Genomic DNA, 143,395 nt, shown 5'->3' on the forward strand with positions numbered 1-143,395 from the left:
ATGAAACATTACACGGAATGCGTTGCATTCTGGGAAACAATTTCCCTTCAGATGCATACATCAAATTACAGCAAATGTAGCATGTAATCCGGGCATTCCATACATACATAACATTCACTTACAAATCACACACAGTATACACACAGCAAACTGCAGTATAGTAGGAGTATTATGTAGTATGCCATTACAAACTCTTACAACATTTCTGTACTGATTTCAGTGTACTTGAGCTATAGTCTATAGTAAATATAGTAGGTCATCCAGGTATTTTTATGCATTCAGACAATTTGCACACTATTGCACAACATACATACTGGATACTGCAGAAACAGTAAGAGTAGTATGATAGTATAACATTGCGAACACAGCACAGGTAGTTTTCAAATAAGCCTGAAGGACTTGATTAGTTGTATTAGTTGTGTTTAATTAGGGTTGAATCTAAACTCTGCAGGGCTCCGGCCCTCCAGGAATTGAGTTTGACATCCCTGGGTTAAATTGTCTTGAGTGTGCGTGCGCGCGCGTGTAATTAGTGTTATTCCCTCCCTCTCCACACAAACACACACACACGCACACACACGCAGAACGCGCGTTAGTTCGTTCGCTCAGTCAGTCAGAGTTTGAGCATCGTTCAGCACGTGCGGGGCGAATAATTTGGGTAAACACGCGCTTATTTCACCTTTGTTCGCGGATTCTTCTGTGAAGTTCACCGGCTCTGTGGATGAGATGTTTGTGTCCGTGGCTTTGCTGATATTAATTCAGAGTAAGTGCTCTGTTCCATGTGATCTTCTTAAAGACTCATGATCTCCTTTGGAGAATAAGATTAAGTGCTTGTGTGTTTCTGTGTCATGCTGTATCCTATGCTTTCTCCAGTTCCGTTGAATACCATCTATATCATATGTACACGTGATTATTCCATCTGCAGGCAAAAGTTTTCTTTTAAAACTGTAAAATACCATCTAAAGTACCGTAGTACTTGAATATACCAATCATTCAGTAGATCTACAGAACCATGGTATCACCAAAGTAGACTACTTTGTTGTGAGGTTTGAAGTATAATTTTGAGATCTCTCTTAAGATCATAGTTCAGTCAGGAAAAAAATGTTCATTGAATTAATTTGAAATAATGATATTTAACATAATTAGAACAATTAATTTGGCTGCTCTGATTTTAACTTTAAATCTTAATGGCTCATTATCTGAAGTAAACAGAAGATGATGTGCTGAGATTACCATCATAACCAGTTCAAGCATGGTCAATATAACTAAGGCTTGTTTATTACCAATATTTATTACAGTATTTATAATTATAATTATAGTTAGGCCTTCATCATGGGTTTTCAGAGTTATTTAATCACTGAGATATTTTTATTTTATTTATTTATTTATTTGTTTGTTTTTACTTTTTTTTTTCATTTGATATATTTTGGTAAACCAATTTAAAATTATACTTTTGTTTTCTTAATTTCAGTTAATGTTGATTTTATTTTAAATTATACATTTGTATAGGTTTTAGTTAAATTATAAGAACCCATCAGTATTTATATGATTCTTTATTATTATTATTATTATTATTATTATTAATATCTTTAAAAAAATAAAAATAAAAAATACCATGGTACTTGGCCAGGAGAATTTGTAGAATGTGTGTTTGTGTGGTCATCCATGCGATGCCGAGCGTGTTTGTGAGGTTTCAGATGTGCAGCGCTTCTCTGATTCTGCATCTGTTGATTCTGGCTGAGTTTGATGGTGTTTTACTGTAATTCTGCTCAACACACTGCGTCTCATGAGATCTCAGAGAACACTTGTGATGCCACAGCTCTGATCAAATGGTGTGTGTGTGTGTGTGTGTGTGTGTTGAGGGTGGAGTTGTCTGTACCAGCTGTTCCAGAGTTCCACAGAGTGTCTTTGTTCTTTCAGAGTTTCTCGCGCTCCACAAGCTCACAATCACCCGACAGATCAACACAACAATCAATCAACACTGGGCTTTTTTTTCTGTTTATTCACAGGCATTATTACAGTCCTTGTATTTACACAAATCCACAATTGAATAGTTGTTAAATTCATTAAGAATCTCTATAAGAACATTTATCTTAATTTGAACCTCATATTTCACCCTAAAATTACAAGAATGAAACGGTGTTAATTTAGTATCTAAAAGAGTATGTAATGGCTCTGAAACCAAGTACAAGAAGGTTGTTTAAACACACAAAGACAGACTACATGTCATGCATTTGTTGTACTCCATTTAGTTTATGCCGATTTAAAATTCTTGTGCTAAAGCCTTACATAAATTACTGCATTGCGATAATAAAAATGAGGGGACATTTTTATAATTATTTTTAGATATTTATGTAATGTATAATTGTAATGTATGAATATTTTTGTGAAAAATAATTAAGGATCATATCACAGTAGCGAGAATCTAGGGGCAAAAGTTGTCTCCATGCAATTTATTTTTCATTGTTGTAGTTTCTGACCTGAACATTATCGAACGATTCAGCAAGAGTATCTGTATGATTGTTTAAATCTCATTCTAAAGATTAATTTGCATTTGTTGTTGAGCTGTTGTTGTTTGAGAGCTTTAAAATCTGAATCTGAATCAGTGAGCGAGTGTGTTTATGTGCTGACTCAGGACACAAGCAGTGACAGGTGTGTGTTTGTGTGTAGTTCTCAAAGGGACAGTTGCTGTCTGTGTCGTCCATGTGTCAGGTCGTCTTATCAGACTGGACACAGTGTTTTCATGTGCGTTGATTTCCGTCAGCACACAATGCCTCTCTCCATCCCTCCTCAAATTCAGACAGAGGGAAGGGTGATAAGACGTCAGGTGCAAGGTCGAGCTCGGCACCGAGCTGCTAAAAAGATGCAGTTCGAAATCTCTGCTGAATTGAAATACAGATCATATCTGTCATGTACTCTCCCTCATATTGTTTCAGAGCAGTTTTTGATTACTTTCTTCAGTGGAACATAAAAGGAGTAGTTTTGCAGGATATTTGGTGAGGAGCTGCATGGAGAAATCTGCTAAACAACTTTTGTGTGCAAACAGGTTTGGACTGACATGAGGCAGAGTCAATAATTTTATAAAACAGTGGTGTAACCCTCCTTTAAAATGATCACATTTTGTTGCTTTGCAGCCTGAAATGAAAATCGACACAGTTTGTATTTACTCAGTGCAGCTTATAACATCCAAGTGAAATCTCACCAATCTCACCTTCTCAGTGGCACAAAAAGCAACTTGATTTTCAACTGGGCTTTTTGTAAATGACCACATTCATTTTAATGACCCCTTCATCTCAGCATGAGGAGTTTTCCTGGAACGTTTCAGTCCTTGGTAGTGCAACTGAAGCAAACAATCAACTATTGGAGACAAGGCACAGTCAAAAGATCTCCAGGATAAAGTTGTGGACCAGCACCAGTCAGGAGGTGGATACAAAAACATTTTCAAAGGCTTTAATTCCACACAGTAGCACATAATTCCTAGAAGCACAGTGAAGTCTATTATTAAAGGTGCCATCTGTCATGTCTGGCAAAAAAAATCAAGTCATACTCCACATTCCATACCAGATGGGGGCAGTATGCCTCAATAAAGTGAATTGGTCTACTCTAGAGTAACAAACGAGAAACGGCATAGTCTCTATGCTCCGCCCCTACCTTCACAACAACCCCAGAGCCATAGCCAAAGCCTAAGAGGACGTTTTGCCTCCAGAGGAACGCTAGGTGATGTCAAGTGATTTTGAAACATGACATCTTCAAGCTACTCCCCTTCACCTTTACCAGTGAATATGTTCCTATTCGTTTTGTTCATGGTACATTTTGAGTTGTGTATATACACATTATTTGAATTAAATTAATTTGACAGACAACATTCTGTCAACATCATTGGTCAACATCAGACAGCTGATGTTGACCAAGCTAGCGCCAACCAACGTAACCAGAGCTGCCAACTCTCAAGCATTCACCGTGAGACACACGCAATTGACTCTTTTCACACGCTTTCACGCCACACATAAATTTTCTCACGCACAGAAAAACCACAAAGCAAAGAGGACACAGAGACCAACAGACTACACAGAGCAGGTTAGTTACGAAATAAAAAAAATGGGTAACTTATAGCTAGCTAATTATCAAACGCCATCGCTAACATTAGCACGTTTATCGAACAGCATTCGATACATTTCTATGTTATAACTTCCCGGAAAAAAAAATACACAAACATTTAAAACAAACTTCTAGCGAAATACTAACAGGATCTAACTTACCAATCCAAAAGAAATGTTGCAAGTTCGGAATCGAACCTCATTTCTTTCAGGTCCATCAGTTGTCTCCAGCGATTGAAAGCAGTGCCAATGTTTACTCTGGGTCGGCTCCTTTTCTTATCGGATTTGATTTGTGATTCCGAGCGCGGTTGTTTCCCTGTAGCGGGTGGTGGTCTCTTGCCAAGGGATTGAGCCATCCTTCCTCTCTCTTCCCTGAACTGAAATGAAGTACTAGGCTGTACTTTCCACACGATTGACATCAGGTTCAAGTACGCCCACAAGCCGTGCGAGTTATTCGTGTATTGCAGGTTGGCTGGTGGTTATGTTGCCCGCATACCGCCTCCCATGGCCGAAACTGGTATTATGACACCTGTCGGGCCGGGGCTAGTAATGCTAATTAAGGTTGATATCTCTGCAGCACTATAACTTGACATTTTTTTTAAAGACATCATCGCCCTTATTTCTTCTCATTCTTTTGATGTGTGTAGGTAATTTTTTGGATATTTTTACCTCAATTTTTGCATATGGCACCTTTAAGAAGTGGAAGATGTTTGGTGTTTGGATCAGGATGTTGCTCCAAACTAAATGAAAGAGCCAGGAGGAAACTGATCAGAGAAGCTAACAAGAAACCTACAGCAATTTTGAAGCAGTTGCAGGAATTTGACAAAGTGTTCGTTGTGTGCATGTAGCAACAATATCATAAATTCTTCATAAATGTGGCTTGTTCGGGAGAGTTGCAAGAAAAAGCCACTCCTCAAGAAATGCCACACGCAGTCACTACTCCGCTTTGCTAAAACGCACCTTGAAGATTCTGAGGCAGCGGAGACTAAAATTGAATTATTTCGCATCAAAACCAACTGATATGTCTGGCTGTAATCGAATACAGATCACCATACAAATATCAGCATTCCTGCAGTAAAGCATTGGAGGTGGTAATATCCTGTTAAGGAGGTGTTTCTCTGCAGCTGGGACTGGAGCACTTGTCGGAAATATAACGCCCTTTCCATTATCGTTAGCTGCTGCTTTAAAAAATAAATGTAAAGTTAATAATGTCCTTCAGTTTTACCATCAGTTGAGGCCGGATAGAGGAACAGATCCGCGTGTCAGACACGGTGATGAAGTTTGTTTGTGTTTGCAGTATACAAGCCATAATGCGTTAAGTGTGGCCGTACACCGTGCAATTCTGAAGGTCGGAACTTCGTGAGCCCTCGCACATATCACAATTGAGTTTATCCGAAAATCATATGGAGACAGTCCCACACGACATGAATTTACTACGATTTGACAAATAATGACGTAAGCATTAAGTTTTGCCCAATTCTGTCATTTCTTTGTGGCAGCTATGGCTTTTGACATCCAGAAAAAGAAACCAAGACATGGCAAAGGGAATGGCTGAAAAGCAGAGAGAAGCATGGCCTTAGTTCTTCATAAACTACTCAAGGCCATTTCAGAATATTTAGTCATTTTACCGGAAATACAAAAGCTATGTTCATTCATAAAACTGAACAGCAAATCCGGCACAATTCGGAATGACAAAAAATAGAGCTGTATTATACATTAAAATTACTATATAAACAATTGATATACATAATATGTGGGTTTTATCATCTTCTGATTGGTCAACTTCAGATGGATTGGCAAATCGTCTCGTTTAACCGTACATACACCACAAATTTAAACCGACAGCATGCCCATTTATTTTTTATTTTTTTGACCTGTTTGAAATTGTCGGGAGGTGCTCGTAATGTTCTCTGATCGGCCCATAATTGTTCTTACACTGTACGAGCCGCAAGCATCTGCAAAATTAAAAAAAAAATTATCTGCAAGCTCGTACGACCACAAAAATCACACCATGAATGCCCGTCCGCCTTAAGACAACTGACTCCACTGTGTGACTCGCGCCGCACTCACACTAACTGTGGTTACTGAAACCATGCTTTCTTTGCATGAACATTAGGGTGGCATTATGCAAAAATTTCCACATAGTGACATAGAGATGTGGGGACATGTTTAAAAGAGGCATTTTATGGGGGCGTGGCAGAGTCTTAACTTTGGCTAAAAAATAAAAATCCCTTTGGATTTGAGACTTTATAGTCTTTGCAACTTTACAGATCTTCTTCAAGCAGCAAGAGCTTGTAACACTCCAAAGAGAAAGGAAAAATTGAAAGCACATGACCCCTTTAAAGCAAAAGGTGGTTCAACTAAAAACTTAAAGGGGTGACCCCTTTTTCCAACTTGGTGATTGTTTTTTTTATTTTTTCTGACATGTCGGTGTTGTATCATTCACTTGGATGTTATAAGTTGCACTGAGTAAATACAGCAATTGGAAAAAAAAGTGTTTGTCTTAATTTCAGGCTGCAAAGCAATGTCATTATTTTAAACAAGGTAATTCTATTGTATACCCACTGTATATCTAAACCATTCCTGTGAAAGATGTTGAGGTTGTTTGTCTGATGCGAGTGGGTGATTGACAGCAGCTCATGGGGTTTGATAAGATGATGTATGGTACTGACACAAACCATCCGGTTTCATACTCCACAACTGGAATAATACAGATATGGAGGAATGTCAGCATTCCTTCTGTGTGATCTCATGGACATTCAAACAGACGTGAGCACTACAACTGTGTGTTGACAGAAGCCTTCCAGACAAATCAGAGCTGTTATTGTAAACTAAAACTGGCCTAAATAAACAAAATAGGTCTAGATATTAGAATTAAAAAATTAACAAATGTTGCCCTGGTATTAAATAAGTTAATGTGAAGTACTAAAACTGAAATAAAAATAACTCAATAAACTCAATGACAAAAAGCAACTGAAACAAAACTTTACAAAATATATAAAAAATAATTTAAATTCATTAATAAGAAATGTTATAGTATATGGATTATAGTAAAATAACACTGCTGGTACCACAGTACAGTGATTTAAGCACATTGACAAAAAAGTAGCCTAGAACTTTCATGAGTTTTCAGTTCCATGGTGTTCTTAAAATACCTATGTAAATATAATTTCAACATGTTTACAAGGGCCATATAATTACCATGATGCCATCACTGTACTGTGGTACAGTACTGATTTGTAAGAAGAACACCGCAAGATGCAACAAACCAAAAAGTACCATGCTATTACAATGTGTTTTTTTTTTTTTATTGTTTTTTTTTTATACAATGGCAATTCTGTGATCTTGATTGATCACTGTATTCAATGGCTGTAATCAGCCACAATTGTCCTTTTGTTAATGATTTTGTCTGTCCAGAAACCATTCCAAGAGTGATTTAGATGTTCAGTTTCCACAGGAATCCATGTCATTTTGCGCAGCTTGCATTTTTGCAAGGAGTTATATGGTCATTTATCTGTAGATGATTCAAATGAATGCGACGTGCATGATGGGATGTCAGACTCTGACAAGGAAGTTGAAATCCTAATATTGTAAAATCATCACAATGCAATGTGAATGTATGATCTGATATGGAAACCTCCTTTTGTCTGGTCCTTTTGTCTTCATCCCTTGTGGCTCGTGGTCTTACTCTATAGATGCTTGGGCAGAAACAGTCAGTCATGTTATTCAGGAAGGGAAGCACCTGGAAACAACTTTAGCCATTAATGCACCAGTGAACAGATACTAGACCTTTTGTGTCTGTTCAGTATTAATACTAGTCAAGAATGTGATCAGTTATGTTTAGAAATCCATGTTGAGCTTAATCTTATAGCAGCATCTCAAAACCCATTCATAACACCCTAGCAGCCACATAGTAATATCCTAGCAACTACTACTATACTAACATTATAGCATCTGTGTAGAGGTGCCCTAGCAAACACTAGAACTCCTTAGAAACCACAACACTGATAATATTCAGGAAGTCAAGCAACCAAAATGAACATTAGACTAAGATACCACACACTAGGTGAATTTTTCATTGTGTTGATCATTCATCCTTGTCTCTGTCTCAGGCATCGCTGTCGTCCCTGTCACCGTCACCAGCCGCAGTCCACAAGTGGAAGTGCATGAGTTCTCGGGTGAGTTTTTGTGGTGTCTTCATGTAGACGTCAGTGAGATGATGTGTGCTAACTCCATGAAATGTGCTGTCCTCCACAGATGCAGAGCTCTCCTGTGAGTTCAGGACAGAAAATGACAAGAATCCTCGCATTGAGTGGAAGAAGATAGACAAGGATGTGTCATTTGTTTATTATGATGGCCATTTCGTAGGTAACTGATGTTTGTGATGTACAATTTTTACAACCGTTTCATCTGCTGGACATTATACAGTGTAGCACAGCAACCCCCTCTCAAACACACAGGCCACATACACACTACAGTTAAATTTGGTTGTCAGTTCACTCCTTTGTTTTACTCCTTAAGTACCTCTGTACACACATAATTAGCTAAAGTACGTTAGTGACAACTAGGGTTGTAACGGTATGAGATTTTCATAGTATGATAATCGTCTCAGAAAATACCAAGGTTATACGGTATTAAACAATCAAAACAGGTTTTTTTGGGAGGGGGGGGGGGGGGGGGGGTTGGGGTTGAACAAATGTTTGAAAGCATGTTTATTCAAATTTTAATAAACGCAAGAAAATTTTACCATTTATTAGTTTATTAATTAGTTTATTAATTCATACAAATTCATAAATTCTGGTTTGACTTAATTTTTCTGGATTCTGTACATTTAATACAAATATAGTATCAAAAATGGTGGTAATGAAAATGCATACAAATTTAATTGATGTTTTAAAACCTTTTATTCTTTTGTTTTTGCAAAGGGCTGCACAACAGAGACTTACCAAATTAAATTGATGGAAAAAATTATATTCCCTAATATTTATGTAAATTATTATTATTTTAGAAGTAGGCTACACTATAGTACAATCGTAATTTCTTCGAGTTAAAAAGCAGACTTTTATTTGGACGGGTTGTATTGAAGAGCTTTGAGTGTCAATGTATTTGTTTTTGACAGTGGTTTTCTCAAATTAAAATGATGAAATGATTATTAATTGTTCTCTCGGTGAGTGTAACAATATAAACTTCCTAATTACGGGAAGAAGGAGATGGGAACTGGCGGACAATCAAAAGAGACTTTAATAATAAATAAACACAAAACAGTGCGACAGCCCCTCGCGGACAACTGTCGTGCACAAATAAAAACCAAACACAAAATAAAGCTCAGGCCTGGTCCTCTCTCGTCCTTCACTGTCGTCGCTCCTCTTTTGTAGCCTTCTGATCTCCCCTGTGAGACTCGAGGGCTCATTTCCAATCACTCCACCGTCCCACTCGTCACATACCCCCATCGCCTCTCGCTGGCCGGGGGGTACTCCTGAGACTGCTGTACAGCAGGCACTGTTAAACCTGGCACTTTAAGCCTCGCCGGCACATACTTGTGAATGTAGTACATGACAATGCCGCTCATTCACAGAGAGACATGCAAAACAAACAGATTAGCCTATATATTTATATAGCAGTGCTTTTGTCATTATTTTACAGCTTTTGTTTTTTATTTATTCATCAATCCTTCAAATCGCACATTTTCTGTGACATCTGCAGAGTAGCTAGCTACTGTAAATTCATTGTCAATTAAATAAAAAAAATGAAATTATGCATTTATCAGACGCTTTTATCCAAAGCAACTTACATTGCACTCAGGCCAACAATTTTCTCCTAACATGTGTTCCCTGTGATTTGAACCCCCAACCTTGCGCTTAAAAACACAATGCTCTACCACTTGAGCTACAGGAACACTATTTTCATACAAAAACGCAGAGATTTGCTACATGAGTCTATGCAATGCTATACAAACAGGTCATGTTTAGTTTTTAAATAAAACCTAAACTGTTCAGGCATGTCCACATTCACGCATTTCATACAGTAGGCTTAAACGGCTTAGTTCACAAACAACTGACAGTCGTGACTTAAATTTGATTTTCATTTACAAAAATAAACTCTCAAATTCTGCATTAGTAACTTACTGTTCACTCCATCAAGCTGTCGCCCTCAAGCCCATTCCTGGCTCATTTTCAGTCAGACTTTTCAATAAATTCTTAACTGGAGACTTTATTTGTCGGAGTCACAACTCACTGATTCAAATGGCAATATGCTCCGTTCAATTTGTGAATGAATCGTTTACCGTTAAAATAAAAAATCATGTAGCTAAGTAAAGGTTTCAGATACTTGAAAAATGTGCTTAAGTACAGTCATGTATTAAAAATGTCTTCCACTGGATCTGGTGAAGCAGTTATCATTTAGAGATGTGCAAATGTCTTCTGTGTTGTTCAGGGCCATTTCATGATCGTGCAGAGATTAAAGGGGCAACAGTGCGGCTGCGCAGAGTGACTCAGGTCGATGCGGGCAAGTACCGCTGTGAGGTCAGCGCTCCGCTGGACTCGATCACGCTGGGAGAGACCAACGTCACACTGAGAGTGCTGGGTAACACACGCCTATTCTGCTCTCTGATGCTCTGCGTGTTCTACTTGTGTTTCTAATGTGTTTTATGCGCTTTCAGTGCCTCCACAAACACCGTTGTGTGACGTGCCCAGCTCTGCTATGACAGGATCTCAGGTGGAGCTTCGTTGTAGGGATCAGCACAGCATCCCACCCGCTGTCTACACCTGGTTCAAAGATAACCACGCTCTGCCCATCCGCCAGCCCAACGCCACATACACGGTCAACGAGTTCACAGGCATACTGGTGAGGATGAAAACTGCCAGTGTTGACCTGCTAACTGCTGAGATGAATGTTTAATGCCGTTTAATCTAGTTAACGCAACACATTCAGCTGATTTAACGTTACAAACAGCTCATCTACACTACTGTTCAAAAGGTTTTTTTAATATTTTTGAAAGCAGTCTCTTCTGCTCACCAAGATTGCATTTTAATAAAAAATGTACAAAAACTAATATTATAAATATTATTGAAAATATTCTATGTTAATATTTTTGTAAAATGTAATTTTCTGTACACGCATATTTTGTTAACAACTTATTTTGGATGCAATTGATCATGATTAATGGTTTGACAACTAATTTTACTTTTTTTAAATTGACTACATATCAGTCCCACGTGTGAAAAAATAAGGTGGATCCACCTTATAGCCTGCACATGGATGACCGTCTGGAACTTTTCCATGCTCTGCACATGGTTGGCCGCTGCTTTGAGGCAGAGTGCTGCTGATATACTGTGAATAAGTGATCGAGTAAATTAAACTTCTCCATGTTCAATACACTGCAGGCCGCTGCTCTGAGTTATGGCACTGCTTGAATCGTAGAATTGAGGGTCTGTGAACCCCATGTAAACTATTGGGTCCCACTTCTCTGAAATTATTTGGCCCGCCCCAGCCCAACGCGTAAATAAAGTGAAATTTCTTTACCCGCCCCGAGCCATGGGGACATAACGCAAGTTACATTGCTACGTAGACTGTATTGTAACCTTATCAAAGAACCTAATAAAATATGAAAATGTATGGCTTTATTTTACTGACAAATGTCAAGAGCACATTATCTCTCTGCTCGCGTGCGGATTTTCTGGATCTTGCATATATCAATCCAATACACAATATACAGTATATTGGCCTATATGACCACATTAATTTTTAGAATCATATGCTTTTGTTTAGATAAATTGTTCAGAAGGGTTTGACCAAACGCTTACACTAGGTTATTTACAAATCATCCAAACAACCGATTCATTTCTAATACTATTAAATGTAAAGAAATTACAGATCCATCTCTGAAATCTGATTGGTTTATAACTTCTGATAATGTTAAATTCAGGTGCAAAAATAATTAACGTTTTAAGTGCATCTGGTTTTGTGCAATAGCAAAGAAAGATTTGCACTCACGCAATGTATTAATGTGCTTTCGTGCTACAATAATATGCTATCGACATTTGTCAGTAAAATAACCAAATATTTATACTTGGCTATAGGGAATTGCACGCAAAACGGGTATTTTCATCACTACTGTGAACCTCTCATAGACGGCCCTGTGGGTGACAAGGCTATTTTCCCGCCAATTTCAGGCCCCGGCTTGGTGGGGAGGTTAGTCCCAGAAAGCTTGCTACCAAAGTCCTTAACGCCATTGCTTACTGTAGGGTAGAAAAGCTCAGGCAGCATTGCATCTGCTTGGGGGCACATGGGTAGAAAGGCAGTGAATATTTATTCTGAAGAAGACATAGGAAGTTTAGTTGAACAAGGGGGATTGGGAATTGACATGTCACAGACCCATCACCTAAAGTTTGTCCCAAGCTGCCATGGCTTCTATATTTAAAGGGTTAGTTCACCCAGATAGCAAATTTATGTAATTAATAACTCACCTTCATGTTGTTTCAAACCAGTAAAACCTCCGTTTATCTTTAGAACACAGTTTAAGGTATTTTAGATTTAGTCAGAGAGCTCTCAGTCCCTCCATTGAAGCTGTGTGTACGGTATACTGTCCATGTCCAGAAAGGTAAGAAAAACATCATCAAAGTAGTCCATGTGACATCAGAGGGTCTGTTAGAATTTTTTGAAGCATCGAAAATACATTTTGGCCCAAAAATAGCAAAAACGGTGACTTTATTCAGCATTGTCTTCTCTTCCGTGTCTGTTGTGAGAGAGAGTTCACAACAAAGCAGTCTGGATATCCGGTTCGCGAAAGAATCATTCAATTCACCAAATCAAACTCAATCGTTTTAAACTGTTTGCATCTCTAATACGCATTAATCCACAAATGACTTAAGCTGTTAACTTTTTTTAATGTGGCTGACACTCCCTCTAAGTTCAAACAAACCAATATCCCGGAGTAATTCAGGCACTCAAACAGTACACTGACTGAACTGCTGTGAAGAGAGAACTGAAGATGAACACCGAGCCGAGCCAGATAACGAACAATAGACTGACTCGTTCACGAGTGAAGAACTGGTTGAATCAGTGTTCGGATCACCAGTAGTTCTGTTGGACGGTTCGATTCAATAAACCGGTTAAAGAAAACGGTTCACCGGTTCTTTAGCGCTCGACGTAATGGCGTCATTTGTGATGATTGCCCTTGATTCAAGCCTTTAGTTTACCCGTGCTCATAACACTCGCACAGAATCAGTTCAGAATCAATCACCAAAAGAATCAGTTCAGTTCAGACGCTCTGTGTGTCGGTCTGCTTCACGCTGAATCACACATTCGCAGTATCATCAGCTCCTCGGTTTTAGCGGACGCATCTGACAGAAACGTTTTTTGACTCAAGAGCGAGTCAATGTTTTGTTAGTTTTCTGGCTCGGCTCGGTGTTCATCTTCAGTTCTCTCTTCTCTCAGCAGTTCAGTCAGTGTACTGTTTGAGTACATGAATTACTGTACTCCGGGATATTGGTTTGTTTGAACTCAGAGGGAGTGTCAGCCACATTATAAAAGTTAACAGCTTAAGTCATTTGTGGATTAATGCATATTAGAGATGAATTACGATTCCGTTCGATTTGGTGAACTGAATGATTCGTTCGTGAACCGGAAATCCAGACTGCTTTGTTTTGAACTCCCACAACAGACACGGAAGAGAAGACAATGCTGAATAGTCATAGTTTTTGCTATTTTTGGGCCAAAATGTATTTTCGATGCTTCAAAAAATTCTAACCGACCCTCTGATGTCACATGGACTACTTTGATGATGTTTTTCTTACCTTTCTGGACATGGACAGTATACCGTACACACAGTTTCAATGGAGGGACTGAGAGCTCTCGGACTAAATCTAAAATATCTTAAACTGTGTTCCGAAGATAAACGGAGGTCTCACAGGTTTGGAACGACATGAGGTTATTAGTGAGTTATTAATTGCATAAATTTGCTATCTGGGTGAACTAACCCTTTAAGGTTCAGCTGCAGAGGTGAAGAAGTGAACCAGCATCTTATCAGTATAATATATAGATGTTATACTCACAAAGATTCTGAGATTATGGGACAAAGGAAAAACATGTATTTAAAGGCAAATATTAGCAAATTGGAGAATCAAAAATAATCAATATCGTGTCATTAATGGTTAATATCATCAGTGTGGCTTGCTTATGCATTTGTTTTGAATGAAAGTGACTGTTTTGTATAAATGAAGACATGCTGTTGTTTTGAGGTGAATGTCCTCGTGTTCAGATTTTACTCTTGTTATGAGTGTCACAATGACAAAGTAATGCTGACAGACTGACACAAGCGTCTCTGAATAACACTGTCTGTCACACACTCAAGGACACACCAAATGATTCTGGGCTTCATTTCAGTTTGTTTGACCAAGCATCCATCTCAATAAGTAGTTGTCAACTATATGCTACATTTTTGGGCTATTTCTGATGTAACTTTTTTATTGTATAAACTGTTTTGAATGTTTAACCACCAGTCAGTTTGTAAAAATTTGATTCCGAATAAGAACCAATCGGAGTGATTCATTGAGTCAGGGAGTCATTCAATTGATTCAAATGTACAATTCATGAGTTCAAACATGAATGGTTCTTGATTCTAGACCTTACATAAAAAGATGAAGGTGTGTTTGACTGTTGTTCTCTTGTGCTTGAGTCAGACATTCCAGACTGTTAGCAGAGCCGATTCGGGACAGTATCACTGTGAGGCCAAAAATGGTGTGGGACCTGCCAAGAGCTGCCAGGGCACACACATGCATATTGGTGAGGAGTGTGTGTGTGTTCGTACCTAGTTAACCATATTTTGGGAACAGATTTGTACCAAGAATTGAGCTGAACCTGACAAAATCTCCCAAAACCTTTTTGAGGAACTAAAGTTAATTACTTGAAATCAAATAAGTTTTTCTTGTTTTTTTTTTTTCGGTTTTTATTTTTTCACCTAGTTGCCAAGGTACTAAAATAACCAAATCTGAAATGACTAAAACTTAAAAACTGAACAGGCTTATTTTTAAAAACAAATCTATACAAATTTTAAAAATGCTACAAAATTGTTAAAACTTTGAATTGAAAACAGAATAAACACTACCACTTGAGCTACAGGAACACTAGATGGATCAGAGCATTGTGCCATGCAGCGCACGGTTGGGGGTTTGATTCCGCGGGAACACATGATAGGTAATAATTGATAGCCTGAATGCACTGTAAATCGCTTTGGATAAAAGCATGTGCTAAATGCATTAATTTAATCCACAGAAGCAGCACTTTCTCTGTTCTTGTTTACAGTAATGCATTAGAAGTGTAAATGTTTTTGTTGTGAATATGGTTTCATAAAATTTGATTTTATAATATACAACTTAACCCTGGATGAAAATCAGCTAGTTCAAATCATATGTCAGTGTAAATTGCATTAAAATCAGTGAACGTATGAATTATTCTGGTAAACTAAAACCATTTTAGTTACCTGGATTAAATCGGAAATATTTGAAAAACAGCATTTCTAATTTTCAAATTGAAGCGCTAAAATTTCTAACTGGGAATAAAAGTTAAAACTGAAATAAAAATAATTACATTTCAGTAGTATGATTAAAAAAAATATTACTAGAAATGATAATAGTAAATAATGCTAAATTAAAAATGTGATGTATGATTGTGCAATCATCATAATAGTGAAGATTCAATATAAAAACCCTGATGTGAGAAACTCTAAGAGTGCCTATGATTTGTTCAGATTGGCTTCTAGAAGTTATTATATGAATCATATTCAGGTGGAGTGTGTTGAATCTTCAGAATGTGAATGTTTCATCAGGTGTGTGTGTGATCTGTAACGTGTCTCACAGATGATCTGAATGTGGCGGCGGTGATAGCCGGAGTGGTTCTGCTGTGCCTGATTATGCTGTTTTGTGCTTTTGGAGCGTTTTATGCCCATCGACATGGATACTTCAGCCGTGAGTAGCTCTCCATCTTGCGTCTCATAAAGCTTATTTTCTCCATATATTATGTAAAGAACACATTCTGAGGATGCAATACATTTTTTCTCTTCATTTGAACGTAAAGTTTGATACACTGTAGTACATTCAAAAGACATGCAAATTGATTGAAAAGTAAAATAATTATAATTTAAATTGTCCAAATGAAATATAGGGTAACATGAGCAATAATTATACAGCATCTATTAAAACATAAACCGTGTTAGGTTCAACATATACTAATACAATATTATCAAAAGTTGTATCATTAATGTACTGTGAACTAATATGAAAATTAGCATTTATATAAACTTAAGATTAATAAATGCTGTAAAAATCTATTGTTATTTCATGTTAGTAAATGAGAACTTACTGTAAAGTGTTACCAAATATAGTTGTAGAGCGGTGTTCTATTATATTTATTCATTTTTAATAATCCACTTATTTGAATTATTTAGATTTTTTTTATGTTAATTGTAAATGTAAGGTTAGTGCGGTACAAAACATCAGTTTCTCCTTTAATAAAATTCTTTTATGAATATATTTATACATTTTCTACTGTAAAGTGAATAAATCATCATGTTTTATACTTTAATAATCAACCTCAGGATTTTACTGCCCCTCTGTGGTGAAAATTATGACCAGAATTTTAGCAAAAAGGAAAAATATAAATGTTTTTTTTTAGTTTTTTTTTCAGTTCTAGAATTTACAAGTACATGCATTTTATTTCAGGAAATGGTTTATAATAAGTGTTAGTTTTATTGTAATAACACTCAGTGTGATTCATTATATCAGGAGTGAATTATTAGTTACATTTCCAGAGAAAGACTCTTATTACTGTCCATGTTTAATAAAGTTGATTTTACATTTGGACTTTCTTTTCTGTTTCTGACTGACCTGAACCTGTAATACTGTCATACACAGGACACAGAGGAAGGTAAGATCACTAGTTTACTGCCTTAACTAACACTGTGTGTGTGTGTGTGTGTGTGTGTGTGTGCGCGCTAACCGTCCTGGTTGATCCAGAAGCACAGGAAGCTGAACAGATGGCTGTCTGTGTTCTGATCAGACGTTGAGTTGTTGTGGTTAACACAGGAGAGTTTTGAGTCGCATGTGAAGATTAATGGCTCGGCCTTCACTGATTCCCAAGACTATGCATGGCGTTCTGTGTGTGCCTTTCCGTCAGCGGCAGATGGTAGTGTTTGACCTTTGACCTCAGCGGTGCATTATTACAGGTCATTCTGGATCACGCAGTGTCACGGCACGGCTCACATTAGCAGCCAGAACCTCCACAGAACCGAACACAAGTGAGTCACGGCAGAGAGAGAAACCCCAGTGACTGCAGACCGACACACAGAGAGAGAGAGGGTGTTTGAGAGAGAGAGAGAGAGAGAGAGAGAGTTTGTTCTGGGTGTGAATCATTTTCTTGCAGCATCATGGGATTGTCTCAGTGTCTAACTGTGTCTGTTATTTTCTGTGTTCTAGTCAACATTCAGGCTACAGTCATCCTCCAAAGGAAGTGAGTGATTTTTCTTTTTTATTCCAACGGGGTGGTGGTGGGGGGTTTGGTCAAGAGGAATTGTGGGAAGTGTTTTGGACACACTGGTATTAACTCAGAATTTGACCCTGCAGGGGTTTTAACCATTTAGATACTACTGCCCCCCAAATATCCCAGTCCTAAAATGTATTTATCTTATACATGTTTGATACATTTTAAAGACTGTATATTTTTATGTATAAATTCCCGGTTTATATGGTGTAGAATTAATATAAATGTGTAAAAAATGAATTGCAAGACATGGTTTCATTTTTTTTTCGGCTCACTATAAAGTACTGTACAATGTATTAAAATATTTATTATTAATTTTAATTTATTTTAATCAATTTTTATACACTATTGATTTGCTTTATATGAATTAAATTTCAAAAATAATGTACAAAAATATCATTTTTATTTTTTTAACCACAGGATTTCAAACACACGCAGTCATTCATGCTGTGATGTGGAAACGATGGATGGATGGATGGTGATTGTTGTGACACTGGAGCTACCATGAAGAAACTCGGTAACAGTCGGTCTCTCTATTGCAATAATATTCTTCCAAAGGCCTCAGATGAAGCGTCTCCTGCTGGAGGATCATCATGAGTGAACCAGATGAACGTGAGCGACTGAAGTGTTTGACTGGTGCCTTTAAACCAGTCGAGAGTCTGATTGATGACATTTGACACATCGTGCCTTTCATTTCAACTCAATCATGTCTGAGTGTGATGGTGGGAATCATGGAATGGGATGAATTATTGTATATTTTATCTATATTTGTTTTGTTTTTTTAAATAAACGTTTTTGTCTGAATTGGAACATTTATTTGTAGCTGATGCATTTATCTAAAAGTGATTGAGGAGAAATGAAGTGCTCAAATACAAAATTATGAGAGTGAAAGGAAGGCAGCGAAGTTAGTTTTACAATAAAGTTTCATTTTTTTAACAATGAGTTCACAATCTATCATATTTTCAACATTAAGCTTTATAAATGTTGTGAAAGATGTTAAAGATTGTTCACAGTCCCTTTAATACCTTTTATAATTGTATTTAACTTAATAATTAGCAAAACGTCTGCCGCATTTATTAATGGTGGTTTCAACATTTATTGATACTTTACAATCAAAAATTATTTTTTTTATCCATAAAAGAATGGACTTTTTTTAATAGTATTTTTTTAATCCATTTTATTTGGGATTTGTTTTTGTAATTGTATTTGTAAAAAAAAAATGTCCTTTTGTTATTTTAGTACTTTTAAAAGGTTTAAGAGTTTATTGCAAGTAACAAATGTTTATGATTTTAGCATAAGCATAATGACCCTGAATAAAATACAAATAATATTTATATTTTGAAGATAAACGAAGCCTAATGGGTTTAAAACAACATGGAGGTGAAAACGAACACTAGTCATTTCTGGGTGAACTAATCCTTTTGCTGTTTGTTACATGTTCACTAATTTTTGTAAAGCAATGATGAACAAGATCTTATTGTAAACCGTTACTGAAATGTATTTTACTATAATAACAATAAACAGATGTTCAGAAACCTGTTTTGAAGAAAGCCAGGCTGTAAAACAATGGATGAAACGCAGCATCACACAGACAAGCTGATTTTTGAACCAAAGACTTTATTAAATATTGAGCTCATATTTTCAGCGCACAGACAGTAATGGACAGAAGGCGTTCATTTTGTCACCACCTCCTCTAGTTTGGGTTCTGTTGAAACAACATGGAAAATGTTTAGGTCAGTCATTAACCAAAGATGAACAAACTAACCTAAAGGAAAAAACTGTAGGATCCGCTTCAGATCTTTACAGATCATTGTGAAGTTTGACTAGATCCATCAAACATTAGCTAGTATCTTACAGAAGCACTGATCCAAGAAATCATGTCTTAATGTTACTGTAGTTCAGATGACAATCATCCTGCTTTAAACTACTTTTATTCACTATTAAAGATTTGATTTCATTTATTATGTGACTTAGGTTTCCTAATAGACTATTTTATTAGTACAGATCAAATCAAATATTTTTTTGTTTATACATCTAGCTGCTTAGGTTGCATAAATACTGCAACAATACACCTAATAACTAATGATTTTGGAAATATGTCTTGTTTTGAGTGTTATTTTATATATATATATATATATATATATATATATATAAAATTAGTATATATATTAGTTTTTATTTAGTATTTAAACTTTTAAATATTATTTTACTTATTTTTGTTTCAGTTATTCTAACACATCAATTAAACAAAATGAAAAAGAGAAGTGTTGACTTGGCAACTACCTGAAATAAAATAAGCTACTTATATTTCTGTTAACATTTATATTAAATAGTGAAGTGCAAAATTAAAATTAGGGATGCAAGATATTGGATTTTTGCAGATAACTGATATTTTTCAACTCATTTTGGCCGGTACTGCTAGATTTAATTTTGTTTGGAAACACCACCAAGTCTCTCCTGTGCAGAAATATTTAACATTTTGGTTTTTAACACGAACTTATTTGTTAGCATTAAATAAACAATAATGAAGGTTTTTTTTGACCGTACATTGAAGCTTTGAAAATAACTATAAATAAACTAAATATCAATTGCTGCAGTGTTAGACCTTACATTTTATTTTAAGATTTTAATATTTGTACATGGTCTAAGGCAAAAAAAAGCTGTAAAAATTCTGAAAATATTGTAGAGCTTATGATTTGTTTAAAAAATAAAACAATTACACATTAATGAATAAATCATTATATATAAAATTATGTAGTGTGTGATATTTTTTATGTAAGCTATAGCTTCTGACATTTAAATCAAAATATATTCATTATTTTATGTCATCAATTACTGCTCATTTTAAAATCAGAAATTCTGTACGTGCTTTCACAGATTAAATGCAGCGATCCAAAACAGTGAATCTGATCATCATTCATACAAAACTCTGTATTTGTATATCAGTCCGATAATATTGTGTATCCCTAATAAATATGTATTTAAAGTGCTTTAAAAAACACAAATTACCAAGGTGTTCTCCACCTTCAAAAATAGTTTCTACAGTATGAGAGCTTCAAACCCTGATCATCATGAAGTGTCTCAAACTCACCTGGGAAGTTGAACTGAGGGAATTTGGTGAGATCTCCTCCTCCGAACAAGCGCTGGAGTTTGGTCATCTCCTCCGTCAGGTTCTTCTGATAGGCCGGACCGGCTTCAACCACACCACCAGCGGTCCTACAACACAACAAAACCAGTGAAAAACCACTCAAACCACTGTCAGTGACAGTTCAGGTGATGTGAGATGAACATGTTGAGCGGTTGGTCACACACTTGCTCTTGACGTTGTACTCGCGGATCTTGTCCAGGAAGAGCTTCTGCACAGGATCCAGGTCTCGGGCTTTGTTGAAGACGACGGCGGACAGACCGATGTTCCTGCGCAGAGTCACGCTCACAGCCGAACGAAACAGGGACGACAGCTGGAAGAGCCGATGAAGAGCCATGATCTACACACAAACACACACACACACACGACTGCTGAAGATCCTCGGAGACTGACAGAAACACATGGTAAATCTGCAGAAGCATAACGGTCTTGTCGTGACGCTGTTTGACAGTGTTACTTTATAAAAACGAGTGACTTTTAATATGATATTAAGTCATTTATTTTCTCATCCAACTTTTTGAGGAGACACTGCCTCGCTTGCATCCTCGGAGGAAATGCCCCTGATATATATATATTATATATATATATATATATATATATATATATATATATATATATAGACACACAAACACACACTAGACCGATCGCATTTCGTTCCTTGGTAAAATTAGCATTTTAGGGGCTAAATATCACGCTCTTGGGATTGGGGTCGCTTCGACCCGCGGACTTGGCCACACTGGTTCAGGCGGAGCGGCATTTACTACACAGAGCCGTGGTTCACTGACAATTTACTGAAAATCGCAGGCGATTCATTGCCGATCTTGAAAGCGATTTGTGTGTAGCTTGATGTTTGAACTTTGAACAAACATCAAACCAGAGTCGAACTCAGCAAGGTCAAAGTGGGCTTTTCCAGATGTTACCGTAGTATTACAATGATAGTACTGAGTGAATAATATTGTACATGATCACAGAAGACATTCAGCATATTGATACTTATTAAAGTACTGTAACGTTAGTTACAGTAAAGCCCTGATTATCATTATGGTGAGCTAATCGATCTGTGCTAATTTGATTGCACTGGCCTCATGCGACTAGAGCGCGCGTGCAACTACAGTGTACATACATATGTAAAAACAATATTATCATTTTCATGCGAATTAAACACAATACAGAAATATATCCTCTAACCTTGTGTTTGACACTCGAGCCTCCGACAGACGAAACAACAGCTTCCGGATCAGCGCGGGTGCTTATGGGTATGACCTCTGGTATGACGCGTAACTTTCGCAGGTTTTTTCTCAGGGGGCAAGGAACTCGACCGGAAGTTGAAGTCGGGTGGGGGCTGCCATCTTTTAGCAGAACTTCACTTGCGTTAGCATTCCCATTGACTCCCATTCATTTTGGCGTCACTTTGACAGCGAATAACTTTACATCTGAGGCGTTTAAAGACTCCGTTTGTCCATTATTTATTTCTAAAGATACACGACAATGTATAAAGGGCTCCATTACCTTCTATGTTACATTATGGCCCCGTATAAACAGTTTTTGTAAAAAATAGGCTAACGATTGCGTCATAACCACTCGTCTCTCTGTCGCATTACCGTACAGACAGGAGGAGAAGCTCGCAGGCAATTAACTTAATATGGCGTACTGGCGTTACATTTTAAAATACTATACAAAATAATTAATCAGAATACTTACTCCTGCTCACTCACGACAAAGAACTCGCCGTCTCTGCAAGATTAAAGATGGCAGTTTGCACGCATGGCCACTTAGAAGATTTACATCTGTCAGACAGGTTGCTGACGTCGTCAAGCTTCGTTTGAGTCTGCGCGTCAGAAAATGAAGTGCTAAAAAACGCTAAAAATGGGCTTCACTTGTCTCAATTGAGTTCCAATGGGGTCGCTGTGTCCATTTCTTTTACTGTCTATGTTTTTTTCTATCATTTAAGATTATATCAGTTTTACAAATAAAATATAACGGGCCTGTTCTTGTCTTTAAACCCGAAAGAGAATTTGCTTGACCATCGACTGTTTTTTTTTAGCGATCTCTGAGTCTGCCAATGTGCATACATAAAAAAAAACATATCTTTAAATAATTTGTACCATGCTAAAAAATGCTTCTTTATTTTTATAGATAAGAATAGCATTTGTATTTTATAAAGCGTCACAAAGGCTAATCGAGATTTACGTCATTCTCTACTGTTTTCATGTTCATGCAAAGATTCATCATTTCCCAACTAGCAGATGACACTACGATATTCATGAAAAATCATTTTCAGGTCCCAATTGCTCTTGAAGTAATATATGCCTTTTCTTAAGCCTCTGACCTTTGTTTAAACATTAATAAATGTGAATTGTTGTCTATTAAAGACCGTGACTTACAACAAATTGCTAATATTCCAGTGAAGGATTCTGTAACATAGCCTACTTGGGGATTGTTATATCACGGAAGATCAGAAATCTAGGTGTAAGATTAATTTTGAATCTATTCTTCAGAAGACTTAAGGCAAAACTGAATCACTGGCTTTTAAGGGATTTATCCCTAAAAGGTATTGTTTTGATTAGTTTATGCAGCCACTTCACTTAGTGTCTCTAAGGAAATGGGTAAAGAAGTTGATACTGCTTTGTTTAATTTTATGTGGAGAAATAAAACATATTACATTAGAAAATCTACAATCAGAAGGATTGAACTTTCTTGATTTCTGCACTCTAAATAATACCTTTAAAATTAACTGGCTCAGTTATTTCACTCTAAATCCAAATCCTCTGTGGAATTTTATACCTAATTTTGTTTTTTCCAAACTAGGTGGTCTTCGATTTCTCTTGTTTTGCAGTTACGAAATTGATAAAATTCCTTTAAACTTATCCTGTTTTCATAAACAAATGTTGCTGGTTTTGTCTCTATTGTATAAGCATAACTTTTCTCCCCATAGGTACCTGATTTGAAACAATTACAGTATATTATATAAAAATAAATCTTTATTTTTTGAAAAATGTTTTCCAGCAGGCATAATACCAGTCAGTCAATTATTAAATCAAGAAGGCATGTTACCCACTTATTCTGAGTTTTTAGCTGTCCATGGAATTCCAGTAACAGCAATTCCCACAGGAGTTTTGGCATTATTCAGAGCTAATACCCAGAACAGTATTACACCCCCCTCTACCTTTGATTTATTTGATTAAACTTTGTTTCATTTATTTTGGCATTGCTATTATGTTAAAATATTTTGGAAAGATTTGACCAGATTTATAATTGCTAACATTGATCCCACTTTTCCTTTGTGCTTAGAAAACGTTTTATTTGGTTTTAATAATATCCCTTCAAATAAAACCAAAGAATATTACATTATAAATTTAATTGAAAAAAACAACAACAATCCTTTATTTGTGGTTCTTGAAAAAGAAATTTGATTTTTATTCACATAATAACAAAGCAATTAAGACAGTTTCCATTTGTAAATCCTTTAATATATGTATGTAATGTTTAGCCCATCCCTCTGGCTATATGTGTATTTTGAATGCTTATTCTTTATTTATATTCTGTTTGTGTTTTATGTTTTGTAACTGTACTTTGACTGTGTTTTTTTAAGTTTAATTAAAAAAAATAAAAAAAAGCATTAAAAGATTTTTATTGAAAAAATCAGGCAGTACATTCGTAATCTTCAAGTCTGGAAAATGTTTATAATTGTTTTAATTGTACCAGTTATTGTAAAGGAATTGAGGAGTGAGGAGGATATGATTAGAACAGCAGAGGGAGTCAGTGTGAATTTGTGTGTTTAATGTGTAGAAAGGAAAATACTGAACAAAATGATGAAAAAAAAGGAGTCATCATTCAAGATTGGATTGGACCTTTGTGCAATAGAAATGTGTGAACATACTTTTCATTGATGTGGCTCTGACATCCTTTAGTCAGCTGCAACAGAAATGTAAAGATAAAGGAATTATTTCCGTGCTCATACACCTTCACATGGATAATACATCACCATCCTTTAATGACAAGTGCAAAGGAAGTAAAAAGGCATTATCGATCATTTATGATCTGCTAGCCTACAATTATTTTTTACAAGTTTTCTTAAGGAAGAATTGAAGAAAGAGTGGACTTCTCTGAGGAAACGAGGCAGAGTTTAAACCATATTAACGATATTCTATTACTTCTAGACACTTCCTAATTTAGTTTATTTATTCATTTATTTATGCTACATTAAGAAGCTACATAGAATTTCCCAAATTTGGCTGACTGCTCCAACAGTCAAATTGTGGCTTGGAGAGATGATTTTTGCTTTAAATTTGGAAATAAACAGATATTGCCTGAAGGGCAAATTTTAACAGTTTGACAAAACCTGGCACCCTTTTCTCCATTATCTTGATAGAAACCTATGGACTAATGCATTATTTGTTAATGTAATGTTTTGATATCATACTTTTCTATTGAATGTAATTGGGTCTGGTAAGGGATGGTTTGTGGTGTCTTTATAGGTTTTCCCCTCTCCAATCAACTTTTTAAATCAAAGTACGCTGTTCTTCTGAACAATGTCTTGAACGACCCATTTTCCTCAGGCTTTCAAATGTGTGTTCTGGCTTCATCCTTAAATAAGGGCCACCTGATTCACACCTGTATTTTTACAAAATTGATGACCTCGGTGACTGAATGCCTCACTGCTATTCTTTTGAACACACCCCTTTCAACTAATCGCCCAATCACACAGTCTTACAGTGTGGATATCATGAATGCTGGGTCTTGTTTGTTTTCAGAGAATCTACTTGCACCTACTGGTAACTTGTTTTCCATGTAGCAATAAAAAAATATACGAAACACCTGGATTATTCACATTGTACTGCTATTATTTTGAACAATACTGTAATTGAGCTCTAAACCGCTCATATTGCAAAAGAACCACAACAAAAAAAGTATGTATGTACATTCAAAAACTTTATTAATGGAATACAGTGCAGAAGGCGCAGTTGATTTCCAGTCAAAGCAAATGATAGACAGAAAAAATGCCACTGAAAGAATCTCATCACTATCATCACTACACTCAGCATCTCTTACAACCTCAGATCTGATCCAACCACAGCAGTACAAACTGAGCATTACCCATGATCCCTCACTGATCTGAAAACGGCCACGGATGACATCCGTGAAGGAAGGAAGATTTTGTAAACAACTGATTGACATTCATCAGATGGATTGATTATGAACCATTTACAGCGTGATCGACTGTAAATCAAAGTCTTTTCAAATACTGGAGGTCACATGATAAAAACCGTCAGTTTCAACTCATAATCTGGGAACCAGCCTCATGTTCAGTCATGAGACACTTTCTAAATCGACTACAACAGAAACACACGTGAGAGACAGAGAGGAGACGGACATGACGCTCGATGCATCAACACATAAAAAATATCGTCCAACTCATATTTCACCCCAAAATCTAAAGAAAAAAATATTATTTTGAATAAAAAAGGAAGCCTATTCTTTAGAGTCTATATTTTTTGCACGGTCACATTATTTATATGTAAATTAAACACATTTAATCCAAAATACCCCAAATTCTCATTACTGTAATGTCGCAATCAATGAAAAAAGGTTTAAATGAATTCATTACAAATACGATTGTGATAAATGGTTACAATTGCACAGTTTAAATAATTAGTAATTGCATTACATTAATGATGAAAAATAATGCAATGCAATGCAAAAAAAAAAAATCTTATTGCCTATCAAAAACATTTTTCTTTTGATTTTGCAGTGAGATAAATCTCTCAGAGGCTCCAGTGCAGCATCACTGCATGTGTTTCTGCAGATCAGCACCGCAGCGGAGCGAAAACTGAGACAAAACAAGCGTCAGCGCTGCTACTGCAGAGTAACATGAGAGAAGACGTGGAGAAAAACACTTTCTACTTCTGGAGTGACCTAAGAACATAAAACGGACTGATTGGAAACATACAGACAGAGAACGACCCGGAAAACCCACCCGCCCGCCCCGAACTACCGCTTTAAAAAACACATACAACCACAAGTTCAATGGAGAATCAAAATTAAATATAAAGAAGGAGTGAATAAATCTCTGAAATGCATAGGACGAAAACATTAAAGACAGTAAATGTACATCAACAGCCACCGCTGGATCTCAGTCTGATAAAAAACAAACAAGAAGATATTGAAATAAAAGAATTGAATCTAGTTTTAATTCTTTTAAAGCAAAAGCCAAGTCATTTTTTTGTGCAACTCAAATCATATTTTCACAAGTTACTGTTTAACCCAGCTAAAATGTGAGAAAAGACCAAGATCCAAATATCATTTTTTTCGTCATTTTTTTTTTCAATCATGCAGTACATAGTTACGACTAGTCTTTTTTTGTTGCATTACTTCAATATTGAAAAAAAAGGCAAATAATTTTTTTTTTTTTTTACAATTATTTTTATTATAATTATGTTTTTTGAAAAACAACCCAGAAACAATCAAAGAATTTGAAGATCTCATTCAGAAGGACACTGATTACTAGAATAATCTCTGACCGGTTTAATGCGTCACCAAACACAGCACAGCTGCAGTCAGTGTGTAATGAAGAGGAAGGGAGGAGATAAGTCTGACGGGATGAAGTCTCGGACGTACACCCCTCAGATATCCCAGTGTTTCACTAGGTTAGTAGTGTGAGAGCAGACGCTGCAGCGACACGACCGTAACTCACCAGCCCTGATCACAGAACCGGCTCAGCCTAAACCAGAACCTGAAGCAATGGCTCTGTAATAGAGGAATATAGCCAGTTTACAGATCAGATTCAGGGGAACCAGAAGTGAAACCGATTTCAAAAGTAAAAAATCTGGAGTGAATTCAGGAATGTGCATTTAAATAAAACAGAATTTAAGTTTATGTTTTCAATTTAAACTGTATTAAATTCAAGTTCGTGTTTATCCAGACAATGTGAGCTCATAGTTGAATTTAGTCATAGGGAATTCAGAATTTCTGTGCATTGAGTTTTATCTGCTAAATTTAGACTAAATTTAACTTGACACTGACCTAAACAGCATTAATTTGATCAGGTTTGTGTATGTCCAGCCAATGTGAGACCATAGTTAAAACCTGGAGTTAATTTTAAACTAAATTTAAATTATGTATTCAATCTAATTTGTGATATGAATTTGAATTCTGCATTCAATTTGAAACTGAATCTTTAACAACCTGAAACTTAACCCAACATCATTCATATTAGGTTCATGGTCATCTAGCCAATAGTCAAAAGTCACAGTTAAAAAATCTGGAGTGTATTTGGTGAATTTTTCAAACTTCATATGTTCAATTAAACTGAACTGAACTTGAAATCGACCCTAACAGAATTGTTTGATTTAAGGAAACATTTGAATTATGTGTTCATTTGATTTGTGAATTGTACTGAATTTGAATTATGCATTCTATTTGATTTATAATTTGAATTTGAAATGTTCAATTTATATTGTGATTTGAATTCGAATTATGGGTTCACTTTGATTTTTAATATGAATTTGAAATATATTGAATTGTTCATTTAGTTTGAAACCGAAACTCAAGATTATTCTTTTTCGACCAGACGATGGGAGGTCAGTTTTGAAAAATCTCCAGTGAATTGAAAACAACATTTGAAGTAAGTGTGAATCATGAGTTTGATTTGTGATTTGAATTGAATCTCAATTATGCATTTAATTTGAATACAAATTTTGTCCAGCCAATGGGAATTTCATAGTTTCATAGGGATTCAGAACTGTGGATTGAATTTGACATGATCAACTTCATACTTGAACTTGAAACTGACCTTAACAGCATTAAACTCCTGTTCACATTTGTCCAGCCAATGGGAGCTCATAGTTGAAACAACTGTAGTGAATTTACAGCTAAATTTGAATTATGCCTTCAATTTGTATTGAATTTCAACCCTTGATCCAAACTGAATTTAATGTTTTGTGCATTCAGTTTGAAACTGCATCTTCAACAATTTGAAACCGACAAAGTTCATGTTCGTCAAGCCAACGGGAGGTGATCTTGATTGACATGTTAACTGGCCAATAGGAAGCATGATGTTAATGAGCGGTGAGGTTGGGCTGGTGTCTCCTGCAGCGTCTGCAGATAAGGAGGAGGTATGGGGAGGTGAGCTATCATCACATCATCAGTTGTGAATCTGCTCGAAGAACTTGTATGTTGGGTTTTCATAGCCGTTCTGCTGCATCTTAGACAGGTGACGGTCCTCCGGAGTTACAGCAGCGTCCACCTGAGGGTCAAAATCATTCAGATTTCAAAGGAATCCCGATTTCAGCGCATTTGATTCATGTTTATCCTTCATGAGACAATTCACGATGAATTAACAAAGACACTCGAGTGCACTCACTGACCTCAATGATTCCGTGGTGGATGGACGTGTACTGCTTCTTCCTCAGCATCACCAGGGTGATGACGATGATGGTTGCTATGACAACCCCTCCGACCATCAGGCCAATAATAGCTCCCTTATTGGAGCTCACGTCCTCCGCGAAGAAAACCTGAACATCAGACAAACATGAAATCACAGTCACACCAGCTGAACTCTCATCAGGGATGTGTTGCCATGACAACGACATCACATAATACAATGGACAACACGGGTACAGCCCTGGAAGTGTGTGCATGCCGAAACATAAATATTGATTTGTAATTTAGTTCTTTTGAAGTGTTTTCTATGTGTAGGTACCAGTTTCTGATGGTAAACCTCAATGTGTCTTTCTTCAGCTTCCATCCCCAACTCAGGAACATCGTCAGGCTTCAGTCCAGACACTGAACAACAACCACAAAGACAGATATTAAATATCGCAAATAAAGTGTTTCAGTTCGGACATGTTTTAGTGATGATGCAATCGAGCTTGTGCAGCTGGAACTGACTGTTTACATGCACATCAACTTCTGTTTCAGCTCTAAATTCAGTTTGCAGCCATATTCTGAACATGATGTTCATGTCAGCCAATCTACACAGGAATGTTTTTGATGGGGATATTATTTAATTTATTACTACTTTACATGAACTTCAATTTAAGACACTTTCACAATGGCCATCAAAAATGGCAACCAACAACAACACCAAAGTGAGTTTCTTGTGGTCTGAGCAGTGGTGGTTTCTCCATTAGGGCGATTGGGCGACGCACAACCAAAGGAAAGGGAGGGATTTTTTTTTCTCTTTTACATTCAACCAGTGTTACGCTAGCTTTCACTATTCTAGACTATTTGTTCTGCCTTTAAATAGTCCAATCAGCGTCGAGTCGCGTTTTGTGTAGTACCGCCCCTTTTTGGGCGATTTCTGTCAAACTGAGAATCGCCCCGAGTGCTCTCATAGACTTCCATTAAAAAAATGTTTTTTTCGAACTGCAGGCACTGCAATGCAATCTCAATGAGTTCCGGGAGGGCTCGCCCTAACGTGCTTTCGTCATCGTGCGTAACCTTAACTTGTGCAACGACTGGTGGAAACAGTGACATCCAATAATATTTGACTATTTAGAATTTTAACAACAAGAAAAAAAAAAAGATAAAGTACTTTAATATCTTTATCAAATGTGAAAACAAAAACACGGAGACAGCTATGCCTTTGTCAGCTGAACTCGATCGACTTCACGGTGAACGTTACCTCAGCGCAGATTAATTCTATCGTGTCATTGAAAGAATTACCATTAATTCATCGTAGCAATAAGGATAAATTGGCAATTAAAGAATTAGGACAAACAAGACCAGATTTAAACATCAAACAAGTATCTACAAAGGGCAGGAAGTCATATAAACGAGGATTTTCGGGGACGTGGTATGAGCGGAGAAAAAGGCTAATAGGCTGCGGAGTAGCTGTTCTTGCATCATCTCTCAGAGAAAATGAGAAACACGAAAGAGATCAGATTATTCTTGATGAACATTGATGCGTTTGTTTCAAAACAAAACAAAAAATAATATATAGCTTTTATTAATTTTTCTATTAGGTTTTTAAAGAATCAACTTAAACTAAATTAAAATGAGAAATGTTGATTTGGTAATAAGCTGATTTTTTAAAAAACTATTTAATTCCAATAACAATTTAGTAATAGAAATGTTTAAGGTTTTAGTTTTACTGAACTACAATAACCCAGAATCTATGTACCTGGTCGTGTCGGCAGGTCTCGGTCTGGAATAGGTCGCGCATCGACCGGCTCAACTGCAGAGAGACATGAGACATCAGCTACTGATTCACTTCATATTCACATCAAAACCATATCAAGCAAATTGGACACTGAGGGAAAGTGTCTGCTAGACTCATCTGCAAAATGACTGATAGGAAGAGAAAACTCAAAACACTTGCACTTTTAACACTCAGTGTTCTGTTCAGTCGCAGTATTGTTATTAAAAACTAAAACTAATTTATTTTTGGTTAATTACTACTTTAATATCCATTGTTTTATTCAGTAACTGTTGTTACTGTTAACTAAAACTATAAAATGTTTTATTGTTATTATTTGAAATAAAGCTGAAAAAAAAAAACAATACGTTAATACTATACATTAAAACTGAAAAATAATACTTAAATACTCAGTATTTTATGTAGTAACATACTTTATTAATACAAATTATTAATGTTTTAAAACTGAAATAAAACCTGAAAAAAAACTTTAACTTTAATACTAGAAGCGTTTTATTCAGACACTGTTATATATATATATATATAACAGTGTATATATTTATGTATTTTATAAACCTGAATAATAACACTGAAATACTCTTTTATTCAGTGACTGCGGTTATTTTTTTTTTACTAAAATTATACAAAAATATATTTTTAAATAGAAATAGCTAAAAAATAAAAATGGCAAAAAGAACATAACTTTACGAAATAAAATATTATGAATAAATCCAGTATAGTATTTAAAGAATAGTAACAGTTCCAGTGATGGGTGCTTTAGTGTGCAGCATTTTAATGGATTGCTGGTGATTTTCAGCAGGTCTGTGTTCCTGACGGCGGATGTCAGATCTGCTTCCATATGGCACTCACTGCACTGACCTGGCTCAGGCGCTCATGAGGCAGCCGGGACTGCTGGGATACGTGTGTGTTTGTGTGTGTGTGTGTATACCCTGGTTCTGTGTGTTGGGCTGGTTGAAGCTCTCGGGGTGGATGAAGCCGAATCCCTGCGTGTCTTCAGCAGGCAGCAGGTCCAGGCTGGCAGTGCTGTCGGGCATCAGGGCATCGTTACCGTAACTCACCCGCACGTCACTCTGCAGGTTTGCCAGCTGCGCGGACATTTCCTGCTGCTCGCGCTGCAACAGCTCTGACACACACAGACATTCAACACAACATCAGAAAACAGGCCTCAATAATGCGGGGAAATAAACAATACTCACAACTTTGAATGTGTTATTATACACATTTATCTAAACAACAAGGAAAAGACTTAATTTACTGATCATTTAAATTTTTTAATTTAATGTTTTATATATGAATTTGAGTTTTGTTTTCTTATTTGATTATATATTATTAAAATATAAATGATATTTATATTATATATAATAAAATAACAACAATAAATAATAATAACAACAACAATAATAATAAAACAAACATTATTATTATTAAAAGACTTCTCATTGGATTCAGTATTACAGTTAAATACAAATACAATGATTTTTATTTAAATCAGCATACAGTAAATAAAGTACAACAAATACTTAAATTATGTATAGGTAATTTTCAGTTTAATATTTTACTTTTTTTCTCATTAAAATAATGAGATCTGCATTATTCTACAATTTAGCGGGAAAAGTGTAATTTTTTTTGTCAAAAATTTATTCTATATAATTATATAAAATTATTTGCTATTCACAAAAAAGTTTATTTCAAGCATTGTTATTTTATTTAATTTTTAATTTTCATTAAAATTGAAATTCTAGTAGATTTTTTTTGGAAATGTTTTCTTGGAAACTAGCTGAAATAAAACTGTTTTATATACCGTAATATGTTGGATTTCAGTTAGTGTTTATTTAAATTAAGTAAAAACAACAATTTAATTAACTTAAACAACAATTTAAGTAAAAACGTTTTAATTTAGTTTTTTCAGACCTGTAAATCATCTTACTGTTTAGCTGACATGAAGCGGGGCAACAACTCACTGTATGATGCAATCAATAAATGCAGTTATATGTCCCTATAATTCAAGAGATTGGGGAAAAATGCTCTGTCTGAGTTTGTCTCAAATTTATATGATAAGTGATGTCACACGAGCAGCAAGAACACTATCGCACAAGTGTTGTTTTTGAGTGCATATGTGATTTATACAACAGTTTAGTAAATAAGAAGTTTGTGCTGCGTTATATATTGTCTGTTTTTGCCAACGAAAATGTTACCTATAAAGTCACAGCAGTTCTGATGCATCTCTGATCAACACAGCAGTTTCTAAATGAATGAATAAACGAATCAATGACTCAATGACTTATTTATAAAGACATTTACCGTCAGCTACTGGCAGTTCTAGTTTCTTATTTAGAGTATAATTTCATAAAAATAAAACTTAATAAAAAAAAAAATCATATTTCATGTTTTTTAAACAAACATTTTGGTAATGTTTAAATCCGATAGAAATTAATTGATTTTGATTCATTTTGATGCTGCATAGGAGGATGGCTAAGTAAAAAAGATCATGGGCAGAAGAAAGGCGGAACAAACTCTGCGGTGAGCAAATGAAAGAGAAGAAACGGCAGGCTGATGATACGACAAGATTACAGAGGAAATGACCTGCTGATCAGAGCTTTAATTACACACGCTTAATGAAAGACGAGCTGCTGCCGAACACAGGACTGAAGCCAGAGAGACAGAGGGTACAGATGGTGCAGTGACGCACGGACACAAATAAACCAGGAGGAGGTGAAGAGGAGAGCCAGAGATCAGTCTGTATACAACATCTGACCGACATCACTCCGTTACTACAGACAGGAGAGTTCACGTGGATTCATTTGAGAAAACGTTAAAGAAACAGTTTGTCATCATTAAGACTGATGCACCTTTCCTAAAGAACAACATCATACAGTGGATGTTGTGTACCCATACAGTGTACCCATACATTATCACAATTTACACTGAATGATGTAAATATACCATTGTTTAATGAAACTGCATGCCTTATTTTTATATGAAAATACACAAGCTGAAAACACTCTAACTGAAAAACGTTTAGTGCTTTTCTATAGTAAATATATATATATTTTATTTAAATATATATATATATATATATATATATATATATATATTTAAATAAAATATATATATGAATAGTATTATAATGCTACACTGAAACTAAAATTAAAATAATGAGAAAAACCCCTTACGATAACGTATATATATATAAAAAAAAGCAAGCAGAATAACATGAGTGGACTTTTAATTGCTGATTAATTGCCGCTTTGAACAATTATGTAATTGTGGCATCCATAATTGTAATCGCGATTAAAAATTTGATTAATTGCAGCCCTGTATACTATTATAGTTTTTCTTTAGTAGATTCATCTTGTAATTTTATTATTATTATTTAAATATGTCTATAATTTTTATTTCAGTTTTAGCTTTAGCTTTAGTTCTGCTGGAGCATCAAGTTAAACTAAATGAAAATGGGAAATATTGCCTTAAAAATAGCTGAATTACAATACAGAATAAAAAAATAATAGTTGTTCGATAAAAATAATTCAGTTGTTAGTAATGGTGTTGTGTTTTTGTCATTTTTATAATTTTTTGTTTTCTGTTAATATGTCTATTTTATTTCAGTTCATGTTTATTCAACAAATATGTTTTATTATAGCTGAAATAAAATAAGTTTTTATATTTTATTTATGACACGAGAGTAAAAACTATTTTACTTAAATCTTAATTTAAAATTATTTACTAATTTGTTCCCCTGTTTTATGTTAAATCAAAACTAGGAAACAAATTAGTAAATTGCATTCTTAATTCTTGGCCATATATATATATATCTCAATGGTCACCTTTCTTTATTTATTGTCTCAAACTCACCGACTTGGTCCTGAATATCTTCAGCGACTCCCGGGACCTTGAACAGCAGCCCGAGAGACTGATTCATCCTCTCCTCAATCACACGCAAATGGGTCAGCACCTGAGGTCAAAGGTCAGACGGGTCAGTGAGCCTTTAATCTGCATCGATTCCAAAGATCCAGCTAATCTTAATTGGCTTTCTTGTAAATCCTAGTAAACTAGCTTGCTGTCAACATAGGGAGCTGCCTACTAAGGCAACATCCTCATCAAAAGGAACATGTGACTAGGCCTGTCGCGATAGTCGATAAATCAATTAATCGCACGAAGAAAAAAAAATGAGCTCGATAATATTTTCGACCGCGATAATTTTACACATTTTATAAAAAAAAGTGTAACGTCATGATGTGGGGTTAGTCTGGAGCGCATGCCGCGATAGAAAACAACCCATCCGATGGCACAGATGTCCCGGGAATAAAGAGATAACGTCTCACTAGAGTGACCAGCTTTGGGAAGCGCCTTTTCATTTGCTTGTGGATGTTTGCGTCTCAAGTGATACATCATTGTACTTGCAATACTGCTTTATTTTAATACCACGTAGCATATTTTGCAAGTAACTTAGTTGCCCTTTCTGTCGAAATGGGCCTACTTTTCACTCGCTTCATTTGGCTTGCTTAGCTAAGTATGTCTGTAGGCGTGTGGTTGCGTGTGTCTATGCACCCAAGTGTGTTCACAAATACACACGCGTGTGTCGTTTTCTCCTTCTTTCCAAAGCGTTCAGGCAGTTGCATCCTGAGGTGTCTGTCGTTGCTAAGCAGTTACAACAATGACATTTCAATAATGGATTTCCACCACCGAAAAACCCTTGCTGTAACTCTGCTACAAGATTTTCAAAGAAAAGTAAAAAACTCTGCAGTGTTTCACCCCGAAGGAAGCTGATTGAGTTGGTTCTTGTTACATGACCTGGTGCGCTTGTGTCATTCTGAACATCTGAGATGTTTTTAACTAGATGTGGTGCGGACGCGCCTGGAAAAAATGAGCACATCTCTTCCATTATGAGTGCACATACCGCTTTTGAAATAGCGAACTTAAGCACAAAAAAGAAGCGATATGTGAACGGCCCCTTCATCGGTCAAAATGTTTACTTTCGGTTAACGGTTAAACTGTCAATATTAGCCTCCATAACTGGCATATACCGTATTTTTCGGACTATAAGTCGCAACTGAGTATAAGTCGCATCAGTCCAGAAATTCGTCATGATGAGGAATAAAACGTATATAAGTCGCACCGGACTATAAGTATATATAAGCATTTATTTAGAACCAGGAGCCAAGAGAAAACATTACCATCTACTGGCGCGAGGGGGCGCTGTGTGCTTGTCAGTGCTCCTGTAGTCTACACTGAGCAGTATAGAGCAGTACAGCCCTCTCGCGGCTGTAAAAGGGTAATGTTTTTTCATGGTTAATTTCTCTCGGTTCATGTCAAATTAATTTGGATAAATAAGTCGCACTTGACTAGAAGTCGCAGGACTAGCCAAACTATGAAAAAAAGTGCGACTTATAGTCCGGAAAATATGGTACACATAATATAACATAAAATGTTTTATTAATTTTAAGCCAGACAAAGTCAACATCTGTCATAAAATAAAAGTTTATTGATCTTTGATAAGGTGTACCTGCGTTATTATTCCATTATCATTATATTAGTTGAAACTGGTCTTAGAACGACAATATTATCATTTATCGCAATAATTTCTTGGACAATTTATCGTCCAACAAAATTTGTTACCTTGACAGGCCTACATTGTCAAATCACACAATGTCAAATCACAATCCATTGCAATAGAGAGTGATGAATAGTTGAAATAGTTTGTAATACAATACAATAGTTTGTAATATTGTGGTGAAACCGTTAAACAAAACAAAACAAAACAAAAAGCCACAATAGGATTACTATAGTTGGTTAAACCATAAAAGAAAATCAGTTTTGTTAACGGAAATATTTTTTTAGCTGAATTAAAATAAAATAAAATATGAAAAAAATTCAACTTTTTTATTTTAACTAACAGTCAATGCAATACTTCTCATTTTTGTTTAGTTTAACTTGGTGTACTAAAACAAACTGACAAAAAATGCAAATATAAAATGAAAACAAATTATAATGAAATTAAAGTAAATAAATTTACAAAAGAATTAAAATGAATAAAAAGTATAATAGTATCCCAATGAGTTAACTGATTATCTATGTAAATTAGTTTACTATTAGTCTTTCTCCATAATTCCAATCTTACTGAACAAAACCGTTATATAATAAAATACTGGCCTGGTAAACAATGTTACTAGAACAAAGTGATTCATTATTTATAGGTAGCATACTGTACTCTGCTGGTTATTATTAGTGTTTTTCTCTCTGCTGACTGGTACCTGAGGCCGGATCTGAGCAGCTTTCTTGGGATCGACCATGCGCACGTGTTCAAAGTGTTTGAGTGTGTGCTGACGGTCCTTCTGCTCGGAGCGAACGTACTTCTTCAGCAGGCTAAACACGTGCCGCGGCTAAAGAGAGACAACATGAAGATCAGGAATCAGCAGTCAGAGATCTGAAATCATCATACAGCTAAAAAACTAAACTCCGATGTTCTCCTAATCAAAGTCAAAAATGATTCACAGATTCGTTTGACTTCATGTGCGGCATTTCACATTGTGTTTTGTGTAGAGAAATGTTTTTAAAAATCCTACTGCCTCCAAACTTTGGAATGCTAGTTTATTGTGAGACGTTTATCAGTATCTAGACTGTAGTAAGACTGCGTGTGTGTTGAAGGACAAGCGTGGGCATGTACCCGGGGTGGGTCGGCCTGCAGGGCAGACAGGTAGCTCTCCAGAGCAAGGCGCCGACGGTCGTTCAGCAGCGCCTCCACACGAGCCATGTGTGTCTCCACCAGCTGCTGCCGCTCGCTGGCCGCCTCCTGCTCCAGAGCTTCCACCTTCTCCTGGAAGTGCTGCAGAACAAACAGAGGTCAAGCAAAGCCCCAGGGAAAACATTCCAGAAAGAGTGAAGAACTATGGGAAGTGTGCTCATGGGAAACATCCATCTAATGGTTTCCCTTTGAAAGTTCCTTTAAGGACATAAACTGACCTGGATCACGGCCTTTTTGTCATTGTGGGGTAAACTCTTCGCCTGTCTCTCGGCCTCTTCCCATTCCCTCATCACCTACAGAACATATGACATCACATAACTATGACTACTTTGTCTTCCATCATGTATCAAACATCAGATTATACACTCACATTTTACATTAAATATACACAAGAGTTTGGGGCCAGTAAGATGTTTTAATGTGTTTGAAAGAAGTGTCTTCTGCTCACCAAGGCAGAATTTTATTTGATCAAAAATACAGTAAAAATCACAATATTGTAACAATTTAAAATAAGTGTTTTCTATGTGATTATATTGTAAAATGTAATTTCTTTCCATGACGCTAAGCTGAATTCTCATGTACCTTCAAAAATTGATTTGTATCATGTTATTATAGTTTTTGTTCATATTCTGATTTAGATTTTAATTTGTATATTTTTCAGCTTTCTTGTTAACTTTATTTAAACAGTTTAAAATATTTTCATGTGTTTTTGACCAACTTAATCAGAATACATTAAAATAATTGTTAAATAAAAATTCAAAAAAATATAACATTAACATTTTTTAACAGTTTAATAATTTTGTTATTTGCTTTTGTCATTTGATTTTTTTGTTTGTCTATATACTTTGTATGCCTATACAGTTTTTTTTTTCAGTTTTATATTTAGGTATTTTAGTACTTAAAAATACGTTTAAGTTTTTGCAAGTTAACATTTATTTCAATTAACAAAAATGTTTTCTAATATTTTCTAAAAATGCATTCTAATATGCCGATTTGCTGCTCAACAAACATTTCTGATTATTGTCAATGTTGAAAACAGTTATGCTGCTTCATTTTTAAAGCAAAAGCACTTTATTTGGTCTTCCGAAAGTAGATGCATTTAGGACTCTTATAAGATTACTTACAACAGATCAGCAGATTTTATTGACGATTGTTTCATGAACCTATGAAGAGGAGGTCATTCTGACTTTGCTACAAACAATTTGGCGTTTCTGAATCAGCTACTGTAAGTATGTTTTGTTATTAGTTTAAGTATTTGCTATTGAATGTATTGAACTGGTGGTACAACTAAGGACATTATTAACTGTCTTTACATTTAATTTGAAAGATGAAGCTTGCGATTATGGAAAGGGCAATTCCATTTCCACATTTCTGTTACACTAAATAAACTAAATAATGATTTTTTTAAATATGACCCCTTTAATAGAAAGTTAAAAAGATTTTTTTTATTTGAAATAGAAATCTTTCGTAACATTATAAATGTCTCTACTGTCATTTTTGATCAATTTAATGTCCCCCTGATGAATAAAAGTTTATTTTTGAGCGGTACTGTAAATCCATTACCTGAGACATGCGCTCGCGGTGTTTGGCCTCCAGGCTTTCTTTGGCCTTTAGGAAGTGTGTGTGTTCGTTCTCGTCTGCTGGCGTCTCAAGGTATCGGTCCACTGCGTCCGGAGGGCTAGAGGACGGAGTCGGCACTGCGGAACACAGACACACTTTTATTGCAGGACATGAGAAGAAAAGACGATTCAACAGCGTTAAAAGTGACGAAAAGATTGTAAGAAAGCTGTTACAAGACACTAAACTAAACGTTTAATCTAATGAAGACAATATAATACACTAGTAACTATGTCATATTCTCACAGCAGGGAACATTCTGGAAGATTTGTGGCAAATGATTGTTTAAGTTAAAGTGGCATGAGGATGTACATGATGATCTCTGTATCACACCTGTTTAGTCCCACCTGTGCTGTTTCAGCATTAGAGGAAGTATTATAGTTTTTATTCATATTTTTGGATTATTATAATTTTATTATTATGTTTCATTTTCATTAAAAAAAAGTAATTTTTTATTATTATGTTTTAAATATGTAACTTTCATTAATTATAACGATACCTTTACAGCATTTATTAATCTTAGTTAATATTAATTTCAACATTTACTAATGCACTATTCAAATAAAAAACATTGTGCTTATGAAAATTAGTTAACACTTTCAACTAACACAATCTAACAAAGAAAGACTGTATTTTCATTAATTAATAAATACTGTAATAAATGTAGTGTTCAAGGTTTGTTATACATTAACTAACATTACTTTATCCAGTTTGACTTACAAATGTGGAATGCAATAAGTGATTTATCATAAATGATGAATTGTAACTAATTAATATCTTAAACCGGTAATATAATCTAACTGTAACGACACTGAAAACTGCTTAACAAGCGGTTTTCTTTACCTTGTTGATGCATTACTTATTATCAAGGACCTCACAGTAAAGCAAGGAGCTGACACAAACCATGACTTGACTGACTTAACCATAAATTAAACATATATATATAGAAGTTGGAAGGAACATTTGACAAGATCACTAATATAAAGATCAGCAGCAGCACTTCACCAATGATTATATGCAAATGAAACACACACACACACACACTCTTAATTCTCACAGAAATACCACAAAATTAGTTGAAGAATCTTAGTTACAGGAGAGAAATTTTAGCGGAAAGATGCGAGTTAATCAGCAGCCACACACGTGTGCGAAAGAGTGAAAATGCCAGTGAGAAACCAACACACGGTCAGTGCAGACCAGATCAGACCAGACTGAAAGAGAATAATCCACCGAATTTACTCTTCCTCATGTCTTTCAAACCCACATGACTTTCTTTCTTCAATGGAACACAAAAGACGATGTTTAGCAGGATGTACATGCTGCTCTTTACTTGATCAGTGACTAAAAAATGTAGATGCAATTATAGTTGTATCATCACCTTTGAGAAAAAAGTAGCGTAATTGTAGAAATAGTACCTATTACAAAAATATAATTACAAAATATATTTCATTGTAAACAGCATGTAATGTGTTCAACTGCTGAATAATAATAAAGTTAAATTGCATTTAAATTAAAATGTATCAGTTAAAATTGATATACGAGTGCTTTTTACTTGTACATACTGCAAGTAGGACTGAAGTACATCTTCATATAAGTGTACTGCTGAATGTACTGACAACCATTTATGGTAAACTAAAATATATTTGTCATTACTACTCATGCATTTCAATAATTTGCATTTACACACTAATAAGTATTTAAAATACAGTATATTCATTTTAAATGTTATATCAGACAACACTACAAAAAACAAATAACAGTTTTTTTCATGCAATCCTGAAATCGAATTGGTGAGATTTAAACTTATAGTGAGAAAAAAAAAGTCAGAATTGTGAAATAATTGTTGATACATTTTTTTTTTTTTTTATTCTGTGAAGAAAATAATTTCACACACTTTTTAAAAGAAACCGTCATAAAAAGTGTCTGTCTTTAGGTACACTCAAGTCTTTCAATTCATTTACATTATTACTTGCAAATACAATTCTTAAGAATATACTTTGAAGATTTGAAGTAAATTACAAGTGCACTTTCACTAAGATTAAGTGCACTTCTCCATCATAACGTGACTTCAGGAGATCAGAAATATTGTGTACAAGTCAGACATACAAATGATTATGATACTTTAATCTGGTCTTCTTTTGTTTTCCTTTTTTTAATGCCATGCCAGCTTACATGGCTATGTTAATGAGAGCCAAGTTAAGTTAAAAAAAAAAAACTTAAGACAAAATTTGGATTTATTAGGTATAAAACCTTTAGTAAGGAATTAAATAAGTTTCTTAAAGCAGTAGAAGTATTAACGTCCTACATGATGTTTTCATGCTTTGGTTAGAGCAGTGTGAACGTTCCTCTAAACGTCTTCTTCGGTGTTCCACTTTTTGAAAGTCATGAGGACGAGAAATTGCATGTTCATCAGTGTTAGTGGCACACCCGGTCACTTACACACGCTGCTGCAGACAGACAGACAGTACTCCTCCGACTCAAAGTTATTGCGGTTTCCTCCGCAGCCTCCGTAGATGAAGGGAGCACAGCGGCCCTCCTCACGCACATAATACCAGCGGGGCAACATGGCCCTACAGGGGCCCGTCTCTGCACTCGCAAAACACACCTCTGATGGGACACACACACGCACGCACGCATGAAGACTGGCATCTGTCAGGATCTGATGAGTGAACACTGAAGGTGATTGGACGTCACTCACCTCTCACCACCTCCTCTACTGACTCAGTGGTGGTGGTGGTGGTGGTCGTCATGGCAACGCTGGTGCTCTGGCTGCTGTCATGGCGCTCGTCCACAATCTCGTCGTCCTCGACCTCTTTCTCATCCTCGTCTCCGTCTCCGTCCTGGTCGTCGTCCAGAACCTCCTCCTCTTCCTCGTCGTCTGGATCCTCATCGTTCTCCACCACAGTGGGTTCGGATCCTGCGTCTCGCGTCATGCTGGAGGAAAAAACAGTCTTAAAATTGCAATTACAGGAAGCATCTTCATAATCCTTCATCAAAATACTTCAACCATCTGTCATAAGCCCCTTTCACACTGCACGTCGGACCTGGCATATTGCCGGAACATTACCGGGTCACCTTCTGTGTGAAAGCAAACACGTCCCGGGATTGATTCCGGCATTGAGCCCGGGTCGGGGACCTAGTAACATTGCGGTAATCGATCCGGAACGAGCGCTGTGTGAACAAAAGCCAGATCTAATGCCGTGTCGAAGTGATGACGCATGTTATCGAGCGACTCTTATACCGGCTGTTTTGAAGGAAGATCAACGTTTGCGACGAAAAAATGTGTGCACACTGTAACGAAGCAGAGATCAGTTAGTTCCTCATTTTCTGCGCTGACGCCGAGATTGTTCGCCAGCTTCAATGAAAGTGTAACGTGCCTAACGTTTTCAACTCGTACATTACACGTCACGCCCTAATGTCACGTGTCGTTACGGGATCCAAATGCAAAATCTAGCGACCCGGGAACAATTGCTGGAACACTTTACCCGTTTATTTGCCGGAATTGCAGTGTGAAAGGGGCTATAGAGAGACACTTCACCATTCAATCAGGCATCAGATCAGGAAATCTGTAAATATTCCATCCTATATACATACACGTTAGTTAGTACGAGAATGTGTTTCACTTACGATCAAGTGGCCATTCACTTCAATCAAAACCAAATCAAACACAAATGGATCATGAATATGACTATTATTATATTTCATTTAATGTTTAGTTTATCTGGATATTAAAAGTATTTAAAAATAATAATAATAATATAAATGTATATTAGCTCATCTATGGTCTACACAGATGATATACTTACATATGATTGTTATTAGGGCTGTGCGATTAATCGAAATCGTAATAAAATCACGATTTGAGCGTGCGTGATTTCTAAATCGCTTTATAGCATGTTTTTCCGCAGCCCTGACCTCCCGCAGTATGCTATCCGAACCAATCAGAATGCAGCGCACCTAAGAGGAGCGCGAGAACAGAACAGACTGGGCATATGCCCACGTAAAGCCAGGTTCACAACCTTTGTCTGTGATGTATTTTTTTTTTCCAAGCCCATGTTAATGAATCAGAGCGCTCACACTGCACGCGGTAAAAGATGTGAACAGAAAATGTTAGAAATAGAAAGATGCGAATAGATTTAATATCTAGCACATGAGCACAGAGAGAGTTGTGATTGCACAGGACACAGGTTGAGCGAGAGGAGACACATTTTAAGTGTCTCCTCACTTTCTCCGGGCGAGAGCAGCATGTATCTGAGCACGCACTTCTGGTTTTGTAACAGAGCAAAGGAAATCTGTGCGAGCTGAGAGATTCATGATTGTGCATTATTTTAATACATGATGCATGGCAAAAAAGAAAAAAAATAATGTTCATAGACATGGGTTTTATTTTATTTTTTATTCTTTTTTGCCATATGTCTACACATTTCGTTTGACATCTTTACTTAGTGATTATTTTGAATTATGTCTTTCCTAGAGACGTTACAACTTTTTGATAAAACTCTCATTGGTTTTCTTTTGGAAATAGGTTTCAAATTTAAACTGAATGCATTTATGACTGTAAAGCATGTCTGTGTGGCTCAAAATCGTGATAAAAATCGAAATCGCAAAATTGATAAAACAATAAATAAAATCGTGATGGTTTTTTTTTTGTCCATATCACACAGCCCTAATTGTTATATTTTAGGATTTTTAATCAGGCACAGACTAAAAAACCCTCCAAGATGTTCTTTCAGCCAGTAGAATCATCGAGGGGTCAAAGTCTAAGGGTCATGATTTCTTTGTGTGTTAAGTGCGCACACACACACACACACACACACACACCTGTTCTCGTTGTAGTCGGTCTCTGCTCCTCCCCACCACACGTCTGAATCATCCTCCTCAACGGCTGCGCTATCTGACTCTTTCTCCGCTTCTGCAGGGCAGCAAACAAACTCGACGCCACGGAAACGGTCAATACCGCATGGCAACAGCATCCCATAGTCATGGAGATTCATGCTGCGGTCGCCGCAAGACTGTGCAGACACAAGAGTGTGCGATTAGACAGAATCATTTACTGACAGGAGAAGCATCAGTATCAAACACAAGCCCAAAAACTGAATCACAGTCACACTGAAATGATCTGCCTTAATATGTTCAGATTGTGAGTGCTAGTGAAACACAGCATTTATATTCATTTGTGTGTTTGTACAGAATTGATAATGTATTGATCTGTTGTACTACAATGATAAACACATTCTCATACTAACAAGTATGTAAATATAGGATGGAATAACTACAGACTTCCTGAAAACACATCAGTGTTATTATAGTATCAATAAGATACCATTATAGTTTTATTAATATTTTTTATTAGATTTTATTTTGATATTTTCTGCTTTTTTATTGTAATTTTTTTTGTAATTTTGATGTGTTTTTGTCTTTTATTTTATTAATAATATTTTTATTATTCAGTTTAAGTTATTTTGGTACATCAAGTTTTATCAAATGAAAATAAGAAAGGTTGAATGGTTAACTGGCTGAAATAACAACTTATTTTATTTTATCAAATAAATTCAGCCTGGGTAAGCAGAAGAAACTACTTTCAAAATCAGTTTGTTACAGAGAGCATGTGTGGTTTGCGCTTTTCCAATGCACATGGTACTGACGAACTGAACACAAGTGTGTGTGCAGTGTGGTTCCTGACCTCTTTGGCGACGGTGTGCCAGTGCAGGTGGCTCTCGCACATGTCCATGCGCTCCTGGTGCAGGAATTTACACTTATCAGGAACCAGCAGAGCGTCGCTCACAAACTCACCGACTGATAGAGAAAGACAAACGCACATGTTGAGCACATGCTGAGAACGACGCGGGGCGTATGATGAAACTCACGCACCCAGGCAGCGGTACGGCACCACGATGTGCATGTGACTGCGGCACTGCTTACGGCCCTTCTTACACCAGTCCCAGATACTGACGGGCTGATTGGCCTCCACAACGTTTGTGATCTGAAGCTCTGGATACACCTGAACATCACAGACACACTCACTTACAACACTGTACAGCCTGCTGCATCATATTTGACCTCTAAATGATCAAAACCTGAACCTATTGACCACAATCTTCTGCATGCCTTCTGTTGTCTGACTGATAGTTTACGTTTTTAGCAGGTAAAAGATTGCATATACAACTACCTCAGGCTTCATGCGTTTTTTACTGTGAAATCTTTACTGATTTATATAAAGTAAACGTAAGAACATCTTTGATATTGTTAGTTATATTTCAAGATGAACAATTACTGGACTGAAGCAGCTTAGCTTAATTTAATTATCCAGTGAGTATCAAATATGATCATCAGGCTTTTGTGGAATGTTTATTTGTTCATCTCTCAAACATCATTGTATTTTTCATTGCATTATATGTTTTGATCATCAAACTAAACATTTAAATATCATCTTATCAAGACATATTATTGGAGATCTGTGACCCTGGACCACAAAACCAGTCTCTAGTGTAATTTATTTTAGAAATTGAGATTTATACATCATCTGAAAGGTGAATAAATAAGCTTGATTGATGTATGGTTTATTAGGATCGGACAATAATTGGCCGAGATACAACTATTTGAAAATCTGGAATATGAGGGTGCAAAAGAATCTAAATATTGTGAAAATTGCTTTTAAAGTTGTCCAAATGAATTCTTAGCAATGCACATTACTAATAAAAAAAAAATCTAAACAAAGTTTTGACATATTTATGGTAGGAAATCTACAAAATATCTTCATGGAACATGATCTTTACTTCATATCCTAATGATTTTTGGCATAAAATAAAAATCTATAAATTTGACCGAAACAATGTTTTTTTGGCTATTGCTTCAAATATACCCCAGCGACTTCAGACTGGTTTTGTGGTCCAGGGTCACTTATAGAATGAAGACTGATATTTATGTCATTGTATGTAAGTATCTGCTATACTGTTATAAAGACCTCACTGATTTACATTCACATCAGAATTTCATTCACATTTTCCCTCCATGTTCTCACTATATCAGACTATATTTGAGCCCTAAAAGCCTGATTTATGATACTCAGTTGAACAAATACATATGTAACAAAGGCTTTCTTTTTTTATTTGAAAAAGTTATATTTTTTCTTTCTTCTGACTATATATTATTTATATATTTATATAAAGACGTTTAGAGCAAAGTACTTTAGTTCATAAACTCAGATATGTTTCTGGGTTAACATGACTCTGATGATTGAGAGGCTCATTTATTATCTTTAACACGTTATCTTTGGCCTTGCATTGCAGTCATAAATAAATGCCAGGAGCGTCGTTTTCACCTCCTGGCAGTACTGCAGGATTCCCTCTTTTGTCCCAGTGCAGCTCTTGGTTCCGGATGGATCGGGTTCCCATTTTCCGGTCTGAATGTTGATGTGCATGTTGAGTTTCCCGCAGAACATGGCGACCTGTGGCTCAGCCAGCAGTCCCGTACCAGAGTCTGACGGCACCTGCGACACAAGAAAACCACAGACATCACCAAACACAAGTCCTGACGTACATTAATGTCATTATTAAATTATTGTGTAACACTGTCAGAAGACAATATACAAGAATATTTCAATGCATGTATGCATATACACATCATATTCAGATTATTGGTGCGACAAAAATTGAGCTGAAACTGAATTTGTCAAGGAGAAAACTAACTGTCAATTTGACTGAAGAACCAGATATCCTGAACAAATAAATAAATAAACATACTTTTCATAATTGTGAATAATAATAATAATGAGTACAATTATTCTAATTATATATATATCATAATTTTACATATATATGTTTTTTGTTCTTCATAATTATTATTAATAATAATAATAATGGACCCTTTTCACAAAAATGAGTTGATGCATTTAACGGTATTCAACATCATAAATCCTTGAAAGTTTTTAATATACTTAAATATATATATATATATATATATATATATATATATATATATATATATATATATATATATATATATATATATATATATTTTTTTTTTTTTTTTTTTTAATGTATGAATATTTATAACACAATTCTTTGTATTATATTACCTTTGCATCAAATTACAAAAAACCTAGCTTACACTAATGTGAGGGTGTTTTTAATGCAGCGTCTATGGGAGGGGGGTAAATTTGACATTGTTCTCTCTTCTGACTGCCCTTATCAGTTTCTCTCAAATTCTTTCCCTTTAATTGAAAGTCATGAAAACACTGTTGTAGTTTTTCTATTGCAATTTGAGCAAATGGGAATGCAAAAAATATATTTGCGGTACTCTCCCATTCACCCCTCTTCAAGTGAACCCAACTGTGACGACTTCCGCTGCTGACAAACCCAGAAATGTGAAAGAGGTCCATAATAGTCCTCACAGGAAAGGACTGAGAAATGGAAAGTCTGTTCCCATCAGAGGTGAAGGACGAGTTTAGTTCAGACAGTGGATTAGGAGGAAGCCAAAACACCAGGAATGCCCTGATAATGCCAGAACACGAGACTAAACAAATTCAACCTTGATGACCTTAACTAAACTACCCACTATCAGCATTTATAGCTCTCCGTGTTCAACCTTTATTAGCTCTCCGGACTTCACTAAGTAAACGTTGCTTCATGACTGAGTAAAAAAACACTTCCTGGGTCAGTAACCGATTACTTGGGGAAATCCTTCTCGCTGACGCTGATTATATTAGGAGAGATCAACTAGAACACAGATTTGCCTGAATGACACACGCCTGGACAGTACTAAAAATAAGAATGGGTGAATCTTGTGTGTCAGAAAAAGTGTTTGCTTTGACTCTGTGTGATGAAATACGACACACAACAGACCTAAATAGTTACGCATGACTAAACAGGTAAAACGTTGCTTTCTAAATAAATAAATGTTCAAAATTAGATGATTTCATGCTTAAAACAAGAAAAAACAATTAAAATGGGGTCAGAAAAACAAACTAAGTTAAAAAGAAAAACAAGATGACCCAATTGTCAGATACTTTTTCTTGTTTTAAGCATAAACCCACTTTATTTTGCTATTTTTTCCCTTAATATCTTAAGGTGATTTTGCCTGTAAAGTAAATGTGTCTTTGTTTAAGGGTAAGGGACAGAAATACTGGGTTCTCCGTCTATCTCCAGCCACCGATCTTAATAACGGCTCTTGTTTGAGAGCTTTTTTAAGACACACAAACGCTGTTTAATTTGTGACGGCCGTCTGAGGGAGTTTGAGTCTATTTCGAGCTCCTATTGTTAGACAGTTTCCGTAAAGCTGAGAAACTCCACTGAATGAGCGCATTGTGTTGAGGAAGGACAAAGACGCGCGCAGGAGGGAGAGCGACAGACAGACGGAAAGTGGAAGACCTGCTTACGTTCTGTGTTCGCTAATCTTATTAGCAACGTGTTGGCAAGAAAACAATGTCCTGTTTGTGATCAGACTGTGATGTTATGAACAGAGAACCGACTGATACTGCACTACACGACACTACAGCCGAACTAGACAAAACACCCTTTACTTTAACCTAATAGACTTTAATGCACAAAAGCAAACATTTTAAAATATGCTAATTAATCACATTATAAGTGTGCAAAATTTGCATAATTTTCCAACATGGGAATCTAAATGGGGACAATATACTTTATTGTCTTTATACACAACTAGTTATAAATAATACCCTAACTCACACACTAACCCTAACAGAAAATGTTTTTTTAGATTTATTTTTATAGTGTTTTATCGACAAGGACATCCCCAGTATAGGTCTAGCCAGACTTCACTTCTGGGTACAAATTTGTCTCCAAAATATGGTCAAGTAGGTACAAACACACAGACATTGAAATCCTTCTGAACGCAGGCGTTTCTTCACACGTCAGCAGCACATACCGTCCCAACACGCGGACATGTGTGGGATCACAGGGTCAGCCGGGGATAAGGGATAAACTCCCATAAAGCTGCTGGTCAGATCTCAACATTGTCTCAAACGGTGTTTAGGTTTGCCAAGATACTAAAGATCTGAGCTGCTTCACATTTAAAAGCATTGATGTCTAGTCATTCATGAGTCAGTGTTGTTTTAGCATCAATGCTATTATAGTTGGAGTTATTTCGTTTTTAGTTTCAGTCAACTATATCTCTGGTTTGTCTCTGTTTTGGTTTCTGCACAGGAACTGTAGGAGAAACAAATAAGACAATGTGAGCACTTACAGTTAACATAACTGATGATAATTGATAAGATGTACACATGCATCCCAAGCCATGAAAGAGCAACATCTGAAGAAAAAAGTTTTCTTTAGTGAAGCTTGTTAAAAATCAACCATTGAGCAAACATCCGCTCATACAACTTGAATATTTAACAGTAACGGTGTTGAATTGTGAGTTCGAACATTAACTACTGCAATCAGCCACTGGAATACTAGTATAAAGAACTAAACCAGAACATTTCGCTTCTACACTCAAACACATACTGTACTGAAAAGAACTGAAATATGTGTGACAATATATACACACATAATTTGATTATTTTCTTTTATTTGGGTCTTGATGGACACAAAGATCAGATGATTCATTTCATCCACATCAAATGAATGAATCAGTGTGCATCAGTGTAAACAGATTCACATTATGAACCACTTGCATCTGAAATATAATAAAAGTGCTCATTCAGACTCTAAACTAGTGCATAAATGAACAAACTTAACACTTAAATAACATAGCAGCCTCTATGACATCACACAGACCCTCAGGGGAGCCGTGTGATTGGTCAATCAGGCTAGTTCGGTCTCCTATGACCGGTGCGTGATGGTTCGATAAACGTCCAACCATCTGCTGAGCTCTTATCACATTGACATGCGAATACAGCGCTGTGATCAGCAGGAGTTTAATTGGGAAGGTTTTATCAGAGCAGCTCAGGACCCCCGTGAGCCCACGAACAGACAGACAGGCCAGAATAACACCCCAGAGAGAGAAAGAGAGAGATGAATGAGGACAAGGATATGGATATCACGGACTCATCGCGATGCGACACTGATTTCGAGTGTGTGTATAATAATATCTGCTCCTGGTCGATGCCGGATTTTTTCAGGGTGTGTGTGTGTGTTACATTGATTACAGATCGGTCAATGCACTCACAAACGCACACACACACACACACACACAGTGTGATAAAGACGTCTGTTCCCACGGAGACTGTTGCCACGGCAGGACCCCCCTCCTAGCTCTGCTGCCATGGCGACGGTCAGCCTCACGCCCATTAACCCCAGTGTCCTCTGGGAGAAAGTCTTTCAATGAGGGGATTTTCTGAGTCTCTCCATATCAGATCCACAGATGACAGACATCACAACATTATAATAACCACTGCATATGAAACATACGCTCATATGTAATACTGATACAACTGAGACTTCAGTTAAATTTGACTAATACCCAGTATTTACTCAGAAACATATAGAATTCATAAAATGATACATTTGTGAAGTGAAATTAGCCATCAAATCATTATAACGTTAAATAGAAAAAGTAAATAATGTGGTACTTTTTATAGTTACATTTTTTTTTATATCATTTTATTTTGTTTTAAAACAAACGAACCAAAACAGTTTTATCAGGTAACATAAAAATGTGGATTTGGTAGCTAAAAGAGACATTAAATATATTATTTACCATGACTAAACCAACTGTACTCTATTACGACAAAATAAAGAACAACTTCGCATTAATTTACAATATTATTGTTATAGACATTATCAATTCAGTATTATATAATTCAAATAAAACTGAATCAATCTGAAATTGTATGAACTTTAATTTTTGTGATATCAATATATATTATATGCCTGCATGAAACCGGGCATTAAAAAACACAATAATGCTCAGCAGAAAAGCTTACGCTGTATTTTATTTCAAACATAAAAATGTGTAAAGTGTATGATAACATCTAAAAAACTGCTTTTGGCGAAATGAAATTTGAATCAACAATACTACATCATGACAAAATGAAGAACAACTGAACAATTATACAATAATATATTGTATAGATATTTTCTGTTTTCACACATTAAAAATGAATAATATTAATCTGAAATTGCATACACTTTAAATTTCATGTGATATAAACAGACTAGATTTTATATTTCTAAGTCAAATCAGGCATCAAAATATGATAATGTCCAGTGAAAATGATTAATAACTCTCTATCATTTAAGAACCCTGCTATCCAATATTAGCATAATCCAAATCGACAAAAATCATAAAAATATGATTACATAAGTCAGTCCTGATACTTTCTATGATATGTCACTCATCCAGGGATCTGAGACTGATGGATGATGGAGTGACAGCTGACTCCATATTCACATGAACAAACAAGCTTGAGTTTCCTTCAAAAACATGCTTTCATGATCGAATCAGTGCTCTTCTTCCCAAATTCACCACATAAAATCATCACTGTTGTTTTTATAGCACAGTAAAACAATCACAATAAGCAGTACGTGCGTTCACATCCGAGAGAGAGAGACAATACAATAATCCTTCAATCGCTCCTGCCCTCACTGCAAATGTAGGTCACCGCCAAACAGACGAATTACTTACAAACGCTATCCAGATGAATCTGTGAGAGAGTACACACACACACACACACACATACACACACACACACACACTTGTGTCTGCACAAAAACTGGACGTCCGCTTTGGGAGTAAACAGGAGGAGGAAGCAGAAAGAACCACCCATGTGCCACAATAGTGAAGAAAGATTGCATTCTCGCCTTGTTCAGTTACAAATGAATTATTATTTAATGCAAAAATTGTGTTATTAAATCAATTCGACTTTTTATTTACATTTCTCCAAAGTGACTAAAACATTTGAACGGAATCCATTTTGAAGGATTAGTGAAGAAAATCCTGTTTTAGTTTTTCTGTTGCTACAGTGAGAGCTTGCTCTGCCTGCTACAGTATTTTCTCCTCTTTGCATCTCTGGCCTCTGATAACGGTCGTTTACATAATTCCTAATATTTCCACACAAGAAATTACATTTTGAAAAAAATGCATGCAGTTTGTGCAAGTCCCGAACAGAGATCGGTTGAAATAAAACAAAAAATGGCCAGTCGACAGGTGTATGTGTACACCACTGTATAAATTAAATCTAGATTAATCATTGTTAAAGCTACAAAGTTTCTTGCCAAGACAGATATTTTGACACACTTATGTATCTGTCTGTTCAAGACACGTCTCTCTGTGTGTGCTGTACAAACAGAACACAGCACATCAGTACTGAATGGAGTTATCTTTAGCATCTTGCTTAAAGGCTTAAAAGAACATGCAAATCATAAACGGTGACAAATTCATCGAATGTCCTTATTGTCGAGCCCTGATTTAGTAAACGTCTTAAAGCTTAAAATTAGAAAATTCACAAGCAATTTTTTTTCTATTCTAGCCTTACTACTTCAAACTTTCACATTAATTCTATGTTACAAGCCATTTGTAATTATTTGCAGGCCTACATTTACATTACATTTCCTCATTTAAGAAGATTTCTTTTTTTTATCCAAATCGACTTTAGAAAACCCACAAGCAGTTTTTGAATAACATTTCAATCCTTCAATTTCAAAATGTCATGTTTAATTCAGTGCTACTTCCCATTTCTTTGTAATTACCTGTAAAAATTACTAGTCATTTCTGAACAAAAAAATGTTTCTAAGTAAAGATGTGGAAAATCACAAGCAATTTTTCGAAACAATGTCTTTCTACTCTAAAATATCAAAACACATCATCTCATTTATGGAACAACTCCAGACGGATTTTATGATGAAACCTCACAGCAGAATGAGAGGAAGGCTGGAAATGCTGAGGAAGGAGAGCAGAGACAGTGTGCCACACCCCGGCTCTCTCTCTCTGTCTCTCGCTCACTCGCTCTCCAGAGAAACGCTAAATATAGAAGTGGCCGTGAGGAAAAACCCACGAGACCAGAAGACATCTGCAGTCCTAAAGCTACAATTACTGCATTTGATGCATTACAACTAAATGGGTTTAACAAAACAGTCCTGTTAAATAGGATAAATCTTGATTAAACAAGGCAAAAACAGAACTTAAGAAAATGAAATACCCACTGGTGTATTCTTATACATCACCCACCAGGCAAAATGTACGTTAATTTGCTAAGAAAAACAGTTTTTCATTTTTTTTTTTTATTATTGCATTTTATGCATCACAACTAAATGTGCCAAATTAATACATTTAACCATTACTGCAAGATATATGATGTTATTTACATATTTGCTCTTAAAAAGGCATTTAATGCATGAAAATACAATACAATCTAATTAAAAGCAGTTTTTTACTAAACTTTTATTTATACTTTTTTGTATTCCATAGATTTATAAGCACCAAAAATAATATTTACCCGTGTTTTTATTAAAAGATATCACTGAGAGATAACGCAAATGAATCATTCATGACAATTCAAATGTATTCTTTTTTATTTATATGCATCATTAAACGGCAATATTTATGTACATATACTTTCCTACAAAATTTTAAAAATAAGAAAAATGCAATTGGGAGATCAGTGTTATTTTAGTATCACCGAGATACTATTAAGTTTTGTCATCTGAATTTTTTATATTAATTTACATGTTAGCTAAAGTTTTAGTCATTTTATTGTTTTTGTCACCTTTAGTAGTTTAAATTTTGACTTTAATTTTTTTAATTTTTTTTAAATAATTAAAATAAGAAATGTTGCTTTTGCAACTTGCTGAACATATTTATATTTTATTTCTAGTAAAGAAAATATATTTTTTTATGGTTTTAACTTTAGTTTCAGTTTTACTAAATATTAGCACATTTTACATAGAGAACGCATTTACTCCGCGCGGTGTAGTTCGGATTTAATCATCAAATTTACGTCTCTGGCCAAAAGCAGCATCAACAAAAACATTGACCGAATATGCCCCTCCATGTTTACAAACATAACACCATGAAGCGCAGCCTTTTAGAGGTAATTTCTTCTTAATGAGTTCATAGAATTTACCGGTATTTTGAAACTGATATGTGAATGGTGTTTTACCGGTAAAAGGAGACGACATCATTGTCTGTGTGAACAGTGCATTTCTGTACCAGTAATAAGTCGCTCCTGTAATTTTATGGCAATTTACTGGTATTACTGTGTGGAAGGAGCTTATAATAACCTTGAGACTTTTGTGAACATTTCTGAGTAATAACACAAATTAAGGTGCAATAGGTGATTGTCTTGAGAAGCATTTTTTGTAATGCTGGTTGAAAAGTCTCTTCACTTCCCGATAGCAATCATTAAGTTAAGTGGTCTGAATGTATTTATATGTATTTATATATTCTGTGGAAGACTTAGGACCAAGAAATGTTCATCCAATCAAAATGTTCGGTCCCAACATTATGATAGGCTTTCCTACCTGCCTGACAACATATGCATTACCATACCTCTGCGCATCATTCGTGCAGACAGTATTCACTTACGCTGTGCAGACAGAGCGAGAATAGCAGGCAAACATCAACAACCTGACCCTCCTTCCTTCCTTCCTTGGTATTATATTACTGTTACTAACTGTACTATAAAGTTTTCTCATCGGTGTATGACACATGATGTATCGTAGTAATGTTGTCTCTGTGGAAATGACCAGGATCATGCATTCAGGATGCGTGGTTTTGGATGGCGATTTGCAGGGAGGGTGGAACGTATGCTTTTAGTGCTATCAGGCTAAAGTTAGCATTTTCCAAGACCTCCTACTGGACCTTTAATTGTTGACGATCAATAATATTTATTCATTTTTAATCATATGCAGCAATAAACAATTACTGTCTTACATGGAAAAAAAAATGTCATTGAGACTTTTGTGAACATTTCTGGTTGATAATGCAAACAAAAAGTTTCAACAATTTAAATTAGAGTGTTGAACTGATTCATTGAACCAGTGAAATGATTCACTGAAATCTCAAAAATAAAGAACTCATACTCACTGGACACAAGATTGTTAATAATTGTGAAACTAGTGTAATGGCACCTGCGACACCCAAATGAAAAGACACATTCAAACCATTTAAATATTGTGGCTTTAATTTGTAAAATTCTTGAAATGTTATCATGAATATTGGATGATTATGGGCCAGCCCTACAGGTAGGTTTTGCACAAACTCATCCTGATTATACAAGCTGTTGTTGTGCTGGCCGTGTGCATCGCTCACCTGCTGACACGCATGTTACAGCCAACAAAGCCTCTCATTCAGAACACAAACCTGCGGCTCGTTTGAAAGCTTGCCTCTCAATGCCTGCCATACCAGTGAGCACCATGTGACCTTTGCAATTGTGAATAAAAGTGGAGGACAACATTGTGAGCCACGGCTAATTGGAAAACAAACAGTAGAGAACAAGAAATATGACGTTTATACAAGGTACAGATGAAAACTCTGTCGTTCAATCAGGTTATATTACATAAGGCCATATCAAATATTCACAATATGCTTGTGATGGGTGTGCTGACAACAAAGAATCAAACGCTTTTTATGTATCCGTTAAGTTTGCAAAGACTGTGTACAACCCTAAACATCACTCAAAAAATTATAATAATAATAATTGAGAAGTTTCCAATTAGTAAAAAACGTGTTCAATTAATATTGCAGATGTCATACTGGTGCATATGTAAAAGAAATGTTAAAATAATCTTTAAATTCATTTAGTGAAAAAAGTGGATGGGAAAACTAAGCATGTGTGTTGCAACAAATGTAAATAAACACTGGCATTATTGACTATTGAATTCAAGTGATGGTTCATCTGGTTGAAAAAAAGGCTATTAGCCATTTCAGAAAAATATATAAACACTGACACGTATTATAATATTCCAATACTGTAGTATACGGGATATGTCCTGAGTTCAGCTGAAACAGCCTTGAGTCTCTCATGCTTTAACGTTCATCCATGAGTGTGAGACATCTGACAAACCTTTTCCTTTTCTACAGACCAACAAAACCACAATCCACCAAATGTGAAAGCAGTTAAACACTGTTAATAAATAGCCAATCAATATCTTCACTCTGCAACACAATAAACAGAAACATCACATAATGGCACAAAAAAACAAAAAACAAAAAAAAACATTAGACCATGGTATTTTGATACCAATGACTATGATATTCATATATCATAACATATTGGCATGGTACACCAATGCTAACCAATGGTTAACACCATGGTACATATCTAAAAAAAAAACACAGTAGGCTACCTTATTCTTTAAAAGTCTGGGAGCGGTGAGAATACAATGGAGACTACGGGGTGGAAAATTACAGGGCTTAGACGAACCCAGAGACAATGTGTCTTACAGTAAAAGAAACTTAAACATATCTTTAGTGTTTAAAAATAGCGAGTTCCTCGAAATACAAGTAGCTCCTGACGGTCTCCATCCCGTTGTGGTGACTCGCCGCCATCTTGGGGGGCATTCACACAGACGACGCGTTCCTCTGAAGGGAACGGAGCGGAACGAAGACATCAGCGCAACGGTTTATTTGAACGAGTCACGGTTTAAAGAAACATTTCCTCATAAAGGCCGAAGAAGAAACAAACGCATTCCGACGTCAGAAAAATACATTTTCTCCACACACACCGAGTGACAACAAAACGCCTGATTTACTCGATTAAAAAATCTCGGGTAAAATTGAATTATCATTTGGATTGAGATCCTGCAGGATGAAACTTAAACTCAAATTTTCCTGTTCCAGAACATCCAGCAGGAACTTATTAGGATCTCATATAAATAAAGGCGACTAAGGTTAAATGTGTGAATCAGAGATTGCCACATTATTATGTTCGAGTGCAGCGCATTGGATGTTTAAACAGCGCAGCACTCACTAACGTTACATCAGCTCAGCCTGACACTTTGATTATTCATTTTAATTAGCGGATCTGATACACAGTATTTGTTCATCCTCCATGTCGGATTTAAAACACCGCTCACTCACAGGCTAACGGCGATCTGCAGAACGCGCATGCAACTTTATAGCTATTATTTCCACCGATGTTTGCTAGAATTTACTAATGTAACCGAAAAAAAATCTTTAACGTTACATAAGACGAGGAAACTAAATTCCTTATGTAACGTTAGCATTATATGACTCTTAACAAAAGCACAATCGTTAAATATTAAACCTCATTCGGGTTTAGAAACGACATAAATACCAGATAGATATATCGTCGCGATTTATTGGATGGAAACGGAGGTTTTAAAGCTATAATCGCGGCTGTTTTTAATTTCATCGAAGTGCAGCTATTCTTATGTAGGTTATGTATCGTTGCGATGATGCTTAACGTTACACTGAATCGCTTCATCGTCTTTGATGTTTTGTCGATTTCTTACCTCAACAGCGATCGTCGATATCACGGCCATCAGTAATATGAAAACCTCTCTCGACCCCATTCTGCTCCTCTTCTCCGTGCTTCTAACAAATAGCGTGGATCTGTATCGAGTAAATATCCGTCTGGTGTAAAATGTCGGTGTGTGAACCGTGTCAGCTCTGAGAAGAATGCGAATATGCGATGCGGCCGTGATGACGCGTCACCTGACCGGACAGCGAGGATGAATGAAGGGAGGGGGAGCAGGAATACTGACGCACACTCAAAACACTGGAGACTACAGCTCAAATAACTTCTTTTTACATTACATTTAAATATATTTTATAATTTAATTTATATGTATTTGCCTTTTTTAAATAGCATAAATCATTCCAGCTTGTCATTATTATTATTATTATTATTATTGTAATTTAGTATTTTGGCTTATGGATAATAACAAAAATATTTTACTCTTCAGTCAGGTATCTGTTTTCCAATCAGTGTATATATTTATATTTTGTAGCTTAATTTTTATTGTTATTATATTATTATTATTTTAATGCAGTCGGTTTATTTTTACCATATTACTATGTCGTTATTGCTCATGTAATACATTAATTTTATTTTATATACAATAAATAAATAAACTAAAAAAAAAAATGTTATCTAGATTATCTGGAGAATTATACGCATTTCTATTATTTGCTGCCACCGTGTGGACGTTAATATTAGTATGGCTCGGTAAATTCTCATGTAATAATTTAATTGACAGTGCGATATTCTATATTAATTATTTTCAAGGGTTTGCTGAATGAAATCAATTTATATATTAATGTAGATTTTTGGGATATGTGTGCAAATCTGCTTTTAAAGGCCACAATGAATAAACCCTTTTTACTAACAAACAGCGACAGCATATGCACCACATTTCAAAGAACAAGCATGCAGCCTTTAGTTTATTATGAAAGGTAAAAATAGACAAAAAAAAAAAAAGAGTTACTGCTTTGCTGTTTGGACACAATTAGTGGTTTTCTGAGAAGTTAACAACACCTGGTATGTTTTCATAATAGTAGCCAACTGCAAAAACAAGTTGCTCTTTCAATTTTCTATTAATAAATACATTTAGAAAATTATTTCCTATATAATTAATCCAACAGTAATCATGACACATAGTAGGTATAAGAATAAAATGCTACTCTGTACAACAATATGAAGTCTACTCCCATATTAACAGTTCATTTCACTATATCTTAATTAGACATTTAATGAAATAACACTGATTTTGAACAAACCGCATCACAAGAAAACACATTTACCAAATCCCATTTTTGATCTTAGTTTTTAGGCCTGTCCTGGTCTCCTGTTGCCTAATAACGTTTATTAGTGTTCTTTAGATTTGTGAGACCATAAATGTCCATGCCACGAAGGAAAACAGTCAAATCCCATGTAAGAACCATCTTTGCGGCTGCTCCAGTGAGTGGAAATCCCTGCTTTATTGACAGAGCTCTGGTCTTCATTGTGTGCATGTCAGAGTGCAGCGCTCATCCTCTCAGAATCAGGCACATTAGGAGGCTCATTTGCGGCTGTAGCCTGGATAAGGTGGAGGTGGAGAGTAGTTTGCCCCTCTGGATGGAGTTGGTGTGTATGGAGGCGGCCGTCGATCAGGAGGATACATCTCATAATCATAACTATAAGGAGGTGGAGGACCTGAGAAGAATAAGACAGAACTTATAGTATTATGCACATTTTTAATTTTTTTTAAGTTTTTTTTTTGCATGTTTTATTGTGATATAGGTGATACAATACGTCAGCTTTTATAATAAGTGATATAGGTGATACAATATGTCAGCTTTTTCGTTTTAATATTGGTAAAAGGTTTGTAATTTCAGAAAAAAAAATAAGGTCAGAAGGTAGTTTCTGCAGGTTTTATTAAGGTCAAGACCTTTGTAAGACCAGGTTAAAAACATTTAAGGAATACATTGAAGGAAACTGTCATGGTTTTATCTTACAGTAAATGTAATGGTCCTACATCAATCAAAGGAAAAACTAGTTTTCATTCTCCACTGACAGATATTTTTTCTTGTTTTAATCAAATTTTACATCGTCACTGTTCATGATTTAAGGATGTTTAGACATTCGTACTGGAAAACAAAACAAATACAGTGAGGGAGATATTCATTTTCTGCCATGATTTTATTAATTGAAGTCTTTCTACTTTATAGATTTTTTTAAGGCATTAATCACTCTAAGGAAAAAGGTACAAAAGGTACAAAAGCAATAATACCCCTTTCAAAGGGTACACCTTTGTACCCTATTTAAAGGGTGCATATTTGCATATTTGAGAGTGATTGGTGGAAGGGTGAATTAAGAACTTTAAGTCCAGCAGAAACCCTGTAAATTAACAAAATATTTTGTGTATGTAAATATGTTTTTTTTGCCATTTAAAATAAATACAACTAATATCCATAAAATACAAAAGAAATACAGCAATAAAGTTTAAGAAGCACATTTTGGAAGCAAATTGTGAGTGATTGATAATCATAAAAAGTCAAGTCACGTTTATTTCTATAGCGCTTTATACAACGGAGACTGTTTCAAAGCAGCTTTAGAGTAATAAACAGGAAACAGTCCGTGTTAATGTTGCGAAATTAATCTATAATGAAAGAAATTCAAAAGCAGCTCTATAGAAAATATGATCATTCATTGGTCAGTTCAATGTTTATTCAGTAAATAAATCCAAAGTTGATTCAGTTCAGTTCAATAACAGTTTGATGTTGCAAAGTATCGTTACTTAGCTCCAATTTTATTCTCATCCGATAGTGTCAGAGCAATAAAATCGATAATATTACTGATAATATAATTCATTGATTATAATTGACAAAATCCACTCAGAATGATCCCTTGTGTCTGACAGCACGCTGGTTTCAGTTAGTCAGCTCTAGTGCGCTGGGTGAAGGTTTTTGGTGTGTTGTTGTGTTACCTGGGTAACCCTGAGTCACAGTGTTGATATATGATGAGCCGAAGACGCCCACTCTCGCCCCACGCCCGTTCTTCACACACATACAGATGCACAGAAAGATGGCGGCCACTGCGCCCATCAAAAACACCACACCAAACACGATCCCTGAGATGGCCGTTCCCCTGAAAAACAAAACCATCAGCGAAAACTGAGACTAACATACAATACACTACTTGTGATACTTAGTTTAGCAAACGCTAATAAACTCAGTAAGTACATTCATCCAGTGTTTTTGTGGAGTCAGACCACCCATGCTCATATTTATTTACCTCATGATGGATCCCATCCATTTGTGAGTCTACAGTGATCCGTCTCTTGTGTGAACAGGCACCTGACTAAACACGTCTTTGTTGTGGCACAAAAGACCAAATGAGTTGGTTTTCGATTGTGATTTCACGTTTGGATTGATGTAGGAGTGTACAGACATGAGTTCAGAACGATGCCCTGAGGTTTAGTTAAGGTCCAACCAAAGGATCTGAGATACTATGATCTTTATCTGAGGAGAAATATCTAAAAAACAGCAAAAGCCAAGGCCAGTTAACAAAAACACCTTCCCATTAAGTTATGAAAACGTTACTTCTGACTGTTCCCTGAATGTTCGAAAAGTCCAGCTTTTAAAATGGTTTATTTTTTTATTTTGCAAAAATTAAGGGAAAGTTACTTTTGAATTTTATATAAACGTCACGAAACAAGTACTAACATAAATGTTAGATTGTCCAACTTTTTGAGAAAGCTATCAACAGTTTTTTTAATTGCTTACACATTAAAAGTTGAAACCATTCATGCATAGACGTGATCTTCAGACCAAGTCTGAAACACTGCACACATATTAACAAACTTTTAGCAAAACATTAAACAGTTCTCTACAGTAAACACTTATTTACTGGTTACCTACATCCACTGATCATGTGTGAAACCATTCATACTTAATTTGTTCACTCAGAAATCAAATCTGAATGTTTTAAGGAAGAACTAAATTATTTGTACCCCCTTGCAATTTTCAAAACACTTCTACAAAAACCTCCTTTAGGGAATCAGGAATCAGGAATCAAGTCTATTTCAGTTACAGAATACAACATATACAGATTCAAGTCAATAGATATTGTATTATATTGTATATTTGAGAACATGTTTAAAGCTGTGCAAAAAAGATGGCATTTTGGTGTAGAGTTCTGCCAAAAACTTTGAGCAAATGGGAATGTGTGTGAAAATTGGTGAAATGTGTTAAAAGTTTTTTATTTCGAGAACTGAATGAATGGTTTAGGAAAATGGGCCAAAAGAAGACAAACTCCTGTGCACTCCACTGCACACTGAACAAGCAAAAAACGCAAGATAGTGTTTAACATTCATCATATCTGTGTGTAATTTGACATGTATATGGCTAAACATTTGATGTTTGTGTGTAGCTACTATGCAAAAACAGCTTTTTTTTAAAAGAGTTAAAATAGTTTTAAAATAGGTATTTGCTTTTGCAAGTGATGCTTAATGTTTTGCATGTTTTGTGAAGCCATAGTTTCAGAAACTGTAAAAACACTATAAAGACCAGATAAGGTCAAAATGTTCTATTTGTGTTATTATTAATAACTTAAAGAGAACCATGACGCAATGTTTTGAAAAGGCCCCTTTTTAGTTGGATATTAAAAAAACATATCAATGATCATTGGTGAAATCATCTGAAGTTGCTTTTTCCATTTGCAAACAACCCTTTGTCCAGTCTGTAGTGACAACAGTATTTGACAAGTCTATACCCAATTAGCACAACATTGGTCTGTTGTGACCGTGCCATTTACACAATTCATGTTGTTTTCACACAATAGCCTAGTCAGTCAATTAACATATTTCTAAAACGCTTACATTTTCTTTTCACACAAGCTTAGCCCATACCAAAATCATGGATCTTTCTTATCTTTTTATACAAATGCTAAAAGACAGCATGACAGAAATACAGACCTGATGTTCCAAACTTTTAAATATAACGCAAAACCTCTACTTCTGCAACAACAGCAGCTCAAAAGTATTGAAAAATATTGAAACAACTGATAAGCATTTTTACAAAACAGATCATAGAAATAGCTGATTCCAGTCTCAGTTGGAAAAATAGTCCCCTCTTCCACTGGAAAACAATTCAAATCAAGGTTCCAACTAAATTTCTGAGGACCCTATTTTTTGCATTGTATATTCTATAAAGCAGAGATACTGAAATTTGGTTCGAAAGATCCACTTTCCTGCAGAGATTAGCTCTAACTCTAATCAAACACACCTGAGCATGCTAATCAATGCCTTCAGGATCTTTAGAAAATCACAGTTAGGGCAAGTTTGATCAGGGTTGGAGCTAAACTTGGAGCCAGATCTGAGTATCTCTTCAATAAAGTTCCTGTGGCTCAAGTGCGCATTGCATTAGCAGCGCAAGGTTGTGGGTTCGATTCCCAGGGAACACATGTAAGGTAAAAATGTTGGCCTGAATGCACTGTAAGACGCTTTGGGTAAAAGCAGCTGCTAAATGCATAAATAAATTATAAAAAAATAAAGTAATGACTCATTCAGTTTTAGAAAATACAGTATGTTGCCAAGAATTAAAAAATTCAACACTTAAAAATTTAAAATAGGTTTCAGTTGAAGGTAACTAAAAAAAAAAAAAAAAAAAAAAAAAAAAAAAAAAAAAATATTTTGTGTATATGTTGGTAGAACTGAAACATGACAAGTAATGCAGTTTTTGTAAAGCCCTCCATTTTTTTTTTTTTTTTTTTCAGTCACTGTGCTATGACTATTAAGTTCCTGTTGGATACAAAAGTAGAGCTAATGTTTGGGTTTGCTGTGTTTTGATAGAGGTATGGATAAAAAGATATTCAGCATGTAGAGTTTGTATTTATTTAACAAAATGTTGTTTTGGCCGGATAACGAACTTTTTGGCTAATTGTATGATGTGGGTGTGTTGCTTGAAACATTTGTTTCATGTAAAATGGCATCGGAATACCTTGATATAATTGTATACAAGCGTTGATTATGGGATGTGGGTTGGATTTCAGATTGACATGAACAAGCAGCTGTGGGGGGGGGGGGGGGGGAGGTCAGAGGTCAACTCAATAGCCGTGTTTCCACTATCGAGCTAAGACCAAAGAGTATAGAAGTAACAAGAGGCGAAACTCCATTGCAGTTTTGACAACAATCGCTAGATGGCGCTGCTATTGCGCTGCCGCCATTTTGGACTGAACCAACGGCTTTACCGTTGGCAGAACTACCTTATACACTGCATCATTAACAATTATGTCTGTAAGGCAAGGCAAGGCAAGGCAAGGCAAGGCAAGGCAAGTTTATTTATATAGCACATTTCGTACACAATGGTAATTCAAAGTGCTTTACATAAAAGAAAGTAAAATAATCATGAAGAAAAATAATAACAAAAATAAAACAAGCAATTTTAAAACTTTTAAAATGATTAAAACATTTAAAAACAGTTAGAAAATGATTTTACATAAAAAAAAGAAAATAAAATAAACAGCGAAAATATAGTGCAATCAGTTCGGACATTGCACAGTGCTCAATCAATAAATGCACCGCTAAACAGATGAGTTTTGAGTCTAGATTTAAATGTGACTATGGTTTTTTAACACATCTGATCTCTTCTGGAAGCTGATTGCAACTGCGGGCAGCATAGTACAGGTGCTGTAACGTTAATGTAAGCTATCCCATGACCGCAGTAACAGTTTGCTAACGTTATGCATTTGGTCAAAATTGGGTCAAGACTAAAAATGGTCTTTAAGTTTGGATAGTGATTTTCATGTTTATGCGAAAAAAGGGTGACAGTTAAAGGGTTAATTTAGTGATAACAATGAATTAATAAAGCGGTCATTTGCCAGGTCAGGTGTTCATATATCTCTGAAAATATGCAATTTAAATGGTTGTAATTCAAGAATGTTTTGGAATATAGACTTACTGTATGGTTGGTCTTGTTTTAAAGAAGACATTTGCCAGGTTATTGTTGAAGTGAAATAAATTATGAAAGTGAAACAGAAAAAAAGTTATATAAGTTTAAGTTTATTAAAATGTACAAATTAAAAAATATAATTATTTATATTCTATATATATATATATATATATATATATATATATATATATATATATATATATATATATATATATATATATATATATATATATTACAAAATATATTTTACTCTATAACTACAAGAAAATGAAAGCAAAAAATCTGAACAAGTTGTGTTTCACATTTTAGAGACATGGGATGTCTGCTATAGAGATATTAAAAACAATAAACTACTATTTAATTCCCTCAACCGCTTTTGAAATGGGACCGGTATCATTCAATTCTATGACAGCTGTGTTGCGTTCAGTCCAAGATGGCGGAGCTGCAGCTCTGCGCATGGGTGCGCTTGTTGCTATGGAACGTTCTATTGAGTTTCGCCTCTTGTTACTTCTATACTCTTTGCTAAGACCGGGCGTGCTAGTGCGTGCCAGGGCCAGTTGTGTTTCCACAGTCACTTCCGGGGCTTGATCGTGCCTCGCCGGGGCTTCCTCGGGGCCAACGGCCAGGGTTTTTTGGCCCGACGAAAACCTTGGGCCAAAGAGGGCTAGCTTGGGCTAGAGGAGGGGTTATGAACAAAGGCGGAGTTTCTCCGTGTCTGGAGAGCGTCAGCGCGGATCATTTCAGAAAGATAACAAGACTTTTTTAAATCCGTTGAGCTCAAAACTCACTCTTAGTTAGCAGCAAGTGTTTGAAATAACTTGATCCGATGTGGATTATAATCACTAAACAAGGCAGAAATATTTATAAGCGATGTAAAAGACTATGCACGCTAAACATTAACGTTACCATAGTAAACATGGTAAATATGACCGCTTGGAGAAATCAGACGTCAGCTTCTTATTCTCTATCACAATTGTGTATTTATTAAGTAACATTTTATTTGTAGTCTCGTTTCAAGAGTTTAGCTCCACGTTGCATATCATCAAAATATAATAATGATTTTTGTTCGCGAGCTTTTATAAAAATAGCGAGTCTGCGCTGCGGATCATTTCAGAAAGATAACAGCTTTAACACCAGCATTAAACACTTTTTTAAATAAGTCGAGCTCAAAACTCTCTTTCAGTCAGCAGCGAGTGTTTGAAATAACTTGATCCAATGTGGATTATAATTACCATGCAAGGCAGAAATATGTATAAGCGATGAAAAAGATATGAACGCTAAACATATTACCATAGTAAACATGGTCAAATATGACCGCTTGAAGAAATCAGACGTCAGCTTCTTATTCTCTATCACAATCGTGTATTTATTAAGTAACTTATATTATCTGTCACAAGCCTTGTCTCGAGAGTTTATCTCACGTTGCCTATCATAAAAGAATATAGCATAATAATGTTTTTTGTTCGGGAGCTTTTATAAAAATAGAGATATTATCATTCATTCTAAATATGACACCTATACTGTGGCTAATAAACAGACTCAACTGAATAAGCAGGCTATTTTCATAAGCGTTAAAAATAAATAAATACATAAAATAGAGATAAGTGTGTTTATGTGTGATTAATTTTGCATGACGTTGTTCTGAGAGGCGTGTAAAGGGCGTGTTTTAGTGACGTGCAGCGGTGCTTCAAGCTCCACTGTGGAAACCCTGCGCTATTCTGGCCTCGTGCTACTGGCCCGGGGCTATGAGCCCCGCCCGGCCCGCTTTAACCCTGGCTCGCACTGGCCCGACAGTGGAAATGCGGCTAATGCTGATGTTTTGCATGAGTAAAACAGCAGTAGTGAGGAAGAGTGTGTGTGTGTGTAAGAGTGTGTGTGTGTACTTTTGAAAGCATGCATGTGTGTGAGTGACCGTGTGTGTGGTTCAGGTATATTCCCTATGTTATGGGGACAAAATGTCCCCAAAAAGATGGCAATATCCAAAATCCTTGTCCTTGTGGGGACATTTTTTTTGGTCCCAATAAAGAAACAAACTTCCCATACAGAGTTTTTCAGAAAATCAAAAAATGCAGAAAGTTTCCTGTGAGGGCTGGGTTTAGGCGTAGATTTAGGGGATAGAAAATAGAGTTTATACAGTAGAAAAACCATTACGCCTATGGAATGTCCCCATAAAACATGGAAACCCAACATGTGTGTATGTGTATGTGTATTTACTTACGAGAGCACGTCTCCCACATACGCATAGTAAGAGCAGCAGAAAGGAGGAACCCCATCACAGCAGTACTCAATACAGCTGTCGCACTGAGCATCTCCACGGCCTACCAACACACACACGCACAAAATATGACTGATAGAAAATATTAATAAAAAATAAATAAGAATATTTGCTTATATGATTATATTTGAATATTTTTTTCCCATTTTATTGTCAATTTTATGTCTACATCCTCTGTTATGATTATTTTAAAATATTTTATGTGAAGGGATATTTTCAGTGCAAAACAAGACAGATAATGATAATGACAGTTATTCAGACTTGTCAGTTGTAAAGACGAAAGACACTTTGAGAACATTATTGTGTGCACTGAAATTAGGAACATGCACTGAGACAAAACCAATCAACCAGAATGATCAAAGAGACCTCGGCCTCTATACATGCAGACTGCAGTACGTCTTAGTATCTAGTGCTGTGTCGGAGGGTCGAGTTCGTCTGTTCCCATCAATCCTGCCACTGAAAAACGAGTCTGATCCTGCAGAAAGAATCATCAGCTCTCATTTGTTTCTTCTTGCTCAGAGCTCTTTAATGCACCAAACACGCCTGCTGGATTTATGTTGCCAACAAATGCTATTAATCTGTGATTAAGAGTGCTTTGCGACACATTTCATGATTGAATTTAGACTGCTGGTAAAGGGGGTATGCAGCATATTGCTTGATGCAAGTCTGTTTGTATAGACTGTCTTCCTATCCTTAAAACTTGTGTTTTTGTGCAATAACACACTTGAAAGAGAGCTCTTAATACAGCTGTTTTGGGACTAAAAACCTTTTAATGTATGTATCTCAAGCTCATGCTCAAATGTGAGGATGGTTGGTACACAATTACAGCGCTATCTTTTCCTGCCCGCAGTCATCACAGTATAATTGGTGTAATTATGTCTTCTGAACCACCCAAATTTGGCTTCAATTTTAGTGACGTCTGTTTGCATCTGGCTTCAGAGCAAATGTGGGACCCTGCAAACTGGGTGGTCCCCTAGAGGCCCTCATTTTACCTCTGGGTCCTGTCGGTCAACACCTTTAGGACAAAGACGCTTTAGAAGAACTGGTGCCTTAAATGTTACTGCAAACACACACACACACACACTTCCCTCCAATATGTGTGGTCGGCAAACACCTTTGGGACAAAGACACTTTAGAAGAACTGGTGCCTTAAATGTTACTCCACACACACACACACACACACACACACACACTTCCCTCCAATATGTGTGTATGGATAGGTCAATCAAAAAACTCCAGAATTGTGTAGTATAATGGTACGAGTCTGGTACTGAATGAATAGTATCCATTTACCGTGATATTTTCTTAATACTCCTATGTATGTCAATGAATACCATGGCATTATAATGGTAGCATTAAACATGGCAGTAACATTAGCATGTTATATAAATAAGTGTCAAAATGTTGAATAAAAGTCATTAACTAACTCTCACAAAGACAACAGAGAAATTGTTAGTTATCCGTAGGTAAAATAACCATAAAACTAGCCTGTAAACTGGGTAACTCATAAGTAACTGTTCTTTGTTTGTTCCTTTTTATGTTAAGACAAAACTTTCTTGAAGATCAGCATTGTAAAAACGTTCTTATTATGTTATTTGTTATTGAATGTAATATGTATATGTTTATATATATAAAATATGTTTACCTTTAAATAGATTTCTAATCATGAGAATCATGGACATTTTAACGTTATTTCAACATTTAAAATAAACTTTCAAAAAATGTTATATTTTGGGAGAAAATTTAGTTAGTAGAATTTGAAACGTAACGTTCTTATTACAAGAAAACTGCACGTCAACGTTTTAGAAACATTTCAAAACAACGTTCCCACAACGCTTTTATAACCTCCCAGACAGCAATATAGTGTTGGCCAAGATCCGGCCCACATCTGGCCCGCGTGAAATCCATTTCGGGCAGGGCCTGGGCCGACACTGCTTGCTGTCTGGGCTACATTTGTTATCTTTATTACCATTGTTAAAAAAAAAGAAAAGAAAAGAAAAAAAGAAAACAACACACACACACTGAGCGAAATTCATTATTTTTTTAAACAGACACGATAAATTGTAAATTAACTAGTAAGTCAAATAAAGAAAACTGAACCCAATGAAAATTTACTTGAAAACAGGTAAATAAGCTTTGTTTGTTGCGCGTTTATTTTAATAAAATAATCGATTACGCTGAATGATTAACGGATTTACTTTCTCTTAAATATAAAAATACATTAAGTTACCGGCAAAGAAGCAAAGCAGCAGAGAGTCCCTCACGAACTTCCAACTCCTCTGTGAACTCGCTGTCCTCGGATTTTCCATAATGTTCCGGTAATTTTTTTTTTTTTTTTTTTTTAAGATCCCTGGCAAAACACGACTAACCCACTTTCACGTGTTATTTAATCTTTGCACAGTTTATCTTTCATTCTGTCACATCTTACATCTGACTGAACTCTTGCTGATCTGACTGTCAAGCGTTGAATTTTCAGGCGTTAAAATAAACTCTTTTATCCATAACGCTCCACGTGTTCCACGAGTCTCTCAGGCAGAACTTCTCCTTTGACTGCTTCCTCTTTGTCTTCAACTTCTTCCTTGCGCTATTTTATTTTCTTCGCCTCGATCCCCTCCCCCAGGAACTTCGCGCAGGCCAGGGAGCCAGTCTAGATGCGTCTGTGAGGAGACTGCATGGCCGCTCGACGCCGCCCGCCTCCGCTGTCACGACTCCTCATCACACGAGCGGTAATGTAGCAGGTTACCTCAGGAACGACACAAGAGCCGCACGGTCATTCTCATTCACGGAACACTTCGCCCTTTTCAATAGCTGCCTCATCTTCTCGCTAGTGTCCCTGAAGTCTATATTTAGATCTCTCTTCAATCGTGTTTTCACGAATCTGCTCTCTGTGCATCATCCCTGAACTGAACTCAACACTAAGAGTAAACAAAAGCGTCTCAAAAACACGTGCTTCAGACGAATTCATATTTTTAGCCTCAGACCTTCATAACTAATTCACTTGTTGATGTAAGTATGTTGTTGTACATCAGCAATGTTTTCTGCTTGAACCTAAGTTCTCTGTCTGAAATAAACTAAACTAAAAAAAAAACTTGTTCTTGATATAGATAGGTGTGAATTATGGCCTGTCATAGAAACAATTCTTCTGTGCTCAATTCACTCTGTAGACTGAAATGTTTTGTACTGTTTCGAGAACATTTTTTTTGAGAACCTTACTTGAACGTTAATTGTTTATATGAACATATGAGGGAGAGTAAATGTTTACATCTTGCATCTTTCTTGTTCCAACCTGTTGTATTAACCAGTTTTCAGAGTGTCGGAAAAAAGGTTTCAATATAAAAGGCTTTGCTGTGTGCTGTACGGTTGGTTGTATGCATTATTTAGCAGAAGAACTGGGGACTGAATGAGCTTCCACTTAAACCACCTTTGTAACATAATGACTACCCCACGGTGCCCTCTTAAAATATTAAAGTGTGTTATATAACAAAAGACTTCCTCGTTATAACCAGTGATATGATTATTACCTGTTCTGCTGAATATGCCGGTCATGTAGGCTTTCTTTGAACAGCTGTTGGGAGTGTTAATTAATATGATTAATCTAATTATATTATGTCTGAGCAGACAGACTCAGCAGTTTGATACTAGATCTAATGTTGATGCGCATTTTTAATTTATTTTGATGTATGCATGTAGTTGATTTTTTTCACGCGTACACCATTTCGTGTTCAGATTTCAGATATTAATGTTGCTCCTTTCATCTAGAGGAGATTAACCAGATGAAAAAATACAATATGTAATTTAATATAAAAAATGTAATACCTTCACGAATCAAAACCAGGATTTAGAGACTATGGTGCTTCCTTCAATGTCAGCAGCAGCCACACCCAAAATAAGACACAAGAATCTCAACAGTTTTGGTCCACAAATCAATTTGATACTTTATTCATAAACCTAAGTTCATAGATTGTATAAATACTCTAATATAATCTACATCCTTCAGTAATTTCAATAAAAATAGCAAATAGAAATACAATAATTATAAAAAAGCAACAAGATTATTTTAAATGGGCTGTACAAAAATAAATAATGTTTGAATATTCTATACGAAACATGATACCTCATTACAAAGATACCTTCTCAGAAGGCAGGAGAGGAATACTTATGAAGTATTAGTAGGAGAGAAGTCCCTCACTATATCTCCATACAATCACACAGAACTAATCTGCACATACATAAAAACACAAAAACACACTCTCTTCTTGAGGTATAGAACCTCTGCTCTCTGGTCTCCCTTTCAGTTAAAAATATGATCCCTCTTGATCGGGTATGGCTTTGTAAAATGGTGAAAATATCAATCTAGGAAGCTAAACTTAAAGCTAATGTGCATTGTTAAACTTAGTTATGAGGAAATGCATACTAACTGTTGTGGTGTTTGAATAACAGCATGTGTGCCTAGCTGAGGTGAGATAGGGCGTTGATTTTTGGCAAGAAAAATGCATATGTTGAATATGTACTCCTAGTTAGCGTTAGCAACTTTGACATGTATAACCACTAGAGGGCGTTTATATGACCCTACTAATAAACTCTGTTTCAGTACTGCTTTTGACCCTGGCAATAGTTCCTTTATGTTCCTATATGCTCTCTTGTGACAAATGAATCCTTTCTGTCTAGTCCGGCTCAGACAGACGATAAAAATGCATAGCTGTTTCATATACTCTTTCATTTTTCATCCTATCATCATACACACCCATACACACTCAAAATCTAACATGCATGACATCAGCATCCAAAGCAGCAGAGGTGTCCGTATTCTTTTCCTCCATCACAGCTGTCAAGACAGGTACACAGTGTGCCAGCTTTGTGCCCTGTACCCAGTGTTGGATTTGTGGGATTTGAAACATTAAAAGAAGTTTGGTTGCAGTCTTTGTCATAATGGGCCCTTTGAATATAAAAACCTGTGTTGGTCAGCACCAGGTGCAACTTCAAGGTTGTTTCATGCCTCAGTGTTCAGTTTCAACAGGGAGTCAGGTTGCACAAATCAAGAAGAGGTCGTGGCCGATCTTTTGCGTTGCAGCTCTCGTTAGGCAAAGTGTGGCCATCATGTCTGATGCAGCGCAGTGGGCGCTTGCGGAAGCCTCTGCCACATGTTTTGGAGCAAGCAGACCACTCACCGAGCAACCAGGATGGGCAAGCATGCAGAGCACATGGTTGTGACGAAGCAGGGCGCAGCTCTTCAGGACAGTCTTTTGATTGGCGGCCGTAAGCATCAAGACAGATGACGTCCCGATTTTGGATACCACTGCCACAGGTCTGGGAACAGGGTCCCCACTCACGTAGGGCCCATTCAGCATCTCCTGCTTCACTAATAACATTAATTGATGGCCGTTTTGACCCGCTGGGGCGTGGTGCAAAGTAACTGTATTTTAGACGAGGTCGGGAGGAATCACTGACTGATAACACTTGGATAATAAGAGGCTCAGGAAGGGGAGCAAAGCTTCGCAGGCGCTCTAGTGTGGCAGAGGAACCACTGTAGCCCAGCAGTGCACCTTTCAGAGATATGTCAGTTTCTAAAGTAGTCAGCTTATAGTCACCATTCAGTAGGTACGTGCCATCTTGCAGGCGAACTGCTAGGAAGCTATTGTCGTGGCGTCGACCTCCAAGAGAGTGCTGCTTAACATCTAGGTGTGTGGCACCAGCTGGTATCGTCACTACATCTTGGTAGCCCGCTCTAGTTAAAAAACAAACAAAGGTTAGTTTAAATCAAAATTTGACTTACTTTGGGAAATCTTAGGTGCAGATTTTAGACTTACCTAGCATGTTGCATTGATCCAGAAACTTTCTTGCAAGTTGATCCATCTCCTCCACAGATGCCACATTTGTCAAAAAGTTTATTTGAGCCAATGACCCGGTCACAACCAGCTTTCACACACTGGCCTTGGACGCAAACTGAGGTGGAATCTGGGGTGCATGGTGTTCCATCAGCCACCTGAAGATATTGGAAGGAACCTCAAGATTAAATATTGGCAAAAGTACACTTGCATCCACTAAACCATTGTTAGATTTTACAACACTTGGTGGGTCTGTCTAATTGGGATACTCACCTTTGGCTTCAGAATGAAGAAGTAACCTGTTCCCTTTGCTCGACACACCAACTTGCAGCGGTCCTTGGGAGACACCCCTGCATACTTTGGTACCCACTCGACACCTTCTCCTGAGCCAAATGACACCTGAGAGGAGATGTCATTGTGGGCCAAACACTGCTCCTCACGGAATGTCAAACCTGTGCAAACAAATACATTTGAGTATCATGCAGCTTGCATCTGGTTGCATTGGTTGCAGGAACAGTGATAGGACTATCCCATACCATTGCTATCAGGGCAGGCTTCGGTGTTGCATGAGCGATACTGAATTCTCTTGCCTTCACAGTATTTGCCTCCATTTTTGGGTAGGGGATTGTCACAGTCCCTGAAAGAGTATTGCACACCTCCTCCACAGGTACGTGAGCAATCTCCCCAAGGTCCCCAGGTTCCCCATCCGCCATTGACTGGAGTCTTAAAGAAGACAAGACAGAACCATCATCAGTCACACATCAGAATTGCATCAATTACATATGACAACAAATGGCACACCAAATGGTACTCACCTGATATTTGGCAGCCTCAGACTTGCTCAAACATTGGCCTGCCATACAGTAGCTATTTGATCCGCAAGGTGTTCCATCTGCCCATGGAAAGTTCTTGGTTTGGCAGACAAGCAAGCCATTTGCAGATGTGACGGTGCACCAAAGGGCAGCACAAGTGGTGCTCAGGTCAGGACAGTGCTGGGACTCCTCTCCAAATGTGAGATGGCACTGTCTGTTAACATCATAAACTGAACCTGGCAGAGCCTGAGGTAGCTGCTGCGGCTTCTGGGGCTTGTCCAGTAAACACTGACCATGGCCATTGTCCAGAAATGATGTGACCATCAGGGCACTGCAAGGAGACCAGGGCTTTAGCTGGTCCAGATTTGACAGGGTTGAGGCCATCATGTGGGCACTCCAGTGGTCGCCATTAACACTAGCACATTGTTTAGCATCGTCATGGGGCATATTGAACACATGACCTGCAAGAGAAGCACAATTATTTACTTGCTCTGCACCTGCTTAGTTTTTATATAGAAACATGGGGATGTGCCTACCAAGCTCATGCGTGACTGTAAAGGCTGCCTGCAGACCGTCATCTTCAATGATTGAGCAACTTCGATCAGGATCACACACAGTGCCAACATCTGCCATCCCTAGCGTGTCACAGGAGTGAGCTCCACAAAGATCCTGAAATGAACAGCGTTCATAAATATGAGCCATGCTACATAATTACTGGTTTTTACTGTCGTCCAGACCAGGAGTAGTATACTTAGTGAAACCTACCTGTCTGGTGAACAGTACTGCTGTGTCGTAGTGCTCTGGGTTCCGGTCACTTGATGGGTTGTGCTGTCTTTGCCACTGGCAGAAGTTTCTAAGTGTAAGCGCTGCATTGGAGGACACCTGGGGACCGTGTTCTTCATCATAAACAACAAGTAGCTTCACAACTGCCAGAGTGATCGAATTCAGAATGGTAGGGTGTCGATATAGACGAGATGCCACTGCCATGATGGTCAGCAAATAAGGTTTGAGCCCAGCACCATGAAACTCTACCATTGACTGGTCTGCCACAATCATGATCTCCAAATAGCGAGGAGTGGACACAAAGCGGCGAGATCTGTGGTGTGCTGAAGGATAAGAAGATCATTAAAGCCATTAGTCAACTGATTTAAAAAAAAGTGAAATCTAAATCAGATTCAATCCTTATCATATATATATATATATATATATATATATATATATATATATATATATATATATATATATAACAAGAGGCTTCAGCTAGCCTGGTCTAACCATATTTTTCTACTTATTGCTAGTCACTGGCAAATTATATTAGGGAGAGGTATATTTTCATTCTACAGTGCATTTTATTGTACATTTATTTGTATAAGCCTGTGAGTACAAGATGATGTCATCAATATTTTTGGTTTTCTTGGAACTTAAAAGCTGTATTTTAAATGTGTGTCAACTTTTTATGAGTCCATAAAGATGCCTTAAAGCTATCAAACTTAAATGCAGTGTTGACTGGACAAAGTAAGGTAAAATGTAATGGTATCTTATAACTGAAAAAGATACAGAGAACCGTGTACTTCCAAAGATAGAACGCTTTTAGGAGTTAGTGCTGAGCATGCCTGCTTCTTTTGACTAAGATTCTACTGCGCACTGCTAATTACGTCTCCAAAACATGCTCACTTCCACGAAAACTGTTGGCGGAAATCTGGTGCTGATCTGCGCAACATGAGGTACCAGGAGGAGAACTTCCACGTCTCTCCAGCCCATTCTCTCCCGCCTCACACTCCCACTCCCCTAACCCTCAACTCTACGTCCTACGTCCCCTTGCCTCCTCCTGCTTATGTGTAGAGATTTCTGCCCTCTCCAAGTTAACCCCAACTTCGCTTCTGGAGACGGCTTATCTGCACTTTAGAAAAACCTTCTATCTTTAAGATTAGTTTAAACGGGCACACGGAACGTGTGCTGTTTGCAGGTGATGTATTTCTCAACTAAAAATTCATAAATACATCCCTGGCGATTTGGTGTTTAATGATCTAATGAAGACGCAGAACTCTCTAACCTGCTTAATTCACTCCTCATGCGCCAGCGCGCACCGAATGACGCGGAGTCACCGAGTTTATAGGGGTTACCAGGGGCGTTTAAAGAATTATTACTGAAAAAATAATAATACAAAAGTATGACAAAATTTTCCTGTTACAAAATCGATAATTATGAACTTCTTCATAATTTCTTCAAGAAAAATTCTGCTACATTTACCATTAGACTCGGATGATATGGGCTCTGTGTCGGATTTGGTTGCATATGGTTTCTCGGTGATCCGTTCCTCCTCCTCGTTCACCCCACACTTCGAACCGTTCTCCTCAGCTAAGAACCCCCGCTTTCTTCTGCGAATGAAATGAGTGTCTCCATCTGAAGCCTCTCCGCTGGCGTTTGCGGGTTGAATGAAATACTCTTCACCGCCGACATAGAAGCCGCCCCGCAGTCCATGGCACAGATTGATTGCCGCAGCGGAAAGTTCTTCTGCGTTCACGGTTCCCGAGAAGAAGCACCGCGCCTCTCCCGTGCTGTCAACTTCCTCGGACTCCGGTTTTCCGACCATCTGGAAGACAAACCCAGGCGCTAAAAAGGCATGGTCCTGTTCCAGCACCAACACCATCCGATTTCCAAACACGTCCAAGCGATAGATACGTTTCTCGGATTTCTCTTCCCGAGCGTCTGCTGTGTGGGTCGGTTTGGTGTCGTGCAAATCGAGCCGGACCGGCACCACGGTGCTTTCCTCCCACGAGCTCTGCGCCGCGTTTACGCACAGGGCTGCAATTAAACCCAGTATGACGCGCAGAAAATACATTATATTCCTGTCGGGGTTTTAGGAGCAAAACACAAGATAATGATGGACCCAATAAAAATCCTCACAAAGTTTCAGTTCTTTGAGAATTTGACTCCAAAAGCAGGTACACCGAATATCACAGAAAAAAAAATAAAATAAAAAATAAATAGCCTAACTGTAGCTAATAGGCACCAATCCAAGCTTAAATGGTCTTCGAATGGAAATAAATAAAATGAACGCGTATCTAGCAGCACTTAAAAGTTGAAAATCACGAGAAGAGTCAAAAGTGGTCTTGGAGAATATCCCTCACGGTCTCTTCGAGTTTCAGACCTCCTGTCTTAGAAGCGAGACCCTGCTCTCTATATATGCTCCAACACAGGACCACCCCTTTCCTGAAGCCCATTTGATCTGCTTCAGCCACATCTAGTAGCCTACGCAACAGAGTGCTGGAGCAAAGCCACAATCATCAATCATCAGAGCACAACTCTTACGGCCCAAAACTTCTCTTCTGACTCCTATTTTAGTCATTTTCTACTTCTCATCAGTCTATACCTGCGTTTTACATTCACGTGGCTTCTATAACTTGCATTGTCCATTGAAACACTAAGATTAAGTTCAGTAATATGTTAATTCAACACAAGGATACTGAGGACATCAGGAGACATGAATCTCCTCACAAGTGATGGTGACTCAGATAGAGGGGGACAGCTGAGCCGCTCCTGAAACCGGCTCCCAAACGCTTCATGTGTGGACTCAGACTCAATAAAAAATTAATAACGAGCGGATTACCGCTTAATTTCGGAGGAAATAGTTTGTGTCGCGCGCGTTTAATGGATCACATTTAATTTAGTTGGCCAGTGAGCTTCAAAGAGAAGGTGCAGTCCGAGAGCAAACACTAAGTTTTCTGAGTTAAGAGGAATATAATGGATATGGAATGTGGACTTATAAAACATGATGATTCAGTCTTAGGCTATAATATAAAGTTAGATTTCATTATTGTGAAGCATCTCTGATGTTTAATTGCAGGCATTGCTGAGATCTCTTCTGAAACTCTCAAGGATGCGTTATGCTTACTACGCAGAATCACTATATTTACTATAAGTTCATTTTTACATGAATATGCATCATATTATAAACTAATGAATAGTTTTCAGTCAATCCTCAAGTTGACAGTCCACCTTAACTGCTTTTTGGAACCAGCTGGGTGTTTAAAATCTTTTTTGGAAGTTCAACACAAAACCACTAGATGGAAGCAGAACCCTACAATTAATTCATTCACGTTTGCCATTTTTAACCCCGTGTATTAGATAACCTCTACATAGACATGGACATGGACTTTATTATTATTATTATTAATTTTAAAAGTGTCTTAAATAATATTATATTATAAAATTGCATTTATATGACAATTATATTCTATTAATATTCAATAGTACAATAAAACGTTTAAGAATAAAGTATAATGACACATTTTAGGTCAACTACTCACTTTTACAGTAACTTTATTGTAATAATAAAAAATGAAAACACATATGTTGGAATGTAAGTGGCATAATCAGTTCATGTTTAGTTTTATGTGGATATTATTTGATGTTTTCCTAATGTAGCGCATCCCCTTAACCTTTAAGAGGACAGAACACCTGGTTCTGACAGTGTGACTATATATTAATATTACTCCTATTACCCTGTTTGGCTACTGTAACACAGATTAACTAGGTTTATACTCCCATAGTAATATTACTATATAGCATGGGAATTAAACCAACATAGAATAACCTCGATCAACACAAAGAAGCACCGCACCCCTCCCGCGCTGTAAGGATGAAAAAGTTAACAATTAGATTTTTTTATAACCAAAAGGGAAAAATTTGAAGAATTAAATTTGCGTCTAATTAAAGACTGAAAGGAATTATCCAAATTGTGTATTTTACTTTTGATAAATACCTATACCATAATGTCTTATGAAAATGACATTTAAAGGGTTAGTTCACCCAAAAATAAAAATTAAGCTCGATTCGGACTGTAATTGTTTCTCACGTGGACGTGTCACCTCAGTGATAAAACTCATGGATTCGGATGGAAATCTATTCACAGAGGAGGAGTGAGTTCTGTGATCCTTACAAACCTGAGAACGCACTGCTCATGTTACCAGTCACATAATTGTCTGCTGTAAACGATATTTATTTTATTTGCAAAATGTATTCTTATTGTGTAAAATGCATTTAAAATACTTATGTAAAATGAATTCTTATTATTCTAAGCATATTTTATAATATATAATCCTATTTACTATTTGATTATTTAAATCTCTTGTTTAAAAATATGCACTATAGTTTTAATTATACCCTGTAAAGTAGGTTTTATATCAGTTTCTAATAAACATTTTAAAACTGTATTGCATACCTGCTGCTGCAATAATAAAGACTCATTTCGAATGTTTAGGTGCTTTTATTTTCTTTCTGCTCCTAGTTGCTGCTCCCAGTTCTGAACTATTGTTCTTTTAAATACTTTCCAGCATTTCAGAAATAAATATGTATGCAAATTACACCGAAGTACAAAGTTAATGAACCTTACGGTGTTCTGGAGTGCTTAAAAAGGGATTAGCACTGAATTTTGAATTGACTTCTTGTAAACTCAGAGATGTAGATTCGGACGGCAATTAAATTACCACACGACCTCTGTGTTTGTCACAAAACAGTAGGTAATTTGACCAGGGATTTTTACGGGGGTGGCGAGAGCAAAGCACCGACATCTTGGACTCGGACGGCAATTAAATCACTGGGTACCCCCTGTAAATGGTGAAAATCACTTACGTTCCCCTGAGAAACAATTACCATCCAAATAGGGCTTTAGAATGTGTTTTACTTACCCTATATGACTTTCTTCTTTCAGACGAATCCATTCTGAGTTGTATTAAAAGTTGTCCAGGCTATTTCAAGCTCTATCATTGCAGTCAGCTGATGTTGCAGTTGATGCTGTAGTAAATCCATACAAGAAAAATATCCTTATTTCAAACATAATAAACACTTTTCTCTCACTTCTGTTATCTGTCATACGTGGAAGCCGTTCTGATGGATGACACAGCACGTATGCGCAGCGCACTCTTCTGAATATGCTATGATTCAAAGTTTCCTTAATTTATAAGCAAAGTTTCCTTACTTTAGCAAAGGAAAACCTCTTGGCTTATTTCAAAATTCTCTGATATTTTTCTTTGCAAATCCTCCTGGTTGTACTTCTAATTCTTTACCGGCATTTATTTTTTCTTCTCTCTCTGCGTTCGCCACTAATGCTGACTAATGCTAATGCTGTCACGCAATGCTGACATCTTATGTCATCCGCCGGAATGGCTTCCTCATATGACAGATAATGGAAGCGAGAGAAAAGTGTGTATTATGCTTGAAATATAAATATCTTTCTTACAAAAATGCATGGATTCACTACAAGAGGCATTTATTCATAAGGCAATAGTTATGGCCTCTTTTCACCTATGGTCCCAGCACTCAATATCTGACTCTTGGTATTACTTGCCTTTCTGTGCCGCTTTATTTCGATACAATATGTGCCACATATTTGAATTGTGGCTGACAAAACTGGCACTTTTCTATAGACACTTTGAGCCCATATTCTTCCAGCCGATACAACACTTACAGCAAGCAGCTTTTCCTCATGCTCTTCTAATGTATGCCCAAAGACAACAAGGCCGTCCAGATATACAATGACCTGGAGAAGATGCATACCCACCTCGACTCTCTCTATTAGCCGCTGTAATGTGTCTGGAGGCCCTGTGATCCCCTGTAGCATGCATTTGAACTGGTAAAAACCCAAAGGACAGATGAACACAGTTTTTTCCTTGTCCTCGTCAGCCATATCAATCTGGAAAACAGCCACTACACAAGTCTAAGACATATAACCATTTGCTTCCAGTACAAAGCATTATCCATTCTGGGATGGGTATATTGGGCAGGAATTATTCTGGAATTCAAAGTCATGTAGTCTATGCACATACGAATGGTCAGACGCTGACATCAATTCCTGTTTTTTGCTGCCATGTGTCTTGAGTTTGAGATCTGAATTGTCGATAATTCTTTAGTGATTTTTTTCTTCTCTTAAAAATCTATGTTATACACCATCTTTTTGTTTCTATAATGTGTGAATATATCCTCTATTGTATTCACAACAAAAACAATGCGAGCGACTTATCACTAGTTTTATTTTGTGATGTACTTCACTCCAGTGCTGGGACCCCACGGACCCTGGACCCTGCATCCACAGCGGAGGACTCACATGAGCCATGCCTTGGCGATGACTTCTCCCCCTCTGGTCTTTGAGATCTCCACCTGGAACCCGCTTCGCTCCTCTCCGCAAGACGGAACATGATGCTGTGATCATCGGATACTCCATCGTCCGACACGTCCATGCTAGGTTAGGTAAAGTGCACAATCACTGTTTCCAAACTAAATAAACTTATCACTGCATCTAAACCAACAACATGTTTATTAGATCCTATACCCACTGAATTACTCAGAAGCAGAAGAACTGCTTCTCAATATCATTAACTCATCGTTATCTTTAGGTCACGTCACAAAACCATTCAAGCTCGCAGTAATTAAGCCTCTTATTAAGAAACCACAACTAGACTAAATTATAGGTCGAGTCAGGTCCCCGTTGACTTTCCAGAGTCGAGTCAGGTCCTCGTGGACCCTCCAGAGTGGAGTCAGGTTCCCATTGACCCTCCAGAGTCGAGTCAGGTTCCCGTTGACCCTCCAGAGTCGAATCAGGTTCAAGTTGACTCTCCAGAGTCGAGTCAGGTGCTCGGGGACCCTCCAGAGTCAGGGTTAGTCACTGTTGACCTTCCAGAGTCAGGGCTAGTCACCGTTGACCTTCCAGGGTCAGGGCTAGTCACCGTTGACCTTCCAGGGTCAGGGCTAGTCACCGTCGACACTCCGGAGTCAAGCTAAGTCACCGGTGAAATTCATGGACAAAGGCAAATCAGCAGTGTTCTTCATGGGCAAGGTCAAGTCACCGACTATCTTCATGGGGAAAGGCAAGTCACCATTGATCTTCATGAACAAATGCAAGTCACCAGTGATCATCATGAACAAAGGCAAGTCACCAATGATCTTCATGAACAAATGCAAGTCACCAATGATCTTCATGAACAAAAGCAAGTCACCATTGATCTTCATGAAAAAATGCAAGTCACCAATGATCTTCATGAACAAATGCAAGTCACCAATGATCTTCATGAACAAATGCAAGTCACCAATGATCTTCATGAACAAATGCAAGTCACCAATGATCTTCATGAGCAGAGTCAAGTCAGCATTGATCTTCTGGAATCCAGTCTAAACACCAAGGGATTACCAGAGCCTCCCCACGTCTCTGCTGAACTGCTGAACTACCAGAGCCTCTCCACGTCTCTGCTGAACTACCAGAGCCTCTCCACGTCTCTGCTGAACTACCAGAGCCTCTCCAAATCTCTGCTGAACTACCAGAGCCACTCCACGTCTCTGCTGAACTACCAGAGCCACTCCACGTCTCTGCTGAACTACCAGAGCCTCTCCACATCTCTGCTGAACTACCAGAGCCTCTCCACGTCTCTGCTGAACTACCAGAGCCTCTCCACATCTCTGCTGAACTACCAGAGCCTCTCCACGTCTCTGTTGAAGTACTAGAGCCTCTTCATGTCTCTGCTGAACTACTAGAGCCTCTCCTCGTCTCGGCTGAACTACCAGAGTCTCTCCTCGCCTCTGCGGAACTTCCAGAGCCTCATCACGTCTCAGCCGAACTCTCTGAACGCTCGACTGATCCTGTCGTGGCCACGGAGGCTACCCTTAACTTGTTCATGTTCTCTGTTTCAGACTTGGCCAACGAGACTTGCTCTACAGGTCAATTAAATCCCACTGTGGTGGTCTTCGGCTCCGCCCTGGGGGGCTTCTGTCCCGACCACATGGTTGTGGTGGTCTTCTGCTCTGCCCTGGGGGGCTTCGGTCTCGACCACACGGTTGTGGTGGTCTTCTGCTCCGCCCTGGGGGGCTTTGGTCTAGACCACACGGACATGGTGGTCTTCTGCTCCGCCCTGGGGGACTTCTGTCTCGACCACACGGATGTGGTGGTCCTCTGCACCTCCCGGGTGAGCCTCTGTCTCGACCACATGGATATGGTGGTCTTCTGCTCCACCCTGGAATCCGGCCCGGTCAGCACAGTCCTGGGTCCCTGAACGCCCTGACCCACCCTGATCTCCTGTTGTGTTGTTTTTTTTTTCACTTCCTGTCCCTGTTCCCCTCTGTGAGCCTGGCCCTCCATCCCTCCCCCTGATCCTCCACCGGTCCACCTCCCTCCTGGTCTCCCTGTTTTGTGTTTGCACTTCTGGTATCTGTTCCCCGATTTACATGTTCCTCTTGTCTCTGGTTTCCCCATTTTACCTGGCCCTCCGTCCCTCCCCCTGAGCCTCCACCTGTCCACCTCCCTCCTGGTCTCTTGTATTGTCAGTCTCGTCTTGGAGCATCTGGTAGCCGCTCCGTGGGTTGGGTATTGTCACAGTGTCTGGTTTGTGTTCCCTGGGTAACCACTAGATGTCCTACTTCCCCACAGTGTCTGTCACTTCCTGAACCACATTCCCCATGATCTCTGTCTCCTCATTGCACTCAGCTGTCACGAGTCATTAATCATTGCACTCAGCCAATTCCCCATTAGCACTGTTATTTCCCTGTGTATTTATACCCTGTCTGTTTTAGTATGTGTCACGGAGTCCTTGTAGTATTCACACCAATTCTTAGTCTAGTTCTTGCCTGTTTGTTTTGTGTCTCTTCGTGTTTGAATGGTTACTTTGGTTTTGACCCCTGCCTGGACTGGATAACGATTTGGATAACCCCAATAAAATACATACCTGCACTTGGATCTCTCTCTGTGTTTTCCTGTGTCCTGATCGTGACAGATGCAGTGCTGTCTAAGGGCCCGAAGATCACGGGCATCCAGTATGGTTTTCCGGCCTTGACCCCTACGCACAGAGATCGTTCCAGATTCTCTGAATCTTTGGATGATATTACGCACTGTAGATGATGATAACTTCAAAATGGGAAGTTGTGTTAAAATGACTTCTGAAAAACACTGCCACTCTGAGAGGCTCTTTTTATACCCAATCATGTTGCCAATTGACCTAATAAGTTGCAAATCGGTCCTCTATTGCTCCTTATATGTACATTTAACTTTTCAGGCCTCTTATTGTTACCACACCAAACTTTTTTGGAATGTGTAGCCCTCATGAAATCCAAAATGAGCCAATATTTGGCATTGCATTTCAAAATGTCTCACTTTCAACATCTGATATGTTATCTATATTCAATTGTGAATAGTTTATGAGATTTGTAAATTATTCCATTCTTTTTTTACTCTCAATTTGTATAGTGTCACAACTTTTTTGGAACCGGGTTTATTTTATAATATAATATAATATAATATAATATAGTTTAACAAACTATATAATATAAACACACTTATTCAGTGGTTATATCTCCTATATCTCTAGGTTCACCATAACTCTGAAAGGGGGCATCAACTGAGTTCGAATGCTACCTGACTCATAAAACCTTACAAATATCACAATACATGGGAAAAGGTATTAATGTGCTTAATAATAACATGTACTGGGTTACTCTAATGTAAAGGGGTCACATGATGCGATTTCTAATTTTTCCTTTCTCTGTTACAAGCTCTTGGTGCATAAAGAAGATCTGTAAAGTTGCAAAGATTAAAGTCTCAAATCAAAAGAGATATTCTTTATAAAAGTTAACACTCTGCCATGCCCCCCTGAAACGGCTCATTCTAACACGCCCCCAAATGTCTATGTCACCATGTGGAAATATTTATGTAATGCATCAGTGTTGAAGCAGTCATCACAGTGAAGTCAGCTGTCTTAACCATCCGTGGCTTGTGTACTGAAAACACATATGAGCTTCTCTGTTCCCCTTTCAGGGTTGAACTGATGGTAAAACGAAGGACATTATTAACTGTCTTCAAATTAATTTTTTAAGATGAAGCTCGCGATTATGGAAAGGGGCATTATGTTTCCGATGAGTGCTTGTGGTGTTCGGCCAATCACAGTGCACTGGGTCAGTCTGCTAATCAGAGCAGACTGCGCTTATCGAAAAGGAGGGACTTTGTAAAAAATGACACGTTTGAGAGAGGCAGGGCCTAGAGGTCCTACAATAATGTACAGTATTTAAAAAAAAAAAGTTTTTTGAACATTAAAGCATGTCAACATATTCTGTTACACCAGATACACAAAATAATGATCTTTAAAAAAGCATCATATGACCCCTTTAGGTCAGTCAAACAGCAGGTGGCACACCAATATCAAATTCTTAGCTGCATTATTCAAATCAATCTTTCTTAATATGTGCAGCAAAAACTAGTATAGTAGGCCTACAATTGTTTCAGCACTACAAAGAATATCAATGAATGATTTGAGGAGGTCTAATATGTTTTAACAGTATCCACCTTAGTTTATTCCGTAAGAGCAGGTGCAGCCATTTGTAAATTTAATGTATCTGGATTCCGGTTTTATCTACTGTTTTGATGCTGGATATTGCAAACTTGTGTTTCTTACCATATTATTTTAACATATTATCTTAATTATGAACAAATTGTTTTGTACTGCAAACAGTTTTACCATTTACTGGACATTGTTGTTCTTCTCATTCTTTCCATATAGCAGCTAATGAACCGTAAGTCTCGCACATTCACAGAAAAGGCTTACTTCTCCTTTGAAATATAAGGTGGATACCATAGGCAGCGATTTATGTTTATGTTTCCGCCGGTGGGTGCCCCCTACTTTTTCTTTCTTTTGAAAGTGCAAATATTATCAACAAAATATAATTCCTTGAATAAATGATATGGGCTCATAGTGTTTAACTAGGCCTGTACTTGGTGTTTGTTTTTTAAGTCCTTTTCTCCATGCAGTGCTGTGCTTGATGAAGATAGTGAACCGCAAAACAAAAGAGTCGAGTAGTCAGACATTCGATAGTCATAAATAATGATGTCAACACACAGGGGAAATGTGCAACAGGCACTTAGCAAATGCAAATAGGGTAAATAATGTTTTGTGTTCTGATTAAAATAAAGTTAACGTTGGCTGGCCGCAAATCACGTTGTTTATCTTATCAGAGCTGTTACACTGGAGATTAATCTGTTTAATCCCACCGGTCACAAAAGTGAATGTAAAAAAGGTTTTAATTTATAAAGCTCTAAAAACCTTACTGACTGATGCATTAGTGCACTTCCTGCAAATATGGAAAAAATTAAGCATCTCAATTAAATATGTGCAGTTTCACATAATTAGTGCAAAATGTCACATGACCAGAGAAGTTTATTTCCTGTTTGCATCATGAGAAGAGGATCGCTGCATCAAAGCTCCAACAGTAAAGGCTAGTAAAGTATCGTAACATTAATATATGAATGTACAGATGATCTTTAGGGTGTCTAGTATTAATATATGCATTCACATTTATTTATTTTGGTTGAGTGTGGTCATAGAATGAGGAAACATGTCGATGGTCACAAGTGACCCATGGGATAACATAATAAAATGTAGCAATGACAAAATATCGCACTAAATTAAGAATTTAAATATTACAAAAAATGTACAGTAATGATGTTGTAATACTCTAAGCATTAATATTAAAAAATTAGGTTATTTTTTACAGAAAAGTACACAACAGTTATTTGAAATGTGTTGGTAAAGTTTTTTATTATTATTATTTTTTTAAATTCTCACTTCATACCAATGTTGCATAAGTTTTTTACGCATAATAGTAACCCTAGAATGTGATATTTTTTTTTTTAATAGCTGGGCTAAGATATCTCACCATTTTATTACTGTGTGAATGGGCTATTGAGGCATTTATTCAAACGATTCATTCAGACATCTGATTAATTCAAGAATGAAGCAAGTGCATGTCTTTATGAATGGACCACTGAATCATTAACAAAATTATTAATTCAAAAAAGCTAAATTATTCAGTAAGGAAACAACATTTTGTATTGTTCAGAGATGCACCACTATTCTGCTGTCATCTTTGTTTGGAACTATTTTCATTAACCAAATCGAGCAATAACAATCAACATATACAATACTGTACTAAAATGTAAGTCACTTATTATTAACTACTTATTTGAACTCTTGTATAAAGTCAATGTCAAATGTGCAATCCTTGTTTTCAGGGAAAACTGCACTCGCTTAAGCAACATGACACGGTGAATCTATCTCCATGGCAAGCATTAAAATCAGGATTTTTTAAAGGATTCCCACAGAGTATCTCACCAGATTTTGGGTCGTGAACTTAAGAGAATTCGCCACATTGTTTTTCAAGCAATGGACTGAACGTGATATGAGCGAGCAGTTGATATAGACACTTTGCCGCGATTCATTGCCAAAGTTGTACTAATACGACTGAGAGAGAGGCCTGATATCCTCTACTTAATTAGAGGGGAGAATACCCCTCTGCTAGCCAGTAGGCTATATTAAGAGTATCTCAATAACTTTGTCTTTTCTCTTTTGCAGGAATGGAACAAGGTTGGTTTAGGGGGGTTCTTCTTCAGGCAGTAATACCTTTCATTATGTTTGTGTGTGGGGGGGGGGGGGGGGGGGTTAATGTTTAAGCTCTTGTACTTAATTAATTTGGGAGCAAGAACCCCCATAAGGAACCATATCGCCAAAGATAAATTGTTTTCACTAAACTCAAGTAACTTACCAAAGTGATCCTGTCTGAAATCGAGCGCAGCGTTAGTTCAGTCAGGCCACGGAGGCATATGTTGTCATATATTTTATGTGTCATTGACCTGTGATATTTATGATTTAAAATTTATATCAAAGTTTCCATGTGACAATTCATGTTTTCATTTCATGTGTTAAATTGTAAACTGTATGTTTCTTTTCTTGGGAAATAACAGTGCAAATTCATTAGTGGCGGTGATTGGTGTCTATGCAGAAATCAAAACTATAAACGTTCTGAGAAATATTTACAGGAGTAAAAATTGTGATAACTTGCCCCTCTCTCCCCTGTGTGCTCTCGATCAAATCAAAATTAAACTCAGTTCTTGCAGTAGTCTAGTTTAGTTTGTAGTCTTTTACAGCAAGACCAGTCATTCATATCTCATTTAAAATGAAATGCTTACGGAAGTGCTGTGTTGTAGTTAGTGTCATGTTTAATAGAGGTTCAGCAGAAACTGTGTTTTACGTGTCTGTCAGGATAGTACTATCCCCTCTGCTCTCATTTATGTTAACAAACTTAAATGGCCCCTTTATTGGTTGCATTTGAGTACTTAGTTAGAAACTAAAACATCTCCAGTGAGGCAACAAACGAATCAATAAAAGGTAAACTTTTAAATATAGCACTTTGTTTTATACATATATATTCATGAAGTTGGCTAGAAAATATATTCAAAGGAACTATTCTATTCACACATATTCCTAGTTAAATAGTATTTATATGACAAAATGAGCATAGCAATAAATACAAAAATCATCATGTGTTTTCTTTTTTTTTCACATACCAGTTATACAAACAATAAATTATAAAATCAGTGCTGTGTATTTTCAGTGAAATGGCCATTTCCCATTGAGACGGTAAAACAGTACTGCATTACATTGAGTAAACAGATGAAATCTTGGAAAAAAGTTACTGCAACAAACATTGAATCACATGAGTTCATTCAGTTACTGGATTTGTGTAAAATGAATCAAACAAACAAGTTCACAAATTAAGCAACTTCAGCAGGTTTAAAGTCAACATGAAATGCATTCGCAACCCATTGCACTTTCTGTAATGTAATGCATTTCCAAATGAAACAGCATAGTCGATTAGAAAAAAAGTAGTGTATTTTGAATTTAATTGTGTTCATTTTAAAAATTACTTTTATTTACAAATTGATGAGATGGTCAAATGGAATGGAGTCAGATGATATCAAATTAGTATGAAAGATTATTTATAATGAGAGAAGGAACATGAATGAAGGTAGTGTTGATTCATGTTGACTTTAAACTGATTTCTGCAACTATAATAAGACACACATAAATCACATGTTATTGAATGATCTGGACACACATCACATATCTGAGAAGGGGTGTTAACTTGCACGAGCATTTGCAAATGTAAATAAGACAGTTTGAGCTATAAAGCATGAAAACACACTGCGTGCAATTTTGTTCCATCAGCTTCAGTGTTTCACGGTCTGAGAAATGAAGTTGTTTGGTTGAACTGAGGTGAAAAAACGATTTAAAGGAATGTTCTGGTCTCAATACAAGTCAAGCTGTTCATTAACAGAAAATTAGTTCAACTCTTCCCTCAGTTTCAAAGATTGTGTTTACAGTAACTTGCAATGGAAGTGTATGGGGCAAGACATCGTATCAGAATGAATGTCAAAAAACACATTGTTTTGAACAAGACTTTAACAAAAAATGTTGAACACGTCACCTTGTCTGTGCAAAGTTATGAACATGTAAAAGTCACTTACATCACTAACACATATCAAGATCATCTGTCAAGAACAGAAGTCTCCCAGCTAACAGAAATATTTTCTAAGACAGAAGGATCAGTGTCCTTGAGTTTAGCTCCATCCAGCCTCAGCGCACCTTCCTGGAGATTTCTAATAAGTGTGAAGACCTTTATTCGCTGGTTCAGGTGTGTTTAATTGGAGATGGAGCCAAACTCTGCAGGACAGTAGCCCTCCAGGAACAGGTTTGGACACCTCTGTTCTAAGAATATGTGCTAATGCTCCCAAAGAGTTATGAGAACACTATTCCTGATGTTCTGTGAGTGTTCAATATATCCAGTTTTTGAAATGTAAAAAAAATAAAAAATAATAATTCTTGGTTATATGAACATTAAAGGGAACATCCCATTTTCGAATTTTGCAAATATTATCGGAACTTCTGAAACCTTTATGAAAAATAAAATAAATAAATAAAATGACCAATGTATAATTTTTTTTTTGTGCTAACATTTTGATAACATTAATAAAGACCTGATAAGACAAAATTCCATTAGTGTTACTGAATTTTTTTTTTTAGTATACAGGCTTTAATAAACATACGTTTTACATTTCTGCTTTAACCCTGTGCAATTCTTGCCTCTTAGACATCCATTATAAATGTTTCACTGCAAACACAGTTTTTGATTGTTTTGAGCCTGGAACATTCCCACGAACATGTAAACGGTACGACTGTGAGTGTGTGAGTGATCGGCTGGCATTATTGCAAGTATCAAGGGCACACAGTGTCTTTCAAGCCCTGAACGCAGAAAATGACAAACATATTTTTCAAATAAGAGCCCTCTTTAGTTTTTCTGTAACAAAGAAACAAAGATCAGTTCATTGTGGGAGTTTAAGACTCAGACGAAAATAAACAGAGCGCAGAGGAACAAACACATAAACATCAGCTACAAACCTGAAAATGAGCTTAGAACCAAAGCTCCTTGTCCAAGCCACAAGCTGACATGATTGTGAACACTAGCAGGATTCAGAAAGTTCATCTGATTGAGGGGTCCACCATTTTTTTTACTTTTTTGTACATGATATTGATGCAAAGGTGCATGAATTGGTTTTTGCCATATTCAAGGCTGGAGTCTCCTTGTCCGAATCATAATGCAAAACGATTGTGAACACTAGCAGAATCCCACAGTGATTGGAACAGCATTAATATAAATGCAACTGTAAAGGTTCAGTCTATGCGCTCCACGAAGCTCACTCAGGAAGCTCACTCAGGAAGCTCATCTGACTGAGGGGTCCTCAACACTCTTTGTTTTCTGGACAAAAAACTCGTACAGAACATTTAGCTAACATACCCATTAAGTTCTGAACATTTTATTTCTGAATGAACGAAAAACAAATCATGGTTATGTGAATGTTATGGGAATGTTGCATTTTATCAATGTGAATGCATCTTAACATCACTGCCAGTGTGAACTCAAAGGGCATGTCATTTGGATTAAGGGGGTGTTTTTTTAAAGAGGCTTGGGTGATTGTGGCCACATTCTAAATCTAGAGCCATAGCTAGCTCTCTGTCACACAATTGTGAGCACTAGCAGAATTCCACCGTGTTCGGAACAGCATTTATTTAAATGCATGGTTTAGTCTATGTGCTCCACAAAGATCTTTCAGGAAGTTGGTCTGATTGAGGGATCCTCAACACTTTTTTTTTTTTTGGACATGATATTGATACAGAACGTTATGGTAACATGCCCAAAAAGTTAAACAAATGTTATTTCTGAATGTTTTTTGAACATCAGTTTTTTTATGTTTTAAAAACACTTTTCTAGGGTTACATGAACATTAGGAGAACGTTCCATTTTATCAATGATAGAAGATGTGAACGCACCTTAACATCAAACACTGCAGCAATGGTTTAAATCTCTGCCACTGTGAAGTCAAGAGGCGTATCGTTTGGATCAGGGATGTGGCTGAACATCACCGAGATCGAGGCTGGAGTCAAAGCTCCTTGTCTGAGTCACAATGCAACATGTTTGCAAACACTAGCAGAGTTCCACAGTGATTGGAACAGCATCCATACAAACGCAACTGCAATGGTTCAGTCTAAGTGCTCCATAAAGCTCAGTCAGGAAGTTTGTCTGATTGAGGGGTCCTCAACACTTTTTAATCAGGCACTGTTTGAAGGCTGATGGCCGTGTGCTGATCGGGCAGCTCTTGGACAGCTTCCCTTGAGGGTCCTTGCACTGAACTGTGCGACTCTGCCAACCCGTATCGCAAGTTCTGGAGCACGTCATCCATGATCCCATTACCCAGCGTGGCCCCACAGGTGTTGTCGGTGTCGGAGACTCCATCGTCGCAGGAACCTCAGGAGTAAACGTCATGATCTCGGCTGCTGATAATTCCGCGGCGGTTTCTGAAGTTGCAACTACTGTTCTCGGTGGAAGCGGCATTTTGCGTGGCATGAAGAAGCTGTAGTGGATTTCTAATGGTTTCTTAGAATCCGTGGCCAGAATCTGCACCACCAGGCTCTCCTGAAGGGCCCCGGGGCCCATGCTGTGAAGGGCCTCGTCCCGCTGACTCCAGCCAGTGTAGTTGAGAACAGAGCCATTGAGGGGGATGATGGTCTCAGATGTGGAGATCATGAACTTCCCGTTCAGCAGGTATTCACCTCCAGGCCGCCGCAGCGCCAGATATGCTGTGTAGCGTGATTGGCCTTTGGCTTTGTATTGTCGAACCTTCAGGTGTGTTGAACCCTCAGGAACCTTCACCACATCTGTGTAGCCCTTACTGGAGAACACAGATAACATCAGTTTACCTCATTAATCTTTTTGTCTTAATTTTTTTCCCAGTACAAATATCTAAATATTCTTAAATCAAGATGCATTTACTTGAGAAGCAAAATTACTTCAGATAGTAAGTCTTGTTAAAATACTTCTAATAAAATAAAAATCTTGTTTTCCATTTGAATTTAGTTTATTTTTCTGACTCCATTGGCATATATATTTTTAGCAACAACTTATTTAATGTTCATAGTTTCTTAGAAATTACTTTTTCTTTTAAATCTTTTCAAATTCATATTCAGGTTAGAGACCCAGTGAGTCAATGACTACGTTTACAAGCTGTTCAAATTCGGGTTATGGTCAGGTTAAGGTCACTATTCGGGTTTCTGAAACATTCGGGATAACCCGTTTACATGCGTGAGCAGAGAGAGTTACTCCTGTATACATGGAATGTGTAATCAGTCGCCAATATCCCGATGTAAACGGCGACGCACGGTTAGCGTCTGGACGTAAGACGCAATATGCGTCATTTCCGATTCTTCTTCCTGTATCCAAAGACTCAAAAGACCAAGATTCCTTGCGAATAGAACATGCGCAGAACACACATTTTGATGGGGATATGCCGAAACGCGTTTACAAGACCAAATATTCGGGTTAGAAAAGGGGTACCCCAGGTATAATATCCCGGTTTTTAAAAACCGGGATATGAGCATATCCGAGTTTTTGCCGGTGTTTACATGGCCGTGCGCGACCGGGTTATTGGCTGCATGTAAACGTAGTCAGTGTATAGAAAAATAATGTATGAACTAGATGTTGTTTAAACGCACTACTTGAGGCTTCTGGAGTCGTTTTTGTGAAAATTTTTATACTTTCGCATCTGAACAATGGCAAAACCAGAAGTGATGTAATGGGAGGGAGTGCGATCATTTTAAACAATAGGAAAACATTGGATGCAATGACAGTTCGGATGCTGAGGAAATTGTAAATGTTTATTTATACTTGTTAAATGGACCACAGCCATTCAATTTTGAGCCAACTATTACAGCCATACAATTACGAGCCTACTATGTGGCCAAGCTATGCTGCCAAGAAAGCAGGGACAGGCCATGATTTTTCTAACAATAAAGTTTCATGCTATCGATACTGGTGACCACGGACTTGACTACGAATAACTTTACTAAGAGGTCTTTATGTCCGCACAAAAAGAAGAATTGATATTCATTCATTTTACTTCACAATAACAATAATGATAACAAAAGGTCAACACAGAGAGAACATGCAAACTCCACACAGAATAAGGTACAAAATACAATGAAAACTGAATTTATAGGACTAATAGCAAATCACACTTTGGTTCCTATTTTAGAACAACTTAAAAAAAAATCATAGTAGTCTAGTTAGAGTGAAAAATTAATTCAGGTTTAATTACATATACTGTATATATAGCAGGGTTGGGTTTTTGACATGATACATAAATTATAAACTTCCCTCCAAACGATTTTAATTCTGCAGTTTTCCACATGCACCGTGATCTGTGGCAGTTCATTATTATGTATAATAAACATATCCTATCACACAGCAGAATACCACACACACACACACACACACACACACACACATACATAAATATCTGCATTCATCAAAAAAAAAAAAAAAATGCTAATTTGTTCCAGATTTGAATACTGTGTCACAGTATAATGCGATCCATCGTTTTCCTTTGTTTAAACTGACCTCACTCCTTTCCGTTACGCCACTTCCGGATGCGAATGTAACATTTTTTCAGAACAATTGAAGAAACAATTGAGCTGTACAAGAGATTTGTGATTTTGCCTTTTATTTGTTTTCTTTCAATGTTCTCCCAGGGGAAAAGGATGTCATACAAGGAACATTTCTTACTTCTATAAATCATATTAAAGCGGTCATGAATTGAGAAATCAACTTTAACTTAAGCTTTTGATATGTAAGAGGTCATCGTACTAAAAGTTTCAGAACTAAAAACATCCCTGTAACAGAAATAAATTATTTTATTGATACCAGCCATATAAATACTAGGAATGTGTGGTTGAACTTTATTTTTAATGAAGTTTCAGCTCACGCGGGTAAAACATTAAGCATTTGCTTCATTTCACCGCAGATTACTTTGTAAACAAGACACAGGCCAACGCTGAATTTGCAGAGAGAATGACATTAAAAGTCAATGCTGTGCCATCTATATTGAATCAGACAGGAATGGCGCAGCCCACTTGTATGAATAAAAAATATTTGAACTATGTGTCACTATTGCTTTAATAGAGATCGCTTTGATATGTCCTGATTATGTGTACGTGTCTAACCAGAGTCACAGAAGGCTCCAAATATGAAGGACAAAGTTTACCATGTAAAACTATTATCCAATCATAGCAGTGGGCGTTAACTTCCAAGTCTTCAATGTGGCACGCCAATAAAAAACGAGCGTTTCTCAAGCCAGCCTCAAAACCAGGGTAGAAAATAGCCTATTACTTATTGATTTAGATCTTTTTGAATGCAAAAACCATTCAAACGTCATAAGAGTTTAAAAGAGTATAAAATAATTTAAAAAAGCCAGTTCATGACCCTTTTAAACTTTCAGTTTTGCATATTTCAAGCTCAGAAACACAAACAGAGAGTGTCAGATTTCCAGACGACTTGTGTCTGAGTGTGTGTTTATAAACAACTTAGAAGATATTTGTTCCCAGAAGTGACATAAACCTGACCAAACATCCAAAAATCTCCCTCCAACGATGAACCCTTTGTTAGGATTTGGTTAAAAACAACAGAAGTGGGCCCATTTGTGTTTTCTAACCTCTTCTTGGTGAAGTTTCCAGCCACTTTGATACAGCTGTTGCCATCGCCACCGCAGATGCCACACTTGTCATACTGGAGTTTAGAGCCGATGATACTGTCGCAGCCGGTGCGAACACACTTCCCCTTCACACACACCGAACTGCTGTATGGACGGCATTCCGTCCCATCAACCACCTGCAGGAAAACCACACAAACCAAACATAACCTACTGTTTGGTATTCATTTATTACTACTAGAGATGTTCCGATACCCTTTTTCTCTTCCCGATACCGATTCCGATACCTGGGCTCAGGGTATCGGCCGATACCGAGTACTGATCCGATACCTGGGTGTATATCTGTATATACAGCTGTATATACTACTAGCCCTGTGTAAATTGCTAGAATTTTTTATGGTGTGCTTCAGACAGATCCCTCAATAAAACATGAACAAATACATGGTGAACTACTGTATTTATTACAGTATTTTTATTATCTAACATGAATTTGACAGTATTATTTATTTTCTTATGCAAAAAAGAACTTCAAATGCAGCCAAAAATCTAACACCGCAAACTAAAAAAGGTATTTAAGTTTTACAATATAACTGTATAAAAAAACTGCAACAAATAAGTCTAGGAATATAAAAAAAGATCTATTAATCAGATAATCTCTAACAAGTAAAAAACAAGTAAAAAACAAGCAACCATCTAGGCATAATTATTATTATTATAGAGATGTATTATTATTACTGTAGGCTACAACAGTAGCTTTATATATTGTCAATTTACTCATGTAAACCAAACATTTATTTTAATGGGCTGCCATGAAGATCTTTGAGTGTCTGTGTTTATGATATGACAGTATTCTCAAATGAAACGGTAAATTCTCATGAAGTGACGGTTTATGCGTTCGTGTCCTCATGACACACAGCAGAGACTACAAAACAGCGAGCTCTCGCGCATCTGTGCCAGTCACCCACAGAGATGTAGATTTTGCGGGAGTAATATTTAAATAGTATTTTGCAGTTTAATATTCACAGACACTAGTATATATTCGGCTACTGTCTGGAGCCCTGCGTTTTGACTTACACGGAAGCGACTGAACGCAGTTGCCGGTACTGAATATACTCGAGAGTCTGTAACTACCGGTACTACAGAGACATACTGCTAACCAGGGCTAAAGGGCTGCTAACGCGTTTTCATTTCTTCTTCGCTGCTCTAAACAGGGGTTGCTTGTGGCAACACAGCACAACTTCCTGTGTTTTCAATGCATTTTGAGCAGCGAAGAAGAACCGTGCAGCGGTTAGGCAAAGCTTGCGGTCATAACTAGGTCTTTTTTAAGAAAATGGTATCGGATCGGTATATGGGTTCATGTACTCGCCGATGCCGATGCCAGAATTTGTTGTGGTATCGGAGATATTTCCGATACTAGTATCGGAATCGGAACAACTCTAATTACTACAAGTAAAAAGCCTTTTTCAAATACTTTATTTAATATATTTACAGATCAACAAGAATATGCTGTTTCTACAAGTATTTATGCTTTGATTTGAAAGAAAACAGCAGATCCTTGTGGCACGGCTGACACAGAAGATATCTGAATGGGTTTGAAGTCCCATGTGAAACCTACCACTTTAAAAATCTAATGGAATTACCAGAATATCATGTACTAGAAATGGAAATCATTCCAGTAAACAAAAATGGTACCCTCGCAGTCCTTGTTTAAGTGCTCAGAAATGAAGGTTCTGTTGTCTATGACTTACTCACCCGTTGTGAGAACACTACATAGTATCCTGTCCCTTTGGCTCTGCAGGTGAGTTTGCACATGTCTTTGGGAAGCACACCGGCAAATTTTGGAACCCATTCCACAAAGGTCTTCACTCCTTTGGGATCCGTCTGAGGGCCGTTACGCACCTCACACTGTTCCTGACGGAAACTCTTACCTAACAAGGACACAAGAAAATATGAGCAAATATATACAACTATATGAAGGGCTTGTATGATATGTTGTGAAAACAATGAAATCTGTTTACTGTAAATCCCTTACTATCTAAAGCTTTGAACTAAAGATGAACTTCATAAGAGGCCATTCACACAGAATGTGCTTTTGCAATCCACTGCTCGTCTCGCACATGAAGTGGAATAAAACAGACACAGTTGAACTTTTAACCTTTTTTTTTTTACTCCCCTGTCCTGCATCTCTTAATTTTTAAACATAAAAACATGAAACACTCAATCTGGAATACCCATGCATAAGCAAACACAGACTGAGCTAATGCATACTATTGCTGTAAATATAGTATTTAATAAAAATATTAAGTCTTTTGTGTATCTGACATAAAATATGTTTAAATCGTTAGCTTAAAAACTAAGATGGACCCGGTAAGACCAGAAAACCAGCTTAAGGCAAGTTTCAGGAGGGAATTAATTGTAATTATTGCACAAGAGTTATTATAAAAAAAATTTGTTGTTGTTTTTGCTATGATTACTATTATTATTATTATTATGTAAAATGTATTTCTTAATTAAATGGCACTACTGTCATTAATACTGAGCTTAAGTCAGAGTTATTTCAGTATTATTTATATACAGTTATATAATTTTTTATATAATGAATCAGCTTTTATTTGAATGTTTCTCATTTTCATTAAAGGGGTCACATGATAAGTCATGGACGGCTGACTCCACTGTGTGACCGTCTCTCTCTATCTCACACATGCACACGCGCACACACACACACAGACGCGCGGCGCGCAAAACTCCGCGTTTGAACAGTCAATAGCAAATACTTAAACTAATAATAAAACCTACTTACAGTAGCCAATTCAGAAGTGCCAGATTGTCATAAGCCTCTTTCACACTGCACGTCGGAATCGGCAAATAGCCGGAACATTGACGGGTCGCCTTCTGTGTGAAAGCAAACATGTCCCGCGATTGATTCCGGCATTGAACCCGGGTCGGGGACCTAAAAACATTGCCAGGTTCAACCCGGGACGAGCGCTGTGTGAACAAAAGGCAGATCTAATGCCGTGTCGAAGTGATGACGCATTTTATCGAGCAACTCTTTTACCGTCTGTTTTGAAGGAACATCAACGTTCGTGAGGAAAAAATATGTGCAAACTGTAATGAAGCAGAGATCAGTTAGTTCCTGACTTTCCGCGCTGACGCCGGGATCGTTTGCTTGCTTCAGTGAAAGTATAACGTGCCTAACGTTTCCGACTCGTACATTACACGTCACGGCATGATTTCACGTGTCGTTACAGGATCTTTAAGGGTTGTGTGTGAAAGCGTGCACATATCCCGGGCAATCACTGGCAGTGTGAAAGTGCAAAATCTAGCGACCCGGGAACAATTGCCGGAACACTTTACCCGTGTATTTGCCGGATTGGCAGTGTGAAAGGGGCTATAGAAAAGTCAGAATTACCTCCTATCCTAGGTTCATGAAATCGTCATCCATAAGATGTTTTGCTGTTCTGTTGTAACTAATCTTAAAGATTCCTAAATGCATCTACTTTCGGAAGGCCAAATAAAGTGCTTTTGCTTTCGCATAGATACACAGAGCATCTCCCTAACACGGCTGCTTCAACCCTAACTGTGTTTACTGAAACCACACCTTCTTTTTTTGTGGGAACACTGTGGCGGCATTACGCAAATATTTCCACATAGTGACATAGAGATGTGGGTGTGTGTTTGAATGAGTCTTTCATGGGTTGTGGCAGAGTCTTAACTTTGAAAAGAATATCTCTTTGTATTTGATACTTCAGTCTTTGCAACTTCACAGATCTTCTTTATGCACCAAGAGCTTGTAACACTCCAAAGAGAAAATACAATTTTAAATCACATCATATGACCCCTTTAATGATAAAAGCACTGTTAAGTAAAAGCACTCACTGGCTGAAGGGCACGGCGTGACATTGCAAGACCGGTAGACGGCTCTCTTCCCGGTGCAGAAGCGGCCGTTGTTTCGGGGTGGAGGGTTATTACAGAGACGATGTGCAAACTGGACCCCACCGCCACACGTGCGAGAACAGGAACTCCATGGACCCCAGGAGCTCCAGCTGCCATGATTCGATGTCTGTGACATGACAGAGATAATCAGAAAGATTATCAGAGGAAATTAATCAGAAGATAAGATCAGAAGAGCAGACTGAAAACACACTGAATCATGTCTGAGGAATTCACTGACATGAATGGGCTAAACCGTTGAAAAAAATCACGTGTTTTATGTGAAGACGTGTGCACATCATTCACCGGCCCGTAATAAACAAGCTCAGAGCCAAAATGAGTTTGAGACCTGAACGCTGGACATTCAGAGAGAGGAAGGGTGTGTATGCATGTAGAGGGCTCAAACAAGAGGAACATTCTTCATCGGGACTAAAACAAGTCTCTAAAATACTTAATGACCTCGGAGACGCCGATTAAAATACCCTGCTAGACGAGAGGATGGGAAATTCCTGCACTTAAATGTGTTTGATACTAATCTAGTTTGGTCAGAACAGTTAGACACAGGAGGACAATATTGTTAAGAGAAGTGCTCTGCTTTAGGTTCACATGTCTGACGGTCTGAGCTGCTGACAGGGAACATTCTGGAAAGATTCTCTCAAAGTTATGTAATGTTAATAGAATGTTCATTCAAAGTTATCTGGTCTAATGCTGGCAATAAAACTGAATATTCCCCTAATGTTTCCATAAACACAATTTTTTTTGACGCAAAGTGACAATAAAGCCATTTATAATGTTAAAATGATTTTTATTTATTTTCAGCTTTGATCACAGAAATACATTACATTCTGCAATATATGCACATAGAAGGCACTCATTTGAAATTGTAATAATATTTCATATATATATATATATATATATATATATATATATATATATATATATATATATATATATATATATAAATAACATTTTTAATGCAGTTTTGATCAAATAAATGCAGCCTTGGTGAGCAGAAGAGACTTAAATAATTCAAAAATCTTACAGACCCAGGGCACTAGTGAACACTATGTAGATGTTATTCTGAAGGTGAACGTATTGAAATGCTGAAGAGGAATCAATATGATGAAGTGAGAGAGAAAGCAGAAGAGAGAGAGGTTCATGGATGTGTTTGAAGAAGTGCAGGAGAGTTGGAGCAAATGATGAGAGACGTAGAAGACCCACTGAGATGCTCTTCACTGGAAAACATTGTGGAGCACTGCAGAAATGGACCGAAGAAACTCATTTGAAACACAGATTTTATGTTTTGTTATGTGAAGGAGACAGCGGTGAGAAATATCAATTCGGTGAAGCTCAGAGAAACACTGCAAACCAGATGTGGTAAGAAAATGGGTGCCATTCAAATGGACAAATGAGAGCAAGTTGTTTAAAGGCTCAACAGGACAAACATCTCTAATGTCCTTGGTCATCTAGCATCCTTACAAAATTATGATTTTTGGTTGGGTGAACTACAACTTTAATAATTTATTTTCTTATTTTTATTATTATTACTATGAAAATACTAAATTATTTCTTTAATGAAATGATACTCTAAATAATAAACTAAAACTGCATGTAGGTGGTGGTAAATGTCTTAATGAATAAGTCATCGAGTCATTTATTCATTCGTTTGATTCGTTCAAATGGCTGATTCATTTAGGAGTGAAGTAAATGGTTCTTTATGAATGGTTCATTGAATCATTAAGGCCCTGGTATACTTCAAACAAAGTTTGTTTCCGTTCTTCGTTTGGGGGCAAAAAGAAGTTCGAAAAGGCTGAGCGACGGTAATATTTCGACACCCCCGCGCTGCTGGAGGCGGGGTGCAGTTTAATGTAAACATGACTCATGACGGCCGTGTGTATCCCCACAACACAACAATGATGAAATGATGAAGTGTAGGCAATCTAGGTGTGAGAGGGGCACCAATGGTCAGAATATTATAGACAAAAGAATAATGTTTAGCAGCAGTTCAGAGTCAAGTATCATATTTGGAATACAAAAGAACCATAATCAATCCTTTATGGGAAGTGTGAATGTCTCATAGTCTGTAAAACTTTAGCATGATGTGGGAAAAAATATTGGAGTCAGTTTGTTAATTTATTTTATTAGTGTTCATTTATTATGTTAAACTGGATAAATTGTTTCACCTTTTTATATTTTATGTGGTCTTATGATTTACTTTTGATAAAAACAAAGGTTTATTATTGTATGTTTATATATATTAAATATTTTTTAAATACAAAATCAAAAAAAAAAAAAAAATGCCAAAGTACATAAAAACTCTAACTAAAATGAAAATAAGACCTGATTATAAAATATTTGCAAAATATTAATTGATTCCAGATATTATGTATATAAGAATAGATACAAACCTAAAACTGAAATAAAAATAAATAAAAACTATTTATATATATTAAAAAGTGATAAAAATGACAAAAGCAGTAAGCACACAACAAAATGAAATTTTCTTTTTACAACAATATTTAAATGTATTACATAAAAATAAAAGCTAATTTGAGTTATTAATAAAAACTACAATAGTATATAACCAATACTAAAATAACACTGGAGCAGCTCAAAATCAACACTGATCAATGTAAAACAGCATGGAAATTCAACAAGTAAACATGAAATGCAATTTGCAATTTGTTTTACTAACATAATGTGACCTTATTCAAAGTGAAAAAGGTTATTCAACAATATATATTGTGAGACTTGATTTTTCAAAAGATGATAAATATGCGGAACCCATGACATCGAAATGAAATAGAAATGTATAAGGCATTAAGATGAAAGATTATGAAGACGAACAAGACATTTGTTAATTTGACACCAATCTTAATCTCTGCTCTTACCGAGTAGTGTCTCTTTCGGGTTTTGTCCATACATTTCCCCTGAAGACAGATCCGTCCCTTCCCACACGGTGTTCCTTCCACAGCTGGCAGTTTCTTGGTCAGACACACCATCTGTCCCTTCCTGATGATGGCACACCACAGACGAGCGCACACATCCATCCCGGGACAAACAGTGTACTCCGGCCCGAAGGCCAAATGGCATTGCTGAACCGCATCATAACTTTGACCAGGCAACTCCTCTGGACCCAGGAGAGGCAGACGAGGAGTGTCCAACAGACACTCAGCTACACACACAAACCACAAGAGACATATGTCAGGATGATTATGGACAAATCGTGTGCAAAATGTTGATTTTCGTTTTTTTTTTTTTTTTTATGTTTTATGTTTTGAAAGAAGTCTTTTCTGCTTACCAAGACAGCATTTATTTGATCAAAATATAGTAAAAAAAAGTGAAATATTATTACAATTCAAATTAGTTGTTTTCTTTGTTAATGTATTGTAAAATCTAATTTATTCCTGTGATCAAAGCCGAATTTTCAGCATAATTATCACATGATCCTTCAGAAATCAGACTAATATTCTGAAATGCTCTTCAAGAAACATTTCTGATTATTATCAGTGCTGATCGTGCGGCTTCATATTTTGGGCCATGATTCCCAAATCTTATTTTTCAGGACTGTTTGATGAATAGAAAGTTGAAAAGAACAGCATTCATTTGAAACTGAAAATTTTCTAACATTATAAATGCCTTTAACATCACTTTTAATAAATTTAATGCAGCCTTGATGAATAAAACTATTACTTTCTTTTTCTTTTTCTTTTTTATTACTATTTTAGATCAAAAACATTGTCAAAAGCTGCTTACTAATAACATATTTGTGCAGATGTCTTTATTTTTAACCCCCTGGTATTGTCATTTGGGAGTCACACTTTGTGTGTTCGTGGTCAGAAGTCACCGGACACCTCAAATGTAACTTATATATAAAATATATATTTTCGGTGAAGACATTGTACTATATTTTTGTTCAATAATAGTTAGAATTTTTCATTTTAAATTTTTTAGGGAATTTCAAGGAACTATTATATTATTATAATTATATTTTTCCCCCATAAAAAAGTCTAATAATTTTATAATTATAGCATTATTATGTTAAATAATAATGTTAAAACAGAGACAATGCTTTTATAATGCACTTTTTGAAGTCAGATTAGTGAACTTATGCAATTCCAGTGTTTAAGCCACTAGAATCCTATAGAGCTCTATATAAAATTATTGCTACATGTGTGACTGCATCATATAATAATTGTTAATTAATGATATTAATAATGTCGTCTAGCTGACTACGTCTTGTATTCATTTTTTCTAAAGATCCTGTCAAATGTGCACAAACTGACAGTCACCACCATAAGCTAATGCTAAATATTGTAGAAACATAATTTTCTGTAAAGTTGCTTTGTAACGATTTCTATTGTAAAAAGCGCTATACAAATAAACTTGAATTTAATTGAATTGAAAAAGGCTTATATATTTTAGTTGTTTTTAGATTTAAATTTTGGAAGTTGTGGATTCGGATTTATATTTAGACATTCTCAAAGAAATTTTCTTGTAAATGTTCAGAGTTTTGTATTTATTTTTTTAATATTGGTTAGAAATGTCATGATTCAGTTTTGAATCTAATTTGAAATTAGCCTTATAATCATTACCAAATGTTGCAATATGTTTGAGAAAAGCAACATCAAACTCAGTCATTTTGAGCAGCAATGTTCAAACATGATTGTTTTTCTCACCATTGCCATCATCGAAGAAGTCTGTGATGGTGGCGGACGTGCAGCGGCTCCAGGGTTTGGATGCGTCGATGGAGGTCAGGATGGACGACATTAGCCGTTTGTCTTCAGTGGAGCCGAATTGCTCCTCGCAGAACTTGGAGTCGTCATGTGACAGACCCAGCAGATGCCCTGCACACAGGAAGTGATGTCATCAGCTTGCATTAGAGTGCACATAGATGTTCATGCATGCGTGTGTGTTTACCAATCTCATGTGCCACTGTAAAAGCTGCGTGCAGCCCGTCATCCTCAATGATGGCACAGCTCCTCTCTGGTGTACACACGGTTCCCACGTCAGCCATGCCCAGAGTGTCACATGAGTGATGACCGCACAGATCCTGCACACATCAGCAACAACACGGGACATCAGACCCATTGCTCACACCTGCCTACATTCACACCATCACAAACAGCGTTACTTTAGTATTAATTATTTAGTTTAGTTTTTATTCATATTCTTAAATTAGCTTTTTATTTTTATATTTTCATTTTCGCTTTTAGTTTAATTTTTTACTAATTGTGTTATTAGCTTTTGTAGTTTTTACTATTTAGATTTAACTTACTATTTTAACTTATTAACCTATTAATTATTTTATGTTGATTGTACTACAGTTACTAAAATGAAATCAAGAAATAAAATGGCAACTGGTTAGCATGCTAAGCTAGCTAGCATTAGTAAAAAAAAACACACACAAAAAAACAAGCATGGTATATTTGATGAGGTATTTCTCATGAATGGTAGCAAATATCGAAAATCTGTTCAGTCATTTCTGTGCAGCTCGTTCCAAAGATCATTTAGTCAGATTTTCAACAAAACTGGACAAACTTTGTAGGAGGAGTAATGGAAATATAATTCAATATTTTTTGTATTTCATATTTCATTGGTGGCCCTGTTGCCAAATTGGGCATGGACCCTTACATCACGGTGTTGATGAAGCATACCAAGATTAATTTCGCTTGACTGTTGTTTGAAATAATCTTTAATTAAAGCTGAATATCAAAATTCTGGACAAATTTTCAAGGAGGAGTAGCGAAAATAACAGAACACTGTACTTTTCAAAATGTAATGTAATGGGCGAAGTCTTCATGTAAGCTGTTGAATGTGTTCATCATGAGGAGAGTGATCAGATTAACTTAATTTCATAGAGCAAAGTGTTGAAAATATATAATTGTTTGAAAAGGGAAATTTTGAACTGGTGGTGGAGCTATATGGCCCTAGAGACCCAAAAGTTCAGCTCACTATTCAGGACCACCACTGCAAGTTGGTTGGAAGTTGGCTGCCACTGTAATAATAATAATAATAATAATACAAAAGCAATAGGGGCTACACCCCTTCAGGGCTTGGCCTCTAATTAATACATTTTGTACAAAATAATTAAAATGATTAATTTTAGTGCTTAAATTTAAATTTTATTTAGTTATTTTCCTAAGCAATATACATTTTTTTTGTTATATTTTATTTCAGATTTATTTCAATTAATTTTTAAATTAACAAGATTATTATTTTATTTTTTATCCCGGTTCAAAAAAAAAATAAAAAATGTAAATAAATAAATAAATTCTGTTTACATTTATTAATTTAGCAGATGCTTTTATGCAATACAACTCATGACAGAGCTGACAATAGTCATAATATTCAACACTGTTTGTTAGATTAGATTAGATGAAAATAGATTTGATTACATTAGGGAAACAGTAGTATATTACACTGCTTTCACAATTGCAAGATGAAAGCATGAACAAATTAGGTCTAATATTTAATACATTTACAATAATAATGGATCGAAGACATCCCAAATCTGTGGAAAACTTTACAGATTCTGGAAATGTGAACTGATTATTAAGCATTGCCAAATATTATTTATACCTGGCTTTTAGAATGTCTTCTGACCTGATGTCACTAACCTGAAAATCTCATTAATTTTCTACTATTTATACTTGACCGAACTTCCATTTGTATATTTTTAGGTCTGATTAAATTAATGAAAACAATTAACACTGACTCACAGACAGACACACAAATCGGACTGGCTGATGTTTGCTGGTTCAGTGCGAGTGCATGGAAACAGCCTGGACTGAAAGCTGCTCTACACACGATCACATTTATAAAAACCGGCACAGTAAACAGCTTGAGAACGAGTTTAGCTCATGACCTCAGCGGAGCACATGTGTAATGTGTAATCAGGAGAGAGCCTGAGCTCACGCATCTACAGCTCACGTTCACATACTCCTAACGAGTATAGAAATGACCGATGACTGATCATTCTTACAGCTTTCATCTTTTGTCTTATTCTTAGTAGATTTATACATGTTCAGCAGTGACTGTGAGTGTTTGCATTGTGCAAAACCCACAGCCGTGATGCTTGAAACATCTGGATGGTTACAAGGATGTTTTTCACATAAAAAACAACACACATTTTCTTGAGAACTTTTAAAAAGCATGTTGAGTTTCCACAGTAATTAATAGAGCAACTTGAATTCTGAGGAATTCTTGTCTGGGGATTACATATTTCGGGAAACTTTATTTTGTTTAAATATATTCTTATTTTGAGGGAAATACTTCGTCCAAAGGACGAGCTGGAAAAAGAGGGAAATATTGAGGGAAAATTTCAACTACAGATCACTTTGAGAGATGCATGCAGCACAACAAAAACAAAACAACAACAACAAATTCCTTTTTGCATTGACACTTATTTTTCTTATTTTAAACACAAACCAGTTTTGTTGGAATAATGAGTAAATTCGGCAATCAATGTAAATGCAATAATTTTCTAAATGCATGCTGTAGGTTTTATTTTGAACAATCATGCATATTTCATGTTTAATCAATGTTTTGACCCAGAAATGTTTAATCAAATTATCATGTCTGACATATGCAGGACTTGAAATAAATACAATGCATAATGAAAATACATTTTTTTAATGATTTAATTGAAATAAATTAAACTAAAATTAGAACAAAACAAAAAAGTATAATTTAAATCGAATTCCAAATATTAACAAAAACTATAAATTATATAAATATTACTAAAAGGACTGAAACCAAGCTCTTGTCCTACATATTAATTTATTTATTTATTTTCAGTAATCCATACATCAGACGCTGGATATATGTCACAGCACAAAATGGAACTTAATATCATCTCAGCTCAAAAAACAAACAAACAAATAAATAAAAATGCAAAAACTGAAGAAAAAATCCCTTACTACATTTTCTGCAAATGGTCTTCTAATCATAATCAATGTTTCGATGCATTTACTGGAAAAAGAAAGGCTTTTTGCACTGAGAAATGATCCGAAAAGTTATAAGGTGCCGGGTGCTCACAGGTCAGTCCAGAACATCAACTCACATGCAAACGTAGATAAACACACAGGAACGCTGATATCCTGACGCCTTTCGCGTTTGGCAAAGGTTCTGAGTAAACATGTCGATGCAGACAGACAGGAAGACGAGCGGGAGGAGCAGACGACTCTGGATATTTGATTCTACAATGCTGCGAGTTTCTGTCACCTGGTTCTGATTTACATGGCAAACATATGGCCTTGGGCTGCTGATCTGGGATCTGTTCTCATAAGTCGCTCAGTGATGAGAGGAACATCAGTACTGATCTGAGTGAAGGGGTTCAGTCATGACAATTCTGGCCTGTTTGGATCTACGAAATCAGATGTCTTAGGATATTTCTCATATTCAGTGTTATTTTTAGTGTAGCTGAGATTTTTTTTTTTTCTGTTTTCATGTTAAATTTAGTTAAATATTTAGTAATTTTGTTTTATGTCATTTGTGTCTGTGTGTGTGTTTATATACACACACACACACTAAATAATTAACACCAAAACTTAAATAAACCGTAATATACCAGGTTAAGTTTTAATTATGTTAGTCAAGTTAAACTAAATGAGTAAAATAAGAAATCTTGCCTTATCAATTAGGTGAAATAAAACAATTTTAAGTTTTTTATATTTTATTTTATTGTTAACATTTATTTTTATTATTAAGTTTTTTTTAAATATTTTATGGTTTTAGTTTTAGTTAATTATAATTAACTTTAAATTAATGCATTTTCTTGGATTGAAATGTATGAAGTGATTTTTAAATATATTTTAGCAAATATATTTTGGGCCTTTTTAATATTTTGCATTATATTTAAATATATTATTGAAAATATAGATTATTTGCTGTATGGGATTAAATAATACTGTTCCGTTCCTCTAACATCTCAGATCCTGAAAATCCCTGAAATCAACAGTTTGCTTGAACAAAATAATATTCAATATATCAGTCATATATCAGTTCCTCTTGTGTCAAAAACAAATTCTTTATCCTGCAGAGTTTCTCGGCCGAGGCCGGATCTGATCACAGACTGTTGCTACCCAACGCTGGCATGGATCATAAGGATTTAGGACAGTGGGAGTGCAGACGGATGGATTCAGAGCATCCAGAATATCTCAAGAGGTTTTCAGTGAACTGTCAACATATAGCAGCTGAAACACCAGACGTGTGAAATGCCCCAGACAGACGGTGGTGGAGACGCATGAGAACACTGCAAACATGATCATATATGTTAGAAATCACTGCAGGAGACATTAGACCAAACATGGATGATTATGAACAGAAAGAAGGACTACATGTACAAATGTTTGTCTTATAAAATCACATGTAAAAATCACACATGAACTCTCTCTCATACTCCTGAACAAACTGTACAGTATTTACTCTGTCTGTACACATTCATACACCCACTGTGTGTACAGTACATAGTGTGTGCAAGCAGTATAAAGGCTCAAAAGGGCAGGTGAACTAATGTACCAGCCATAAAAATGGTTATGTGTCTTATATGCTATAAAACATTTTAATAAATAAATAAATAATCATTGTATTTTATAAATACCTAACTTAAAAAAAACTACTATACTTGCAGAATTATAAACATATAAAATTTTTGAGCAAAAGCTTTTTTGTTAGAACTAATAAAAATGATTAATGGGGTCATATGATGCAATTTCTATTTTTCATTTTCTGTTATGTAGCTTTTTGTGCATTTAAAAGAGAAGGCTGATTCGGCCCAGGTTAAAGTGGCTCATTCAAACACGCCCTCACATGTCTACATCACCATGTGGAAATATTTGTGTAATGCCGCTCAAATGCTCACGCAAAGGAAGAAGGCCTAGTTTGGTTAAGATTTGTTTACAACAGAACAACACAACCCAGATGTAACACATTTTATGGACACATTTGTGAACCTAGAGTACAAGGCTGGCTGAGCACAAATGGTATTTATAAAAAAAGAAAAAAAGAAAGTAAATTCTGACTTTGCTATGACAATCTAGCAATAATTCTGAATCAGCGACTGTAAGTATGTTTTCCTAATAGTTTAAGTGTTTGCTATTGACTGTTCAAATGTGGACTTTTGAGCAGCGCAGAGTAACGTGTGTGTGTGTGTGTGTGTATGTGTGTGTGTGTGTGTGTGTGTGTGTGAGGGGAACAGGGTCTCATCACAGCAGAGTGAACAGCCTGTCAGAAATCATAGAACACCATCAGCTGTCTTAACTGTGGCTTGTGTACTGCATTATCACTGTGTCTGTCACGCGACTCTGTTGTCCTTTCGGGCTTGAACTGATGGTAAAAAATAACTACATTATTAACTGTCATGATATTTACTCTGAAAGCTGAAGCTTGCAATTATGGAAAGGGGGTTAGATTTCCAACATGTTGTGGTGTTTGGCCAATCACAATGCACTGGGTAAGCTGGCCAATCAGAGCAGACTGTGCTTGTTGGAAGGAGGGGCTTTGAAAATGATACGTTTGAGAGAGGCAGGGCATAGAGGACCTACAATGATGTACAATTTTTGAAAAATAATGTTTTCTTTTTTAACTTTAAAGCATGTCAACATATTCTGTTACACCAAATGCACAAAATAATGATATTTAAAACAAGTCTCGTTGTATTTAGGTTTTCATAATCTGTTTGAATAAAAAAATATGTATATTAATGGATAAATCTGTATATATTAAATAATGAATTATTTAATTTACAAGTGTCATGTTTGTGATTTTTATTCATGTAAGCCATAGTTTCTGACCTGTAAATCAAAACAGACTCATGATTTTATGAAATCAATTTCGGATTCATTTATTCAGAAACACAAGCATCTTAATGATGTTTGTGTACTTTACTTTCATTTACCCCAAGATGTTTCACTCAGTTTTGAATGGGGGAAAATTGCGACACTCAATATGGCCGCTCTATCAACAAGTCCTGTCTTCTGAGTAAAAGAGCAAATAGCTAATCAGTAAAGTCAAGGCAAGCCTGCAACCTTTAGCTAAACATGTTTTTATGGCTAATGCTAATGCTTTGGGTTTGGCAGTACGTGGTAAAGGAGACCAGAGGCCATTTTTTTTTCAATGGATGTCATTGGAGAAGAGGCTTCACTACGCTGAATTAACAGCTTTTTTGAGGAAACAGCTTATCAGTTAATAAATCAAGAGCCTTTCGGCTAATCTTCATAATGTTTTATACAAATGGAGTTTCATAAAATATAATGTGAGGATATTTTGGACTCTGCCAAAACTATTGCTCTGACTGAGGTAAGGCTGCTCTCAGTGGGTTCATGAGCGCCGAATGGCTGCTGATGTCCTGGAGCCACTGGTCTATATAATATATAATTTCCCAGGGAATTCATGAACTGATCAAATGCACACCTTGAAAGAAACATACATTGCTTCAAAGAAATACATCTGCCAAGTACAAAAATGTAAACTGTGCCTGGCCTCAATGATATCAAACATGTTGCAATCCCAGCTAACAGGGAATGTTCTCACAATGTAACGGCGTGAGTAATGACTTCAGTAATGGCGTGTAAAACAATAATTCTCACAAGCCACTTTGGAGGGTTTAATCAGGGTTTCAGTGTGGCCTTAAAAAGTCCTAATTTAGTGACATCAAATTTAAGGCCATTTAAAACCTTAAATGCCTCATAAAGTAGTGTTTATCCCTGCTGAAAAAAAATACAACTGGACTAAAACCTGTTCATTGGTGGTTTTAGAGTGTTTTTGACCACTTCTTTAGCTGGTCAGGCTGGAAAGCAGCTAACTAACCAGATAAAACCAGCTTGGCCAGGCTTGGAGCCCAGCTTAAACTAGCTAAAACCAGCCAACCAGCTTAGTCTGGTTTGTTTGTTTGTTTGTTTGTCAGCAGGGATGAAAGCAGATCTGCTTTTTATACAGCCGTTACTGGCAAACTGCTATATTTTAGCATTTTATAAAACTTTTTGTTTTTGTGAAAACCTTTGTCTGAAATGTAAATCATGTAATTTTCCATTTTAATATATTAGCCTACTCTGCTCATACGGTATTCTTTGTTATTTGTGTAGCTCTTAAAAATGTATTTAAAAAAACCTTCAGATACCCTGTGTAAATATGGAAACAAAGAGAAGAAAATGGAAGTCAGGTTGAGAATGGCTGGTATATGATCAGCAAAGAGAATAATGAACTGCTCTGACTGTAGGATGTACGGTGGTGAAAAGCTGAAAGACAAAATGAATGTGTTCTTCTATGCTGTTTGCTTCTAGAAGACATTTTTTCTACTCTGCATGTTGTTAATAAATATTTAAACAGTGTTTCTCTTTCTAGTTTTTTTTGTTTTGTTTGTTGTTTTTCTCTTTTGAATTAATGTTATGCACCCATCCACCACATTTATTGCAATAAGAAGCTACTCTTTTTATGTCTTAGACTGCATGTTTTCATAAAAAGGGAGCTTTACACACAACTTTATTAGACCTAAATATTTGATGATTTGTGTCAGTGTTTTACAATTCATGAGGTCTTGATTTGGGTGTGTACAGCAGTAATTTACACTTAAAAGGGTTGTAAGGTTCTAGTGCAAGTACATTTTAGCACACCATAGTCAACTTTAATGACATAAAACATATTTTCTGACAACAAAATTGTGGCCAGTGAAAATGCTGAGTGGCTAGTAACTTAGGAAATCCACTAACCACAGTGGCATAAGAAGAACACTTGTAGAGCATATAGATATGTTTTTTTCCCTTTTTGATGATTCTCTGTAAACACTTTTGTTGTTTGGAAATAAAGCAACGCAAATATTCTGCTAAACTTCTCCTTTTTGTTCCACAGACGAAAGTAAGTCATACAGATTTTGAAAAAAAAAAAATATATATATTTCTTTTTCGACAAATATTTTTTCTCTAACAAATATCTAGAATCAGTCTTAGTCATGAGGCAGAGGAAGCTTTGTGCAGCAGCAGCAGAGAGGAAATGATGCTTTGGTTATTTCTTAGCCTTTGTATTCCGGTTTGGAGGCATTTCAGAGCTCTCAGTAGGTGTCTGTGGGCCTCTGCTGCCCATCATGGCTTGTTGACATGGTGTACTTCACAACCACACACTCTTATACACACACTGTACGCCACCAGGTGTGTCAGACTCCACACCACTAGAGGAAAGACTCCGCTGGCTCGTCCACCCTTCAGACGCTGCCAACAAAAGCTACAATTCTCTGTGGAATCTGGTGTGGTGGCCCTTGTGAGAGGGAAACAACGTCAGCAGCACTTACAGATGCCAACCGAGGGCAGCTGGGAATGAATGCCAGTCACAATTCTGCTGCTGGAGGAAATAGTTATGTAGTTAAAGGAATAGTTCAACCACAAGTGAAAACTGAGTTACTTCATGGGAACAGATTTGGGGAAATTTTACATTCCATCACTTGCTCACCAGTGGTTCCTCTGCAGTGAATGGGTGCTGTCAGAACGAAACTTCAAACCATCCATAATCCATTAAAAATGCTTCCTCCCATGAATCCCATTTTCCTGTCACATCGAAATCCCCCCACATATTTATTTAGAACTGTTCTGGGGTGCGTTTCCCAAAAGCATCGTTAGCCAACTATGGTCGCAAGTTCTGTCGTTACCCACATAGTTCAACGATTCTGTGTTTCCCGGATACCATAGTTCAATTGAACATTCGCAAACAGTGTCGCAAAGCTCTCGACCTGTGGTTAGCAAGGGATATGGGCTTAAATAAATATGCTCTTGGGAACATTAGGGAAGCTAACATGCAGTGCAATCTATATATTACATTCTATCTTAATAAAAAATACTTTTTAATTATGTATATTTGCTTGTCAACTAAATGCGCCGTTTTCGAAGAGAAGGGAATCCTGGAGTATTGCGGAAGAGGGAACCCGCGATGAATCCAACATCAAATAAAGCAAAATAACAGGGAACAAAACATAGTTAATTAGTCATCAGGTGTCATGTTCAATAAAGCAACATCTTATGAGATGTCTAATTGGTTAAATAGTTATTCCTGCACCACATGCATGTGACGGCATTAACAATGGCCCTTGTTCTTGAACTAATGTGGTTCAAACGATGGAGATGTGACCGTTTTCGGGAAACAGTCTTAACTAGCTAGTTTGTTTCAACCACAATGAATGGTATATTTTTGTTTGTTTGTTTGTTTGTTTGTTGTGTGTTTGTTTGTTTCTAATGACGTACTGGAAATCACATTGGTCATTCTGATGGCACCCATTCACTGCAGAGGATCCATTGGTGAGCAAGTGATGCAATGCTACATTTCTCCAAATTTGTCTACATGAATCATCCAAATCTTGGATGGGCTGAAGGAGAGTAAAATTTCTTTAAGTTTTTGGGTGAACTATCCCTTTTAAACTGCCTGTAAACATCACTCAAAATATGATTTCTTGGTAACACTTTGGAATAAGGTTCACTAATTGATGCATTAGATATCAATACTTCAAAGGGGGGGTGAAATGCTATTTCATGCATACTGAGTTTTTTACACTGTTAAAGAGTTGGATTCCCATGCTAAACATGGACAAAGTTTCAAAAATTAAGTTGTAAGTTTGAAGGAGTATTTCTGTTCCAAAAATACTCCTTCCGGTTTGTCACAAGTTTCGGAAAAATTTTTTCGAGTATGGCTCTGTGTGACGTTAGATGGAGTGGAATTTCCTTATATGGGTCCTAAGGGCACTTCTGCCGGAAGAGCGCGCGCTCCCGTGGAGCAGAGGAGAGACATTCACTGATCAGAGCGAGAGCGTCGCGAAAAGTCACAAAAGAAGTGTGTTTTTGGTTGCCAGGGCAAGACAACCCTGCACAGATTGCCAAAAAAAAAAAAACAGCATTAAGAGACTAGTGGATGGAGTTTATTTTTACAGAGCATCAACGGAGTTGTGCAAGTGTTTTTGTTTGTTCCCTGCATTTCGAAGATGCTTGTTTTACAAACAAGGCCCAGTTTGACGCCGGATTTGCACATCGTTTATTTCTTAAGGATAATGCGGTCCCAACGAAAAAGGGTCACGATCGTGTGTTGAAACCGCATGCGGTGAGTAAAACTGCTTCAAATATCTCTGTGTTGTTAACTTAGCTATCGGCGCGTAAGTACATCAAGTAAACAACATGCGATGTTGTCATCAAACTGCACTTTCCACATGTACAGCTTAAAAAAAAAAAAAAGACGACATAAAGTGGAACTTAGTCATTTTCCAAAACCGCTAAACAAATATATACAGTTTCAGTACATACCACATAGAGACGTCGTTGCTGATGCTGCTCTTGTTAAATTTCAGCCTCTGGATCTGATTCTCGATCATAAATATACGCTGAATCTGACTGTTAGCCATGGTTTGTTTTGGATGTTTTTTTCCTCACGGTAATGTCACAGCTTCCAAACTCTCTCAACGCAAAAGCCTACTCGCGCTCGTGATTCTTTAGCTCCGCCCACACGTCACGCCTCCAGTCACTCGTGTTTTTCCGGGAAAAATTGGTACAGTCTTTCTCTTATGAATATAATAAAACTAAAGACTTTTTGGAGTTATGAAGGATGCAGTACTACTCTATAGGTACTCAAGATTAACAGGATATTGAGTGAAAACGAGCATTTCACCCCCCTTTAAAAGTTAATTAATCCAGGTCATGGGAATTTATGCATACTTTAGTATACAGGTGCATCAAAATTGAATATTATGGAAAAGTTCTTTATTTTTTGTAATTTAATTGTATTTATTTATTTTTAATTCTGATTACGACGTTACGACTTACATCATAGGAAAATTACAAATTCAGTATCTCAAAAAATTTTAATATTCCATTTTGAGCTTAATAAGTCTGATTAATTTTAAGTATAAATACTGGGTACCTTTTGGGCGAGTTTAGAACATGAAGTCACAATAATGGGAAAGACTACTGACTTGACAGTTGTCCAGAAGGCGACACCCTCTACAAGGAGGGTAAGCCACAGAAGGACATTGCTGAAAGGGCAGGCAGTTTACAGAGTGCTGTATCAAAATATATTCATAGAAAGTTGACTGGAAGGAAAAAGTGTGTTAGGAAAAAGTCTACAAGCAACAGGAATGACCACAGCCCTGGGAAGATTGTCAGGAAAAGACGATTCAAGAACTTGGGAGAACTTCACAAGGAGTGGACTGAAGCCGGAGTCAGCATCAAGAGTCACCACACTCAGACCTCTTCAGGAAAAGGCCTACAGCTGTCACATTTCTATAATCAAGCCACTAATGACCCAGAAAAAATGTCAGAAGCATTTCACCCGGGGTAAGGAGAAAAATAACAGGACTGTTGCTCAGTGATCCAAAGTCCTGTTTTCAGATTAAAGTAAATTTAGCATTTAATTTGGAAATCAAGATCTGGAGGCCCCACCCAGGTGTTGAGTGCATAATTAAACCTTCTTTGGAGATCTCTGGAGATATTTCTGTTTTGTAAATCTTTTTTGATTGATCTGTGAGAAAGAGTTTACTAATTTTTTGAGATACTGAAATTTTTATTTTCGTAAAATTTCAGTTTATGTTCAATAAATCTAGAATATAAGAAAGTTTGCTTTTTTTAATTAAATTACTAAAAATAAATAACTTTTCCATGATATTCTTATTTTTTTTAGATGTACCTGTACATATTTTTAACTGTTGTATAAAATTAATATTAAAGTGAATAAAAAACAATAGTGTTTAATATTGTATATTTTTAACTAATTATATTGTATTCTTAGTTTCATTTCATTTTAATTGATTTTGTTGTATGTTTTATCTTTTTTTAAATAGGTATTGTTTTTAATAATAAACTTTTTTCATTTTAATATTTAAACTTAAATAATCAAATAATAAATCAAAATGATTAATGTAACGTTGGCAGCTAGCTTAAATAAAATACATTTAAGTTATTTTTATATTATTTCAGATAACATTTAATAAATGTCAAGTAACTTTTTTTATTGTTTTTAATTATAAGCATTTTTGAATGTCTACATAGTTTTTTTTATAATTAATTTATATTTCAGTTTTAGCTGTAATTATTTTAGTACACACGAAAATTAGCTAAAATAAAATGTTTACTTTTTAATTTAATTTAATTTCAGTTAACATTAATTTCAAGTAATGAATTTTTTTTTTTTTTTTTTTGGTTATAGTTTTAGTTAACTATGATAGCTCTGGTTCATGACACCAAATGCATTAACTAATGTTAACAATTTTAAAATCATATTCAGGATACATATTGAAATCTTGGTTACCATGCAAACTGATCTTGTTTTAGGGATTATTAGTTAGTTTTTAACTAGAAAACAAGACAAAGCTACTGATGAGTTGCAGCAGTACTCCAGAAAACAAAACCTTGCATGACTTACATGCACCATAAGCCTCGTCTGGAAACACAACAAGCTCCAAACCACAAGTGCGGTAGTTGAGTGAGAGGCACAGAGCCAGCGCTTTACTGTGAAATTTGTGAGGGGCGAAATGAGTGTGGTCTCCAGGCCGGTATGGCTTTCATGTGCTGATTTTCCTCACAGCTCTCTGCTGTGGTTCATGGCACTTAGATCTCGAGAGCGTCCTGTGTGAATGTGCACAGACACACTGCATGAAGACACACACTAGTCAGGGGACTTGGAAGGGAATACGAAGACGCCTGCCTAAAAAAACAGCAACAAAGGAAACAATTTTACAGTTCACTGTGGAACGGGGAGGGAGAGAGACTGACGTTCCCACAGTAGTTGACATATGATCGAATCCAGCTGACCTGGTCACTCTCACACACACAAACTGCTGTGCACTGAGATTTGATGGTATCAGGTGGTAATGGTACTCTGAAATATATCCTGGTTATGAATTCCATGTACCATAACATTTATATGGAATTAAAAGTTACTTTTTAAAATACCTTAGTAGTACTATGGTGAGTTTTTTAATTCTTTAATTCTTTGTTTAATTCAGGGGGGCGGGACCAAGATATGACTTTGAATTATTGAATTATATTAAGTAATTAAAACTTAATTAAAATGCTATAAACAAACACACACACTCACACACACACACACACACACACACACACAAACAACATTATATCAAGATAATTTAAAGTTTTAATTAAAAGTTTACCAATGCATATCAATTATATTAAAAACAAAAAACCTTAAAGGTTAGTTCACCCAAAAACGAAAATTTTCAATATAATTCGTCTGAAAGAAGAAAGTCATATACACCTTGGATGACTTGAGGGTGAGTAATTTATGGGCTAATTTTCATTTTTGGGTAAACTAACCCTTTAATTAAAATGCTATATATATATATATATATATATATATATATATATATATATATATATATATATATATATATATATAATTTGTCAATTAATTAAAATGTTAAAAACACAAAATATTTAACTTTATCAAAATAATTTAAACAATGAAAATATAATTAAAATAATTTAATTATATTAAAAATAATTCAAACTTAATTAAAATGCTATAAACAAGAGACATATTTCATAAAATCAAACAATTATAACAACAAAAATTCTAGTTATAAACATCTGAATATTTTTTATTAAATTAAAAATAACGTAAATTTAATTAAAATGCAAAAACAAAACAAAAATATTACAATCCAAACTTAATTTTAAATGCTACAAAATAGTATAATTGTACAAAACTATAGAAAATTGAAAAGGAAAAGGAAATGGAAGTCTTTAAAAATGAGTTGGACAGTAGCGGGTTGGTGAGTCGAAAAGGTTGAGAACGGCTGGTTGAAACAAAAACGACCATGGTGGGAGTACCATGTTAATATTTCCAAATACCAAAGTATTCAAAAGTATACCACTATACCAGACTACTTCTGTAAGGTCACTTAGTTCAAAGCAAATGGCACAGTGATGGAAAAACATGGCGATGCTTTGGGACAAATAAAACAGTGTAATGAAATTCATGAGGCTCGTTTGTATCTGCGCACACGCATCTCCATCACTAACAATGTAAATAGTGTACACCACCCTTACGAAAATTAACCATGGTTTTACTACACATAAAACCAAAAAAAACAAAAAAACATGGTTTCTATAGTTAATCCATTGTAACCACAAATGAACCATGGTTTTGCTAAATTAACCATAGTATAACCATGGTATTTGTAGTAAATCTGTGGTTATAAAAATGGTAGTCAAAATGCTAAAAAAAAGCATGGGTTACTACAGTTTTACTATAATAAAACCATGGTTATTTTTCATAAGGGCAAGGCTGATGCGCGTGACCGACGCGAATATTTCTGTTTTTACCTGCCTGGTGAAGAGGATCGCCGCGTCATGGTGATGCTGATGATCGTCATCCAGTGGGTTCTGCTGGTTCTGCCACTTACAGAAGCTCTTGAGCGTCGCGGCGGCGTTTTTGGACACTTCGATCCCCTTTTCGTTCTCAGACAGAATCACGACTTTAACCACAGACAAACGGATGGGATTCTCTATGCTGGCGTGCCCGTAGAGTTTGGACGCGATGGACGCCAGTGTCAACAGGTAATGCTGCAGGTCCTTCCCATATTTCTTCGTCATGGAAGCATCCGCGACCAGCAGCAGCTCCACGTGCCGCGCGCGAGACACAGAGCGTTTGAATCGAGTCAGCGCATCGGGCTTCACAAACTTCGTCCACAATCTGCGTCCGCGCGCATCCTCACGTTTCCGCTTTTTATGACTGCGCGTTTTGCGGTTACGCGTGCCGCAGCTGTGCCGCGCGGGCATCGCTTCGAAACTGAAACTCTCGCGGGTGTAATAGTGGAGAGCGCGCGTCGCGTCGGTGTCCTCGACTATGTGCAGGTCATTTTCGTGCCCTTTCGCCCGAATGAGCGGCGTGATGGTGTATCGCGCGTGGTCGACCGCGAAAAATCCATTAAGTCCGCCGCCACACAGATTGAATACCGCAAGTGACTCTGTGTTTGAATTGACGGTGCCGCGGTAAACGCATTCCCGACGCGGAGGCAGCGCGTCCACGTTCAAACCAAAGTGATGAGACAGTATAGACTCGTCCCGCTCCATATCCAGCTGAAAGCGCTGCTCATCCATGTACAGAAGGTAACCGGCTTTTCCTCCCCCGTGATAAATCCGATCCACAATGCGCACGATGCCCCGGGCAGGTGCGAGCAGAGACGCGTTTGCAGGTGGACGGAACGCGCTGAACGCAAAGGAACCGTCCAGAGCGCAACACAGAAAAACAATCTGCCACATTATTCCATGTAGTTCAGTACGGTGCAGAAAACTTCTGGAAACATTACGATCCGAGATAAAGCTTTAAAATTACTTGCGTGGGGAATTCGAGCCGTACTGATCCACGAGTCCCGGTGCGCATCTCACGAGTCACGGAAATAAACACATGAAGGCTGGATGAGAGAGGAACGAGAACTAAAGTGAACTTGAAGAACAAATCACAAAGTTTCCTCTTAAAAGCACCAGAGAGAGAGAAAGAGAGAGAGAGTCCTGCCCCTTTGCGCTCGCTCTCCACTCCAGACCTCCTCTTCTCATTCTTTCCCTACTCTCTCTCTCTCTCTCTCTCTGTCGTTGTTAGGGGTCAAATGTTTGAAAATGTCCTCACAAACATAGCGAAACAAGTGCTGTGCATTTGAAATGCCCATAAACCAGCTTCAAATCTACTAAAGCCATCACGTCATGAAAACGCACTATTATTTTATATTAACACTGCGTACTGATATGGTTGCATGTGTTATAATTCTGCATGTGTTTATGTGCCTGAATCAATGCAAAGTCAACTAAGGACTGTGTTCCATAATCCTCATGTTGTCTTTGGTTTCCGAGGGACACAAAACTGACTCAAAGTCATGCACAACTTTCCTTAATCTTACAACAGCTGATAATTTAATAACTGGGCGATGTTTAAAATGTCCTGACAGATGTCTACTTTACCATATAATGGAAGTGAATGGGCAGTGGGGGAAAATGCTGTTAAGCTCTATAAAAAGACATAAAGCATCATGAAATCATAGCAGTAGTGTATGTAACTTGTGCATTACAGTATATTTAACGTCTTCTGAAGTCATGTTATGATTTGTGTAAGAAACTGAAATAAACGTAATTCATTATTTACTGAAAAAAAAAAGACATGTGATGTAACTGGCATCAAATCTTGCACAACAAAACTGATTTAATGATTTAAATCAACATAGTGATGACTTATTTTAACCTTACAAGAGCTGTTAATAAACAAACTAGTAATGTTAAAATGTCCTCCATAAAAATGTGGAAAAAAATATTTTCAGGAAACAATGACTTAAATTAGTATCTGTTTGTCATACAAAGCATCACACGACTATAAATATAAAACATGAGTTAAATGCACTCTACTGTTTTGATGCTTTTCTGTCAATTGATCTTAAACAGAATAATCTACTGCCTGACACACATCGCTTGCTATTTGTTACAGATGATAAGATAAATCAGTCTTCAATAATACCTGTCTAATGGGTTTGATGAAATCAGTGAAAATTATCTGAAGACTGAAGGGTTCGGTTGTTATTATCTGTACATACAGTACTGGGTGAATCTCGACAGAACATGAGGTAGAGACCGAACAGTAACGTGACATCATGGAGGGAATCCGCTACTGGGAAACCCTGTTCAATAGTGCATCAGCCGCCACAGGCAATGACACCACTGACACAGAACACTGAGTATTGTGCACACCAGTTCATTCTGCTATCAGGCTCATTCCAGCACTGTGTTATGACATCATCATCACAACAACAACAGCACAAACAACACTGTCTTAAAGGGACAGTTCATCCAAACACATTTACTTATCATTTATTAATAATTTGTTCATGTTTTGCAGTAGCCAATCTAAAGTTTAAACCATTCATCATTTGTAAATGTTTATTACTAATCATATAGTATCATTGGACTTTTAGCTAATGTAACAAGGTTCGTGTAAGGAGTGGCTGGTTAAGTTAAGCTAAATGCTTGCTAAAGACATAACAGATTGTAATTTTAGTGCAGATTGTAATTTTTTATTGCCTCAACACTCACACACACTCATTTGTTTGTGTTTGTGTTTGTATACACATACACACACACACACACACACGCACACACACACACACACACACACACACACACACACACACACACACACACACACACACACACACACACAAATGACAATTACAAAAAAGTACAACAAAATGACCAAAACTTTAATTAAAATCAAAATTAAATAGTAAAACTAATAAAACTATAAAATTATCTGTTATAATGAAATAACTCAGATTTTTTGGATGTCTATGAACTAGAGCTGTTGTAAAGATAGTTATATGTGTTTGGAATAACATGAGGGCAAGTAAAGGATGGACCTCAAAGCTTTCAAAGCTGTAGCTCCCGGTCGTTGAGTAACATTATTTTAATTATTAAATAAGGCACTTTCTTCTTCTCCAAACTCACATATGATGACTTGAGCTTTGAGTTGATGGATAATTCATGCTGCATCAAGAATAGAAGCATCAATGAATGGGGCAATAAAGTCAGCATGTATGTTCATGTTTGTGCAATCTGACAGATATTCATCAGAATTATGTGGCGTTAAGAGACTATTTATTACATCTTCAGGCATGCTGGTGGTTTTGTGCCAGTGCTGTCAGACACTGGATTTGGGTGTTGCGTAATATGTGTCGCTATTCAAAAATTGCACACAGAGCAAAATTGCATTCTGCTTTTTATATAAGATCCAACACTTCACGGATCTCCTGCTTAGTGTTTGTTTACTTAAGCTGAGTCATGTAATAGTGTTTAGTAAGAAACAGCAGACATGCAGGTTACTGGGATTCTCTCTCTCATCACATATAGTATGTGTACCTGTATCACAGCGTTTATCTGTAGGCAATAGTGTGCATTTACTATAACTTAAAGATCTAGTCATTAAATAAATTTCAATTCTGATATCATTTAATCACTGTCATATTATTTCAAACTTGTATGTCTTTCTTTTGTATGTGCTATAAAAAAAAGATGTTTTGCAGGATGTTCATGCGGCTTTCTACCAGTACTGTAGCTCAAATAATAGGACATGGTGCTAACAATGCTTGAATGCATTAAAGGTGCCATCTGTCATGTCTGGCAAAAAAAATCAAGTCATACTCCACATTCCATACCAGATGGGGGCAGTATGCCTCAATAAAGTGAATTGGTCTACTCTAGAGTAACAAACGAGAAACGGCATAGTCTCTATGCTCCGCCCCTACCTTCACAACAACCCTAGAGCCATAGCCGAAGCCTAAGAGGACGTTTTGCCTCCAGAGGAACGTTGGGTGATGTCAAGTGATTTTGAAACATCTTCAAGCTACTCCCCTTCACCTTTACCAGTGAATATGTTCATATTCGTTTTGTTCATATTACATTTTGAGTAGGGCTGTCAAAAATAGCGCGTTAAAGATGTTAATTAGTTGTTAATTACGTCCAATTTTTTAACGCATTTCACGTATGCGCAGTGTGACAAATTATTCAGGTCAGGAAAGTCTCGTCGATCTCTGAATTCTCAAGATAGTAAAAAACAGCGGTGAGCGCTGCGACGAAAACACGAAGGTTTTACCCCAGTTACTCTCAAATACATTCATGCCAAGCTCGATAAACAGAGACGACTTTGGTAGTTGATACGATGGAGCTTCTTCCTGTTATAGCGTCCTGTGTTTCACACTGCACATGCGCAGAACGCCTACATGCAATGCTATGAAAAAAATTACAGCTGTTTGGAAAAGCATATGCATTTTTACTTGGTTTTACTTGCACTTGAAGCCTTCAGAATGTGAAAATATCGATCCTAAAGTATTGTGGCAGATGAACACCTCCCCAAAACAAGAGTGCCCAGAGTGCTGCTTATGTGATGGTGGCGCATGTTTGTGTTTCTGAGTTCATTCTTTTGAGTTTCTCTATGATAAAGTGCTCAGGTAAATTTGATCTAAGTAAATGTTAATCTTTTGAAATTAAGAAAAAAAGAACCACATATTGATGAATCAATACATGAAAATTATGTATCTGTGTCCTGTTATTTATCTTTTGGTATGCATTTCAGAAAAAAATGCTTATGAATTAAGGTGTAATTGCAAATAGTGATTAATCCTGATTAACCCACTGAAAATTCTGATTAATTTGATTAAAAATTTTAATCATTTGACAGCCCTAATTTTGAGTTGTATATACACATTATTTGAATTAAATTAATTTGACAGACAACATTCTGTCAACATCATTGGTCAACATCAGACAGCTGATGTTGACCAAGCTAGCGCCAACCAACGTAACCAGAGCTGCCAACTCTCAAGCATTCACTGTGAGACACACGCAATTGACTCTTTTCACACACTTTTACGACACACATCAATTTTCTCACTCACAGAAAAACCACGAAGCAAAGAGGACACGGAGACCAACAGATTAGACAGAGCAGGTTAGTTATGATATAAAAAAATGGGTAAGTTATAGCTAGCTAATTATCAAATGCAGCTACGGTTAGCCATCGCTAACATTAGCACGTTTATCGAACAGCCTTAGATACATTCCTATGTTATAACTTCCCAAAAAAAAAAAATACACAAACATATAAAACAAACTTCTTGCGAAATACTAACAGCATCCAATTTACCAATCCAAAAGAAATGTTGCAAGTTCGGAGTAGAACCTAATTTCTTTCAGGTCCATCAGTTGTCTCCAGTGATGGAAAGCAGTGCCGATGTTTACTCTGGTTCAGCTCCTATTCTTATCGGATTTGATTTGTGATTCCGAGCGCGGTTGTTTCCCTGTAGCGGGTCTCTTGTCTTAATGCTGGCTTCAGCCTTCGCTCCGCTCTCTTCCCTGATATGAAATGAAGTAGTGGGCTGTACTTTCCACACGATTGACATCAGGTTCAAGTACGCCCACAAGCCGTGCGAGTTATTCGTGTATTGCAGGTTGGATGGTGGTTATGTTGCCCGCATACCGCCTCCCATGGCCGAAACTGGTATTATGACACCTGTCGGGCCGTGGCTAGTAATGTTAATGATAATTAAGGTGGATATCTCTGCAGCACTATAACTTGACATTTTTTTAATGACATCATCGCCCTTATTTCTTCTCATTCTTTTGATGCGTGTCATTTAAAAAAAAAAATTACCTCAATTTTTACACATGGCACCTTTAATGCAATAAGCCATATACTTGTAAAATGTATTAATTAAAATAAGATTTGTAATGTTTTTTTTTTTTTCATTAAGAAGATCAAGGAATGACAAACACAATTCACTTAACACAGTCAACTGTCATTAAATGCATGATTCGATTATGTGGTTTTACTCAAGAGTAAGCCAGTTCTGTTCTAGAAAGTGCAGAAAGCCCCAAATCTCGTATAATATGTTTTATTTTGCCTTCCACACAAGACGACAACTCTTTGATCTAGAGTGGCAGAGATGGACCATAAATACTTTTCCAGTGAATGGAAATCAGGTGTTTTGCATGCAATATACACATTGTCAGGAGTCTTCACAATCATCTCAGTCTCCACCAACTACACTCAACAGATCTAAATTACCTGATTACTGAGCACCACCATCTGTAAGCACTCATCAGCAGCACTATATTCTCGCACTCCTCCTGCACACTTACTGTCTGGTCTAAAAAGAATTCTGCTTGACTTACCCGACTCTAACCTGTGTTTACTCACCTAATAGTTTACCTGATCTCTCTGCTCCTCGATCTCCACCATTCCGGAACTCCACTGCCTCTCCACTCCTTCAGCCCCATGGATTCCCTGGAAAGGAATTGGACATTACTATTCAGATAAGAACCAAAAGGCTTCTCCCACTCCCTGCTCACTTCCCTTATGAATGAGGTGTTCCGGAATTTTTCATCGTCTACACCGACAACATCCTGAATTACTTCTGACACCTGGCCAAACATCGCCACCATGTCACAAAGGTCCTACAACAACTCAGGAAACACCATCTCTGCCTGAAGCTTGAGAAGTGTAAATTCCACCTCCCCACGGTCCACTTCCTTGGATACATACCCAGTGCAGATGGCATTCTGATGGACCAGGGGAATGTCCAAGCCATCCGTGGCTCGCCCCCACCCTCAGTCAGTCAAGGAACTCAAACGATTCCTAGGCTTTCCCAATTTCTACTGGTGATTCATCCAGAACTTAAGTATCCTCCTCTGCCCCCCTCACTACCATGCTCCATCAAAAACCCAAGTCTCTGTCCCTGAACCCCAAAGAAAGTTTTCTTACAGAACTCCAGGAAACCTTCTGTACTGCCCCCAATCCCATACACCCAGATCCCCAACTCCCATTCTTCATGGAAGTAGATGCCTGCACTACCAGTATGGAGGCAGTACTATCCTAGTACCACTGAGAGCCTCTATGACTCCATCCTTACACCTATTACTCACAGAAGCTTTGCCCAGTGGAACGTTACTATGACATCGGACACCGTGAATTGCTTGCCATTAAGCTGTCTCTGGAGGAATGGCTGCACTGGCTGGAGTGAGCACAACACCCCTTTATGGTAATCACAGATCACAAGAACCTCCAGTATCTTTGCAGTGCCACAAAGCTAAAAACCAGACAGGCCCTCTAGTTCTTCTTCTTTACCTCGATCCAATTCATCATCACTTACAGACCCGGAGACAAGATTGTCAAGGCAGATTCACTCTCTCGGGTGCATGCTCCAGATGTAAACCGCACACTGGAACCCATACTCCCTCTGGCCATCCTTGTTAACCCCTTGTGGTGGGCACTGGATGACCAAATCCTCCTCGGTGCTCAGACCGAATCCACTCCACTGGGAGGCCCAGAAGGTAAAACCTACATAGCCAAGTCCTTACAGTCCTCCCTTCTGGGCTGCAGTGTCTGTGCATTTATTTGCAATCAAGTCAACAATATCGCTGTAGATGAAGTGACCCCAACTAAGCAAGCCAGAGGTGACAGCGGCAAGGAACCGAAACTCCATCGGTGACAGAATGGAGAAAAATCATCTTCTCCCATTGGGAGGACGTCTCCCATTATATCTGTGGATGCTCAGTCCGTGCCATTACCAACACTCCACATCTGCCCGCTGGAAAACTGGTCCCATTACCCATTCTTCGTCATACCTGGTCCCACATCGGAGTTGACTTTGTGACCGAAATCCTCAATTGAGGTGGATATACCTGCATTATTATTGTAGTAGACAGATTCTCCAAGGCCTGCAAGTTAATTTCCCTTTCGGGGTTTACACACAGCCCAAGAAACTGCAGAAGCTCTCTTTCATCATGTCTTATGCAACTTCGATATCCCGGGGGATGTTTTCTCCAAACGTGGGCCCCAGTTCATCTCTCATATCTGGAGGGCTTTCTTCAAGATCCTCGGTGTCAATGTGAGCCTTTCCTCAGGATATCAACCCCAGACAAATGGACAGATTGAGTGGAAGATACTGGAGATTAGTAGATGTCTCCGGGCTTACTGTCACGACAACCAGCTGGAACTGATTCCTCCCATGGGAATTCCCTCAAGCAAACCACCAGTGCATACTCGGCTACCAACACCCTCTATTCCCCTGGACAGGAGAACCCTCTGAAGTTCCAACTGTAGACCACTGGTTTCGGGTGAGCGAGAGAGGTGTCCAATTCCTGGTTCTGGGTGTCCATTGTCTATTGTCCACCATATCTACTTTCCTTTAGCCCCACGGATTCATAGGAAAGGAATTGGACATTACCACTCGGATAAGAACCATGAGACTTCTGCCACTCCCCACTCACTTAGCTGGATACTCCTTGCTCTGTGTTCAATAAACCTGCTGTTTATTTTCACATTACCTCTGTGTCCTGTGCGTATTTGCTGAAACACAGGTTTACATCCTTCTGTTTCCAAAGATAAGACAGGTGGAAGAAGACCAAAACTATTTTTTTAGTGCAAACAGGGATTTAATTACCAATAGTATTAGAGATTAATCAAACTAATTATTATTATTTTGTGTGTGTGTGTGTGTGTGTGTGTGTGTGTGAAAACTGTGATTATCGGGAAATCAATACTTTTATTCAGCAAGGATACATTAGAATGATTGAATGATTAGAATGAAAAGTGACAAAGACATCCAAAATTGTAATTTGATATAAATGTTTAATGCGTCTTGACACAAAATAATTGAATGCACATTAAACAGATTTTTAGAAGTGCATCTTTTATATCGATAGCAGCAATGTGAGAATAATTTTTCATGATGAACTAATTATTGGAACTATCACATTTTCATTCAGGCCAATTTATATGGCTGAAACCCACGAACACGTGTATGACATCCTGTTCCTCCACATAGAGTGTTCAGCTGCATTTCTATAGGAGTGTGTAGGAGTTCACAAGAGAACGCTGTGTACTATCATGCATCCATTCATAGTGACAGTGAAGCCCACCTCCTCATGTTCACCCTGTATTATGAGCTCAAAACCTGACAGTGATAAGCAACAGTTACTCTCAGCTTTAGTTACCATATGAATGATTTACAGTAGATGTTCAGGGAATATATGTTAATGCAGTTTTGTATGCTATAAAAAAGGATTTACGAAGTTGTAAATAAATATTGGAGTACTTTTTAAAAGGAAATACTACCTAATTTTTTCTACTTCAACGAATTTTCACAGTTAAATGTTACTTGTGTTTCTTTGTTGCGTTTCTAATTATTTATGAAATTTACTAGAAGTGTTTTATTTTGTTTAAAGTATTTTTTTTTCAATTTATTTATTATTTATTTATTGAAATTATTTAAGATGTGTATAATTCCTTGTTATCAGTTATCAGTCTTTAAAACTTTCTCAATTTAAGTCTTAATGTGAATTATTAATCAGTGATGTTATTATAAAGAAAAACATATTTGTAAGTAACTTCAGATAAAACAATCTGCTTAATGCAAAAATGCAAAGCTGTTGCTAAAGGGGTGAAAGGTGGTTAATCATAGGAGCCCCCGGTGATTTCATACAGAGAGACGCATCTCACAGCCCGCGAACACCGAATTCTAGCACTTGAATGGACATATACATAAAAAAAATATGTCAAAATACCTGTCTTGGCGAGTACCTTCAAAAAAGATTGGTTATGTATCAATGTATCAAATCGGATGTGTATCATTATATTCGATGCATTGTCTCTTAAAGTGACCGTGCCTAATTAACTAGCTGTTGCTGCTGAAAATAAATGAGAGAAAATCACTCACTGCTAACTACTTACTAAATTACTATGTAGTTTTAACAAGAATTATTTCAAACCCCAGTTACGGCCCTAGATAAGTAAATAATCTTTCATCAAAATATTATACATTTCACCTCTAAACAACTTTAATACTGCATTCACCAACGATTTTACTTACATAATGTGACATATTAAGTTAACTTTAACCCACAACCCACAATGACATCAACTAAAAAAATAAGACATTTCAGAGGTCGAACAAGTTATTTGATGAAAGATTCAGAAAAAAAAAACATGTTTTTCTTCATAACTTCATAGCTGAATCACTCACAATAAGAGCAGGAACATAGAGTCAATGTTGATTTCCTGTGAAATTCTGGAATAATGTCAGATACTTTGCAATCAGGCCTGTTGATTTTCCTGTGGTCAAAACATGGTGGTTATGATCTGGCTGTGAAGAGGCACCTCTCATCTCTCACCTATCTGTCAGTGATTTGTGTGAAATGTTGTGATCGCAGAGTTTCATGGGGTTGGCGGATGTTTGCTCAGGTCAGAGCAATGTGAGAAACCTCAGGCACGTCGGCATGGGCCGGTGTGTGTTTTGGGTGATGAATGTTTTGGGATCTTTAGAGGTATTGCTGTAATCCACAGCTCACCTTTGGCTCAAGTTTTGACCTTCCAACAAATGCAAAAGATTAAAATGAGCAAGATGCTTTACTCACAATTTTTTCTGTCAAAACAGTTAGGGTGGTTTACAAAGGCTAAGAAAATGCCTAAGTATCTTTATTTAATGCATCCACTAAATAAATCATATAATAAATATGGCATTTACACGAATAGCTCCAGACCTAACAGACATATAAACAAACATGCTTTCATCCATTGGCACTGACAATCCAATGTGGAACAGCTGTCACTGGAGATCTGCTGCTGTACTCTTTTAAACACAGGCATATTACAGCATTAGATATATTCTTCATCCTCGGAACATAATAACACTCCACACAACCATATGGACACACACAGGCCATCCAATGCTCTCTAAAATTAGAGCACACACTATCAAAACGTGCATATGGACATGCGTGCATGGACACGTGCACAGACGGCGTGCATATTGAGCTTCTGTGTGAACAAACACACACACACACACACACACACACACACACACACACACTGGGCCAACAGCACTATATGAATCCATTTATAAAACAAGAGTGCTAAGTGGCATCTGTTATGTTTTGTCCCAATATGCCTTATTCATAACAGAAAACTGCAGAGGTTTAAGATATATTTACATGCTCTACAAACAAGTCATTTTGCACTAAATCGTAAGATAACTGACAGTGTCAGTAAAAACCAACAAGTACACTGAATTAGTATCTGTCGATTTGTTGTCTGTTTTCAGGGTTCCTCTACTTCTGTCATCTGTTCACTTTAGATGTCTTGTGACTATAATTGAGAATACAGTAATAAACTTCTACCGCATCATTGTATTTATTATGTGACAGACCATGAAAAATATTTATATTCTGTATACATAAAATGCATAAACATGAGAAATGCTTATGAATAGATAAACATTTAACATGATGTACCTATATCAGCTGTAAATACATTATATCAAATAATTTAGCCTCTAGTCTCTGAAAACCTGTCAAGAACATATATAGGTGATATTTAATCACAAGATCACAGAAAAAAAAAAAATGTTAATTTGCTTAAAGAAAATTACGACTATGTTTAGGAGCATTTGCATTGTGACTTATTGCACTGTGATTTATTTTCATGACAAACAAATTTCAATAAAAATTTCTACTGTAAAAAAGAATGATGCTCAATTTAATATAGTGACTAATATAACATGATGTTATACTGTTATTTAGAAAAAAAGCAAGTATTACAGCCATGATAATCTAATAAGAACCATAATTTATATATATAAAAATAAAAATAAATTAATAAATGCATTAAAGAAACAAGAATGAGATTATTATTTTTTTATTTATTTTTACATTCAGATTATGGAGCAACATGCTTAATTGTCATGAAAATAATGTCATAATGAAAAACATTAGATATTAATTAGATCTTTGAGAAATGTTTTTTTTTTTTCACATATCCCATTCCAGTATGAGCAAACACTCAAAAGAGTCATCATGCCAGTAAAGACCTGATTTATGAACACATCCTGGGCTGACTAACTATGACTAGCATATCACAACCAGGCACGACAAGTTTCCAGCATCGGTAATATGTGAGGTCAAATGGAAAGCAACAGCGCAGCATAATCATTTGCAATGGATGAACAAACACAGTTTACAAGAGAGAACTAACCTATATATCACATTTGGACTACTAGTGTACTGCTTAGTGTACATAAAACAATAATTAAAAAAAAAAATTTAGGAACAAAAATAAAACCATTTCTGAATCCACACTAGTTTAAACATATGTTCCATTGTAGTCTGAGCCAAGAAAAAAGTTGTCCAGCTGGTTCATTTGCACTGAAAATGGAAGGTCAAGTGTATTGACTGATGCAAAAGTAGTAGGTCATCCAGATATTTCATGCATTTAGAGGATGTATATACAAAGGACACATAGTATATTCTTACATTAACATGGGAGATAAGCTTTAATTGCATTTTATTAAGCTGTTGGCCACAAACAAAGAGTTTCTTTTACCTTAGAGTCTTCTACATTCCACAACAGTCTCATATCAGAGCTCTTTAGATCAGATCTGTTCAGTTTCACTCAGTTACACCATGTCCTTAATTGGATCTTTGGGCTTCTTTGTGCCAAGATCAAAGGTCAAATGCGTACAAGTATAAAGGTGCTCGTCTGTCAGCATGGAGTCCTGTGCGGGGCGGCACAGCAGACAGAAACGCTGGACACAGGAACAAATGAATGGCTTGTTATTCAGGAGTGAGACATTAGGAGGGTTATTAGTCCAGACACTTGAGACTCTCTGTCTGCGTGGGGGATTTTATTTGCCACTTACATAAACAACTGTCATTCAGTTAACAATGACGCATGGCTTACAGCACTAGAAAGCTAGTCTGACTCCGGATGGCTAAAACACTTGGATATGTGATTAAATGTTCTACATAATCCCTTTTATAAGGGAATGAATTAAAACAATCCCACTAAGCATCTTTGAATATGAAATAAGTATTACACGTGGAGGTGTCTTGAAAACTTTTACTGAATTAATCATGTAGAGTGTTGATTATTAGCATTATATTTAGATCTACTCTCGTTGCATGACCAGTTGCAGCGATGAGTGTTGTAGCCAATAACAGACTGTTGTGAGTGCTCAAGAATGCTTTCATCATAACTAGTGGTGTAACACACTAGTGATGTAACACAATGTAAATAAGAGAGTCACTGGATATAAACTCACGCTGTGTGATTGAGATCTCCAGAAATTATAAAGGGAGTGTTCTTTGATTGCTTTCTCTATATAATTTAATCACAATTTAAAAGGATTATTTTCACTCTGCAAAGATATACAATGTGTATAAAGTCACTGGCTCGATTTACCGATGCATAAACAGCAATAAATGTTTTTGAGACAAAGACTATCTGACTGTACATGAATCATAGTTATGAGAAATCACAAATCACAGATTAGGCATTAGAATGAACTCAGTTACTTACATGTTGTAGTATTAGTGTCAGGTCCATATATAGCAGCATTACATTACATTATATATTACAAACAAACAAAGAAGAATTCTCTTCTGAGATATCATAGTTGAAAATAAATAAGCACTTTCCTAGGATTGGGGTCCTTTGGAAGATAATGTTATTTTTAGTCCAGTGATCCTGTATTGATCTTCTCTCCTTCTCATCTCTCTAATGTTCCAGTGGGTGGGGTCAAAGATGCAATGACATAGAAGCAGGCGTTGATCTGAGTTTGCAGAGGTGGTCATTAGTTGCATTATTTCGTCATAATGGGACAAAATCTGAAACTAGTTGATTTCTGATCTTGGTTTCAATAAGAGCTGTTTTTGGACTAACAAGGAAGTTTGGAGCTCTAAAACTTACAGGATGTTTTTATACTACAATGACCTTTTACGTGTCAAAACATCAAGATTTCTCAGTTCATGACCCCTTTAACTTCACCACACTAATTTTCTATAGGGTTCAGAAGACTGGGATGTCTATGGGAAAAACATAATTTAATATTCAATGACCCATTCTTTTATTTATTTATTCATTTATTTATTTATTTATTTTTTGGATCATTGTCCTGCTGGAAGATCCAAACACTGCCCATTATAAGATTTCTAACAGGGACAATCAGGTTTTGATTTTTCTGTTGCTTTTTGCTAGAATCTATGATGCCATGTATGACAAAGATGTTTCGGACCTCTGGCATATAAATGGGTCCAAAACATTAAAGATACAGCAGTATATTTCATTGCACACATGGTGTACTTTTCTAGTCCTGTGTGTACCAAACTGATCTTGTGTGTTTGCTGCCAGAAAGCATTTATTTACTTTCATCTGACCAAAGAATTCAGTCCAGTAAGATGTTCCAGTCGTGTCTGAAAAATAAATATGCTCGGATTTTCTTTTTGAATATTTTTTTTTCTTGAAATCTTTCCAAACAATTTGTGGTTATGTAGGTGCTGTTTGATAGATTTGTTTTTTATTTATTTGGAAGCTTTCTGACCCCAAGACTCAACTATTTTCTGCAATTCTCCAGCTGTGATCCTAGGGGATACTTTGGCCACTCAAACTATCCTCCTCACCTTACTTTAAGACAATATAGACACATGTCCTCTTCCAGGCAGGTTTGTAACAAATACTTAAATATTGCCCTGATGATGGTGGAAATGGGTATTTTCAATGCTTTAGATTTTCTCACATCCACATTTTATTTTGTGAGGCTTAACGATCTTGTTCTGCAGATCAGAGCTATATTTGTATTCCTCATATTTATAATCTAGTGAAACAGGAAGTTACGGCTGGACAATTTCTTGTCTATATATATATATATATATATATATATATATATATATATATATATATATATATATATATATATATATATATATATATATATATATATATATATATATATATATATATATATATAATGTTTCTCTGTTGTTCCCCTCCAGACAGTAGCGTGTGACTGCCAGCCCTTGACAGACATGGACTACACAGACCCACACAGCACTGCGCACCGAGAGAGAGAGAGAAAGAGAGAGAAGGCCGAACACAGAGCACCGGAAACCCCTCATGTTGGCTATTTTTCCCCTCATGTTGGTCAATAAAATTCACCTTCTGGGGAACTCATCCTGATCCTTGTTGAGAGCTTTGCCCAACAGTTCTTGGCTACCCAGAAGCAGACTAATGCAATCCAACACATCATGCCCAAATGGGCAGCTGCTGCCTCTACCCGTCCACTGGCTGCAGCGCCCCAGCCTGCTTATCACTGAGGGCGGGCCCTCACTCCTGCTCCTGCGCCGCAGCAGCCTGTCCGGGAGGATGAGGAGCATGTTTTGCTAGTGCCGCTGTATTGCCCCACGCGGACCTGCTTCCCTGAACTAGTGCTTCTCGCGACAGCCTGTCCTTGGCCGATTCCTCTGAGGAAGGATCTACTGACTCAGAGTTAGGGCACTATTTGGCACCAATGTCCAGACCTGGATGGGACGCGAAAGTTCTATGTGACCTACCCCAGGAGGCAGGGAACACCATCACTTTGGCAAGAGCACTGTCTACGAGACACGCTTACGTGTGGAACCTGTTCATCAAGTGGCGTTCTTGTCACTGAGAAGACCCCCAAAGATGCCCAACCGGGTCCTGCTTTCCTGCTTGGACCTCGTCATCAGGTTCCTTAGAGGGGCTCCTTAGGAGGTATACTCTCTTGGGACTACAGCAGGGCCCATTCGAGCCTTTGCATTCAGTTGAGCTAAAGTTTAATTGAAAACTCTAAGAATCATGGAAGGCTGTTTTCTATATTGAGACCTATGCAGTACTTTTATGTGTATAGTCCACAGTATAGCCTTGGACCCTGTGTTTCCCCGGCAGACTTCTATCTTTCTAAGAGGGTTTTAGTCACCTCACAGTTCTCCATATACACCTAAATGCATGCTATATGTGTATTTCCTCACGAAAACTTATTTGGGAAAGATTGGCTTCCGCAGCATCCCTGTTCCAAGCGGAATGGGTAAGTTTTCCCAGTTTTATCCAATCTCACCCAGTGAGGTAATGCTTTGACAATGGTGAGTGGAACTACTTGTTCCGAGCCCCAGCCTACACCTAAGAGGGGTGCAGGCAGGTCACACAGGGCACTGAAAGGGGCAGCACCCATGGCACTTTGGTAGGGATCCCAATTCATCGGTCACTGATGTGACTTTAAGAATGACTGACTGAAAGGGAACATCTCGGTAAGTATGATAACCCTCGTTCCCTGAAGGAGGGAATGGAGACATAACGTTCCGTCTCCAAGGTTGCTGTATCACCGCTGAATTGCCGGATGTCTGGCTTGGCTCCTTAGCAAAAACCTGGTATTCATTGCACCTGCTGCGTTCTAATACTCATGCTGTGATCAGCGGCAGCTGAAAAGGTAACATGTAAATGTATGGAAAGGATCATTCATGGATTTTAACATGATAAAATGGCTTTTTTTCTGTACCTGTTGAAGGGTTCCCGGAGTGTTCATGAGGCTGTATATGGCAAAGAGAGGCAGAAGAGACACAGAGGACAGCGTCAGCATCCAGCCCATCGCCATGGCCCATCCAGGGGCTGTCACACCATTGGCGAGGGTGAGAGGAGACCAGAACATGAGCGAGAACCCGAACGTGCCCTGAACACACACAGAGATGTTCTCAGAGGATGCTGGCAGTCAATCAGCGTCTGCTATCATTGTCCAGATCTAGTGACCCACAATGCACATGGCAGGAGTCAGGTAACGCCAGCACAGCCTGAAGATGCAGAGCGGCTGGTAACCGATCATGGCCTTAATATTATTACTGAAGCAATCCGCACCTGAAAGATCAGCTTACGGAAGTGTCCATGTCCATATTTCAGCCCAAAATCCAAAGAAAGAAAGAAAAAAGGGATATTTTTGTTATATATATATATATTCAGAGTTCAGATGCAAAAGCCTTTAAGTGCCATCTGAAATTTTCATCTAATTTTCATCTTATTAGGATTCATTTTACTTTAATGGCAATGTGCAGGTCCTTTTCCAGGCTATTAAAGTGAAATAACTGAACATAAATATAGAAAACTGATAAAAATCCTAATTTTAGATGAAAATTTCAGATGGCTCTTAGAGGCTTATGCATCTGAACTCTTCATATACATATATATATATATATATATATATATATATATATATATATATATATATATATATATATATATTAGTGGTAGGCCGTTATCGGCGTTAACGTTCTGCGTTAACGTGAGACTGTTATCGGGCGATAAAAAAAATATCGCCGTTAATCTATTCTCAAAGTTGGGTTGAGAGCTGGGTCTATACTAAGCAAGCTATGATGACTTTCACCTTGATATTTTACATAACCGACTGGTTGAGGCCAGCCTAAAAAGATGCTCAGGACAGTTGACGGGCCACTGCTGCGCACCGTCACGAAAGCTTATCCTTTTCACGTGTTTTTAAGCCTTACCGCTTGTCGATTTAAACATTAAAGCATCCAAACACAAGACACAGAAAAGCTGAACAGAGTCGCTGGTTACTCGCGCGCTGTGTTCGGTTCGCATGCAGAGAGATCGAGAGCCGCATATCACGGACAGCGACACTGAACCGAGCTCTCTTCTGCGAGGTTCTCCTCGAAGTCCCTCCTGCACCTGAATGAACAAATACAAATCGCAGTTTGAATCGCAGAGAAAGGGGTCTCAAAACGCTTGAACACAGAATTTGCTTATTTTTGCTCTTGTGCCGACAAATACATACAAAATATGTCAAAATATCCACCTTGGAAATTATGCTCGAAAAAACTGTCAGTTATTTCTTAAGTGAAAGTAAACAGTTGAGGAAAAAAAATGGGATGTTTATTATATTGGATGCGTTCATTGTCTCTTAAAGTGACCCCGCCTAATTTAGCTACTAGCTGCTGTAATGTTAATCCAAGAAAATGAAAATGAAAATCACTCACTGCTCTTGACTTAATTACTTTGTAGTTTTAACAGTCAAACCAAAAATTATTCAGACACCAGATATTATTTTTGATATATATAGCAAAACTGTAATAATGTTAGAAATGTTGAAGGTGTCTGAATAAATGTAGGTTTGATTGTATATTTCATTTTTTACATTGAAGATTATCCAGTGCTATTTTAAATTTTATTATTTGGTTTCTGTACCTTGACACCTAAAAACTTGAAAAAAACATAAACATTGTGTAAATAGCACAAATAAATAAAAATAAACGAACATACAAATTAAACAATTTCAAACAGGGCCCACTGGTACAACCTTCACCAGGGCTCCGCTGACCCTACTTTTATTATGCACCCATGTTAACGGATTCCAGTTGCGTTCCAGGAGCGTTGTATCTGCAGTAGTGCAGCGATCGTTTACGTACCGAGTAGCGGACTGAAAACGCGTCCTGTGTGAAAGCACATAGAATCCGTGCTGCACCACATACGTAACGTACACGGACTGCATACGGAGTATGTGTGAAACAGGCATGAGCAGGGCTGTAGCTGGGTTCAGCAGGGCCCCGGCATAAGGTTGTTAGCACCTTGTGCAATGTGGAATTAGTTTACATCTTTTTCAAGCTCTTTGTGATGCATTTTGGAAACAGGAGATGAGCCCCTTTTCTAATGCCCCACCTAGCTTGATAAACCCCTTCTCAAAGACTTACTGTTTGTCAATTTTATTTGGGTAACACACATATTCTGAATGCCTTCGGCAGAATTCAAATTAGCCATTTTAATCTAAATTAATCTATATTAATTTCAAGATCACAGTGAGATTAATCTAGATGAAAAAAAAAATTAATCTATGCCCACCACTAATTTATATATATATATATATATATATATATATATATATATATATAAATATATATATATATATATATATATATATATATATATATATATATATATATATATAAATATATATATATATATATATATATTAGGGGTGTAACGATACGCGTATTCGTATTGAACCGTTCGGTACGACGCTTTCGGTTCGGTACGCGGTACGCATTATGTATACCGAACGGTTCGTTGGAGTAATTAATTATATTTGGAAAAAAAAAAAAAAAAGAGAGAGATAGAAATATAATGATATGCGTTCAACAAGGTAGCCCAATAACCCAAACAACGTAACAGGCAACGCCCCTGACACTCCCGAAGAAGAAAAAAACACCATCTTATATGTTTATGTTAGGCTACTCAGCAGGCGCTCGCTCACTCAGCACACGCTGAAGGCTCGTTGCAAAATAGCCAATGCGTTTAACAGACTAGAAATTAGAAGATCCTCCAATAACCAACAGGTCTGGTGTTTGGGTGCACTTTGGATTCCCTTTAAGCTATAATGGTGATGGCAAGAGAGCGCTCGGGCAGAAGCGCTCGGGCTCGCTCATGAGGCGTCTGTCTTTGCTAAGCAACAATGACGTGCTCTCTCCATGAGACGCGGAAATTTCAGCGAAGGATAAATAGATTTCCTGCTCTAAAAATCGCTTGCAGTAGCTCTGCTACTAAATTTATTTCAAAATTGCAATCCATATACAACTATGATCAGCTGTTCCTTCATCTTGGCTGAGCTCTCAACGTTGTTACGGGAAAGGATGAAGCTGATTGGTTGGTTCTTGTCACATGACCCGCGGTGCGCTTGCAGCATTCTGAAAAGTTGAGATGTTTTTACATTTTGCTGTATCTAAAACGTATCGAACCGAACCGAACCGAACCGTGACATCAGTGTATCGTATCGAACCGAACCGTGAATTTTGTGAACCGTTACACCCCTAATATATATATATATATATATATATATATATATATATATATATATATATATATATATATATACACACACAGACATTTTATTAAGAGCATTGGGAAACTGTTAAACACATTAAGCACACAAAATATTATTACTGCAATGCAAAAAATCTTATTGTCTTTACTGTAAATGCCATTGTCTGTTATTGTCTAACAGTCTAATCTAGACTGTTATTGTATCTTATGAATACATTCTGTACCTTAAGGTCACTTATATTGTATTAGATAATCAGTGAACTATTTAAAGCAGCTATTGATACTGATATATTAATGTGTGTGTGAGAGTTTGTGTATCTAATGTGAATGTGTATGTGTATACCGTAAATCCATCCAATGACCACAGACTGAAAGACAGACAGCAGCAGTAGACTGGCTCCACTGCAGGAGAAATGATCATAGATCTGAAATACATACAGGCCTCCCTGAACACCGACATAGAGACGAGAGAAAGACAGCAAGAGCAGGAATAAAGACCTCTATCTGCTGAAAGGGTTTGAAAGATGTTTAATGTTTCTGAATTAAATCACTTCTGCTCATCAAGCCTGCATTTACTTGATCAAAAATACAGTAAACAAATGCAGGGCTTGACATTAAATGGGGGGTGAAATGCTGGTTTTCACTCAATATCCTGTTAATCTTGAGTACCTATAGAGTAGTACTGCATCCTTCATAACTCCAAAAAGTCTGTAGTTTTATTATATTCATAAGAGAAAGATAGTCTGTACCGATTTTCCCCGGAAAAACACGACCGGCTGGAGGCGTGATGTGTGGGCAGAGCTAAAGAATCACGAGCCTCAGTAGGCTTTTGCGTTGAGAGCGTTTGGAAGCTGTGACATTACCTTGAGGAAAAAAACATCATCCAAAACAAACCATGGCTAACAGTCAGATTCAGCCGTTTATTTATGATCCAGAATCAGATCCCGAGGCTGAAACTGAACGAGAGCAGCAGCAGCAACGACTTGCTCCGAGCGGGGCTCGAACCCGGGTCTCCGGCATGGGAGGCGGACGCACTAACAAGGAGGCAGAGATATTTTAAGCAGTTTTACTAACCGCCTGCGGTTCCAACACACGATCGTGAACCTTTTTCATTGGGATTGCATCATCCTTAAGAAATAAACGATACGCATATCCGTCGTCAAACTGGGCCTTGTTTGTAAAACAAGCATCTTCGAAATGCAGGGAACAAACACAAACACTTGCACAACTCCGTTGATGCTCTGTAAAAATAAACTCCATCCACTGGTCCCTTAATACTGTTTTTTCTTTCTGTGCAGGGTTGTCTTGCCCTGGTAACCAAAAACACACTCCTTTTGTGACATTTCGCGACGCTCTCGCTCTGATCAGTGATTGTCTGTGCTCAGCCTCTCAGTGCTCTGCTATACGGGAGCGCGCGCTCTTCCGGCAGACGTGCCCTTAGGACCCATATAAGGAAATTTGTGTGCGTATCGTGACAAAAACCTGTTTATACAGTAGTCAACATTTGAAGTGGATCAAAACCTTTCAGCAAAGTTGTCCTTAAACCTAAACAATACCCATCTTGTCTTAGGAAAATTTAGGTCAAACAAAACTCTTTGTTAATTTTCATAATTTTACATAAGTATTAGTAGTGATTAATGCATGTTGCACAGACATGCTGTGTGTTTCACAATGAAATGTGAAAATTTTTAATGAAACTTGACCTGAAATATTACATAACATATGCCTTTGAAATTGCATTTGCCTTTTGTTGATTTTTATTGCAACATTTCATGATGCTTTTAATAATTTATTAATATATTTATTTATGTATTCCAGCTTACATTTCAATATACTTACAGTACATGTCTTTTATTTCAGCATTCCATGAAGCATTTAATGATTTAATTACATATATATATATATATATATATATATTTTTATGGATGCTTGCTTACATTGCAGTGCACTTTTATGTTTTCATGGCAAAATTTCATGATGTATTTAATTTTTTATTTATATATTTAAATCATCCTAATTTATATAGATAAATCCTTATATACCTTAAATCCTAAAAGAGCTGAAACATCACAATGCAATAGAATATGCCTCAGAGTTACTGGACTGGGCATAAAGAAGCATCTTCTCTTATGTTATGGTATAAAAACATGGGCAGCACTCACTCATGAGCAGTGTTTACCAGCAGCAGACACAGGGCCAGACGCCAGTGTACTGAGCCCAGTCGATCCACATTAGCAGACAGGTCCAACACCTCACGCCTGGAGAGAGACACATCCTCACAAAACAAAACAAACCCCAAAACAAACCATCAGATCCTCCAAATCATTGCCTCATGTTCATACCAAAAACTTACTCCCAAAACTCAATGACTGGAGACGTGGCGTTTTCAGAGTGATCACTAATGTTGTGTAGATCAAACCCCCTGCAGGCGTCTAGAGGAGATACAAGACAATGCATTTAAACTATATTACCCATGGGTACACTTATGTACTTGTCTTTCAAAGTGTTTAAACTTTGGATGCTCTGGAATTCACTTTAGATACAAAATCATCTGCTGAATGAAAACAAGTACATATAGATGCATTTGCTGTCAATGGTTAACAAAGTTTAAGCTAAAGTTTAAAATTTTACTCAAAATTACATCGTAATTTGTAAAACCCTGCCCTTAAAAACACAACTGCCAATCTGATGCCAGTCAACAAACACAATGACCCGACAAGTAGAGAGCATTTCTGATTGGCTAAAAAAAACAAAAAAACACCAACACTGTGGGATTTGACATTTTAGTAAAGTAGATAATTTATATACTATATATAACAGTGTCTGTGTATAAAAGCGTTTCAAATCTCAAAACTGTCACAGTTCATGAATTCGCTGTCTCTCTCTCGGCTAGTTTAGTGTGCAGGTGTGTTTGTGGGCGTGGTCCCTGATCACTACTGATTAACAGCACCACCTGCGTCCCATTGTGTGTGTCTATTTAAGTGCAGTAACTGGTGTTTCACATTGTCAGATCATTGAGGTAAACGAGTGGTCATATGTTTCGATTAGCGCGAAAATGGATGCTGATTAGGTGTAAGGGAGGCTTACCTCTGGTGATTACGTTTTGGTTGCACCAGCAACTAAAGCAAAGTCTGAGGTGTGGAAAAGTTTTGTCCATGTTTATAATGAGAATAATGAGTGAATAATGACACCCCATCAGTGAGTGCAGGAACGCGCTGAAGACATCTACAGTGGATTCAATAATTTTCCTCCACAAAAACATGTAGGCTTAGCCTAATCTCTGTTTGTAAAGGTTTTTCAAATGATAACTAAATATTCATTGAGTCTTAAATGCATAATGTGGACAGAGTATTTACGCAAATGTTGGCATTATTCTTTTATTAAATGTCAGCTGCTAGTGGCAAGGCAAATCCAGAGGAGCCTTTATCTTAATTTCGTTATTGCCAAATACCCATCTTAATTAAAAATGTATCTTAATTTAATTTGTTAAAAAAGTGTGGTTTTTATTGGTGCGTTGGTCTGTTTATAGGATAAATGAGCCTATGTTTATATTTAGAGTGCTGAGATGTTAAGATGTCATAGAGGACTTATTTTATTTCTTTATTCCAACTTCCAAGTGGTCTAGTCTACGTTAGTTATGAATAAATTATGTTAAAATATGTATAAATGACTCCTTCTTGACAAAAGGCAAAAGAGCTGTGTGTGTGGGCATATTTGAATAATGTCAGGCTGTAAACGGGTTCGGGCTCTTAAAAAGCTGTCAATCAAAATTTACTTGTCGGGCTTGTGTCCTGTCAGGCCTAACTTTCATGGCCCGATTACATCTCTACTCCTGGCTGTCTTGGATGGTGGATTCCCGCATTGTTCTTCGTCGAGTCGTCTTGTTCCCTGAGAAACTACCAGTTTCTCCTGAGCCACCTCATCAACACGAGCTCCATTTACCCACACCAGAGGGATATTCAGGTGAGCCAGAGTATTGCAGAGCATTTCCTTACCCGTTGCTCAATGTATTTCTCATTGCAGCCGCAGATGTTTCGTCAGGAGAAAACCAAGGTGGCATTTGTCCTCACCTCCTGTCGGGCAAAGTGGCTCTGTGGGGAATTGCAATGGGGGGAAATCAGGATCCATGATGCACCTCATTCCATGCACTCTCAGAGGAGATGAGCGGGGTCTTAGATCATGCGGTGGCGGATAGGGAGACGGCCAGATGACCCACCGATCTCTGCCAGCGCGGAGCGCTTGGTGTCGGAGTACTCCATCTAGTTCCACACCATGGCCGCAGAGTGTCATTGGAACGAGGAGGCACAGTGGGACCGGTTCCTGCATGGGCTAGATGACCACGTCCAGAGGGAGATCTACATGCTGGATCATCCACCCAAACTTAACCTTCTCATCGAACTGGCATTAAGGGTCAACGAGCACTTGAGTCGCATGAGCCATTTTCATCAACGGACCCCGTTCAGCAGCACAGAGGACTCGTGCATGGACACAGTCAGCCCCATCTCCGATTCCGAGCCCATGCCGATGGGTAGAGCTCTGCTTTCCCGGGAGGAGAGGGGCAGGTGGATTTTGGCTCTACTGCGGAGGGGCATGCCACTTCATCCACTCCTGCCCGATAAAAGATCAAGCCCGGTAGTAACTATAACACTACTATCATGTGGGATCTCCGTCGAGAAGACCTTATTTACATACCTTCTGTTAAGACTAAGTTGGGCAAACCATACGCACGACACAAGGGCATTACTGGACTCTGGATTTTTGGATTATAAACTGGCCCAACAACTCCACATCCCCATGTTTCCCCTTACTCACAAAATTTCTGTAAATGCGCTAAATGGACAGCAACTCCCTTTCATTTCCCATATAACCAGACCTGTAACCCTCATCACCTCTGGCAACCACTCCGAGAACATTACATTCCTCCTCATGGACTAACCACTGGCACCCTTAGTTCTTGGTCACACTTGGCTCACTTTACACAATCCCAGTATCGATTGGGTTCACAATTCCATGTCTGCTTGGAGCATCCCTTGTCATAAGTCTTGACTTGTGTCTGCTTGTTTGTCTGTGCCTGTCTCTGTGTTCCAGGAAGAGGCAGTGAATTTGTCTACTGTGCCCGAGGAGTACCAGGACCTGAGGGTCATCCCTCAGGTCCTGGTACCCCATCATCCCTAGACTGTGCCATAGACTTAGTACCAGGTAAGAATCCGCCTAAGGACGAGTTATATTCACTTTCTGTTCCAGAGAGGGAGGCTATGGAGAAATATATTTCTAATTCTCTGGCATCCCAGTTCATTCATACGTCCTCATCTCCAGCAGGGGCAGGGTTCTTTTTTGTGGGGAAGAAGGATGGATCTCTGCGAACGTGTATTGATTAGCTGGTTCTGAACAACATCAGGGTAAACAATACTTATCCTTTGCCGTTGATGTCTCCAGCCTTTTAACAGTTACAGGGAGCATCCATTTTCATAAAATTGGATCTACGTAATGCTTATCATTTGGTCCGCATAAGAGAGGGCAATGAATTGGAAGACCGCGTTTAATACCCCTAGGGGGCACTTTGAATACTTGGTAACTGTCCAACTCCCCAGCGGTCTTCCAAGTACTCGTGAATGACGTGCTGAGAGATATTGTTGATCAGTTCATATATGTTTACCTGGATCTTCTCTCCAGGATAATGTTCAGCATGTCAGACGAGTGCTCCAGAGGTTGTTTTTTTTTGGGGGCTATTTGTCAAGGCGGAGAAATGCATTTTTCATGCACAGTCTGTTCCTTTCCTAGGGTACATAGTCTCAGCTGAGGAAGTGCATATGGATCCTGACAAGATTAGATCTGTGATACATTGGCCAAATCCAGATTCACGTAAGGCCCTACAG

The 143,395-nt window shown here is 37.1% G+C and overlaps 6 protein-coding genes across 10 annotated transcripts; 1 reads left to right on the top strand and 5 right to left on the bottom strand.

The window, feature by feature from the left end:
- The first annotated feature begins 549 nt into the window (after nucleotides 1-549).
- On the top strand, nucleotides 550-18,437 carry jam2a (junctional adhesion molecule 2a). Of its 3 annotated transcripts, XM_052591378.1 has the most exons (11): nucleotides 550-760; nucleotides 8,207-8,272; nucleotides 8,352-8,462; nucleotides 10,527-10,676; nucleotides 10,753-10,937; nucleotides 14,774-14,876; nucleotides 15,950-16,057; nucleotides 17,003-17,015; nucleotides 17,314-17,385; nucleotides 17,564-17,597; nucleotides 18,048-18,437. In XM_052591378.1, exons 1-11 carry the CDS (start codon nucleotides 724-726, stop codon nucleotides 18,078-18,080), a joined length of 912 nt encoding a protein of 303 aa, XP_052447338.1. In that variant the 5' UTR covers nucleotides 550-723; the 3' UTR covers nucleotides 18,081-18,437. The 3 variants fall into 3 exon arrangements, 2 of the variants coding, with proteins under 2 accessions (XP_052447338.1, XP_052447407.1); XR_008163901.1 differs by lacking the exon at nucleotides 17,003-17,015 and having other exon boundaries at nucleotides 552-760; nucleotides 17,105-17,385; nucleotides 18,048-18,095; XM_052591447.1 differs by lacking the exon at nucleotides 17,314-17,385 and having other exon boundaries at nucleotides 552-760.
- A 787-nt stretch (nucleotides 18,438-19,224) lies between these two features.
- On the bottom strand, nucleotides 19,225-22,095 carry atp5pf (ATP synthase peripheral stalk subunit F6). Its single transcript, XM_052591613.1, has 4 exons — nucleotides 21,961-22,095; nucleotides 20,940-21,112; nucleotides 20,719-20,843; nucleotides 19,225-19,332 (listed from the first exon to the last, which is right to left on the bottom strand). The coding sequence occupies exons 2-4, from the start codon at nucleotides 21,107-21,109 to the stop codon at nucleotides 19,301-19,303; spliced, it is 327 nt and encodes a 108-aa protein (XP_052447573.1). The 5' UTR covers nucleotides 21,110-21,112; nucleotides 21,961-22,095; the 3' UTR covers nucleotides 19,225-19,300.
- Nucleotides 22,096-25,685: 3,590 nt separating this feature from the next.
- appa (amyloid beta (A4) precursor protein a) lies at nucleotides 25,686-57,880 on the bottom strand. Of its 2 annotated transcripts, XM_052591717.1 has the most exons (17): nucleotides 57,668-57,880; nucleotides 46,612-46,779; nucleotides 45,162-45,291; nucleotides 44,974-45,086; nucleotides 44,112-44,302; nucleotides 41,989-42,224; nucleotides 41,730-41,897; nucleotides 39,237-39,370; nucleotides 37,892-37,966; nucleotides 37,596-37,754; nucleotides 37,183-37,311; nucleotides 34,784-34,883; nucleotides 31,860-32,054; nucleotides 30,896-30,949; nucleotides 29,474-29,556; nucleotides 29,139-29,285; nucleotides 25,686-29,017 (listed from the first exon to the last, which is right to left on the bottom strand). In XM_052591717.1, exons 1-17 carry the CDS (start codon nucleotides 57,725-57,727, stop codon nucleotides 28,916-28,918), a joined length of 2,244 nt encoding a protein of 747 aa, XP_052447677.1. In that variant the 5' UTR covers nucleotides 57,728-57,880; the 3' UTR covers nucleotides 25,686-28,915. The 2 variants fall into 2 exon arrangements, with proteins under 2 accessions (XP_052447677.1, XP_052447764.1); XM_052591804.1 differs by lacking the exon at nucleotides 41,730-41,897 and having other exon boundaries at nucleotides 57,668-57,875.
- A 689-nt stretch (nucleotides 57,881-58,569) lies between these two features.
- cyyr1 (cysteine/tyrosine-rich 1) lies at nucleotides 58,570-69,643 on the bottom strand. 2 transcript variants are annotated; one of them, XM_052591997.1, is made up of 5 exons: nucleotides 69,092-69,200; nucleotides 67,228-67,336; nucleotides 66,805-66,904; nucleotides 60,623-60,783; nucleotides 58,570-59,349 (listed from the first exon to the last, which is right to left on the bottom strand). In XM_052591997.1, the coding sequence occupies exons 2-5, from the start codon at nucleotides 67,241-67,243 to the stop codon at nucleotides 59,216-59,218; spliced, it is 411 nt and encodes a 136-aa protein (XP_052447957.1). In that variant the 5' UTR covers nucleotides 67,244-67,336; nucleotides 69,092-69,200; the 3' UTR covers nucleotides 58,570-59,215. The 2 variants fall into 2 exon arrangements, with proteins under 2 accessions (XP_052447957.1, XP_052447875.1); XM_052591915.1 differs by lacking the exon at nucleotides 67,228-67,336 and having other exon boundaries at nucleotides 69,092-69,643.
- Nucleotides 69,644-70,776: 1,133 nt separating this feature from the next.
- LOC127998113 (A disintegrin and metalloproteinase with thrombospondin motifs 1-like) lies at nucleotides 70,777-76,641 on the bottom strand. Its single transcript, XM_052592123.1, has 8 exons — nucleotides 75,749-76,641; nucleotides 74,264-74,604; nucleotides 74,035-74,167; nucleotides 73,502-73,959; nucleotides 73,223-73,409; nucleotides 72,960-73,138; nucleotides 72,669-72,844; nucleotides 70,777-72,586 (listed from the first exon to the last, which is right to left on the bottom strand). Exons 1-8 carry the CDS (start codon nucleotides 76,338-76,340, stop codon nucleotides 71,872-71,874), a joined length of 2,781 nt encoding a protein of 926 aa, XP_052448083.1. The 5' UTR covers nucleotides 76,341-76,641; the 3' UTR covers nucleotides 70,777-71,871.
- Nucleotides 76,642-87,699: 11,058 nt separating this feature from the next.
- LOC127999682 (A disintegrin and metalloproteinase with thrombospondin motifs 5) lies at nucleotides 87,700-118,829 on the bottom strand. Its single transcript, XM_052592244.1, has 8 exons — nucleotides 117,641-118,829; nucleotides 103,254-103,386; nucleotides 103,013-103,180; nucleotides 101,225-101,508; nucleotides 98,280-98,463; nucleotides 96,156-96,331; nucleotides 94,407-94,582; nucleotides 87,700-91,592 (listed from the first exon to the last, which is right to left on the bottom strand). Exons 1-8 carry the CDS (start codon nucleotides 118,577-118,579, stop codon nucleotides 90,959-90,961), a joined length of 2,694 nt encoding a protein of 897 aa, XP_052448204.1. The 5' UTR covers nucleotides 118,580-118,829; the 3' UTR covers nucleotides 87,700-90,958.
- Between the last annotated feature and the right edge of the window lie 24,566 nt (nucleotides 118,830-143,395).

The sequence above is a fragment of the Carassius gibelio genome, chromosome A1 (genome assembly GCF_023724105.1).
Source record: "Carassius gibelio isolate Cgi1373 ecotype wild population from Czech Republic chromosome A1, carGib1.2-hapl.c, whole genome shotgun sequence".
NCBI classification, from domain to species: domain Eukaryota; kingdom Metazoa; phylum Chordata; class Actinopteri; order Cypriniformes; family Cyprinidae; genus Carassius; species Carassius gibelio.

Excerpts from the sequence above, each read along its gene's own strand:
- LOC127998113 (XM_052592123.1), bottom strand. The coding sequence starts at position 76,340 with ATGTATTTTCTGCGCGTCATACTGGGTTTAATTGCAGCCCTGTGCGTA. Across the intron at positions 74,168-74,263 it reads CAGTACTGTTCACCAGACAG|GATCTTTGTGGAGCTCACTC; the intron begins GTAGGTTTCACT and ends TGTTCATTTCAG. Across the intron at positions 73,139-73,222 it reads AGCCTGCCCTGATAGCAATG|GTTTGACATTCCGTGAGGAG; the intron begins GTATGGGATAGT and ends TTGTTTGCACAG.
- LOC127999682 (XM_052592244.1), bottom strand. The coding sequence starts at position 118,579 with ATGTGGCAGATTGTTTTTCTGTGTTGCGCTCTGGACGGTTCCTTTGCG. Across the intron at positions 103,387-117,640 it reads CGATCCTCTTCACCAGGCAG|GATCTGTGCGGTCATCACTC; the intron begins GTAAAAACAGAA and ends TGATGTGTGCAG. Across the intron at positions 103,181-103,253 it reads TACAGTGGCACATGAGATTG|GGCATCTGCTGGGTCTGTCA; the intron begins GTAAACACACAC and ends TCCTGTGTGCAG.
- jam2a (XM_052591378.1), top strand. The coding sequence starts at position 724 with ATGTTTGTGTCCGTGGCTTTGCTGATATTAATTCAGA. Across the intron at positions 8,463-10,526 it reads TTATGATGGCCATTTCGTAG|GGCCATTTCATGATCGTGCA; the intron begins GTAACTGATGTT and ends TGTGTTGTTCAG. Across the intron at positions 17,386-17,563 it reads CTCCACAGAACCGAACACAA|TCAACATTCAGGCTACAGTC; the intron begins GTGAGTCACGGC and ends TCTGTGTTCTAG.
- appa (XM_052591717.1), bottom strand. The coding sequence starts at position 57,727 with ATGGGGTCGAGAGAGGTTTTCATATTACTGATGGCCGTGATATCGACG. Across the intron at positions 45,292-46,611 it reads TCCTGCAGTACTGCCAGGAG|GTGTATCCAGAGCTTCAGAT; the intron begins GTGAAAACGACG and ends TGTGATGTTCAG. Across the intron at positions 29,557-30,895 it reads AGACCTGCCGACACGACCAG|TGTCTGGACTGAAGCCTGAC; the intron begins GTACATAGATTC and ends GTTGTTGTTCAG.
- atp5pf (XM_052591613.1), bottom strand. The coding sequence starts at position 21,109 with ATGGCTCTTCATCGGCTCTTCCAGCTGTCGTCCCTGTTTCGTTCGGCT. Across the intron at positions 20,844-20,939 it reads GAGTACAACGTCAAGAGCAA|GACCGCTGGTGGTGTGGTTG; the intron begins GTGTGTGACCAA and ends GTTGTGTTGTAG. Across the intron at positions 19,333-20,718 it reads CCCTCAGTTCAACTTCCCAG|AACCCAAACTAGAGGAGGTG; the intron begins GTGAGTTTGAGA and ends TTGTTTCAACAG.
- cyyr1 (XM_052591915.1), bottom strand. The coding sequence starts at position 69,170 with ATGGAAAATCCGAGGACAGCGAGTTCACAGAGGAGTTGGAAGTTCGTG. Across the intron at positions 66,905-69,091 it reads GCTGCTTTGCTTCTTTGCCG|GCCGTGGAGATGCTCAGTGC; the intron begins GTAACTTAATGT and ends GTGTGTTGGTAG. Across the intron at positions 59,350-60,622 it reads TGTGACTCAGGGTTACCCAG|GTCCTCCACCTCCTTATAGT; the intron begins GTAACACAACAA and ends TATTCTTCTCAG.